This window comes from Clytia hemisphaerica, unplaced genomic scaffold (genome assembly GCF_902728285.1).
Source record: "Clytia hemisphaerica strain Z4C2 unplaced genomic scaffold, Clytia hemisphaerica genome assembly, whole genome shotgun sequence".
Classification (NCBI taxonomy): Eukaryota; Metazoa; Cnidaria; class Hydrozoa; order Leptothecata; family Clytiidae; genus Clytia; species Clytia hemisphaerica.
Window position 1 is genome coordinate 364,547 of NW_027103721.1, and position 144,179 is coordinate 508,725.

The 144,179-nt window shown below is 35.7% G+C and overlaps 10 protein-coding genes and 2 long non-coding RNA genes across 15 annotated transcripts in view; 3 read left to right on the forward strand and 9 right to left on the reverse strand.

Annotated features, from left to right (window-relative positions):
* Positions 1–5,942: 5,942 nt before the first annotated feature.
* LOC136804399 (uncharacterized) lies at positions 5,943–6,449 on the reverse strand. The gene has a single exon (XM_067061113.1). It carries the CDS (start codon positions 6,447–6,449, stop codon positions 5,943–5,945), a length of 507 nt encoding a protein of 168 aa, XP_066917214.1.
* A 23,602-nt stretch (positions 6,450–30,051) lies between these two features.
* LOC136804400 (uncharacterized) lies at positions 30,052–33,367 on the reverse strand. Its single transcript, XM_067061114.1, has 3 exons — positions 32,945–33,367; positions 31,620–32,847; positions 30,052–31,193 (listed from the first exon to the last, which is right to left on the reverse strand). The coding sequence occupies exons 1-3, from the start codon at positions 33,365–33,367 to the stop codon at positions 30,052–30,054; spliced, it is 2,793 nt and encodes a 930-aa protein (XP_066917215.1).
* Positions 33,368–33,856: 489 nt separating this feature from the next.
* LOC136804401 (probable inactive protein kinase DDB_G0270444) lies at positions 33,857–34,492 on the reverse strand. The gene has a single exon (XM_067061115.1). The coding sequence runs from the start codon at positions 34,490–34,492 to the stop codon at positions 33,857–33,859; it is 636 nt and encodes a 211-aa protein (XP_066917216.1).
* Positions 34,493–38,278: 3,786 nt separating this feature from the next.
* Positions 38,279–43,785, reverse strand: LOC136804402 (uncharacterized). The gene is made up of 8 exons (XM_067061117.1): positions 43,609–43,785; positions 43,144–43,198; positions 42,354–42,401; positions 41,289–41,380; positions 40,381–40,767; positions 39,443–39,602; positions 39,009–39,100; positions 38,279–38,587 (listed from the first exon to the last, which is right to left on the reverse strand). The coding sequence occupies exons 1-8, from the start codon at positions 43,726–43,728 to the stop codon at positions 38,279–38,281; spliced, it is 1,263 nt and encodes a 420-aa protein (XP_066917218.1). The 5' UTR covers positions 43,729–43,785.
* Positions 43,786–44,061: 276 nt separating this feature from the next.
* On the reverse strand, positions 44,062–51,988 carry LOC136804326 (uncharacterized). The gene is made up of 3 exons (XM_067061032.1): positions 51,785–51,988; positions 44,668–44,777; positions 44,062–44,342 (listed from the first exon to the last, which is right to left on the reverse strand). The coding sequence occupies exons 1-3, from the start codon at positions 51,912–51,914 to the stop codon at positions 44,118–44,120; spliced, it is 465 nt and encodes a 154-aa protein (XP_066917133.1). The 5' UTR covers positions 51,915–51,988; the 3' UTR covers positions 44,062–44,117.
* Positions 51,193–55,927, forward strand: LOC136804403 (uncharacterized). The gene is made up of 4 exons (XM_067061118.1): positions 51,193–51,383; positions 52,049–52,589; positions 52,866–52,940; positions 53,780–55,927. Exon 4 carries the CDS (start codon positions 54,488–54,490, stop codon positions 55,925–55,927), a length of 1,440 nt encoding a protein of 479 aa, XP_066917219.1. The 5' UTR covers positions 51,193–51,383; positions 52,049–52,589; positions 52,866–52,940; positions 53,780–54,487.
* A 22,065-nt stretch (positions 55,928–77,992) lies between these two features.
* On the forward strand, positions 77,993–80,959 carry LOC136804319 (uncharacterized). 3 transcript variants are annotated; one of them, XR_010846262.1, is made up of 4 exons: positions 77,993–78,162; positions 79,377–79,451; positions 79,899–79,986; positions 80,206–80,959. It is a non-coding gene; the product is annotated as an uncharacterized lncRNA (long non-coding RNA). The 3 variants fall into 3 exon arrangements; XR_010846261.1 differs by having other exon boundaries at positions 77,995–78,162; positions 79,899–79,982; XR_010846263.1 differs by lacking the exon at positions 79,899–79,986 and having other exon boundaries at positions 78,056–78,162.
* Positions 80,960–90,670: 9,711 nt separating this feature from the next.
* Positions 90,671–97,616, reverse strand: LOC136804404 (uncharacterized). Its single transcript, XM_067061119.1, has 2 exons — positions 95,874–97,616; positions 90,671–90,694 (listed from the first exon to the last, which is right to left on the reverse strand). Exons 1-2 carry the CDS (start codon positions 97,614–97,616, stop codon positions 90,671–90,673), a joined length of 1,767 nt encoding a protein of 588 aa, XP_066917220.1.
* LOC136804320 (uncharacterized) lies at positions 93,239–94,370 on the reverse strand. The gene is made up of 2 exons (XR_010846264.1): positions 94,123–94,370; positions 93,239–93,920 (listed from the first exon to the last, which is right to left on the reverse strand). It is a non-coding gene; the product is annotated as an uncharacterized lncRNA (long non-coding RNA).
* A 14,274-nt stretch (positions 97,617–111,890) lies between the features above and the next one.
* On the reverse strand, positions 111,891–118,494 carry LOC136804321 (hemicentin-1-like). Its single transcript, XM_067061026.1, has 8 exons — positions 118,348–118,494; positions 116,896–117,171; positions 116,082–116,345; positions 115,146–115,556; positions 114,713–114,818; positions 113,791–114,326; positions 113,279–113,521; positions 111,891–112,734 (listed from the first exon to the last, which is right to left on the reverse strand). Exons 1-8 carry the CDS (start codon positions 118,421–118,423, stop codon positions 112,430–112,432), a joined length of 2,217 nt encoding a protein of 738 aa, XP_066917127.1. The 5' UTR covers positions 118,424–118,494; the 3' UTR covers positions 111,891–112,429.
* A 3,407-nt stretch (positions 118,495–121,901) lies between these two features.
* LOC136804325 (3-oxoacyl-[acyl-carrier-protein] reductase FabG-like) lies at positions 121,902–136,884 on the reverse strand. 2 transcript variants are annotated; one of them, XM_067061029.1, is made up of 10 exons: positions 136,808–136,884; positions 130,221–130,417; positions 129,771–129,884; positions 129,403–129,498; positions 127,097–127,162; positions 125,003–125,088; positions 124,079–124,163; positions 123,880–123,922; positions 123,280–123,354; positions 122,084–122,189 (listed from the first exon to the last, which is right to left on the reverse strand). In XM_067061029.1, the coding sequence occupies exons 1-10, from the start codon at positions 136,854–136,856 to the stop codon at positions 122,173–122,175; spliced, it is 828 nt and encodes a 275-aa protein (XP_066917130.1). In that variant the 5' UTR covers positions 136,857–136,884; the 3' UTR covers positions 122,084–122,172. The 2 variants fall into 2 exon arrangements, with proteins under 2 accessions (XP_066917132.1, XP_066917130.1); XM_067061031.1 differs by lacking the exon at positions 127,097–127,162 and having other exon boundaries at positions 121,902–122,189.
* A 4,157-nt stretch (positions 136,885–141,041) lies between these two features.
* The window catches only part of LOC136804323 (muscle M-line assembly protein unc-89-like), a 3,853-nt gene continuing 715 nt past the window's right edge, over positions 141,042–144,179 (forward strand). Inside the window, exons 1-2 of the mRNA XM_067061027.1 lie at positions 141,042–142,366; positions 143,618–144,179. The exon at positions 143,618–144,179 is cut by the window's right edge and continues 715 nt beyond it. Of these exons, the coding sequence (XP_066917128.1) occupies positions 141,273–142,366; positions 143,618–144,179 (1,656 nt within the window). The 5' untranslated portion in view covers positions 141,042–141,272. The remainder of the gene's footprint in view (positions 142,367–143,617) is intronic.

A 144,179-nucleotide genomic window follows, 5' to 3' on the forward strand; every position in this document is an offset into this window, starting at 1 on the left:
ATTTATCTAAAGATCTGCGAATGGTACCCCCTAAATTTTCTAGGTTCGTCTTCAAACCAGTACATGTGTCACTCCTTGATTTTTCACTAATTAGGTCATAAAAGGGGGTATTCTTAACATTTTCTCCTTGATTTTGAACCTTGAAACCAAATTAAATTCCCGCCAAAATTAGTTTATTTGCCGATCCGCCAAAAGTTTATTTTGTTTATTAGTTTATTTGCCAATCTGCTAAATAAAATTTCTGCCAAAATTTCTTCCCATAAGGTATCTTGTGATACAGTCCATACACAGCAAACAGTAGGCACATTCTCAGTCGGTCTGCAGATACAAAAATCTTTCCTTGCACAAGAGGGGTCAAATTTTGGTTGTTTCGTGGCATTTCTAAGATACCAGTTAGCGAACCAATAATCACACAACTGTTTTCAATATCTCTTTCATTTTTTTCTTCCAGTTTTACCGGTTTTCAGTTATTTTTGACGGGTTCCAGATAGTGCTGGAATTTCGGTAGGACCTGCACTATTGCACACAATATATTGTATATACTCACCAATGCAATAAATCTTCTATTCCGCTTTTTACGCTTGGACTGACCAACACCAGAACGAATTTCAAGACCTTCTGGATCAATGTCTTTCATGACATCGTAAGCTCTGGTTTAGTCGGCCCACTTTTAGCCCTGCCTATTCTAATTGCTAGAGTTGGCATAAAGTGGATCGAAAGTGGGCTGTCTTTGTTTGACTTTAGACGGCCAACTCTTTGCCGACTTTTGCGAAACAATAGTATAGCGTCATTGGTTGCGAGCTCAAAGTTCTATGCGCAAAATATTTTATATCCGGTTTTATGGTGCGTGTGACCGCGATAAAAGTAAACAAACATGGTAGACTCAGCTGCGGAATAATTATCATCTCTTGTCGATCTATATCAAGTGAAGCAAGTTGCTGAGAATTTTAACTGTATTACAATTCAAGATTTGATATTTGTTTTTATATTCGATTCAACGTACATACTTACCTGGACATACAATTTTTTAATTAATTTCTACATATTTTATTGGACTTTTTTTTATAATTCAAACGTACACACAGAACACAACAGCAGTTGCAGTGGAATTCATTTTTATTCATTTATAATCAATCAGTACACGTGACGTGAAGAAGTATGCAACCAAATAATACTGCCCTCTCCTTACTTGTTGAAAAGACGACAATCGAGACAAAAGAAAAGGTTGATTTTTTTGAGATCCTTAACCGAATATTTAGGAAAAAACGTGAAATCATAATGTCAACGGTAACTTCAATTCAACTTTTGCTTAAAAAAATAATAAATAACTAGAATTCAATTCAACTTTGCACTTTTTTTTTAAACAATAATAAAATACTAGAATTCAATTCAACTTTTGCTAAAAAATTAATATATAACTACAATTCAATTCAACTTTTCCTGAAAAAATAATAAATAACTACAATTCGATTAACCTTTTGCTAAAAATAACTGCATTTATATTTGAAAACTGCAAACCTTTGCAAACAAAATGTATTGGTCTACTTGTTTGAGCTACAATCAAAACAAAAGCTTGAAAAACTATCAAAACTTAAGTTACCTCAAAAGCAGAATACTAGTACACAGTTAATGTTAGATAAACTTTCTAGAAAAGAAGTCAAAGGACATATTCAAGCACTATTCAAACAGATTCAAAATAAAATCATTGCCATTATCATTACCATTACCATTATCTTCAATCACATTATCATTATTAACAGGGGGGATTAGGGGTAGTTGAACTCCCATGGATAGGGCCATTAAAGAGACAAGCTGTTGGTCAACGGCCGCTTGACGCTTGCACTCCTCCTTCATGAGGCTCACTAAATCATCGATTGTTTATTAGCTGATAACGCATCATTTAAGTTTTTCATAGTATTTGAAATTTCTTGTAAAACATCATTTGTTTTCTTTATTTTTGGATTTTGTAGACTTTTTACATGTCTCGTGATCTGGGACAAAGCCACGTGCAGAGGCAGATGACGACGAAGTTGGTGGTGTCTCATCACTGTCTTTCTTTGAAGAAAGAGACTCAGATTCCACCACTTTCCGTTTTTTCGAACTCGGTTCAATCTGTTCTAACCTTCTGCGCGTGGGTCTTGATTTGAGTTCTTGGCAGAGACGGGCGAACCAAGGACCCAATTCGTTGTCCTCCATGAAACTGGTCAACCCTGAACCCTTTTGGGATGTTAGCATAAAACTTTTTGCTTTGCTTATACAATTGCGAAATTTTCGTCTTGTCTGTTCAACATTGAACATAAAGGAAGTGCCATTGGCTGCACATCGTTCTTCTAGAATATTTAAAACTTCCTTGTTTCTCTTATTTGAGGAGATTGATGTAAAAAGTCTTTTTTTTATTTCTGGCGTGTCCAATATAATGTCAATCATGTCTGTTACCACAGACTGAGGCCAAATAGCCTTTGTACCCGATTTTTTCTTTTTGCCTTTACCATTTGATTTTATGGAAGAACCTTCACGTGAACCTTCAGCCTCCCTTAATCTCTCACGGATGTCTCTCGGATCTGTTATGATTGGGGAGAGTACACCATCATCATGATCTTCATCAGAGTTAATTTCAGAATCAGAACAAAATAACTGATTTCTGAGTTCATCTTCATAGAAGCATGGTGTATTAATATCGTCCAAGAGAGACATGACAAAGGTTTGGTTGACAATGTAATGATGATGAAAAACTGTAGAAAAATGGGATGGGATACTACCTTCTGGGCTGAATGTTCAATTGTATATGTACGTTGTTGTTGTAGAAAATATGTAGAAAATATGTAGAAAAACTTGGAAATTAATGTCCTCTGTGAGTGCAAGTAAAAAAGATTAAATAAATTTGTAATTGATGATTGATAATTCTGCTGATAATTCTGCTGATTTCTTGTCTCTCCTTTCGTATCTCCGATGGTTTGTTTTGATTAATTCTTTTTTCGAATTTTCGACGAAATTCAATCTGAGCATGCGCAGTAACCTAAATTTCGTGTACTTTTACAAGAAATCGTACAAAAGTTGGCTAAAAGTGGATCGAAAAACGGCTGTCTAAAGAGAGCCCGCTTTCTGCCTACTTTCTTGATTATGATCGGCAAAACCACTCGACGCGAATCAAAAGAGGGCACCATGTCGACTTTACATAACATTTCACTTTAGACAGCACACTTTCGATCCACTTTATGCCAACTTTAATTAGCAATTAGAATAGGCAGGGCTAAAAGTGGGCCGACTAAACCAGAGCTAAACAACATCATGTGGTACTTTCAGATTGTGGAGCTCTTGTACCTTTTGACTAACAGATCGATAACCAAGATTTCTCCCAGGTCCATTGATTTCTTCTGTTACAGCCTCATAAACTTGATCCATGGAGGTGTTGTATTCTATGTACCTGATATTGAAGTGATTGAGATGCAAAGCAAGGCCTCGCAAGGACCACGCATACTGTGGGTATTTTTTCTTCATTAGAGTAAGGATTTCCTTTTTACGGTCATAGTAAAAGATCTCTCAGTTCTTCCTCTAATTCTCTATCTACTTTCCATTCAGGATTTCTAAGTCTTGCTGTCATTTCTATTTTTTTTACTAAAATTAAAGAGAGATTAGTCAGAGTACATATGTCTTTTAGAAAACCTGAAATCAATACCTGTTCATATTACTTGCATTTATAGTCCATCTATTTTCATTTGGATAATGAATTTTTACAGATCTAGGTCAATAGATGCTATCTTTCTTGCAAGATAAATCAGAATATATAAATTATAAACAAAAAAACTCAAAATATCTCTCTATTCCAAACAATTTTTAGAGAATCCTAAATCATGATGTGAATAAATTTTTTTCTGAATGAGAATCATAAAAAACAAAACCAATCAGTCTACACATTTTTCTTTATAAGCAACCTCAAAATTGCAAAAACAATTTTCACTATCGCGTAAAGTAAAAGCTTTTTAGATAATCTAACCATGGTAAACGATAGCCCTTGGCCCAATAATAAGCATAAATATTGTATAATATTAGGTGGTTAAAGCAAATTTTTCAGAAATTGAGCTAAAATGCTGAGCAACGCCAGACCTGATCTGAAAATTAGGGTTGCTTATAAAAAATAGGGTGTACATTAGTTACCAAAAAATAAGATATGACAGTGGACATTTATTTTATAAAATAAAATATAATAATGAAATCAAAAGAAATGTAAATAAAGCATGTTAAAATATACAAATATATTTAAAAATGTTTCTCTGACACAACGATACTTTCAACAAACAGGCTATTCAGTATTTTTAATGAAGTCAGTCTGCAATGACACATGCACATATATCAATATTTTGGTCTAACATTGCTTTACAAAATTCAACAAAGTCTTCTTTCTTGCAAAATTGAAAAGAAAATGCCTCATTCATTTCTTCTTTTTCCTTGTCTGTAATATCGTCCAATGTCGCCTTAAATGATAATAATGCGATTCGATGTTTATAATTTTCTTCCATATCAATGTAATCTGGTAAATAATACTTTCCAATACAATTCGCCTTTTTCAACCACTCAACTGCATTGGGCGAAATTTCATTGCTGGAATAAATAAAAGTAAATTAACATTAAAAGAATTACTGTAATTTTCCACATACATTTTCATTTGTGTCAATTCTTACATAGCTGCCCCTTTTGTAGCAATAAACACATTTTAATTCCCAATTCACCCCTGCTGCTAATTTGAGATGACTGCCTGTTTATCAGACCCAAGAGTAAAAGGTAAAAAGAAAAATTAAATAAGGTATAAATACCATGTTTAATGTTCAAGACAGCACCTATCCCGAAACCAGACGCATCTGTGAAGAAATCTAAGTGTTCTGATGTCACTACAGGATCCTGGAAAAAGGCGGTCCCGTTCCATCACGGGGCAAAGTCACTCCACCACTTGATGTCTTTAAGAGCAGGTTCAGAAATTTCCACTATGTCACTAAGCTCCGTCACCGATTTGGAGAGGTTAATCAACCGCCTCATAAAACCGACCTGGCTTAACAACCTTGGCTGCAAAAGACAAAGAACCAATCAACGAGAGCAACTCCCGCTTTGAAGTCTGAGAAGCGTTACTCCAGCCTTGTAACTTACCTAACAAAACTTCTTGTCTGGTAATCGAAAACACCTGTTCAGAGTATCTATTTCTATGCCTAAAAATGTTACTGTCTGACAAGGGCCTTCTTTTAGAAATGGGAGGTCTAGGTGGTCGAGACTGCGTGAAGGTACTAGTGGGTTGATCCTGTGAGGACGAAGGGTTAGGACACCTAGTTGCATAATGACTTTTTTTCTTACATTTGTAGCAAGTCACATCAGGAAACGAACCAGCTTGGCTGGAGGAAGAGCTAACAACCTGAGGCCTCAAAGTAGAAGAAAAAATATCCAGGTCGATTCTGTCCCAGAAGGTTTCGGTTGGGTTTCCAGCCAACTTCCTTCTGAATTGGACTCATAATCAGCCACACATTGAACGGGATACGTCGGAAAAAATTCTGCAAATCCTTTCCTGGTATCTAATCAGAAAGGGGGCTAAGTGTTCATGAAACACCACGATAGACCAAAAAAACAACGACCAAGCAAGAAACCACCATTGTTGGTTTGAAACTTTACTTTACCTTTTGACAGTCTATAATTTGGGTCCCCAGTCCCAGAAATAGAAAGGCTCCCAGGATCATTCTCCGAAACAGAAAGTGTAAATGATTGAGTTGAATTAGAGGCAGAAGCTGGCTTGGGAAGAAGCAAATTAAAGTTAACAAACTCAACCTTCTGAATTTTATATAGCTGCTGCTGTGGAATTCCAGGAAGGGTAATGTTTTGACGGTTTGAAAACGGTGGAGGGTGTAGATTAGCCTCGAAAGTATAGGGGGAGCTTCAGCACTGCGTACAAAATGGCGGCGACGTTATGCAGGATTATTGTTGTTGTTTTCTCTCCTCCTGCAGTGTCTTCTCGTACGACGAGTTTTTCGAACGACGACGAGTGGCGGAGGCGGTGGGGGTTCACGATGTAAATCCTCTTCTTGCTGTCTCTGTCTGTTTGAGTTTAAATTGGTTTGCTCGCGATCAAATGCTTCAAGCTGTAGAATTAATGTAGGGCGTGACCCTGAAGTTTGAATGTTACATAATTTGCAGGCGTCTTGAAGGGCCTCTTTAGTGAAGCGTTGGTATGAAGATGAAGAAGAGGCAGAGGTTATAGCATCAGTTCTTGTGTCTTGTGACTCGTGTTGGTTGTCTGATAAGACCGATTCTTCGTCCACCAACCGCCGTGTTCTTGCTCTCTTCTTAGGTGGTGGTGGTTCCTCATCAGAAGAACTAGATGAATTTGAAGAGCTGGTGTCACTGCTCGAAGACAAAGGATCAGCCAAGCACAAGGTTAGAACTGTGAAAGTTATAAAAATAAATATCTTCATGGCTGCTTTGAGTGGACTGACGATGTTCGAAGAAGCGTTACTAGAGACTGAGGTATTTTATATGAGACCACGCACGAGGTCGACTAAATTTAAAGTAGATCTGGTGAACGCACACGACTGACAGGGTGTAATGGGCGTTGACTAGGGCGCCGTCAAAGACTCTCTTTTCCATTAACCTGAGTTATGAATAATTTTTTTTTATTATTGTATTTTTTTCATTTTTTTGTTATACGATATCTTATCCCTTATTGCACTCCTAAACATGGCGGATGGAGGGCCATCAACAAAGACTTATAAATGCCTTTTGTGCAATCTTTTTCACGAACTTTCACTTCGCTATCTACTACAATGTTAATCTGCTACAATGTTTTTATTAAAATCTGAAGAGCGAAATAAATTATCACAGGTAATACTATTGGAGAGATCCACTCAAATTTAAACCCTATCATTAGTCAATTTTGTGATGTAAAACCACACTCTGGAGAGCTCCTCAGCAGAGAAATTGAAACATGAAATTCTTTGTTGTGGGGTCTAATATGCATCATTTTTAATCAGATACCTTCATATTTTTATTTTTGCGTACCAAAAATTTCTTCCCTTTAGGGAAAGCTGAAATAACATCGCAATTGAGACGGTTATCACCAGAACAGGTTAACAAATCTTACCTTTTAGTGACGATTCTGTGAGTTCACCGAACAAGGAACTAATGAAACTTCAGCCGATTGTAAATGCGAAGGATAATTGATGTATGGAATTTTCACGCCAACACAAGATGAACGAATGAATAGACCAATGTAAAGAGTTTGTTGAAAGTTTTGGTCACTAAGTCGTCTCTTCATTGTGTATCTCCTGGTTGTAATATTGTCAAACCAGATGGGTTTTCCATCACCATTATCGAAAAGGGTCGCGGTAAAGTGGTTAGACATGACATAGTTGATGGTTGCAAAAAGAGTATATGCTGCAGGGATTTGAAATTGTGTAGAAAAAGGGAATAAGTCAATCATTTGGTTTAGTACGATCTTTGACTGGACCATATTGACCTGATCTTTAATCCGATGGGGAGAAGGATCAAACTTAACGATCAGGTATTCTGAAGAGTTGAGCAACATGGTGAAACTATGTAGAGTGGTGGTTGGGCAATTGCACTTCATCATAACATCATTATAATCTAGAAAATCGAACCTCGCAAGATTGTACCAAAATAAGTCTGATACACCTTTATTTATTGACAATTTTCGGGAAATGATAAAGTCATGCATTTTTCTTCGCCACTATGTTGTCCAACCTTGAGAACCGTTTTGCAAGATCTACAACGAGAAACAGTAATAGGGTGCAATTGGAATTTGCTTATTTCCGACATTTGACCAATGCATTTGAAGAGAAGTTCTCGATTTTATTCTCTGCCAACTTTAACACCCACTGTATGGCATAGTGCAGAATATTCTTTATCCAGATTGATAGCAGGATTCTTTGAGGATGGAATCAATTCCAGTTGTACGGAAATGTGTGCCATATTCCCATCCATTGATGACAGACGTAAATTGGCAGACGTTCCACAAAGTGCTTGAACAACAGCAAAAAACCAACAATTCCTTTGGTTGTTGAAGATGCCGATTTTGCTTTTTACATTAATTTCTTCGGTGATGATATCATTTTCAAGAACGAACTTGTGGCCATCAAACACTTCAAAGGTGTCAGCTTCAAGATTATTCAGTAGAGTTTTCCAATTATCGATTGGCTCCGTTTTCCTATCCTGATAATGAAAAAAGTTAGCTAAACCATGTATGTTCTTTTTTTGACATGATTTACAAATAAAGATCTTCGCCAAATCCAAAAACTCTAAACTCTAAACTGCATCTAAACTTAGGCAACGTCCATGATATCGCTTCTCACAGTCAAAACAGATCACCATGAATACATCCCCTAAATTCCAGGAACAGCGCCCTTGCAATGTGGTATCTTGAGAGTCGATTTCTTTGTTAGTTGCGTCACGAGCGCTTTCAATCTCCTCGTATACTTCCTCTACTTCTGCTGTTTTGTTTGTACTTTCCTGATCTTCTTCTGCATCTTTTTTTTTTGACGTTCTGTAGCTATCACAGGAAAAAATTAGCAGATCACAAGTTTGTGAAACGTCGTTTCCGGCCCTTAAAAATAGGATTTTCAAAATTTAGTTTGTGAAATAAAGTTTGGGATATTGTGAACATTGGGTTATCTTATTTCACATTTAAGTTTTCTTTTCACAAGCTCATCGTAAATTTGATTTTCACAATGATAGAATTAATTTTCACAATGTTTAAAAAGATAGGTTGTAAAATTCCATTTCACAAGTTTGTTAATTGTATACGTCATAACTTTGGATATTGACAATCACAAGGTAAAATAGCATAGGAACTAACTATTCTGATACTAAGTTTGGGAATATCAATTTCCGACCCCAAAAACATTTCTTTGGTCTGATTTGGGATTTCTGAAATCCTGGGTATTTTTTAGTTAAAAAGATTTATTTCACAAGCTTAAGAAAAATAGGTTGTAAAAACCAATTTCAGAAGTTTGTCAATTGTATATATCATAGTATCTTTGGGATATTGACAATCACAATCTAAAATAGCATAGGAACTTACTATTCTGTTACCAAGTTTGGGAAAGTCAATTTCCGACTCCAAAAACATTTTCTTTGGTCTGATTTGGGATTTCTCAAATCCTGGGTATGTTCTATTCTTTACTATGGCAATTTTGTGAATTTAGTCTTTGCAATGTAAAAATTGTTCTCGCAAGTTTCAAAAAATAAGCTTGTTAAATTCCATTTCACAAGGTTAAGTTATGTGGTTACCACAGATTGGGATATTGAAAATAACGATGCAAAATAATATGGATTCACTAATTAGACACCCGATTCGGAAAAATTCATTTCTGTATCCCTCCTATAGCCTTATTCGGGATTTTGTGAATCCCGAATGTTTTATGATCTAATATAACTTTTACAATGAAAAAAATATACATATGTACAATGACGAAAAATGATAAAAATGAAGAAATAACTTAGTAAATGCAATTACTAGAGTTTGAACTCGTGCAAAATTTTAAAAACATTTAAAAAAAGAGTAATTACCTTCAAAAAACATCCATAAAATCATCATTAGTTTTGTTCTCAGCATGCAAGGCAAAGATAATTATTTTAATGTTAGATTAATAAAATGAAGCAACCTGAATGTGTGAAATGGTTTGGTTTAAGTGCAGCTTTGGTTTAGGGTCAGACTTTGAAATAGTTTGTTTTTGATATGTAAAATACAGTAAAACTGTATTGAAATAATGTGTATTTTTTATACCGAAACATTACGTCATTACTCAAAAGAGTATACTCTTAAAAGTAATGAACAGCGTTAAGATCTGGCAGGGGAGGTATTCCTTCGCGAACCGTAAAGACAGCCATCGACGAACACGTAGCCCAGCTGGATTTCAACCTGCTACGTGAAGATTGACCGTGAGTGCTTAACCAACCGAGGGCAAGTGAAGTTGAAAACTTGCTTAATGACTTGCTGTGAAGGCAAAACACGTTCAAGCGTTTACCTGTTATTTTTCAATTAAGTATACTTGGCTAACCAGAATCCTAACTTAATTAAACTCGGTTTAAAAAATGCTGACCAAAAGTAGCGTAAAGCCCTTTCGAAAAATCCCTCGTAAATTGTCATAAGGACATTGATGGCTGTCGGTGGCAACGCAAGATGGCGGACGTTTAACTGTCAATCTTGTGAAAATTATTTTTGAACATTGAAAATTTGATCACGCAACGAATTGCTGAAAAAGAATCAAGTACAAAAATGTTCAAAAGCTGATTTAGAAGAAAACCATGATTGCAGAAGCCGGTGATCCCGCCACAGTAAACAGTACGCATCAAGACGAACCGTCTGTTCCATGTGTAAAGTGTGGAAAACTGTTTCGTACTGCTAGAGGTGCTCTTCAACATCAAAGACAATGCAAAATAGTCGCAGATCGAGTCCAGTTGTCGAGAACCAGAAGCAGAGCCAGAACCGCAACCTCAAAACAACATCGAGCGAATCCCAGAGAGATTTTACTGGGGAGATATCAAAGGAACTGACTTTGAGAGACTGATAAACAATAGTTATGAAAAGATAGTTTATTGGCGAAAAAATCTTTTCAAGTTACCGAGTGGACGTACAGGCAAAGATTTCATCCGAGAAGTGACAAGGCTACTCAATGCATGGATCGAAGATAGTCCTCTCGGAGTTGTATCGATGAAAGCTGTCCATATAATGCCAGCTTTGCTTCTTCAGAAACCAAGCAAAACTTCCAAAGCCCACGATCACGTCGAAGCATTAGAGAGGAGACTGCTCCAATGGCGAAGAGGAGATATCGAAGCCCTTGTCAAAGAGGCCGAGACGCTTCAATCGAGATTGCCAAAGCCGGTCGGAAAGAAAACTATTGAAGCTCTATCGAAGCAATTTAAAATAAAAATGGAAAAAGGCGATGTTAACGGGGCAATCAAACTACTCACCAACAACGTGAGTGGAGGCGTGCTACCACTGGACGACCAAACGATCAATCTCCTTCGACAAAAACATCCTGAAGGTCGCGATACCAATGAAAACAACCTGCTCAATGGTCCAATTCAGCATATAGATCCGATTGTTTTTGAGTGTATTGATGAAGAGATGGTATCGAAAGCAGCCTTATCGACACAAGGTGGATCGGGACCATCGGGTATGGACGCAGATGGATGGCGTAAACCACTTACATCGAAAGTTTACGGCGATTGTGGAAAGGATCTTCGAAAATCGATCGCAAAGCTAACGCGAAAACTTTGCACCCAAGAAACTAACGATGAATCATTACAGGGTTTCTTAGCTGCACGACTAGTCCAGCTCGATAAACAACCAGGAGTACGACCAATCGGCGTAGGAGAGGTTTTGAGGCGCATCAGTGGGAAGCTCGTAATGGCAGTCGTTAAAGAGGACGTTATCGTCGGTGGCAGTAGAGTACAGATGTGTTCCGGCCAGAAAGGTGGCAGTGAAGCAGCAATCCACGCGATGCGATCTGTATTTGAAAACGAAGCAGCCGAAGCAGTAATACTAGTTGATGCTACTAACGCTTTTAATAACATTAACCGGAAAGCTCTACTTCACAACGTCCAGGTGCTATGTCCAATATTTGCTCGCTATGTAAATAACTGCTATCGCTCTCCAGCTAGACTTTTCGTTATCGGTGGTGTCGAGCTTAAGTCAAATGAAGGAACCACTCAAGGAGATCCGATCGGTATGGCAGTGTACGCAATTGGAATAACACCTCTTTTGAATATAGCTATCAATAATTGCAGATATCCCCGATAAAATGGCAGCATTCGCCGACGATATAACTTCTGTTGGAAAGCTTCTCTCGTTAAAACTCTGGTGGTCACGAATTACAACCGTTGGTCCTCACTTCGGCTACTTTCCACAGCCGACTAAATCGTGGCTTATCGTTAAAGAGGAATACCTAGACGAGGCTGAAGAAATTTTCCGGGAAACGAACATCCAGGTTTCGAAAGACGGTGAAAGGCATCTCGGTGCAGTTATTGGTAGTATAAACTTCAAAGACCGTTACTGTAAAGAAATTGTTGATAAATGGTGCAAGGAACTTACTCTTCTTTCAGAAATAGCGGTGACTCAACCACAATCAGCATACACGTGTTACACCAGCGGTTACCAGCATCGTTTTTTCGTATTTTTTAAGAACAATTCCAGAAATGGAAAACTACTTAACACCCATCGAAACAATCGTCAGACACCAACTCATTCCAGCCATTACAGGGGGTAAAATTGTAAATGACTTAGAAAGAGACTTGTTATCATTACCACCTAGACTGGGAGGCCTCGGTCTCAAAAACGTATGCGAGATCGCACCCATCGAACACGAAAACTCGAGACAATTCACCAAACATCTACAAAACCAAATCTTGAACCTCCAACCACCAAATGACAATGAAACAAAAACTAAAGCAGCGATCAAAACTGAGAAAACCCGAAGAAATCAAGACAAACAAGATCGTATCAGGGCGGAAATGACTGATGATCAAAAACGAATCCACGAAGCCAATTGCTATACCGGAGCATCGAACTGGTTGACCAACCTTCCAATCAGAGATCAAGGCTATGATCTTAACAAGGAACAGTTTCACGATGCACTGCGAATTCGTTATGACTGGAGTATCCCTCGTCTACCAAGTGAATGTGTCTGTGGTAATCGTTTTGATATCAGCCATGCTCTGTCCTGCAAGAAAGGAGGCTACGTTACTCTTAGACATAACGAGGTACGAGATATCACTGCTAAACTTTTGGATGGGGTATGCATCAACGTACGAAACGAGCCGAGACTAATCACCCTTGACGGCGAAGGACTGACGCACAAAACCGCAAATACGTCCGAAGGAGCACGACTTGACGTTAGCGCAACTGGGTTCTGGACACCTGGCCAAAGAGCATTTTTTGATATTAGGGTCTTTGACCTAAGCGCTCGAAGGTACAGGGGTTTGGAGCTCAGCAAGTGCTTCCAAAGAAACGAAAACGAGAAAAAGAGACATTACAATGAACGTGTGAACAGTGTCGAAAATGGTACCTTCACCCCATTAGTATTTTCTACAAACGGAGGTATGGGACGTGAATGCCAAACATTCTACAAAAGATTGGCCGTGATGCTTGCTGAAAAACGTGGTGTACGTCTCCATGAATCAATTTCGTTTATTCGATCAAAAATATCATTCAGCTTGTTGAGATCGTCTTTGTTATGTATTCGTGGATCCCGTTCCATTTGGAGTAGAGAACTGAATACAAATGATATTGAACTGACTAACTCTCGTTCAAGAGTTAGCAATAATTAATGTTTCTTAATTAATTTTTTTTTTTTATAAATTTTATTGAGTTTTTATGAAATTTTCAAGTTTCTGTTTCTTTACAGCCCGGCGCAACTACTTAGTTGTGCTATTACATTCTTTTTCAATCGGTCATTTTCGTTAGACCCTAGGTTAGACTCATTGTCACTTGCTGCTAGCTACAGTCTAGTGCCACTAGCGGTTATTGTTTTCAATTGTTTATTTTATTTATTTATAAAACCAAATTTACTCTAATTTATTGCCCCTATTGTAAGTATATATGAAATATAATCCGAGTTTACTTTCTCAGTACATTGACTTGAAGTGATAATCGTAGTATCCATAATCAAAAGAACAAATGAATAAGGTGGACTAAAGTCACAGTTCAAATGACTCAATATCGATCATTGGAATTCCACCAGAATCTCTACGATAAAGAGGGATATTACGATTATCCAAAATTTTATCATACAAAAAGGAAGCTGCTAAAACCAAACACACCCTACTAAAGAAATCCCAAAAAATAAAGATAAAACAAGACTCCACCGATGAAAATTGACGTATTTACAAAACTCCATTGTGAAATTCAAAGGACGTCATTATATTCCAAATAATTTTCCTGGAGAGCTTGATCGCCTAGTTTAACGTTCGTTACTGAAATTGAACCGATGAAGACGACAACTGGATTGTTACTTCCATGACATAGGATTTCGCCACCTTCCAAACTAGGTACAAGCTGTGAAAAGTAGAACAAGTAATGATTTTTGGTACAACAGTCCAGTCTTTGTGGCCAGTATACTACGACTACGTAGTCGTTCGAGTTATGGGGCGTTCGAGTTTTAGAGAAGAAAAAACAGCCAAAGATTTTCTCAAAGGAACGAGAAAAACTGTTCGAGTGATGGAGACATTCGAGTTATGGTGAGTCGACTGTAGTATACTAGAACTAATGAATACAAAAAAGACACTTAGTTTGAAATCAGCCGGCGAGGCGACCTTTTTTTCCGATGTGTTCTGAGAGTATGTTTCAGCTAGAAATTTTGATCTGTTCTGATAAGATTAGCTAGAAATAATGGTGTGTTCTGACGAGACAGGGGTATAACCAAGATCATCAAACGTGTTCTTGTTGTCTAGGTAACCCTAGAAAGCTTCAGAACACATCTTTTAAAGGGACCCCTCGCTTGTTTGTGATCTTTAGGAAATCAAACTATATTGGTCCAAAACCCCTAACAACATATTCAAAGAACATAAAACTATCGAAAACTTCCTCTGAAAACAGTATGGCGTCTCCGTCTGACTGAAACCAACACAACCGGGGCTCATTGGGAGTTCTGAAGCCGATAACGATTCTCCATAAACCCGCAACTAGACTCCAAGCAATGGGTTTTTCTTAGGAGAAGAGCGCGGATTCTAGACTGTTCGAACCGGAGCTGGCCTCTACACTCGTACTGTAATTTTCCGGCGCATTTGTGTCGACAACTTCGTGCGACAAGAGCGCGAGGAAATTCCAAGGCCTTCAGAAGCCAGTTGAAATTTCTGAAAGTTCAGTGCACATCAAAATTCAAAATTTGTAATTTATATCGAGTGAAAAAAGAGTTTTGCATGCTAATACTTTAGGAAGTTGCTTTTCATATGATTATGAAGTGAGTGTGTTATTATCATTTTTAAGCGAGGGGTCCCTTTAAGTAGACAGGGGTATAATCAAGATAGAATTAATGTGATCTTTTTGCCTAGTAACCCTAGAAAGTTTTAGAACACATCTTTCGTGGAAAAGAAACAAATATTTTACAAGTATATCAAAAAGTTTACGGAGGCAAATAGTGCGATAAAGGTTTTCTAGAAATCAGAACACATCATTTGTATAAGAAAATTGAAGTTCATAACATGTGATCTCCTAGAAAATAAGAACACATATTTCTAAAAAATCTCTCCGCCGGCTGCTTCTGTCAATTGTTGTGTATAAGTCGTATAAGTGACAGACTAGCCCACCAACCTATACTATTTTCAGCTACAAAACAATATAAATATTTGGATTTGTTTGATAAATTACAAGTTGACTTACTTCGTTATTTCGTTGAGTTGAAGTGTTGCTTTTTGATAGCCAGCAGTATATTGCACTTTATTTTTTGCTTGATTCCTCGATATTTTTTAAGTTTTGAAAGAAAACGAATTTTTGCGCTATCAAAAATACAACTGTAAAACTATGAAAAAGTCTTCCATATAAGGAAATTTGCAAACATGGAATAACGGACAAAATCAACGCGAAAGAAATCAAATCTTTCTCTTCAATACTTATATGTGTGGGAAAGGTGTAGAGGTGTGAAAAATACATGTGTGTGATTTCTATTGCAAAGGAAAATTAAACATCACAAGAAATATAAACTTCTTTATCGGTAGGTTTTATTACTTTGATTTCAATTTTATGGATTTTAAAATTAAAAAATAAATTTTTCCATACCAAATTTGATAGCAAAATTTCATTTCATAAGATTTTTATAAGAAAAATATATAAAGAGAGAAATTTTCGATTACGTAATAGAAATCTACTCCAATCAGCTTTTAAGATTCAAAATGAATTTGTCCAATCAGCTTTCATTGCTAGATTTTCAAATTCTGTTTGTTCATTATTCGTTGATAATTTTTTTCGATACAATACTTTTGTTAGTTTGTTGTCTTATATGTTTTTAGCTGAGCGGGGTAACAGAATGGAGGGGAGTTTTTTTGATAGAATAAATCTGAAATAACATTTTTACCATTAATTTTTATTTTGCTCTTTAGATTAGATAATATTACCGTAAAAAATTCAGCAAATTACTATAATGGACACAAAGAAAGATATAAATAGAATATCTTAATTGTATCGATATTTTCAGTTCCTTAATGAGAATTATACAAATTACTAGCAAATTATCAAATTACTAGCTAATGTTATTGACTGAAGACAATGTAAAAATCGACAAGATGACTGAGATGACGTAGTGAACCGACTTACAGAGAAAGCTGTGCTTGAAAATTGCAAAAGAATCCAAATGAACTGACCGACTGACAAACACTATGGAGAATGGTTAGTTATGTCAGTTGCTGAACGATCAAACGATACTGAACTACAGGAGCTATTCATGGATTCATCTTTTCCTAAAAGTTCTCTGTGGATGTCGTTAAAAATTTAAATCTATGCAAACACGTAAATGGTTGGGATATATTTTCTGGACATGTATTAAAGTTGCTCAAGTACTGTATTTGTTACTTTATTTTAATTTAATAAAATCGTTCTTCAATATAATTGTATTTTAGATATTATAGAAACAAGCAGGAAACCTATATTCACATTGTATTTCAAACGTGCTTTAAGTAGAATCCAGATCCACTTTCGACCATTTCCTAATTTAGCCAGTTTAAGGACAAGTTTGAAAAAGCTAAGTTACTTAAGTTCTACATTGGGAAGTGCTTTTTTACAAAGTTTGGGAAAAGTAAAATCTATAACCATTTTTGACCATTCCCTAATTTAAACAGTTTCAGGGCAAGTTTGGACAAGCTAAGTTCTGCATTGGGAAGTGCTTTTTTACAAAGCTTGGGAAAAGTAAAATCTAGAACCATTTTCGACCATTCCCTAATTTAAACAGTTTAAGGGCAAGTGTGGATGAGCTAAGTTCTGCATTGGGAAGTGCTTTTTTACAAAGTCTGGGAAAAGTAATATCTAGATCCATTTTCGACCATTCCTTAATTCAAACAGTTTCAGGACAAGTTTGGACAAGCTAAATTCTACATTCGGAAGTGCTTTTATACAAAGTTTGGGAAAAGTTAAATCCAGATCCATTTTCGACCATACCCTACTTCAAACATTTTTAGTACACAATTCCAAATATGGGGAAAACGTAATATTTCATTGGGAAATGATGTTTCACAAAGTTTGGGAAACGTAACATCTGGACCCGTTTTTGCTGGTTCCCAGCGTCAATCTAGGCTAACAAAAAGTCTGGACAAAAATAAATCGGTTTTGTTTTTGTCATTTTTCAGAAATTGAAATTCTCAACCAGGGTATCCGAATATCCGCATCCAGGTTTAAAGTTTGTGAAATTGCATTTGACAACCTTGTGAAGAGTTGCAGGATCCCAACCTTGTAATTAGTTTGGGAAACCCACATATTCCCAAATGTGGAAACGACATTTCACAAAGCTTGTGATCTATTAATTTTTTCATGTGTACATCTTCTTGTCCAGTTTCGGGTGTTTTTGTTTGCTTTCCTCCTCTACCTGAGTTCTTTGTTTCCCTTTTCGGAGTTTTCTTTTGCACATAATCAAATTTAGCCTTTTTCGAAGGGTGGAGGAACTTGTTTCCAGTAGTATGCTTCCTTTTTGATCTTCGATTCCATTTTTCCGTCACGACTTTTACTTGGTTATCTTCAATGTCGTTTTCTCTTACCCCAAACTTCCCAGCACCTTTGATAATTTCTTCTCCATACTCAACAGCAAGCTCTTCTCTATATTGTTGGATGAAATTAGTAACCGGTAAGTTGGTATCGTGTTCTGACTTCACATATTTGAAATAATTCTCAACACTTGCATTTGAGGACTTTGGAACATTCTTAAAACAAATCTTTGTCCAGAATACTATCTTTGGAAGCATCTCAGAAATGACGGCGAGTAGTACTCGTTTTTTTGCTTTGATCCATTTGTTTCACTCAGCATTAGCGTACGATTCCAATACAAAATCCGTTCATTTTTCCTCCCATTCTTCTTCATTTTCTTCACCAAATTATTGTTATCCCATTGCCAAATTCAGAGTCAGAGTTGCTATCTTTGGTTTCTTCCTCTTCGACTTTTCTGAAATCTTCATACAACTCATGATCTTTGAACTCGTTTACTACACGTTCAATATTTGAAACCGATGCTTCTAGCTGTTGATTGATCGATTTTGCAGATAAAAAGTTGAACAACGGTGGTCAATTCATCTAAGGAACGGTGATCCTTTTTTCTTTTTTTTATATATGATTTGAGAAACTACATTACACTTACACTTACGAACATATACTACTTACAAAAGCAAAACACAAATAAATAGCTCCTCCCCCAGCAAGGCACTAAGTGATATCGCTAAGGGTACTAAGCTATTGAATAAGAGAAAAAATTTAAAGGGAAAACCAACACTAAAAGGATAAACACAAATATTAAAAAATACTAGCCGTTAGCGCAGCGTCACACGCTGCGGGTCCGAGACGAGTGAATGTCGTGTTTATGGTTAATTTCGGGGAAGGTAAACATTATTTTTCAAGGGTAATGTGATCTAGGTGGAATTGACAAAGAGCGAAATTCCTTCGATGAAGGACGATTTAGGAGCCTGAAGCCATTTGATTTGGCACATTTTGAAATAACTTTCAATAAAAAGCAGAGAAGGCTGAAGGAGTACCTAAAATGTATCATAAACGTTAACTTTAGGCCGTAGAAAAGTATCGTAAAAAGGACACAGTAATTCTGCGAAACTTCTAGAGTGGTCCTAGACGGATAGATAGTTTTTGAGTGACGACGAAAGTTTATTCTTAATTAATAGGTACCCAACTCTTTCCCGGATAAGATTTAAGGACTATCGGTTACGTACTTTTGGCAGGGTTTTTCAAAACGGGAAGTTTTTATTTATTTTATTTTCCGATTTATTTAACGTTGGTGTTACATAGTTATAATTAAATACTAATTTATACCAACTATTGACAAAAATGATTATATGAAAAGATAATTTCTATAAAACTATATAATAAAGTGAAACTATAAATTTTTAGGTACATATTTTACAAAGGCAAATATTTGTTAGGTTTATTTCATTAAGTGAGGATTTAAATGAATCGATGGAAGGCTTAAGCTTAGTATTTTCGGGAATTTGATTCCAACGTAAGCTTCCACGAAATAAAAAGGATTGCGTTCCGAAACGATGGGAGGTAGCCTTGGGTATTGACATGAAGACTTTGTTTCGCAAATCAAACTTAATTGTTTTTGATTTATAGACCTGCTGCATGAATTCAGGATTTAATTTTTTCTCAGATTTGAAAACCTCACAAAGTAAGAAGCGAAGATGAATTTCATGGACCGTTTTACACTTTGCGCTCTGTAACAGAGATTCATAGTCTTCTTGGAAATCACAAAGTAATATTCTCAGAGCCCGCTTGTGGACTTTAGTGATTTCCTCATATGTAGTCTTGTTACAGAACATCCAAATGATCGGCGCGTAATTAAATATAGACATAACATAAGCATTAAAAATTAATCTCCGTTGGTCAAATGTAAGAAGGTTTCGAATTCTGTCTAAGCTCCAAATTCTCTTTTTAGTCTTAGAGCAAAGAGAATTGATATGAGTGCTAAATGATAGATTATTGTCGATGGTGATGCCTAAGAGTTCAACAGAATCCGTTGATGATATTTTTACATGTCCAACCGAAAGTTCTACAATAATATTTCTATTATTTCCTAATACCAACATTTGAAATTTTCCAGGGTTTGCTTCAAGGTAGTTTTTTGAGAACCAATCTAGAATAATTTCTAAGTCAAACTCGAGATTTAAGATGACCTCTGCAAGAGTTTCAGCACAAGAATGCAATGTATTATCATCTGCAAAATTGCAAATGCTGGTTTTGACTATGAAAAAGAATAAGTCATTCAAAAAAATGTTAAATAAAAGGGGTCCGAGTATAGTTCATGAGAAAATTTTTCTAAGGGACAAAACATATCAAGTTACGTAAAGCTTTGTTTGTCAAGGAGAAGAGAATAGCATGAATTGTTTTAAAAGAAGGCTCGTCACAGATCTTAAAGAAGTTTTAAATGGAATGAAACATATTTACAGTAATTTCCGTGAGTTTTATCTTTTGTCAAGAATGTAATAAACTCGGATACAACATAAATTGGGTATAGAAACTTTTAAAAAATAACATCCACCATGTTGTTTCATGTCGAAAGACTCGGGCAGTAAATGATTGAAAAAAATGAAAGTTGATGCGAGCGACTACCATGTACCACTGTGGTTGGCAGCATGACTGTAATTTGCCAATGGTACTGAAATAATCGCGAATGGAGAAGCAATGTTGAAGTCTTTTGCCTTTTCTGGCCAACTCATGACAAAGTATGAGCTTTTAACATCACACAACCAGTTGAAATCGATGTCTACATCTCGTCTTTAGTTGCCGATTATGTACTCGTCTGTGATTGATGAGCCTCGTGACGTCATACAAGCCAAAGTGTTGTACTAAAAATAAACAGTAAAATTTGTATGCGCTGCAAGGGGAATGAGAAAGGCGAAGTGATATATTTGGCAAGTATGAAAGGATGAGACTTGGGAAATGCAAAATTAAAATCTTCTTACTCTTACTTCGACCAAAGATTTAGATGTAATTTACTTGCAAAAGTAAAGTAACTTACATTCCAAAGTGATTGGCCATTCCAATCACTATCCGCATTGTGTGTTGGTATAGTTGAAACACATGATTGGTATAAGTTGAGTCATTTTAAAATAGACAACATTTTTAATAACTGAAACACGAAAGTGAATAATGAAAAGGTATAATATATACAAAATATTATAAGTGAACAAAAAAGTAAAATCAACACAGTTTGTTTACGATATTTCGTTCTATTTTCAGAACTTCATCAGTATGATACTGCACAAGCGTTAACACATTTTTAAATGCTACAAAATCAGTGATGCGTAAATCAAAAGCGAGAAATAAAAAATTCTAATGAACAAAGGAAAAAATTCTATAGGGAATAAAACAAAGAAAATGTTAAAAAGATTTAATAAAAATAGGTGCGTAGCGATAATATTTACAACGTTAAAACAGTACAATAAAATTGATGAAAACAACCCCGTGGGGAATAATCGTCGAAAACAATAAAACTAAAAATTTAACGCAAAAGGTTTCGAATTAGCACAGTAAACGCAGTGGAAATTAAAACGGAAAATTAAATGCTCGTGTCCCCTTCTGGTTTATTCAGGACAGAAAGCAAAACAAAAAGAAATTACGGAACAAAACATGGGAACACCTGATACTAGTAGAGCACACAACTGTGCTGTAGGCATGCCCGTAGGTCATACCAAGCAGTCCAAAGAAGGGCGTTCTCCCAAAAACGACCGGTCATAACCAAATGACCGCAGTATAAGCTCAATACTAGCATCAGTTATCCCCAGAAAACTAAGGAGTTCAAAAAATGGCCTAATCCGGAACAACAACTCCACGATCGTTCAACCCGTGAGGAAGGAACGTATTAAGTTTATATTGTCAAAAACGTTCTCTCTTCCTGACATCTTCAAGGCTATTTCCCTGGTCAATAAAAGTGTATTCAAAATCTGCAAAACCGGAATGACCAGGTAGGTCAAAATGTTCGTGAAGTTCTTGTTGTGGCACAGTTTTGTCCTTGTGATATTTTTTACACGATTTATAATTACTGAACCTAGTTCTAAAAGGAGTCGTGCAACTACCGACATACTGAATACCGCAGGTTTTGCATCTAAGAAGGTATACAACATTGGATGAACTACAGTTCATAGATAACCCACGAATGTTGTATATCTTTCCATTCCTAGAAGCAAACTCTGATGTATTCTTAACTGAAGGACAAACACCACAGCGTTTTCCAAGACAGGGTTCACTCTGGCCTTTGTTATCATCCCCCAAGGTAGGGACTTTCGCGCGAACCAACATATCTTTAAGACTTTTCCCCTTGCGAAAGCCCACTAACGGCACGTCTTGGAAAACCTTTTGGTGTACTTTATCAAAAGCTAAAATAGAGTGTGCCTTCCTTACAATCCTATAAAGGTTCCGGAACGCAGGATGGTAAGTTATCATGAGAGTGAGCTTATATTTCTTTGCACTCTTCTCCTGCTGTAACAGATCCTTTCTATCGAACTTCCGACCCTGTATCACCTTCTTGCGCACCAATCTCTGGCAATATCCTCGCTTGAGTAGCCACTTTTCCAAATCATCGCATCTTTTGTCAAACAACTCGGGCTTCGAACAGATACGGTTTAGCCTTAATGTTTGACTATATGGTATAGACGTCTTACAATGATCCGGATGGCAAGATGTTGCATCAAGATATTGGTGCGTGTCAGCTGGTTTTACATAGAGGTTGGTCTCTAACTTATCCCCTTTACGACTGACCTTAACATCCAAGAAATTGATTTCTGAGTCGGAAGAGTCTGCCGTAAATTTGATAGAAGGATGCTCGGCATTCAGATATGTCAGAAATTCGTTTAAAGACTCTTCCCCGTGTTCCCAAAGTAAAAAGACATCGTCGATGTATCTCCACCAGACTAAAGGCTTACGAGGGAAATTGTCCAATAAACGTTTTTCCAACATGTCCATAAATAGAATAGCATACGAAGGGGCCATTTTTGTCCCAATCGCTGTTCCTCGCTTCTGTTTGTAAATTTTACCATTGTGCTCAAAAACATTATTTTTGAGCACGAAATACAAAATATTATAGATAGGTATAAGTTGAGTCATTTTAAAATAGACAACATTTTTAATAACTGAAACACGAAAGTGAATAATGAAAAGGTATAATAGATAAAAAATATTATAGATAGGTATAAGTTGAGTCATTTTAAAATAGACAACACTGAAACACGAAAGTGAATAATGAAAAGGTATAAGAGATACAAAATATTATAGATACTCACAAACCCAACAACTACGCAAACCCCGATTCTTGATCGCTTGAAACCCTTAAACTTCAAACTATCAATAAAATGAAAAAGAAACACTGAATCCTCCACAGAAGAGATAATAATGTAACACGACAGAAATTCTGATATTTCAAAAGCTCAAAGACCAGCCTATACAAGACCAATACTCACAGAGTAGTTCCACACTGACATCTTAACAGAGCAAATGGAAGTGTAACAGAGCATATAAAGTCTATAGAAAGTTATAGAATTTGTAATCAGGTAGAATTAGGTCAAAACCCACCAAAACCTGGAAAAAAATGGTGTAAAGATAAAATTTTGCACAGAGGTCCAGGAACATGTCAGGAATCAACAAAAAAAAATCGCCACCTCCAGGAGGTTGGGAACACCCCTAAATATATAATGGCAGCCACAGTAGTGAAAAATGCAAAAAAGTGGAAAATAGAATACAATTTTTTCAACTTCAAAACTTTGGGGCAGCCTAGAGACTTCAAAAATGGTTGGATTTGGCTGAAATTTGGCACACTTAATCTTTGGGTAAATATTTGGGGTTGTTTTTTGAATTTTTCAAAATTTTGAATTTTGGGGCCTGGGGACGAGTTTTTCGCCAAAACGAGGCTAAGACTTTGGGGCAGCCTGGAGACTGCAAAAATTGTCGGATTTGGCTGAAATTTGACAGACTTATTCCTTGGGTGAGTATCTAGGAGGCATTTTTTCATTTTTTCAAAATTTTGAATTTTGGGGCCTGGGGACGAGTTTTTCGCCAAAACGAGGCTAAGACTTTGGGGCAGCCTGGAGACTGCAAAAATTGTCGGATTTGGCTGAAATTTGACAGACTTATTCCTTGGGTGAGTATCTAGGAGTAATTTTTTCATTTTTTCAAAATTTTGATTTTTGGGGCCTGGGGACGAGTTTTTCGCCAAAACGAGGCTAAGACTTTGGGGCAGCCTGGAGACTTCAAAAATGGTTGGAACACAGTAGTGAAAAATTCAAAAATTCAAAATAGTGCTTATTAATTGGACACATTTCTCCTTTACTCTATATAGAGCTGCCTTTTCCAAATTCTGGAACACTTATATTACCAAATCAAATGTTTCTACACAACTCATGGTAAATAATAGTAGTTAAAAGCATTTTAGATTATAGAATGAGCTTTTTTAAGTCCCATTTTTATTCATCATATAATTACAAGTTAAAATGATAAGAGCATAGAACAAAAGTTTGATAAAAAATATTATATCCATCCCTGTGTCTTATCATCGTGGCTGCTGCTCTTTTAATAAGCGTTCTGAAGCATCGATTGCGAGCTTTCGCCTTTAATCTTCGCCTTTAATGGAGACCAACCCGCTTGATAGAGAGTACAGGTGTTCATCTTCCATATTGAATGGGTTGCGTGCCTCGAGCCACCGATAAAACTTCATGTGGTCGTTTGTATCAATCGGCATTCGTTTGTCAGTCATCTCCACGTGTTGCTCACTACTCTTTGCTTTGATACCAGATAATGTTGTCATGGCTTCATGCACAGCAGCTGAATGGCTGATAGACCAGACCCAGAGGTTTCGCACATTCTCTGTGAATCCTCTACCACGTGTAAGACCACCTTTGCTTTTTAAGGAGCACATCAGGGTTTGTTCAATGACTAAATCTGACCACAGACCCGCCCAGAACCTGTCAGATCGACGAATTGCATGATGACCGTCCATGAATTTTTTATGTAGCCAGGGGTGACTGTTGGGAAGATCTAGCATGTCTTGTACGTACATACGCGTGCATCGAGCGTAGTTGACATGCCCTGTAGCCGCGAAGAGATTGGCCATTTTCGTCACCGCCTGCAGATGCAGCATCCAATTAGAGGTTCGCTCAGCACAAATAAATTCTTTGATAATATCCACGTACTCAATATATTGGATCCACAAGGCTGCTGTGCGCGACATTCCTGAAGCCATTCTGAATAGCGAAACAAACCTCTTTGCTGACGACACCTGTCTTCTCTCTTCCGATTCGAATCTAAATTCACTTGAGACGAAAGTGAATTCTGACTTAATCAGACTCTCCTCTTGGCTTCGTGCCAACAAAATCTCTCTTAATACTACAAAAACTGAGGTTATCCTGTTTAGAAGTAAAAATAAACCTGTACCATATACAATGAATCTCAATCTTGATGGGCATGTCTTGAAATTTTCGAAATGTGTCAAATATCTTGGTCTTTTTCTCGATGAATGTCTAGCGTGGAATTTCCATTTTGATCATTTATCCGCAAAACTTAGAAGGTCAAATGGCATTTTATCCAAACTGCGTCACTTTGTTCCACAGACCATTCTTAAAACTTTATACTATGCTATTTTTCACTCTCATTTGTCATACGCAATAATCGTATGGGGGCAAAGTCTCACTCAAAACTCTAGAATAGGCAAACTTCAAAAAAGATGCGTGCGCATCTTGACTTTTTCAGATTTTAATGCAGAATCTGCTCCTTTTTCATTAACCTGGATATTCCAACTTTGCCACATACTGTAACAAAGTTCAATATCCGACTCGTACATCAAACTCTCACTAATCTTTCTCCTGAAGCTGTTACGAACATTTTAAACTTCAAAACTCTGTCTCATAATCTTACTAGAAATAACGAACTGAAACTTTTGGAGCGCCCAAAAGCCAAAACATTAAACTATGGATTGAAATCGATTAAGTACCAATCTCTTTTAAACTGGAACCAGCTAATATTACATACTAAAATCGATCTACAACCATTATCTGGATATATGATCAAAAAAAAGATAAGCGAGTTCCTTCAAATTGACCTCTTGCATACCAGAAAAATGAAAGTCCATATAGATATAGAAATACTCTAATTTGATTTATTAAACAAAAGATTACTTATATAACTATATTTTTTTTTGTCGATAGTTACGTTGAGTTTTTTTTTTTTTTTTTTTTTTTACTTTGTTATTTGGAATATTGTTACTCTAATAGTTATATCAACCCCACAGAAAAAAAATCTGCGTCCAGGTAGCCATTCCATATGATTAGACGGAAACGTCTATTGGATGGACTCCTGGCCTGCCTCCCCTCCCCTAATTTATACAAACTTAAATATGTAAATTTTTAATGACATGCAGGCGAATAAATAAGTTTTGAATTTGAATTTGAATTTGAATTTGAATTTGAATTTGAATTTGAATTTGAATTTGAATTTGAATTTGAATTTGAATTTGAATTTGAATTTGAATTCTTGCAATACGACTCAACACCTTTTCTCAACTTGTCGAGTGTGTCATCTGTCTGAAGACGCCTGATCTCTTCATCTGTCAGACCAACATCGTTTGCATTGTTGTGCATTACTTCCAGGGGTTTCAGGTCGATCTTTTCATCTTCTACAACAAACTCAATAATATGGCTGACAAGGGCACTTTGCGCAAGAAGATGTGACCGTAGCGCTCTTGAATAGGCCTTACCAGAAAGCATGTGCGGTACTGAATTTTCAGCGTAGACCTCCTCTAACAACTCTTTAAGGTCCGAACCACCCATCATGTTACCAATACTTCCCATAAAGCTCATGAGAGTGTGAAAGCCACCAAGTCTACAAACCATATTGAATTCCTCAGTTCTGATGATTCCAGACGCCTTTTGGTAAAGTGGTTGGTCGAAGGTGATACAGGGTGTTGGTATGTCATGACGCTTTGCTTCGTTGATGACGAAAACTAATGTCGAATGAATGCAGGTTTCATCATTTGGTTCCATGTCGATGATTGGTAAGAATTCTATTGCATCTCGTTTGAATGACTCATCCTGTTTCTTTGTCGCTGTTTGCATGAACCCCGACCAGTTTGAGTTTGATTTTCGGAACAGCCACGATGCTTTCCACAGCAGGTCTAAGCTCATAACAGGAGCTGGTGCTTTAGCAGTAGAAGTGAGTTCCCTGAATGCTCTTAGCTTAACTGTTGATAACCCAGAAACACTGCTGCGAAAGTAAGGTACATTTGATTCTGCAAATCCACTAAACTCTTTATGTTTGATCCTTTTGATGATGTTGGAAGTCGAAGGTTTGTTGGACGCTGCGATTATACCCATACCGTGAAACGTCCCCTTACCAGTAAGTGTTTTTAATGTTGAAATCAGAGTTGTCACTTATCCACTGTTCAAAATCTTTCTTTTCTTCCTGGCGTTGTTCGCGAGCACTTGTAATTGCTGATTCTTTGAAGAGGCGTACCTTGGAAGAAATCGTTAGACCTTTTTAATGAATGACCTCGCGAAAATTGCTGCTGGCTTCGTTTTCAAATGATTACCAAGGTAATCAAACCCTTCGAGAAAGTAATTTCACAAAATCTATTTGGAATCAATTCCTAGGAAACGAAGCAAGCAGGTGAGGACAAAATTTAGCAGATGACAAACATTCTTAAGTAACATTATAATATAGGATCTTGATGTGAAAAATGACACGTATCGAACACAAGAAGGATTAAAATTGATGAAATGTAGAAGAAAATTGAGGAAGAGAATAAGAAATTTTAATTAGAGCTGTCCATCGAAATAACTTCCCGCTAAACATTATTCTAAGGGGTACCTCATCTGATGAAACTGATAGACCGAATTGACTTAGATGATCGACCAGCCATCTTGTCGAGAACGATTTGTCGATATCAACACCAATACCAAATGGAATGGGAGCAATCATTGATCTTGCCTTAATTTTGTGAAATCAATTGGCCGATGGTTGCCCGCTTCAAGGGTGGAGAAACCAAGTGACTCAAAAAGGTAACCAAGCTATCTGGAACCCAAGATTCTGCATACTCGATATCTGCCATTTTGTTAATATCAGGGTATGTGGTTTTGTCAAAGGGCATGACTCTGAGATCGTTCTTGATCATCTTTGCAGCTGCAATGATAAGATCGATGGGGTTTTGTGACTTTGCTTTCTTGAACTCGTTCATGACAAACCAAACGTAGTCTTTAAAACAAATTATATTTGATCTACCTGGTTGTTGGGCAAAGAATAAATGATCTCCATAGTGTTCTTCCAATTTTTGTTTCAAATACTTTCGACAATAGCACTCTGATCCGTCACTCAGTTCTATCGTAACCTCGTGGAGCTCTGTCAATGTATAAGTTTCAAAGTCAGATTGATTTTCCAACCAAACACAGACTTTTTCAAAAATTTTAATCCTCTCAGAATCATTTGGGCGTCCTTTTTTGCTCGAGGTCGTGTTTATACGCTGGATGGTGAATTTCTTCATGCATTTGTCATGGTATATTGCTTCTTCAGCGCATAGATCGTTGCATGTTTGCAGCCGTTGACGGACTTCATTTACCCAATCGTCATCTCTTTCATCACATCGTTTCAAAAGAGTCCCATGAAGTGGAATCGTGCGTACTGGAATGACGGTTGAATAACGTCGATCCACTTGATCGCCACAGATGAAACAACACTTTTTCCAATCAATTATTATTTTCTCATCAAGTGACAAACGTGAACTTTTTCGAACAGAAGCACTTTGTTCTTCATGTGTTGCTTCACTTTTCTTACCACGATCATCGATAAAATCTCTTCTACAATCGCGGTGAACATAGATTTTTCCAATGGGATCCGAAACCAATGCTTGCTCAAAAGTTCTTAAAAAGAAACATTACAAGCACTATGAATAACAAAAAAAAACGTGAAAAATGACTTTGAAAGTACAAAACCAATCTGAATTTTTAAGTTACTTATACTTGCTTTATTTCTAAGTTTACAAGTGGCTTTAATTCTCTTATTTTCCTGCTGTTCTTTTGGCTGCCTAACTTTGATAAAGATATAAAATCACCCACCCAACATGATCTCAAATTCTAGAAGATAAATGTAAGAGAATAACAAATGAAATACTGAAATACCTGTGTAACTCATCTAAACCTCGTTCACTACTTATGCGGACTAAAGAAGTTAATCCTTTTCTCTTTACATTCACAGCTGGGTCTTCTTCACTGAAGCTTTCTTTGCACAAACTACAACTTTGGTTCTCCATCTTTTCTTCTAGTGTATATATTTCAATTAGATTTTCATTTTTATTATTTTTGCTGAAAAATACAAAAGGTAAATATATGGTCATATGTGCCAAATTAATACTTCAGTATTTTTCCAACTATTGGGAGGACCAACTGTTGCAGTTATGAAAAACTTGTCCCATGCCCCAAATGTCAGGGATGAATTAGTATCCCAAAGATATTCATCCAAGGAAGAAGTGTTCCAAATTTCAGCCAATTCGGACAATTTTTGAAGTCTCCAGCCTGCCCCAAAGTCCTCGCCTCGTTCTGGCGAAAAACTCGTCCCCAGGCCCCAAAAATCTAAATTTTTGAAAAATGAAAAAAAGACCCATAAATATTCACTCAAGAAACAAGTGTGCCAAATTTCAGCCAAATCCAACCATTTTTGAAGTCTCCAGGCTGCCCAAAAGTTTTAGCCTCGTTTTGGCGAAAAACTCGTCCCCAGGCCCCAAAAATCAAAATTTTTTGAAAAATTTAAAAAACAACCCCAAATATTTACCCAAAGATTAAGTGTGCCAAATTTCAGCCAAATCCAACCATTTTTGAAATCTCTAGGCTGCCCCAAAGTTTTGAAGTTGAAAAAATTGTATTCTATTTTCCACTATTTTGCATTTTTCACTACTGTGGCTGCCATTATGGATTTGGAGGTGTTCCCAACCTCCTGTAGGTGGCGATTTTTTTTTGGTGATTCCTGACATGTTCCTGGACCTCTGTGCAAAATTTTATCTTTACACCATTTTTTTCCAGGTAGTTATGCAATTCTACCTGATTATTGTGGGTAGACTACATTCTTAGTAAGACACTTCCCATTTTTGTACCCTTGACCATGGGATTTAGAGACAACCAACCTAACACTCTGAAAAGAACGTGTACGTGAGAAAGCAACGTACAATTGGCCGTGAGCAAAGCAAGGTCTTGCAAGTGAGATTCCAACCTTGTCATAGGTCTGTCCTTGACTTTTGTTGATTGTCACAGCATAGGACAGGCGTACTGGAAATTGGACCCTTTTTAGCTGAAATGGAAGATTGGTGCCATTGGGACAAAAAGTTATTCTTGGAATCAAAGTTCCGCCCCAGCGGAAAATCCGGACCGAATCTCTGCATCAATCAGGTTATTTTGTAAACGACAGACTTTCAGACGTGTTCCATTACAAAGGCCGTCCTTTAATGACAAATTTCTCACTAGCGTTATTATAGATCCCTCTTTTAAATTTAGTCTATGCTTTGGCATCCCACTTGGTGTGAGCGAATGGAGAAACTCTAGTGGATAAAGATCAACTTTTTCTTGGGTGTCAACCATCACAGAATCAAAACTAAAGTATGTGCGAACATCACCGCCTAAATATCTTAGAATTTTCTCATTGATCTCCAATGCTTCATTATTAGTTGGCGTCAATATTACTTTAGTTGATTGATCATTGTCGTTTTGGAAATTAAATATATGTGGGACCAAATCGGAGTTCTCGGGTAACACACATTCATCAGGAATTTGGATACATCCTTTAAAAGGATCATCTGGTTTCACCGGGAGTGCGCCGGCACCAAGGCGAAGTAAGAACTCAGAAAATTCTTGTTTCTCAGGCCCTGTCCTCATGTTTGTATGGAGATAGAATGTTCTAACCAATGCCCAGATGTAGCTACTTTTGAGACATGTTTCTACAACCTGTGCCGCAGTGCCTCTCTTAACCACAGGAAGTGTCTGCCGAAAATCGCCGCCCAGCAAAATAACCTTTCCAGCGAAAGCAACATCACTATTACTTATATCTCTCAGCATTCGGTCAATAGCTTCTAAAGCATACTTAGAAATCATAGAAGCTTCATCAAAAATGAAAATGTGCCGGCTTCTCAAAAAGTCAGCATGTTTGCTCGTTGGTTTCACATTACATGAACAACAATCATTGACTGGTACTGGAAGCTTGAATAAATTATGACAAGTCTTACCACCATCGAGTAGAGTAGCTGCAATCCCTGTCCAAGAAGAAGTTGCAACACAGAAGGATCGAGCTCTTGCCTCTTTGATGATGTAATTATGTGTGAATGTTTTCCCTGTACCTCCTGGACCATCCAGAAAAAACACTTTAGAAGTACCAATATCATTCACAGCAAGAGAATCAAGCACAGTGTCAGAAATATTGATTTGCTGAGGATTTAACAGCGGTCTAATCCTGTCTGCCGCCTGCCTATTCTCTTGATCATTAGGTTCTTCATAGAGCAAATCAATATTCAAAGGTTATTCAAATTAAAATCCACCAAGGTTTTACAAGCATCTTCTAAAGTCCTCAGTAGCTCAGCTAAAACCAGCTGTTCATGCAATGCATCGTGATACCTCAAAAAGTCTTCCATCATGTACCCCTTGAATGATTCCCACAATTCATTTGGGTTATTTGGCCCGCCATGAATAAGTATTGTAGAAAAAGTTTTTCTAATCTAGGGTATTGACCCAAATGTTGTCATCCTCCAGAAGACCTCGAGCTAAACAGGCCTCCCTGAAAGATTCAAAGATCTGACCATCATAGGTTCTCAAATCTTCAAAAGACGTAGCTCCTGGAACATGAAGCAATAAAACTCTCAAAAAATATCTTTCTCCTTCCCGGAGGCTGGCACTATACAATCTAGGGATGACTGTACCACGTTGTCTAACTTTCCACTTTGATGTGGCTTTGACGAAAACATAATTGTTTGAAATATCAGGATATAAAATAGTCCTTGCAGTTGGGTCTTCTTGGTTCAATTTAAACCAAGCTGCCAACACGGTGTCCTTGTTTTGTGCTCTCTCTATAGTACCTTCTTCGCCTCCAGGTTGAAAATAAACCCTTTGGAAGTTTCGTAAATGTACAGCAAGCCTTGTGATGATGTGAGTTTGGGTGTGCATGTTGAAGCTAAACAAACGCCAACATGCTTCAGGTGCAGACACATAAAGTGCATCAAGGAAAGTTTTGATTTCATCGTGATCAATTCTTTCAGCGAGTTCAATGTGGGCTGAGTCATGACCCTTATAGATGTACTTGTATAAATACTTAACCGCTTTGATGGAAACACAGGCCTCCAAGTTAATGTGTGCATTGAACCTTTTACTCAGATATGGATTGTATGGTACAACTGATCGGTTGTCAAGATCAAAATTTCGAACACGCACAGTTCGACCATCATCAGGTCGGTAGTAGTGAGGAAAACCATCAACATTAAGGAGCGTACGATCATTGAAACATTTTGGGTAGTTTTTAGAACAACTACCATCCACCATACAAGGACATTGAGGATTGAGGGCTCCACATGGCCCATGAATCATGTTTGTTTTGATTATCTCGTATAGTTCAGGCTCAGTTTCAATATCAGGAATCCTTGCACAAATTAAAGCATCAATGTCATCAGCATTTCTTAGTTTAAACTCAGGAGTGAAACGCAAGAGCATGTGGCAATGTGGCAGGCCTCTTTTCTGAAACTCTATGACATCAACACAATCTTGCTTTATTTCTTTTTTCAAAGCATAAAGCTTACATCGAAAAACACGACAAACTAAATCAGGCCTATCCTTGGTTGTTTGTTGAGGTAACAAATTGTCAGTGATTTCCTTCCACCTCGGATTACAAGTAAAAGTTAGGAAGCAATCAGGTCTACCATACTTTGCAACCACAGCCATTGCATCCAAATAGAGCTGGTGCATTGCTCGAGGGGACCCAAGGAAAGTAGAAGGGAGAACAATAACATTTCCTGCATTCAAGTTCCGCTGGCCAGCAGCATTTTCAAGGTAATCCATAAGGCCACTATACGAATCAGCCCTTAGATTCTTTTGATTAAAACGGATGTACTGTAACCTACACCCCTCAACTCGGGTGTACGCATCTACAAGAAACTGCTGAAAAAAAATAACCAGACAAATGGAGTGCAGAGAATTCTCGACGAATAGCCAATCTATAAGCAAAATGTTCAAGCATAGTCACATGATTTCTAACATTTGTAGCTCGCTCTGCAGCATGACTCATATTCATATCCCAGCCAATATCCCCTCTAGGGTAAATCAAAGGATAAATCATAGGATCTATGTTAGAAGAAGTCAACGGTAATCTTTGAAGAGGCTCGTTGTGTGGGTATACCACAATTACTCGGTTTGCAGGAGGAGCACCGTCCTCCCCTGTGAAAACTATTGAAACCTGTTCATGCAATGGGGCATTATACCTTCTATTGTCGTGACCTTCAACCATTCTCATTGTCACTCGTGATACAGGCCGATTTTCTTGTAGTGCTGATGCGTTCTCCTGCTCCTCAACTACTTTCATATACTTGTAAGATGCAGCAAAAGGATTAACATCGCCAAGAACACTCTGTAAGATAGCCATAATTTCGCGATCACAATTTGCAGCAGATGGGTTCTGCATCCGTAAGTTCAAAGCATTCCCTGCCTCAATGATATAAAGCTGAGCATACTGTGGCCGGTGTGCTTGTTCTGGGAATAGACTACCATATCTATGTGTCCACAATTTGTCCACATATTCTAAAAGTAGGTGGACCCCGACAAGAAGGAGGTGCAATATTGGCAGAAAGAGAAGCGAAATCAAAACAGTTATTGTAGAGTCGAATCTTATCTCTAAACTTCTTAGCTTGGTTTGAAACTCCTGTAAAAAGTTGGTGAAGCTGAGGTGGAAAAGGTCGCAGCGGGGGAAGCGCAACTTTTCCATTCGAGCAACACTTAAAATCATTTTCCCCCTCAAATTTTAATGCCCCACAAAAAGTACAAAGCTGATCAAATTCACCTAAAGAATTTTCCTCAGGAAGGAAGGCAGTACGTGCTATGCCTAAAATACGAGTCCGTCGCTGTTGGGCTCTTTGGTGAGCATTTTGATGCCATCCAGCAGGCCTGTTTGCATTTACATCAGTCCTTCGTTTCCTTTCACGTTGGGTGTTCTGAGACCTTCTTTCATTGGATTCTTCCTCAGTTTCATTTGCACGCTGGACCCGCATTCGTGCAGCATTTCTCTGTTGGCGTGCTTGTGCTTGTTGTTCTGTTTCACGTTGCCTTGGATTTCTGATGGTATTTCCAAGCCTGCTACTTTCACCCTGTCCTCTGCCTCTATATTGACCCCTTGCTCTACTTCTGCCCACACCTCGTCCACTACCTCTGCCCAAACCTTGTCCTCTACCTCTTCGTTCGCCTCGTCCTCTGCCTCTACTTTCACTTCGTCCTCTGTCTCTACCTTCACTTCGTCCTCTGCCTCTACCTTCACCTCGTCCTCTGCCTCTACCTTCACTTCTTCGTCTGCCCACACCTCGTACTGTGCCTCTCCTTTCAACTCTTCCTCGTCCTCTACCTCTACCCTCACTTCGTCCTCTGCCTCTACCTTCACCTCGTCCTCTGCCTCTACCTTCACCTCGTTCTCTGCCCACACCTCGTCCTCTGCCCACACCTCGTCCTCTGCCTCTACCTTCACCTCTGCCCACACCTCGTACTGCGCCTCTTCTTTCAACTCTTCCTCGGGCTCTACCTCTTGGCGGCAAATTATCATTCAAAGGAGCCAAATTCTCGCTACCGTCTAAGTTCTGCATCATGATCAAAATAAATTGGCAACAATCAATTTTAAACAATTCTTAAAAAACATCAAGTTCAAAGGTCAGTGGCAGAAGCAATGATGGAATTTGCATGGCGATACCAAACCAAAGGATACAAACGGTGAAAGATAATAGATAAATTGAAGCACGACTAATGCATAAAAATTTATGATTCAGTTTAATTTAAGAATTACTGACTCAAAAATATATTCTATAAAATAAATATAAACAGCTTTCATTGTATTGGTAAAAAAAGAGAAATATGGGTAGATTAAAAGTTAAATTCCAGAAAGCAAACCGATCTTAAAAGCTAAAATAAGGCACCACTAAACCTCTCAGAGTCAGGAATAAAGTAAATGGAAAGATTAATTATTGAGTTGTTTAGGTTGAAAGGTAATTCTGGATCACCGTACAACAAAAGGTTGAAGATCTTAGAAGGGCTTAGTGGATAAATATAACCCATAGTAGGTGTACAAGTGTTGAGAAGACCGTGTCGATTTGTTAGTAGTAGGTCAAGTGTGTTTTCTAAGCGTGTTGGAAAGTCTACCAGCTGCTTCGATGCACATGTCTCAAAAGTTTCTAGAAAGTTTTCATTCAGTGCCTTTAGATATTGATGGATTGTGATGCTTCTGTTTAAAGTATCAATATCTGGAAAGTTAAAGTCTCCTCCTATCCATATGGGATTGTTCTTGTAGTTTTTACATCATTTGCTTGATTTCTGATATCAATTGATTATTTTGGATGTCTGTGTTGTACATTGAGCGGTAACAAGAGTTTTTTGTACTTTCAAGCAAACAATTTCTGCGGTTTCGTGTTTTATTTCATCAATAATTAGTTCCTCTTTATAATTTATGATCACACCAACTTTGCCGTCAGGTTGGTCTGTATATTTATCAGGCACTCGGATGTTTCTTTTCTCATCGGTGCGATTCTGAGCCCATTAGAATATCAATTTCGTGGTTATGGAAGTTTTCGAGGTCTGTGCTATTTCCTTTTTGGTTTGCGAAGGGCGTACGGGTTTCTCGGGGTGATCAGTGCTCTTAATAATTTGGTCGTCTTCCTTTGTTACGTAATCATGATAGTGGAGTCCAATTTCTTTGTGGGGTTTACGGCAACAAACCCACTGTATCACACTGATTTTAGACCCAAGGGCGAACGCATGGACAACTTTCAATGCAAAGGATTCTCGGCTTGGGAATTTTTCCAGGTTTGCTCTTGAACAAGATACACTTGCCGTTGAGCTCGGTTATCTAGTGTTTGAGATTGAAAGCGGTCGTTGGGATCCATTTCTAAATTTTGTTTGATACCTTGGAAGTTGCAAACTACAAGAGTCAATCTTTCTGCTGTTTTTGTTCTTACATGTGGTTTGCTGTTGTTTGGTGTTTTGAAAGTATCCAATGTTGTGTTCGAACTGTTGGAATCACTCTGAAAATCACAATTTTGACATGTCCATGGTATTGACTTATCATTTACAAAGTTATTGAATGTGTCAATGCTCATGTCCAAGCATTCACGTTGATACCACATGTTGTTATTATTATAATGTAACTGTAAGTTCTAGGCGCACGAGGGCCTCTGGAACTGATCGTGATTATACAACGTATTTTACAATTGTCTTGTGTTGAATCTTTTCGGGTGTTTACTCCATGCAGTGTTGAGTCTTTCTTTGAAGACTTCGACTGTCTTTGCTTCAGCGACATCTTTTGGCAATTTATTCCAGGTTGGTATAGTTCGATAAAAGAAGGAATTCGTTTGTACACCACGGAGTCCATCGCTTCCAAAGTTTGGAATCATCTCAAAGTTGTGCCTTCTGTTTGGTCGCGTTCGACGGGCTATCTTGTTTGGGATGGTATCTTTTTCGTAATAGTTGATGTGCTTGTAAAGTTGGACCATGTCTTCTAAACTCGAGCGTAGGATGATCTAATTCACGCAATCGTTCTTCATAAGACATATTACGACATTTTTGAACAAGTTTTGTTGCCCGTCTTTGTACTCCTTCAATCAGATTTACGTGTTTACGTAGAAACGGAGACCATACTGACTGAGCGTACTCCAGATGCGGGCGAACAAACGTACAATACACTCACTGTAAAAACTCCATTTTGTTTTAAGTAAAAAAAAATTATTATTAGTAATAATTTACTTGAATCAATTTGTCCGTATAGTAATGATAACTTACTTATTTTTAGTATCATTTTAATAGAATTGTAAACTTGTAATTAGTATTTTATTACTTATTTTAAAACCTGTAACAAGTATTTAATTACTTGAAATTAAAAAGAAAAGTATGAATGGAACACAATTGGTGTTTGCTGTCTCTTTTTTACATACTTCAAAAATGAGGCATTTTTAAATTAATGCCACTTAATAACAAAAAATGTTTACCTCTTTATATACAAATAAAAATGGGGCAATTAAAAACTTATGCTACTTAAAAAACAAATGTTCATCACTTGAAAAAGGGAAACTTTTCGAAGAAATGCTGCAAAAATTCACATCCAATCAGTTCGTTCACAATTCTGTTGATGTTCTGGGCAAAGTTTTGTTGACTTTATGTTCAGAATAAAACAAAAACAATTACGAGCGCTTGAAAGGACACAATAAAAAAAAAACAAATGTTCATCACTTGAAAAAGGGAAACTTTTCGAAGAAATGCTGCAAAAATTCACATCCAATCAGTTCGTTCACAATTCTCTTGATGTTCTGGGCAAAGTTTTGTTGACTTTATGTTCAGAATAAAACAAAAACAATTACGAGTACTTGAAAGGACAGAATATCAAAATAACATTTTATGCATTTTGAACATTGATTTCAACAAGCAAGATTTCAAAACTTGTTTTGAGACTGTGGAGAAAATCAAGCCCACAAAAAGCGAAAGTTACATGAAATTACTGAAACACGACTCTCTGGCCTCTTTCCTCAATAGAAACAAAAGTGTGTCTGTAAAAGATTACAAGTTGATCCTTCACTTCACAAAGGAGCTCTTAAAACAAGAGTGGTTAAATATATACGATCCTACAGTTAAAAGTGTGTGTAAATATTATATCCTATGGTTAAAAACATTATCCTACAGTTAAAAACATATCCTATGGTTAAAAACATATCCTACGGTTAAAAATATATCCTATGGTTAAAAACATATCCTACGGTTAAAAATATGTATGTTTAAAAATATAAAATGTGTACCCATTTTTGGTTGAGCAACCTGTCAAAAATTTGTGGATGTACACATCTTTTTTGGATTTTTTTCTAAGGATTTTAGGATTTCAGCCCAAAAGTTGGTTATGGATTACAAACCAAAAGCACTTGGCGATTTTAAAAATTTCAATTTTTACCACATTTTATGCCTAAATTACCTCGAATTTGGTATAAAAAATACCTCCATCTCACATTTTGATGTCAAATGATGCCGAAAATGCCTCTTTTTTAGGCATTTTTTGTTGCGTGCTCAGTTGATAATCAGTTTCTTATTTTTTGGCTATGTATTTTCAGAGCCTTAGCAACTCGGTTGCTTATTAAAAAATGTGTATCATGTTTCGTAAGATTTCCAGACCAAGGAAAAATACACTATTTACATTAAAATATCCAATAATACTTTTAAAAACGACAATGAAGAATGTCTGTTATGGAAGAATCCAACCCATCCTTCATTAGTTCTAAAGCATTGTTGGTAAAAAACAATGAATAAAAACAGAAAAAAATGTCAAGCTAAATACTAACAAAAAGAAAAACAATGTTAATAGTTAAGCATCAAGAATATAATCTTGGAAACATTTCCAGTGTTCATTAGCTTGATTTAAGATCGAGGCTGGCGCTTGAAAATCCTCGAACAACAAGAATTGTAAAATGGTCAAGCACAGCTCCAATTCTTGAGGATAATCTACGTTCAGCATATAGAACGTGACAACCAGCGCTACAATCGCCCTTGAAATATTTTCTTCAGTGAATACAATTGTCTTGTGCACGAGGAGATGAGCTTTACTATTATCGACTACTAAAATCGGATGACTCGACTGCAGTTTACCAACTACTTTTTCGGGGTCTTCGTGATTCTACAAATGGAAGAGATTGAAAACATTTTACTTTAATCGGATTTATTTTCGCCATTTTCGCGAAAATAAAACTCGCGAAATCGTTTGGGATAGCCTCATTCATGCCATTTGAAATCGCATTTTCGGCGGAGAAACCACCATCCATTTTTATGACCTTTTTGACCCAAATGTTAATATAAAAAAAGTCGTCTAGCACGTCTGTGCAGACAAAGAACATGGTCGCTTTTACAAAACAGAAAAAATCTGCAACCAGGACCTGTAAGAATCCTGATTTTTGAAAAGCTAATGTATAGAGTCGAACCTAGAGAGGGTACGATTTAATTTTGGACACTTTGGTACAAATTGACAATCTCAAGCTAGAATCACAAGAACAAAAATTTTCTGAAAATTTCAGTAAGGAAAAGCATAAGCTGATGCTTACCTCAATTTCAATGATGAGCTTTTTCTTGACGACTCTCTTCGAAACTGTGAAGATCGTTGGGAGATAGGTCAACATGTGAAGGAGTTTACCATCTAAATAAGAATAAAAAACATCGATTTGCACATATACAATAACGCGCAGAGGAGTTTCCATCTCTCTTGAAAATCCTCCATTAGAAAAGATGTTCCCCACTCACAAAATGGTTTGCTTCCCGAAAATTAGGGTTGCCTATTTTGCACTAAGGTCAGAGCCCTAAAGAAGTGTGCATCCGTTTCACAATGGTTTCGAGAAAAGTTAAAACCACATGGGAATAACAAAGGATTTTAAGGAAAGACTCCAATGGGTGTTTTACTATCTGTGAGAGAGTATCAAAGTAAACTCAGAGGTCCAAAATTCGTCTCAAATAAAAAAGAAAATAAAATAAAAAAATATACCACTTGAACACTGCTTTGGTGGTTTGATAGCACGTTTGCTCATCCCAAAGTAAATGATGTTGTCCAAATGTTGTTGGAGTCTCTGCGTACATACATTCATGTATCCATCCTCGGTTAAAAATTCTTTCGTTTTGTTTATTTTTCCGACTTCATTCACGATCTGCGAAGGAAAAAAAGTTAAAAAAATTAAAGTTTAATCCCAAAAATTCATGTCGGAAAAACTTGCACCAATTACCTAACTTGCTGAAATACAAACGTGCTGAAAAAGAATTAGGCAAATTTCAAGCGAATTTCATTGGGTCCCAGGGGGTTGGATCACAGATTTATAAAGCCAGAAGGGCTAGATGTGCAACTATAAGCTTTCTCCAGCAAAAAAAGTGAAGCACGACTTTGGCGCCAAAACTATTTTCTCCGAATGATAGATTGAAAAATATATTTTAATTGTTTCGAAGAACGAAGCGTTTTGGGTTTCTCAGAGATTCTCTCTGAGAACGCTCGCGCAATCCTCCACACAGTGATTCTAGTCACGTGACCTTGGTAGGAAATCCTAAATATTTGCTTCACTTTTCTTACAAGGCCGCGGATCTAGCCCTTCGGGCTTTAAAAACTCATTGGATTGGCTGCCCCCTTGAGAATTCTGGAAATTCCTCCCCTACCTAGAGATTTTCCATTGCATCTGATTTTTACCCCTTGATTTTCAAAAAGACCTTTGTTCATCCTTTTGGCATTTTTTCAAAACACCACTCTTTAGAGGAGGGGGACACTATTTAATTTACAACTGGCTCTATACTATTTCAAAATCGAGGTTAGTTCAAAAAATAACATAACAATGCTCAAAGCACTAGGCAAAAAATATAGACACTCTAAAACGAAATTAGTTCATCACCACATTCACTATTATTATAAAGAAAATTTTGTTGTACGTGGAAAGACCATACATCAATAGGATATTTGAATGCTGGATATTCTTGGATGAACTCAGCTACGATGTTGGCTGGTGATTTCTTTGTAGAAGCCTTTAGAGATTCTAAAAAATATCTCCTCCCCTCAAAAGTTTTGTTTAGATATAGACATATTGCCTTGGGATTTCCATTTTTCTTGTTACACTCCTTGCGTAACAGACCTTTGAATCTCTCAAAGGCAATATTTTTGGCTGAAGTTTTAGGAACATCATCTGTAACATCATTAGGAACATCATCTGTAACATCATCTGTAACATCATCTGCAACATCATCTGTAAAAACTTCTTTTTGAGATTCAGGAACTTCCATATTCAATCTGGACTCGTCTTGATTCTTAGGTGGATCAAAAACGAGAACAACATGCTTTATTAAGTATTGATTGAAAATTTAAACACACATGTACAAAAATTTAAAAACGATTATAATGTGAAAGTGAGGCCCATGATCATGATGGGATAAATTTTTGGTCCAAAAACGCCCAGGAAAAACAATCAAATTATGGTTCATGGTTCAATATAAATTCCACATTAATTTTAATTCTCGCAATAATTTATTCCTGCAAGGTAGGTTATTAGTCCTAGTGATGGCTAGGATGACCATTTTTTTTAAATGGCTGGAATTTAAAAACGATTATAATGTGAAAGTGAGGCCCATGATCATGATGGGATAAATTTTTGGTCCAAAAACGCCCAGGAAAAACAATCAAATTATGGTTCATGGTTCAATATAAATTCCACATTAATTTTAATTCTCGCAATAATTTATTCCTGCAAGGTAGGTTATTAGTCCTAGTGATGGCTAAAATGAACAAAAAATTCCAGTGAACAAAAATTCCAGCCAAAATTCCATATGTGATCATCAAAGGACATACAAATACCCTCAACAAATCTTAACTTTTTTGAATTGGAAGCATTGGCGTCTTCGAGCTTCTTTTTTTTCCTCTTTTTTTTCTCATTCGAGGTCCCAATGGCATTTGCTATAAAAATTCAAGTTGAAAATTCTGAATCAATTTCCAGTAAAAACGATCAAATAAGAGCTCATTCGCACAGTGGCGTAACCGAAAAAAAATTCTTGGTAAAAAAGGTCAAACTTTTCCATTGAGTGTAGAGATATCTGCATTATTTGTGACCGTTTTCTGGCTATCTTTGACCTTTTTTAAGGCCTCTTTTCTGTTGTTTGACCTATTTATACCAAAATTTTCACCTGTGGCGCCTAAATTACACAGAAAACCCCTTCTAAGTACCTTTATTTGACCTTTACAGAGCTAGGCTGTTTGAACATTTTCAGAGCAAATATTTACGTCTGCGGCGCTATCTTTGTAGTAGAAACTTTCACCAAAACTGACCCCTCAAAAAAGGTCAAATTTTCGAAATCTTGCCCCCTAACTGAAAATACGTGGCTACGCCTCTATCGCAATAATAAATTCCGCAAAGCTTAAAATTTTTGGGATGTCATTCGCAATAATTAATTCTGCACAAATGCTCAGAAGTTTGTCATCTCTACTGAACTTATACCTTCTGCCGTCTGCTCCTACCTGTCAATAATTCTAACCATGTTAGTTCTGTGAGATGTACTACTTTAATCGGAATAATTTTCGCGAAAATAAAACTCGCGAAATTGTTTGGGATAGCTCGTTCGCGAAATTAAATCCGCGCAAAATTTTTAAAATCACATTTTTGGCAGAAAAACCAGTCAAAGATTTCTATTGCTTGCAAAAAACTAGCCATTTTCACCTGTCTTTTAGGCTCATTTGTGAAATTAAATCCACGCGAATTTTTTCGAATTGCTGATTCGCAAAAATAAATCCAAAAAATTTCGCGAATTTTTGACCTCGTGAAATTTAATCTCGCGAAAATTAATCAGATTAAAGTAATTTCAAGGATGTTAGTTAAACCCAAAAATCAGTTCCCTTTTAAAGGAATTATGAAAGAAAACAAAAAATTTATTACCTGCAACTTTCCTTCTTCTCTTTTCTTCGTTTGCGGCTTCATTAACAGCTAAAAAGTTATTACAGACTGTGTTAGGCAACAATTACCTTTCCAAAAAAATTAGCTAATCTTCTGTGGTTAATTGTAGGGGGGGGGTCATTTTGCAATTTTTCAACCCAAAATAACCTTATTATTCCCCCTCCCATTTTATGACTTCTTTGGCAAAAAGGGCAAAACCATTGAGTTTAAAGCCCCGAAGGGGCTAGAGGAGAAACTTCTGGATGGGAAATGAAGCCACTATTTCCCATCCACAGACCCGCGTCCAATCAAAAACGTCTGTACAAATCCCGCAATTCCGTACGATTTAACATTTTTAAGGTTTCAACTTTACTTGCCTATGCGGGATTAAAGATTCACTTCTAGCCCCTTCGGGGCTTTAAATTCAATGGGCAAAACCTTCATTTTCCTAGGTGTTTTTGCTAAAATCACCCTATTTGACCCCCCCATTTTATGGATTTTTCTTGGAGTGTCGACCCCCCTCCTTATTAGACCCCTCCCTACAATTAGACACAGAAGAGTACATTTTTCAATGAATAAGTAAATTGTGTGTGTAAATGGAGTAAAAAACAAAGTGTCGAGGAGAAAGTATTGCAATAGGGACAAATTTTATGTTAAAATGAAAAATCTGGTCCTCCAGGAAAAAGATTTCACCCATTTTTGAAACCCCCACATTTTTTCTTTTCCCCCCTTTTTGGCAAAAACTGTATTACTGAAACAGACTGAAAATGTCACTCATAAAGAAATTGAATACCTTTGCAACACGGATCATTGTAGACTCGTCTGATTAGTTTGTCAAGAAACTCTTCCTAAAAGAATGAAATGAACATAATTTTCTACTTCAGGAAAAATCACTCATGTATTTGACATTTTATGTGCATTCCTGTACTAAGTGCAAAAGTTTTTATGTGTCATAGAAGGAGCGTGCCGGCGCACTGGAAATTTCCGGTGTTTTCCGGGGCGCCAAATTTAACTGCACTGCACCTACACCGGAACCGGAATTTTTTGAGCACGCTAAAATTCGGTGCACGAATTTACGCAAAATTTGCACTGGAAATTTCCGGTGCGCCGGCACCCTCCTGACATATAGATTGAGAGATGCTATTGGAATAGATTGTTACGTTTGAATTATAATGCACAGAGAAATGCTGGCAGTTTCATTGAATTAGTTACTAAGTCAGATAAAATTACAAAAATATCTTATTTGAACCTAACTTACATGTGACTCAAGGGCATCCAACAAGGATGGAAATGTTAGTGTCAAAGCCTTCGCCATTTCTGTTAATTCCTCACAGGTAGGCGTTCTCAAATGATTTTCAACCGTCAACTTGGTTTGCATGTTGGTTATCGTCGTGCGGACAAGCCTATCTACCTGGACTTTGTTAAGGCCACCTGCCTGTTCAGTATTAATCAATTCAGGGTCTTTGTAAATTACAAACTTGGGTTGATTGATCACAAGCAGATCAGGCTGAAAGCTTTGATTGCTTGCTTCAATATACGAAATACTTGACAATTGAATTACTTTTCCTTCATTTTTCCTTTTGGGGGTGGTTTCATTTTGTGGTGTGTTTGGAGTGGATGCACTTGGAGTGGATACGCTTTGAGTGGATAAGCTTTGAGTGGATAAACTTGGAGTGGATCTGCTTTGAGTGGATTCAATTGGAGTGGATCTGCTTTGAGTGGATACACTTGGAGTGGATCTGTTTGAGTGGATACACTTGGAGTGGATCAGCTTTGAGTGGATACACTTGGAGTGGATCTGCTTTGAGTGGATACACTTGGAGTGGATCTGCTTTGAGTGGATACACTTGGAGTGGATCTGATTTGGATTGGTATTTCGTCAATCATTTTCTTGGTTTTGGGAGTGTAAATCTGAAGTAAGCTTAATGAGTCCTGAGCCTGTTCACGCCTACGTGGCGAAATTGGAGGTGTGTCACACGTGTACATCCAGTCCTATGTAGAAATCCGATTATTGTGAAACCATGAGAAACAATATATTTTCTAGTTAACATATTTTCAATACTTCCCTCTGCACGTAATATATGGACTAATTTTTTCGAGCAATAACAGAAAAAAAATGTGCATGAAATGTGCATGCCCAAAAATTAGTATGCACAAAAGTTTGTACGTATAAGGTATATAGCGGAAAAATGTTGTCTCCAACTGTCTGCTTTAGCCCATTTTTACCCCCATTTTTGTTTTTTATTGTGAAATGAAACAACCCCCTGACAATTTCTAAAAATTTGAGCTGAATTGAAAGCAAGGAAAGAAAGAATACCTGTACAATATTCCAAGCACCAGTCCTATCTAATGGAGGGAAACCAACCAAAAACTTTTTGAAATCTGAATATTTCATGCCACAGACATCGTTATCGTTATTGTCATTTTCTAAAATTTAAACAAGGGATACTTTTATGGACATTTTATTACGCGTGTTACTTCAAGAGACTTGTTAGCGTGCTAATTTAAACAAACTTATTCACAGGTAATATGCAATTTCTCGCTGGTTTTAATTAACTTCACGGATGGATGTATGGAGGATGGAGGTATCATAATTTAAGCTGGTGGAATTTGGTATGCGAATAATAATTGCTGGTGGAATTTAATATTCAATAGTCCGTCGCGATCTCCTAAGGGTCTATTGCAAAACTTGATGATGTTTTCTCTCATTTTGGCTTGCGATTTTGCAAAAAACCTAAAAAATGTGACAAAAAAATTTTAAAGCGACATCGAGCGCTCATTTTTTTTGCTTTATGCTACAAAATACCATACCTTCCCATAAAAATAGGTTTTAGGGGTCATCGACAAAAGATTTTCGAATTTTTTATCGGCATTTGGCCGATAAGTTTCAAACCCCCCCCCCTTGCTCTTATCAGCCAAAATTTTTCAAGATAAAGTTTTCCCTTTTTGAAACCATAGTTTTCTCTAACAGCGTGTTCGCCATCTTGTTGACCTCGCTATCGCCGCCCGTCTTCATTGTTTATTTTGAGTTTTGACTTATTTGACCCACATTGAGTTTGTTTACATACCCGCGTTGATGTCGAAAATTAAAACGAAAGTTAAAATGACGTGATGAAGTCGCATATATATCAGCACGGGGACCAATGAAAGACAAGTATTTTCGCAACGCTACTTCAAAATTGTACTTTAGGGGTGACGTCCATTCTCATTTTGCCACGACGAACGTCAATTTGACGTTTTGGGGGGTAGGGGTTTTTCTGCTTGACGTTCGTTTTGTGACAAAATGTTACTTTCCATATTTCTTTTCCTCTCATCAACCAAGATCACATTATTCGCCATTTTTTAAAACGATTTTTAAAACCAAAACAAACGGCCCGCTGTCTATGTCTCGTATTCCTTTGTTTATAGATGGTCCGCGCGCGTGCGCAGTCCTTCAATTTCACAGACGGTCGGTCTTTTTTCCTTGAAATGCCGTTATTCTATTGATTATGATTATGGAGATAACTAATTTCTGCAACTTTTGGGAAAAAGTTAAGAAATAGTAAATAGATAGCGAAAGTAAAGATGGTTGACGAAACGAAGAGGAAAGTGAAACTCAAGATATTTAGGGTGGGACATGTACGCAAATCAGCCATTTGTCCCGCTGTACGCCCGCATAGGGCTAACGTCCCGCATTTCCAAAAAATTATAAGATCACAATTTTTAAAGACCAGTGATTGCAGAATGCACTTCCGTTTATTTGAATACGGAGGCTAGATATACCTCGAATTCGAGGCTAGAATATAATATCACAGGTTCAAAATCCAGTACGATTCCGAATCGGTATTATATTATGGCGCGCCAAATTACTTTTTACTACCAACTTTTTATTCAACACCAACTTTTTTTTTCGACACTAACTTCTTTTTTCCGACACCAACTTTTTTTTTCGACACCAACTTTTTTTCCGACACCAACTTTTTTTCCGACACTAACTTTTTTTCGAGACCCGACACAAAGTATTCTTGTCTCGCTCACCCAACGCCCGATTAATATAAAGTGTGTCTGGGGCTTAAACAATCGCGCGCATGGTATGTGCATGTGAAACTTTTTTTCAGATGAGATGGAACGAAAAAAAAAAAATGAAACACAAGCCTGCAGGAAGTCCAAAGTATTAAAATAGAACTGGTTTTGACTGAACCTGAAATCATTCCTTATAGTTGAGTATTTTGGGTTTTATTTCAAATTTGGTTTGTGAACCTTAGCTTTCTGTTTTTCTTTTTTGTCTATCCCCATACGAAAGCATCCACCGAAGAGCTTTTCGATTGTGAAATGGTCTATGGAAGATCGAATGATGTGCATGCGTTGCCGCTATATAAACTTAAAGGCCTTTTTACACTTTGAGCAATTAACGTTAGCAGGTAATCGAGACAATAGTTCGGAAAATAAGAGTATCGGAAAATAAAAGTTGGTGGTGGGAAAAAAAATGGTCTCGAAAAAAAAAGTTGGTATCGGAAAAAAAAATTTGTTGTCATGAAAATAAACTTGATGTCGGTAAAAAAAGTTGGTGTCGAAAAAAAAAGTTGGCGTGTCGAAAAAAAAAGTTGGTGTCGAAAAAAAAAAGTAGGTGTCGAAAAAAAAAGTTGGTGTCGCAAAAAAAAGTTGGTAGTAAAAAGTAATTTGGCGCGCCATATTATATCTTGCGCCACAACCCCCGCTGGGGGGCTTAGAGCACCCCCAGACCCTCAGCTCAAAATCGCACTCGCTTCGCTCGCGTTTTGTTTGTCACGCATTGTAAATTTCGGAACTTGGCAACTATGCACCATCACCCTCCATGTTTTCTTTTTCGAGATAAGAGCAAACGCTATCTCGCCGAAAAAATTAAATTAATCAACATAAAAGGGCTTGCGGAACTAGTCTAGCATGCTAGACGACTTAACTCAGTAAAAAATAGGAAGTAGAAAACTTGACAGGAGCATCAATATAGTCGTCTAGAATATTTTGTGCATAACAAACTTTTCATAAAAATTCTCTTTTTTCATGTTTTTGGATAACATTTTCAGGGGGTCTTGTTGGATTGTTTTGGTTTGTTTTTTTTTTCTTTCACTTAGAAATTCTCATTGGCTGAAATTTTTATTTGTTTATATATTTTTTTGTATATGATTGTTTTCTCACCCCGCAGAAATCTGCGGGCCCTGCTGGAACTCCCGTAAGCTACGGAAACCACCTTAGCCCAGTCGTTTATTTTAACCATATCCCGACATAAAAATTTCCCGCTTCCAACAAAAACGTTATAAACGACTGGATTCCCAGTCTATTGCGGAACGAGCGTTCTGTTTTCGCAAAGCGAAGAAATTTCAAAATGTTTAAGAAATCGACGACTCCATTATTAATACAGAATTTATAAAACAAACTAATAAAACCTTTACATTTCACCAAGAATTTATTGCCAGTGAGTCATAACAATAATTTCAAAGAAGAGGATGTTGAAAAAATTAAAAGACAGATAAAAAAGTCATTTGTACTAAATTTTGTAATACTTTTGTAGTAGTTTCAAAAAATCTTCCTGGAAAAAGTATAACGATATCCGGCAAGTACAAAACGCCTACTACCTGCTACTTAATACTTACTACCTACTACTTACTACCTACTGTAAAATAGCTCAAAACGGCTCGAAATTACCTTTAAAATATTCAGCATGTTAAAATTAGCAAAATCTGAAACTTTGGTGCTAAAAAAGTTAAAACTTCTTCTTTTATCGTACTTTGAAGACTTCAAAATATTTTCTCTCTTTTATTTTGTTTATGACTTTTTCCCGCGCTTTTTCTATAAAGTTTACAGACGCACTTCTTCGTAGAAGAGAAAAATATTTCCTTCGCACACTTATTTATTCATGTCAGTTTTATTTATAAGAATCGATCAATCTAAAAAGTTAAAATACTTTAAGTAAGTAGAGCCCTATGTTTCACTGGGTACTTGCTGAAAATCCTTTGACATGTCTTTGACATTTATTGACAAAATAACCCTTTTGAACCAAACTATTGACAGGGTCGTTAAATATGACCTTTGTAGACTTCATTTTATGTAGCAAAAATTCTTATTGTGCTCAATAAGATGCTTTCAGTATCGCAAGGTAGAAATTTTCAGTAGGATAATACTACAAAGAACTGTTTTAGAGGTGTCAATTTGACCATGTCAAAGTATTGACGAAATGAAATTTTTGATAAAAATATTGACACAGTTATTGAATATTAAAAGCTTCGCAAACCAATTCCAAGAAATATTTTGGCACCATTTGATATGATGCAGATCATACAATAGGATAGAGATAGATTGACCCCCTATTTATATATATTACAGAGCCTTTTTTAGACATTTACGTGTATTCTTATCGTCTTATAATAAGAGTCATAAGAGGAAGTATATTTAGGAAAAAGGAAAGTTCTTATAATAAGAGTCATAAGAGAGAGTAGTAGAAAAAATCAAGATAATGGCCTTTTGTTTTATACTTCAGTATACTTATACGAGGCGAAGAGAATATTTACTCACTACGTAAATATGCTAAATATTCTTTTAGATAACACCTTTTTCAAGTAAATATAAGCAAAGACTTGTGTGTTAGCATTCAGATATTACAAAACCAATTTTTTAGAATAGAGATTTCGAACAAGCGAAGGAGAGTTCTGGTCTGTAAAGTATACAAACTGAGTAGGTAGTAAGTAGTAGGTAGTAAGTAGTAAGTAGTAGGTAGTAGGCGTTTTGTACTTGCCGTAAAGATATCTGCTCAATACAACTTTTCACAAGGTAAAATAAAAAAAATAAAAAAATAAAACTGTAAAGAGTAACATCGTAGCATGGACATGGACTTAGTAACATAGGGGGATTACAGTGGTATTTAAAAGGGTAACACAGAGCTTTTAAACTGAAAATAATTTGATGAGTTTTAAAAGATCCTTCTAGAATTTTTCAACAAACGTATCCTGTAAAAAAAAGACCCTATTTCAATCATGAAGTCATTAAAACAATAACACATTGATGTGAAGTTTTAGTAATAATGTAGTCTTTCTCGTCATTGTTTTGATTCTGTAGTTTTAAAATATTACAGTAAATGTGACATTCTAATATGGACTTTTTGATAGTTTAGGATGTCATAACTAAAAGTGGTAAAGAATAAAATCCATTTTTACAAAAATATCACTAATTTATAAATTCACTACTAGTTTTCATACATTCATGCAATCAAAAAAGCAAATCATGCAATGACTTCAAACCTCTTGAAACATTCCAATATTATAAGGCAGCGATCACGAACCTCTCCGGATGCATTTCATTTTGCCAGTAACATGTTCAAGAATTTTGAGGAAAATGTTGTGAAAGAGCTTATTTTATTTGGAAATTATTTAAAGTGTTTGAACTGAATAATGACCACCAGCAGCAGTGAATTTGAAATTTTCTACTACTGACTTAAAAAGATTAAAAATAAAATGGAAGTGTATTTTCTGATTGCTGCCTTAACATGTAAAATTTAATGTCACTAAGCATCACATGTCACACACAAAACATCCCATGTACTACCAAAACATTCACAATTTGTCCCCCTTTTAGTGTTGCATTATATTATATGTAGCTACATAATATTAATATTGAATCTTGATGGGAATCTGGTAATGTTTGCGTTTGCTTGATCTCAAACTACAGCAAAATTTTTCTTATGGCGTGTTGAATAATAGACCTTATTGAAGTTTTTGATTTTTCTAAAAAAGCGATGTGTATTGTCTGTATTGTCTGTTCTTCGCAGCATACCTCCTCAACAAATGTTACTGACCACAATCACCCAATATTCGATGGCGTATGTATGATCTTTGTCGTAACAGCGTTTACTCAAATACGCTGAACCCCGTGTTATAGACAACATGACAAAAAAATCATTGTTCGGCTGAATGTAAAGTTTAACCATGACATGACATTTCCAATAAAATTATAAATAAAGTCTAAATGTTAAAATATTTTGAAATCCAAATGTTGCTTTAAATCTGACTTGACAGTTGCAGATATTTGGCTGGTTTGATCTCAAGCCATAAAAATAGTTTTCGATGAGATCAAATGATGTAGTAGGAATGGTTACTCCAATCAATTGTCACAAAAACGTGTCATGCAGTACGGATGCCACAAGGTAAACAACCATCTGTCAAACCATTGCATTTATCGAAAATTTCAAGTTGACAACAAAAAAAAACAGCCACACACATTGTCACATTATAGCAAGTGGATGGTAGGACAGCCTGACAGTTCTCCTCTCCCAGAGGAAGTGGTAAAAAACCTCAAGAATGATACTCGAGTAAAATTTCCAATAAGTGGGAACAGCAGTAACGTTATTTTACAAGCAAAAAATGCCTTCCAGCTTAAGAAATCAGCAGGATCCTGCCTTGACAAAAATCGCCATCTTTGTTTCGCAAGTCTGCAAAAGTGAAAGTAGCAGCAACGACATAAAAACAAACATCTCGCACTTGATTGTATAGTCAAACTCGATATAATTTTAAAAACACTTTTATTTTATAAAATAAAGAAAAGTCTACTTTGCTCCGGGTTTTTTCGTGAACCAAATCGGTAGCATTTCTCGAACATATACAAATTTACGTCCCGCGTACGCAGATCTTGCCAAAGGATGCGGAACGCGCGTTTGAGCGCGCTGCGCGTGCTCAAACGCACGTTCCGCAAAAACCCATTAATTCCGTTTTTTCCCGATTTTCAAGTCCGATTTTTCATTGCGGACCAAATGGAAGCATCAAAACAGACCCACGGAACTTTTGTGAAGTGAAAAAGAGGTTAAGGACACTCAAACACCCTTTTATCGCCCTTTCTGAAGGAAAATTCCGCCCGCTCGGATTTCTTCGTTCAAACAGAAAATATTTTCGCCCGACCGACCGACCGAACGACCGACCCACTTTTTGATGGTTGGAATGACGGGAACCAAGGAATTTTTTACGAATGGCCAAGAAGGAACAAGGAAGTTGGTTGAAAAAGATTTTCGTCCCAATACTTACTTTTTTATCGGTATGTAGCTTGACCCCCTCCCCCCTTTATCGGCCAAATGCCGATAAAAAAATTCGAAAATCTTTTGTCGATGACCCCTTAGAGAGATTTGAAGACCTTCATTTTTTGACACTTTCAAAATTTTTGGGTACGTACCAGCTTTTTGCTTTAGCTATCTCCGGGTTAATTTGAGAAAAAATGAAATTCCCCAGGTTTTGCTCATGGTGGTTGAGGCAACACCATCAATTATTTTCCTTTTCTGATGTTAATTTGCAGATCCTCCCCTACTATTACATCACCATCCACCTAAAAAATTTCCAAAGAGAGGGCAAACAAGCACATGAAATGTGTGTGCTCCCCCCTCCCTCCCACTTTCAAACAGCAAACTGATATAGATAAACACACAAAAAAGTATTCCTTACCTAGGAAATATTCTCCGATGTCGGGAAATTTCTTGGTAATTTCAATGATTAGCTTTCTTTCTGGCATTTTATAAGTTCGAACTTCTTCTCTCTCTGTCTGCTGTCTGCTTTCTTCGTTTCGTGAGCACATGCAATGAAAGCGCTCAAAGCTTGATGGGTAATTTACAAAACCGCGCGGTACTCTTTCTTGGAAAAAGACAAGAAATTACGTAAGCGAATTGTCACCGACGCCCGTGCTACTTAAAATAAATTATCTTGCCATAGGTAATTAAACATGGCGGAAAAGTAAAGTGACTTGAAGATCGGATTCCCGGATTCCCGTGACTTGATGGCAGACGTATTCAAATGCTTAAAGTGTAACCGCTTTGAAGCTCTCTCACTTCGTTGTCTTCTTAACCATTATCGTTCAACCCATGCTAATGAATCTTCTTTCAATGTTACGTGCAATGTGGATGGATGTCCTGCTACTTTTTCAATTTATAACTCTTTATACAAACATATAACAAGAAAACATAAAGAAGTTTACTACCGTCAACAGAACGAGGGTATAATAATAAACCCTCAAAATGCCAACGAAATTGAAGTTGACGAAGAACCAGCCAATATAGAAAATTTTGATGACACGACTGATACTAGTGACAATGAAGATCTATATGGGAATAATAATAATCCTGAACGTGCTGCTGATCTCACTGCTGATGAACAACAACAACCGCTTTCTTCTTCCTCGTCTGCGTCAGAAGATGAACAAGAAGACGAAGATGAGAATGATCATGCTCACCAACAAAATAACGATTTTATTGAAGTAAGCTTATCACCGCTATCTTCAAATAAGAAGTACCGGCAATGCAAAAAATATAATAGAATCATTCAAATTTAAATGCACGTTCAACTTTTCCATGCTTTGCCAGTAATATGATTACGGGCCAAATTTATGCTATTAAAGTTTTTAGCCCCACATACATTGCAAATGAGCAACCCCACTAACTAACATATCAAAGATTACAACTTGAAATAATGATTTAGAAAAAAGCATATTATATAGACAAATTACATTTGTGTACAAAATCTTATTTTACAGGATTCGCAATTACACCTTAAGAAATGTGCTGCAATGTTTTTGCTTAAATCCAAAGAGCGGAACAAACTGTCACAGGTAAGAACATACCTAAAGGGAATAAATTAATGTGAGAATTAATTAATGCGGAATTAATTATTGCGAATGACTCTCCAAGAAATTTAAGTTTTGCAGAATTTGTTATTGCAAATGAGCTCTTATTTGATCGTTTTTACTGGGGGGTTTTGGGCAAAAATATTGCGAAAAATTAATTCCCCAATAATTTATTCTCGCATTGATTTATTCCCTTTATCTCTTAGAATTTATCTTAGCCAGTGACAAATTTATTTTTTGACCTTCAGAAGACTCGAAACTACCGTCAATCCAGCCATCTTTCACACAAGGCATATAACATTCACACCCTCTAAAATCAATATTTTTCTGGTCTAAATAATTCTTATCCCTTTTGTATTGTTTGTTTCATTTAGAAAACTGAAAATGAGTCATTGAATTTAAGATTTGAAGTTGTAAACCCAAAAAAAACGTGATGAAAAGGGGGTGTGAATGTTCCATGCCTTGTGTGAAAGATGGCTGGATTGACGGTATGAAAAAAATCCTAGTGTCGTCTATTTTGCGATGGAGAGACACCCTCATAACTAACTATGCATAGATAGATTGATACCGTGAGTTGATCTAATCTCGCAAATATCTTTTCAAACTCATCATAGCAACAAAAAAGCGGCAAATTAATCAAAACATTCACGATATCTTTTCACAGAAAATGACTAGGAGAATGGTTTGTTTGAATGTTTAACTTTTAATTTACAGAGCAGAAGAATGCTATGACGAGTTTGAAAAGACAAAATTAGACCAACTCACGGTATCAGTTGGTGAATGGTGATAATAATGTATTTTTTCCTTTATTTTCTTATCTACAGGCCACAATGGAGAAGATCAAAGATAATGTTACATCTTTGGTTGCCCAACATTGTGATATTCTAAAATCAAAAATCATACAAGAACTTGGAATAACTGAAAACGAGCATGTTGCATTAGTTAATGAAATATTTGGAGATGAGAGTAATATATTTGAAGGACTTTCAACAGAGGCACAGCAAAAATCGTTCATCAAATCAAATCTATCCCATGTGAAGCCTGTTGAAATTGTTCTTGGTTCAATTTTGAAAAGAAAACGTAAACGAAATGAACTTGTCATGTCACAAAAACAGGAAACATTTATGTACATACCATTACTAGAAACATTGGAACAGATGCTGAGTAATGATAAAATTTTGTCTCTCATTTTAAGACCTGCACGATTGACTGGGAACGGCTATTTTTATGACATTTTTGATGGATCTGTATATAAAAATGATGAATATTTTAAGCAACATCCTACTGGAATTGCTCTTATGTTGTTTCATGATGAAGTAGAAGTGTGCAACCCCCTTGGGAGTGCTGCCACGAAGCATAAAATTGATATGTATTATTATTGTATAGCAAACATATCACCTAAATACCGCTCACGTGTATGTGCTGTTAAATTACTGGCCATTGTTAATGCATGACATGTTAAAAAGTATGGAATAGATAAAATACTTGCGCCTATTATCGATAATTTGCTTTTATTACACAATGGGCATGTTATGAATTTGAATGGCAAGGAACAAATTGTTCATGGAAAAGTTGTGATTTGCCTAGGAGACACTCTTGGACAGCATTTATGGGGAGGCTTCACGGAAGGCGTAGGGGGTGCCTATCAAAAGTGTCGACATTGTTTTTGTGATTTTAATACATTGCAAACAGTTTTCGATTTGGATAAAATTACCCAACGTACAAAAGAACTTTATGATGGACACTGCACAGAAATTGAAAATGCAACCGGTGAATTTCAAAACGATTTGAAAATCACTTATGGTTTAAACCAAAGAAGTCCATTATGTCGACTTCCCTCATTTGATGTAATTACTCAGCTCCCACAAGATATAATGCATATTCTTTTTGAAGGAACTGTTCAGTATGAAATACGGCTTGTTTTAAAGGAATTTATTACACATAAAATTACATCACTGAGTGCCATTAATGGTTCCATTGCTAATCATCCCTATGGCTATTCTGAGATATCTTCCAAGCCTCCACCAATAAGAGAAAGTGTTTTTGAAGGCGGATATAAGCTCAAGTACGAGGCAGATCAAGCACGTCTATTTTTAAGACTATTTCCTTTCATGATTGGTCCTTTGGTTGGCTTTGAAAATGAGTACATTAAACTTATTTTAGACCTAATTGAAATTTGTCAGATATTGATTGCTCCAGTTATCGGAAAAGAAACAATTGCATTGCTGAAAAAGAGAGTACCTAAGCATTTGAGAGAATTCAAGCGTCTTTTTCCAGAGGTTAACATTTTACCCAAACATAATTACATGTTACATTTTGCCAACTCTGTAGAAGAGTTAGGTCCTCCTATAAGACACTCCTGTTATAGTTTTGAAGCCGCACATAAATACTTTAAGTCACTTGCTAAATCACAAAATTTCAAAAACCTACCTTTTTCTCTTGCCAACCGTCATCAATATCTTGACACTGCTAATTTTGGTGACAACTCAGAGGCTGGCTCATCGCATCCTTTATTCAACAAGGAAAAACTTAATGGGGTTGTAAAACCATTGTCAGCTAATGAACGGTTAACTTTGAGAAACAAATTTGATGAACGAAATTTCCTCCCAGGTATAGATTTTGGAACTGCGGCTCATAAGGCAAGTTGGGTTGTGCGATTTGGTACTAAATACTGTCGAGACGCCTTTTTAGCAGTAGGCTTTGATGAAGAAAAGCTACCTTTATTTGGAAAAATACATCAAATTAATATAATCCATGGCTATTTATATTTTGAAATCGAAAAGTATGAAACACTATGTTTCGATGATGAATTTAAAGCCTATCAAGTTGAATCACAAAACGAAACATCGATTGTTCCTTATGAATCACTGTTGGATTATAACGTTTTTCATCTTAAAAAAACAGATGATTGTTATTTTATTCAAACGAGATATTTTTTGAATGATATTATCAAGTGGTTAGGAGCAAAATAAGATTTTTTACCCGCCTGACACCTAAGAGTAATAATAAAACAATTCTTTTAACAGAAAAGTTTGTTTTTTTAATGTGTGTTTATTTCCATTATGAATAATATTAGGCGATATTGATGAATAAAAGTGTATGAAAATACAGAAATTGGCTTATTGAAATAGAAATAGCGTATGCCTTCTAATTGTTTATATTTTTCATATGAGACTTTTAGCAGATTACCATTTTACACTTAATTAACCCTTCGTGCATCTTCCTATATTTTTTATAGGGGACGCATCTTGGTGGGGGGGGGGGCTCGAGGCCCCCCTAAAATCTCAGGATAGACATACTCTTTTGTGCTTAATTGTAGGGGGGGTGTAATTAAATGGGGGGGGGGTCGAACAAAATTTTTTTTCTAGGGTAGTAGGAGGGGTAATCAATGGCTTAAAGTGTTGCTCTCACCGAAGGTGTTTCAAAACCGTCGAGTTTTCAATAAGATTTCAAATATTCTTTGAAATAGAACACTTTTTTGGTCAAAAAATGGTCAAAATTTGGCAATTTTTTCCCAAAAAATGCAAAATGACCCCCCCCCTATAATTAAGCACCAAAGAGTAAGCTATGAACCTGAAATTTTGACCAGTGGTAGGTAGGGATTATTGGGGACGATATGCAAAATTTCAGGTCGGCCACCTGTTTTGTGTGTATTTTAAAGACCAGAATGTGAAATCTGCCAAAATTAGATATTCGACTGAAATTCAAATTTGATGCATGATTTTATCTTAGAAAAGGATAAGTGTCAGAAAAAAGTTACTACCAGAGGTAGATATTAGTGATACTAGAAGATTTGCAAAATTTCAAGTTGGTCGGTCACGTTGTTCGGATTTTATGGACCGGTCTGTATTTTACCCAAATTACTCACTTTCTGGACAACAGGTGGTCAGATTGACTTGAAATTTTGCATGCAGACTTAGATTACCAATATCTAACCCTGGTCCAAATTTCAAGTCGTTACCATTTTCCATCTTGAGATATAAAATATTAGGGCTAATTTGGGCAAAAAGGGTAATTTGGGGCCGGTCTGTAAAATATATGCACGTGACAGGTGGAAAAAAATTGACCCCACGCCCCAAAATTATACCTTATAGGAAGTCTACAGACAAAATTTGAGCAAAAAATATTGACAAGAAAAAAAGTTAGAGGGGGTCCTTTTGTCGGCAATTTCAAAGAGCGATGACGTCATCACTGGTCAATGACGTCACCTATGATGACAAAATTTTTTGTGAAGATGTCAATTCATATTATGTACACCTGCAAAATTTCATTTCGAAATTCAAACCATCCATATCTCTCACTTTAAGAAAAAAATTACTTAGCATTCTTCAAACAAACTAGCTTTTGTTGTTATCAAGAAAGTAATTACTTATATTTTGAGAAACTAAGAATCTTATATTGAATTTAGTAATTTTTTACTTATCTTAAGATTTCTTTAAGTAATTTCTTACCTGGGTACATTTTGAGTTTTTACAGTGTAGAAATATCCTGTTTAAATCTTCGTAAATAATAATAATATTTATCAGAGACATGGATGGTTTTATTTTTTTAACGAAAAGCCAAATGTAGAGGATGTTTTACCGAAACAGGTTGTGATATCTAAAACCCTAACAAGAACGAAGCGCAGCAGGACAACCGATATACCATCTTTTAATCGAAACATTTCCTTTAAATCCTGGCTGTGTAGTGCCGTCTGTGGCTCAATTTCTTCTATCTCAGACTTTATTGAATACAGTATATGGCCCTCAAAACGGAGACGGCCCCCAAAACGGAGGTCGTCATTAAAATGAAGATTCTGACTTTTAGATTTATCAGAATTAAACGATTTTTGTTTATTTTGAAAGAATGATGGTTATACTTAAAAATGAGCATGTTTTTGCTGGTTTGAGACGGATTCAAAATAACATATTTGCGTATAAAGGAAATATTTTAACACCAAAATTAGATGAAAATTGCATATAACTCACTCTAGCTCCTTGGATAATCGAAAATAAGTTATGAAAACGGGGTATAGGAAACTTTCTACACCTAATGCCGTTCAGAAAATGCAGATACATCTGTGACTTTAGAGGCTGGGTAAAAGATATAGCATCTTAAAGGTCAACCAGTATTTTGGAGCCCTAGAATCAGCATTGATAAAACCGAAAATTTTAAATATGAGAAACAGAAAAAAATCTTAGTATTCCATTCCTATCACCTTGAATTAAAAGTTTATTACAAAAAATTAACATTACATATAAAATTTTTCGCTGAATCAGCAAAAACGTCAAATTCTGTCATTTTTTTGCTAAATATAGGAGAAAAATATCTTTAAAGCTTAATATTTTCAGTTTCAGTTAAGCTTTTTTTCTAAAATTTTCACAGCTTATTCCATACATGAATGGAACTATTTTCAAAAGATATTTGTTTTCAAAAACTTGATTAAGGCGTTGTTAAATCAAAATTGTCATTTTGAAAATTTCTAAATTTTCAGTTTCAGTTTGGACTTGGAAAATCTTGAAATATTTCATAAAAATCATAGATTTTACATCCATCGGGTCGTAAATTTAAGGGAAAACACAAATATGTTCATAGTTTTTCCCCCTATTGCCACTGGGCTTAATAATTTGATTTTAACTACACCTCCGTTTTGGGGGCCCTAAACCTGCATTTTGACAACCAGGGGTATACTGTAAAAACTTTATCAAACTAATTTATGCCCAAAACCCTCTAAATCACATTTCCAAACAATGGTCAAAATTTTGTATTCATATCTTAAAGATATCTCGAGAAATCGCCAAAATTGCAAACCTCCGTTTTGGGGGTACTCTGTACCAGAGTGTATCTCACGATTATCGTAGCGTAGTACACTCTGTGTGCATTGTCTGTTTGATAAAAAATTTCCCGTACGGAGACCTCTACGATAAAATATAATTTTAAAATAAAATGGCAGCCAGAGTTACGACAATTGTAAACAAAGGGATGGGGTCCATGATTGAGGGTCACTTTCTAAGCATGTTTTGGCTGCTTTTTTAATGTTTTTGAGCCAAACTTAAAGCTGAAAAGTAACGAAGACATATTCAAAATTGTCTAACAAAAAATTATTTTCCCATTACCCTATATTTTCCAAAGAAATATTTGAACTCTCAATATACTATCTCTACCCTGGTTCTTCTTAGCAAAGTTGAGTTCACTGACGTGTAATGATAGCATGTCTTCTTTGACGAACCATTTCATGCCAGCGACAAAGATGGCGTTGATATCTTCGCTGAGTGAGCTTGGCGGTTCCTCCCCCGAGAAGGCAACACGATCGAGGACGATTTCCAATTGATCTGATCGAGTGTGGGCCAGTTGACGAGTAGCTTGAGACTGTCATCAACATAGACTTCTTTGTGGACGATGTCGTGCACTTATGGATACTCTGATTGTGAAAGTTTTGCAACCTGACGAAGAGCATGCTCAGCTTGATTGCCAGATGGATTCAAACCAACACATCCAGCTCAACCAATCAACACTGAAGTTCACCTGTCAACAGCAATGCGAGTGTTCAAAGAAGTAGAAGCAGCTGGCAGTGAAATATCCTACAGATGCCCCAAACGCAGAGAATGCAAAGACTGCAAGCACGACTGAAACGAAACCATCAGCATCAGAGAAGAAGTTGAAAAAACAATCATCAACAAGTCAGTAACAATCGACTTCGACAAAAGCATCACAACAGCTTATCTACCATTCACTGCTGACCCAACCAAACGTCTCTCCAACAACCGTGAGAAGGCAATGAAAGTGTATCAACAACAGATCAAAAAGCTCAACAATCCAAAGAATTTCCATGACAAACAAGACATCCTTGAATCAGAAGGAAAGCTACAACAATTAGGGTATGTCGATTACGTCACAAACTTATCCCTTAAAATTCAAGCGAATCTTCATAATGAACAAGTCAATTACCATCCCATGGAGAGCAGTCTGGAAAGGCAATTCTATCAGCACCCCATGTAGGATAGTATTTGATGCATCCCAACCAACGTCCACCGGTGAAAGTCTCAATGATATCTTAGCAAAAGGCACCAATAATCTTAACAAACTTCAGGAGATCCTTCTTAGATGATGGAGTATTCAATGTTGAAAACTACTTTGATCAAGAAGAGGAATTCTTTATCATAACTCAAAAACTTAGTGGGCAATATACCAACTTAATCATTTTCTCTCCTGAGAAAGCTGATCTTCTCATCGCTAATGTCACTGGTTATTTTTTGGAATGGAAACGAAAGAAGTTCAAGAATGAAATGCAAAACGTGTTTTTTAAGATCATGCGAGAAAAAGTCTTGCAAGTGCGGCGAGAAATGTGCGAAGGATGTTTGGAGGACTACCAAAGTCAACTTCATCACTACTGTCTCACAACGGAGACTAAGCAATTTGTAGAAGATGCATTTTCGAATCTCCTTAAAGTGGTCGGTGAAGAGGAAGCCATCGAAATTTGCAACAAGACGCTACAGATGAAAGGTGAAATCAAATATTCCAAACAAGAACTCTTAGTTGATGAACAAAGGGTCAGAAATTTGAAACAATTAATTTTAAAATAATTAAATTGTTAAATTATTTTATTACTCATAATATACCGTTCCATAAAATTAGAAAAGAAATAAATAAATAAAGCTAATGAAATAATCATATTGTTGTCTCTTGATCTCTTATAGAAAAATGAATCACATCAATATAATAAATCAGCGTGTTAAGATAATCCACTTGTTCGATTTTCTTTTGTTGGGTACACTTCTTTACACCTTTTGCTTTCTTTGATTGAATTGGGACCAGTCTCTTTTTATCTTTGTAGTGAGCGTGATGGTACATTGAGTACATCTTCGCATTTAACTTGATAATACTCTCATTCAGCAAAGCCTTCAAAGTAACTCACTTTTTTTAGTCTGACTTACATTAAGGCAGTTGAGCTTGACGAAAGCCTCAAATAACTTCAATAAAATACCTTGAAGACTTTCAAAAAGCGAACGTTCCCAAATTCATTCTTTACAATTAAAAATAAGACATCATTGTTTTCTTTAATCACAATTACTGATGCCTTGGTCATTTTGTTATTACAATACTCCATTTCATTTATATTTATACATTTCTTCTAGCTTTTTGTTAGTGCTAACATCTTTGTCCTGTTACTTTTATTCTTAAACAACGTACGTAGCTGAAACTTAAAGCATCATATATATTATAATGATGTTTCAGTAACCCTACCTTACGCTAAATGCTTTACCTCGGGTGAAATGATTGACCCAAAGAATAAAAGAAATAAAATACAAGTAGAATCTAATCAGAGAGCAATATATTCAGAGCTTTAATGAAAATACAAGTGTCCATTACAGAGATCGATTCGTTTCATTCTTTCATTTCATCATTTGAAAATTGAATTATTTGTCGATGAATCAAAATGTTTTTCGATGGCAAAATCCAATGCTTCCTCAAAGTCCATATCTTCTTCTTCTCTAACTCTTTGCAAAGCTTGCATGATGGCTTTATGAGTCATATTCATTTTCATTGCCCGGAGAAAAAGGATCTTGTATTTATAAATTTCATTAATTGATAAACCAGTCTCTTCGCATTCGTTGAACATGGTCTCCCAGATATTTATTGTTTCTTCGTCATTGGACATTGACTAACTGTCTGGATGAACCTCATCTTCTTCCTCTTCAGATTTATCAGGGTGGGCTTTTGCAACATGGCGATTGTAGTTGCTTTTTGTGGAAAGGTCTTTTCGCAATTGTCACATTCATACATCGTCGCCTTTGGTTTTAAACATTATGAAGAAATGGAATCTTTTCTTGCCAATTTATAGGCCAAATGCAAGAGGAATCCGATATAGGGTTTCTCTTTAGGATCTTGGATTCTTGTTCTTCAATTGAATACGCTCATGTCTTCTTTTTTTCTTTTCTTTACAATCGATTTTGGGACTAAGCTAGCTTGATCTTATTCTACATTTCCTAGTCTATTTTATTAATCATTTTGGGACTATCACCTAATTTTTGTTTGGGATTACCTAATCCCTATTAAAGATTACCCAATCCCTCTTTGGGATTACCTAATCTAAGGCAATCCTTTTTGAGATCACCTAATCCATGTTTAAGATTACCTAATCCTTCACTTATATGGCGTACGATATTCACATTAATTAGGTTAAACTAAGTTCCACAACCTTAAACCAGGTTTAGTTACTGCTTAAACCAGGTTTAAGCTCCTCTTAAAATATGATTTATAAAAAAAACTATGAAACTTTGTTTTAACTCACTTAAATAATATTTAATTTCTTTATGATTTTTGTGTTGTGCTTTGTTTTGCTAGAGAAGTCGTGGTTGATTGCTGAGATATTGATAGAAGGTATGATTTGAAAATTATGAAATGAACAGACTAGAGCGTGCAGGAGCTGCTGGACATGAAGATATTCTTCATGAAATTGAAAATTTTGTTGATGGACTGACCAGAAATGTGATACAGGGGCATCGCACTGGTATTCATAATCTGTTGAATCAATGCTTTAGAAGTCTCAGAAATAGCACTGTTAATGTGACAAACTTTTCCCGTGTTAAAAGGAAAATAACAAACCTTCAAGAAACATTATTAACAGATGATAGAGAGTGAGCACTTTAGATAACTCTAGCACTGTTAGCGAAGAAGAGTATTGCAGAAGGTACTGGAGCGCATCTTGGAAAGTCAGGTCAGAGAGCAAATCTTAATCGACTCCATGCAGTTTGGTTTTATGCCTTGTCGTGGAACAACAGATGCCATATTCATCTTACGACAACTTCAAGAAAAATATCTTGGAAAAAAGAAGGACATATCTTTTGCCTTTGTTGACCTTGAAAAAGCCTTCGACCGTATAACACGGAAAGTGCTGTGGTGGGCCATGCGAACTCTTGGTGTTTCTGAATGGTTTGTAAAAACGGTTCAGGCTATGTACAATTCTCCAAGATCTCGTGTTCGCATCAATATCAATGGTAAATTCAGCGACGAGTTTGACGTAAACGTTGGTGTGCATCAAGGCTCAGTCCTGAGTCCTTTGCTATTTATAATTGTCATGGAAGCTCTCTCTCGGTCATTTCGTACCGGTTGTCCTTGGGAATTACTATACGCAGATGATTTGGTTATTATTGCAGAATCTAAAGAGGAGCTTTTGTTCAAGCTAACCCAGTGGAAACAGGCCATTGAGTCAAAGGGTTTACGTGTGAACACTCGGAAGACCAAAGTAATGCATTGCAAACATGGTCTGAGGGAAAGGCAAAAGACAAGTAAATGGCCTTGTGGTGTCTGCTACAAAGGAGTAGGGAAGCAACTCTATTTTATGCCGCCAATGTAAAAACTACATTCATAAACGATGCTCGGGCATAAAAGGCGTTTAAGGGAAGATTTTTACTATGTTTCTCCTGCTTGTCTAAATCCTGTTGTTGTACCTCCCTCCCCTGTGTTTTCTATAGACGGTTCAGATCTTGAGGTAGTACCCACATTCTGTTACCTAGGTGATATGATTGGGGACAATGGAGGCTGTTTTGATGCAATTACCTCAAGGGTGAAGTCTGCGTGGAATAAATTTAGACAGTTGTTGCCAATTTTGACTAATAAGAGCATCCCATTGCAATGTCGTGGTCGTGTCTTTACTTTGGCCTAAGGGGTGTTTTGCTTCATGGAAGCCCGACCTGGGCAGTCACGGTTGATGACTGTAGCAGGCTTGTTCGAAATGACAACGCGATGGTTCGTTGGATCTGTTCAACTCGTCTGGCTGATAGGATTTCGATGACCCAGCCTAGAGAAAGACTTGGTATTCCATGTATTGAAGACTTAGTTTCCCAAGGTAGACTTCGTTGGTTCGGTCATGTGCAGCGTATGCACGACGACTGTTGGCAAAAAAAGATGCTCACTCATGTAGTGCAAGGGAAATATGTTGGCAGACCAAAAAAGAGATGGTCGGACAATATCAATGCGGACATGAAGTCCCTCAATGTCAACATCGACCTGACAAACGATCGCATTGCATGGCGTACGGCCATCAAGAGAGGAAGGCGTCCAACCCCAGCTGCTGGGAACAATGGACGATAAACCGTGCAGTAAGTAAGTAAGTAGTAAGAACAATGTGTCTTGCAACGATCAACAAATGGCCAGCGAGGACCCGGGAGATACCAAATTAATAGGAGTATGGTTGAGCACCTCCTTGACTTGGGAATAACAGTAAAGGACATTGCTGAAAAAGGTCTTCTTGGGAAAAAGATCCATCCAAACACTTTGCATAATTTCATTCAAACTAATGGAATTCAAAGTTTTCGACAAAGATTTACAGTAATTCAAGATGCAGAGCTAACATCAATAATTTGTAATCTACATAAGAAATTCCCTAATTCTGGTATCAGAGAGATGAAGTCAATGCTGAAATGCCTAAACCCTCCAGTGAATGTACAAAGAGACAGAGTTGCAAGAAATTTAGCACATGTTGATCCTGCTGGAACCGCAAGAAGATGGGCTCAAGTGATTCCGAGGAGAGTTTACTCAGTTCCCACTCCAAACTCTTTATGGCACCTTGATACCAGTATTGTAAGAATTTATTTTGAATTTGAGGAACAACTGGTTTTTTTAAGGACACAATTTTTGGAAGCCTTCGTATTCTTATCTTATTTACCTCTGAAACCATATGTTCTAATATACTTTGTTCCAATAAAAAAGATGTAATCCTTTAGGAAAACATGGGAAAACAAAGAAAAGGGGCTGCTATTTTGAAAATGTCAGGAAAATATAATATATATTATAGTCGGCCATAATTATGCGTACAATTTCTATTAAATTATTAAAGAATATGTCTCTCACAGTGACCCCCGGGAGTGACCCAGACATAACTTCTTCTCTAGGTTTCTTCTAACACTCTAATAAAAATACAAAGAACTTGTTTTTTGGCCTATTCTCTCAGTGGATAAGGGTCCGACTGGTCTGACACAAGGGCTTTCTAATACCATTTTTCCTCTCGTTTTAGATGGAATTTTGTCATAAATGCATGCATTGATGGTTACAGTAGACTGGTTCTATATTTACATGTACACACAAATAACAAGGCATTTACAATGTTATCTGATTATATCACTGGTATTAGGGAGAGAGGAATCCCGAGTCTGCACACATAAAAAATCTGATGTTAACTATTGATGGTGACCAGCACAACAGCTGGATTGCTGGGAAACCTGTCCACAACATACGAATAGAACGGCTATGGAGAGACGTTTTCGCGAAAGTCATGAACAAGTATTACTTATCATTTACCACAATGGAGAAAACCACTTGTTAGATATCGAAAACCCAATACATATGTCAATACTTCATCACGTATACGGGAGAAGAATTCAGAGAGACATAACTTTCTGGCAGAATGCCCACAACAATCATCCAATTAGAACAGAAAGAAACAAGACCCCGAGACAGTTATGGAACACGGCAAGTCTAATGTGTAGAAACACCAATTATACAGCAATGCACAATCTCTTTCGTCGAGATGCCTCAGAATACAACGATATTATCTCAAGATTTGATGACGAGTACCTACTGGAAGAGCCTGATAATATAGAACACGTGTTACCGAGATTCCCTTTGCCCGTGACAAATGCACAGGTGAGCTAATTCATTTGAATAACTCTTTTGATGTTATGGCAGACAGTGATATTGAAGGATTTGACATTTATTATAACATATTAAGACACATTCAATCCTTACAGGCTATTTGAATCTGTTCCTGGGTGACTCAACTAATCTACACAAGGCTAAAAAATAGAACAGCAAGAATTATTGAAAAGTGAAAATTATGAATATCATTTAGAGAGCTTAAATTCCTATTTAGTGTGACATTTACTTTAAAAAATAATTTGCGGGTATTTGAATGCGTAGAATTTTTGTCACACACAGATAGTTTCTGCCGCTTTCTAACCCCAATTTCAAACTGAAATTGACTGAGAAATTCCAAAGACATGTAAGATGGGTTCCCTAAAATGTAACTTTTATTGAATCCCAGCATGTCTTAAGATGAATTTTGCCGTTTTTGGATGTTGAGAGTGCCAAAAAAGTGTAAAAAGGTTTTTAACCAAACCCAGCATTTCTTAAGATGCACTGTCTTCCTTCCATCCGTTGTATCTCTGATCATATCTTGGGCTTTTGATACCCGATTTTTAATATTTACTGAAGTACGAATTTTTGGTTTAGTTTAGAACTCAAAGTCCCCTCAAAGTACAATAACCTAGTCGTGGTTGAGTAACAGAATTTTACTATTTACCCAGTGGTGGCTACATTTTTGCAATGGGGATAAAAAACTCACCGTGGATGATTTTTAGTTTTTTTTTTCAATGGAGAAGGGGGAGAGGGGGTACTCATTCGATAACAATTTCTTAGAACTTTGACCTGTAAAAAGTAGATCAAAATAAATCACCTATTTTTTTCAAAAGAAATTCTTCGTACAGACTACAAAAGGGAGGCGTTCTAAAAAAGGGAGTTTCTAAAAAATCGATTTATAATTCGTGAGAATGCAAAATTTCGTCAAAATATTTACTCTCGGGTGTGGAATTAAAATGTCCTGGGTGGAAAATTTTAGAAAAGCAGGCTAATATAGAAGAATTGGGGCAAAAAAAGAACTTTCCAAAACATTTTCCCAAAAACCAATAAGCGGGCGGGGGTTGGGGTTTGAATAAAAATCTATATAATAATAATAGCCGTACGTGTCTGAAGCCTTTTTTGCAGCGTTTTTGTTTTCGCTAGCGATTTCAACTCTCGCGGGACTTTTATTAGGGGGTATTGTTTCATTAAAAAGCAACAGTTTTCTGCCTGTTTTATTCAAAATACGAATTGTTCGAATCCCCCTGTTGAAAATCATTAACACGTCACAAAATTAATTGCTAAATAGAGAAAAAACAGCATTACTCCAAATACATTTAATCAGTCATCATGGAAATTCTACGATAAAAGATAATTTAATCGATACGCAGTAGGGAGGAATGAATGACATTGTCTTTTTTGATTGAATGGAAAAATAATGATTTGAAAGATAAATGTGATTTATTATTTCAATCAGAGCTTATTACATAACTTTGCATCGAAGGATAAAGTCGTCTTTTACGACAGCTGAGATGGCTATTGTGTTGTCTTCAATGAATAACGACGTCTGGGACCGCTAGTGTTAAATAATATGCTTAATAAAAATGGGTACCCTAATGAGCGTTTATTAATTTTTGGAAAATTTTCTACCCAAGACATTCTTATTTCAACCCCCCCCCCGCTTATTAATTTTTTGAAAATATTTTTGAAAGCTCCTTCTTTTGCCTTGATCATTCTGAATTAGCCTTCCCTTCAAATATTTCCCACCTAGAATATTCTTATTCCAAGCCCCCCAGCTATTAGATTTTGAACAATTGTAAAAATTGTTTAACCACCCCGTTTGTTAATTGGATATTTCAAATTTGAAGGGCTTCATAGACTTCAAGGCTATATTCCGAGTCTTATTGGATCATTTTTGAACTTTTGGATCTTCTTAAATCTCAAGTCTAGCGCTAAAAGTCAGAGTTAAAACTTTACCATTCATACTTAATTTAGAACATTGGTTACTATTTTTCGTTGGGAATTTTCCTTTCTTAAAATTTTTTCCTCAAAGGAGGGGCGTTTATTCAAGGAGGTGTTTAAATGAAGGAGGCGTTTTTTCGAAGTAATACGGTACCCACTAGTAAAACCTCTTGTTTAAACACAGCTATGAACCTGACACTTTTATGGAATTCTTTCTTATTCCTGGGAGATTTACAAGATTACTTCTTCAAAAGTATTTGAAGAATAGGAAAAGTAAAGCTGTTTTTTTTTCTTTGTCTGAATAAAAATATCAAAATAGAAATGCTGTAAAAGGTGTTCGTTGAATATCTTTCACTTACATTAAAAAAACTGGATACAAATTCTATCAAAAGTTCCGATCCAAACGGTATGTCAAGTAAAGTTTGAATCATATCATAAGTTATGACATTTTGGACACTAGGATACTTCATGAATCCCCTTAAGATTCTTGTGAAAGCATAGATGTCTGAGTATAATGAGGGTGGCACTTTTCCTTTTCGTACTTCTGGTGGCATGTGCATAAACTCGTCAAACTGCTTCTGTTGATATAATGTGAGAGTTCTTGCACTATCGCGTCTAATAGCATGCGAAAATCCAAGAAGAACGGGTATGTATATCTTGCCATTGTACTTTAAACAAATGTTTTCTGGAACAATCATGTTATGAAGAATCCGTTTGTCTTGTAAAAAAGCAATGGCTTTGGTTAGTCCAATGATGATAGATTTAATTATTACAAAATTAGCATCACGAATTTTATGGAAATTTCGCAACGTCAAATCTGATTCAGAAGACAAAGCCAAACACGGGTTACTTTTGTACCATGTCATGCTGCTACCATAAACAATATTAGGATGTCTCCCTACCAAAGAGAGTATTTTCATTTCTTGCGCCAAATCGGTGAAAGATCTTTTTTCTGAATAACTTGGGGTCTTTCTACATCTTTTGAATACATAAATCTCACCGTTCTTGAAGGTCTCTTTTGAAATACTATGGCTGTTGGTATTGCATATAATATTACTCAGGCATATTTCATGATCATCAAACTTAAATACTTCAATGGGGCATTCTAACAAAACACGATCTACATTTCCCAGAAAATCCGAGAAGTTGGCAGCGTCGACCATTATTGACGTTCTCGATTCAAACATTCCGTCAAGCTTGAGTTTGGAGAGCTCACGCCTGCGATAAGTCAAAAAACGATTGTTAGCATCCCAAATAGCAGATGCATATTTGGCGCGCTTAGTTGGCTTTTCGGTTTGTTCTTTATTCACCTCCTTTAAATGGTCCACTACATCAGCTTGATCACCATTCTAAAGTTGATGTAAAAGATGGTTGAATTAATTATTTTTTCAAATAATTTTGAGCCAAATGTCAGATTTGGTCGACGAGATGCCTAGGAAAGGCCTAGGAAAGGGCCAAAATGCCTGAAAATAGAAAACCAGGATCCGGGGTGATAAGGGGTACTACACTCGATTCGAGAGCGACAGTATGTGATGCCGAAAATACAGGTAGTGCACAAGTATTATGGACAGACAATTACCTGATTCGTTTGGTCTTCTAAAGATAGTCCAATCGATGCATTCATTTCTTCTTGGTGCTCATCATTCTAAATCAATTCAAATTAATTTTTTAGCCTATATCAATCAATTAATCTGCGTGTAAAAAAGCAATGCTTTTAACTGTCTGGGTACTTAAGATTTTATTTGTGATTTTATTAAGATTTTTTGTGATACATTAAGATTATGTCGATTATTGCTATCTCAGCCTTTTCGAGTCAAAACCAAACTATTGCACTTTAAGGCAAAAAGTGGGAATTTTAGGAGGAAAATTGTAAAAGTTTTACCCTTTTGAATATAAGAAGGTTGAAATATTTACCGAAATCATACGTTTTGCTTCAAAAGTTATCATAACTGTTCTAATGAAGGAAGTTTCTTTGACTTTACCATTTCTCGGGAACTCGTCTGAGGTTTTAAAGACACGCAAATAAGAAAATTAGAAAAGTTTAGATTTCCGGACTTTAAATATTGACTTACTCCGCAGTCTATTCTTCGTACGCTTGATAAACTTTTTGCTCCCTTCATTGGAGTCGAACACTTCAATTAATATTCTTTCAATTACTTCTTCCATTATTAGTTTTTATGTTCACTAAAATAAATAAGCAGTAACATAACACTTTTCAATAATATATGGACAGAGGAATAGCGAAGATCGATAGACCAGTCAAATGCATTTATATGAATAATGAAAAAAATATAAAAACATTCTTGCTTGAGTTGAGCTTATATTTGACCTTTTCTTTACATAGTGTGCAGAGGGGTCCAGCCCCCAGTAATTTTCAGGGGGGGAGGGGGCTAATGAAAAAAGCCCCCAGCTAAATTTTAAGAATGTAGCCCACACCTTCATGAAACGAAAACTCAGAAAAAAATTGTGCTTGACATGAGAGTTAAACAAATTAAAGGTAATCTAAATAAGGTTTTCCTATCAACAAATATTAACATTATGTGTCCTAATATAAGGACAAGCTAAGCAAATTTAATAGAATTAACATACAACAGCAAAAAGGATAAAACAGTATATTACACTTCTATCTTCTAAGTGTTAAAGACTAGCTAAAGAGGTAGCAGGTTCAATTCCTGTCACTTTTCAAAGAGATGTAGCTCATTGGCTAGTGCACTTTAGTTAAGTTTAACAAGACACTTACAAGGCAACTGATTTGAATTTCCAGTATTTCGATAGTGACAAATTATATAAAATAAAATTATTAGCATTTAGGCATTTTTTTGAACTGATGTGAGGATTTGTTCAAAGAAACTCAAAGAAAATGTGCTTGAGAGTTTTTAATCAAAATAAAAGTCATCTAATAAGATTTTCCTATTATTAACAAATATCATCAACCAACCCCCTAAGCTCAGAGGGGGGTGCATTCTATGTCTTTGTAACTACTAAAGTAAATATCGACCAATCTCTATAGTACACTATTATGTACATGTAAAAACTCTTAAAATAAAATATTCCACTAATATGAATTGGGTTAGGAAAATAAAAAATAAGCTAAGATACTTCAAACCGCTCCCATGCTGACGGATTTTCTAATAAGTTTTTAAAAAGAGTGTTGAATTGCTCTTGGTCACTGAAAGAGCGACTGAGTAGAAGAGTGAACCCACAGGTACTTGCTCGTGGCAACATCATATGTGGATTGTCTTGACCATTAAAAGTAACATTTATTTTCTCCTGCATCATCTCCATACCAGTCACAAACTTCATAAAAATTGACGCCTCGGATTGTGAGAGCTCCTCGATAAAGTTTTGAAGGAAAACAAAACAACGCTGCTCAGCTTCTTTAAAGATTTGACTTTCTGAATCAAAGGTTGGCTTCAAGTTTTCAACAATATCGCTTCCATTTGGTCTCATTGCTTTAGCGTAGCCTTGAAGACATTCCTCTGTCAACATATCGAAATCTTTGGAGATCACCTCAGCTCCATCTCTCATCAAGGCACACGCATGAAACGGCTTTACCACAAGTATGAAGTGTGCCAATGTTTGAATAACCGATTTCAATGAATCGACACTCAAGAGTGACTGACACTCATAACTTGCTAGGGTATTTGTCAGTCTAACCCTTTCTTCATACAAAAGTTCGGATTTTGTGAGACATGACGTGAAAAAATTCTATGGTACTTGATTCAAAGGAAGAAATAAAGCTGCCAGATAGATCCATGCCGTAGCGGCCTGGCTTTAAACTGTAAGAGCAGTGACTGGTTGAAAGTAACGCCCGGAATCTCTGAATTAACAAACTTTTATTTATATGAAAGTGGTGATAATGATAACGCGATATCTATTTCCTTGTTATTTCCTGGTCTTACTTTACTCTCCATTAAAGATCAATGGCTGAAAGAGGCCCCAAAAATTTGAAAGTTGGCAGGAATAAGCTCTAGTTTAGACGGCCCACTTTTTGCCCTGCCTATTCTAATTGTGAATTAAAGAGGGCATAAAGTGGGCTGTCTAAAGTGATGCATAGCCCTCTTTTGACGTCAATGTAATGTCTTCTTTCAAACCTTTCCAAGCAAAGAAATTAACAACCAACTTTGTGCCCTCTTTCTGCCTACTCTAACAATTAGAATTGGCAGGGCAGAAAGTCGGCCGTCTAAACTAGAGCTAAGGGATCTTTGTAAATGTGGCGCCGCAGGCAAAAAAAATTGGTGTAAGAAAGGTCAAATAGATTAAAAGATATTCTAAAAAGGAGAAAATCAGTCCGCATAAGGCCACAAAAACCACAGCGAGCAGTTTCGATCAATCTCTCAGTTTGGGGGTGAGCATCCTCTTTAACCCCTGGTGGATACACAACATTTCTCTTGCTTTGACTTTTCGCAATTCAATGTTGATAGCAGTTTTGTAAAAATTCGTAAAATAAAACGAAGCGCCGCAGGCGAAAAGAATTTACATTGCACTTATAGAAGGCGCTAAAAACGTGTCAAAGGGCGCCAAATCGCCCAACCAAACATCAAGAACAAATTTTGCGCCCCCTTGAAAAGCTTTTTGGCGCCCCTCTCAGGTCTTTCTGGGTGGTGCACTGCACACCCTGCACCCCCTGCCAGGCCGCCACTGGATCCATGCTGTGCTTCCCTGTCAGCAAGAAGAGGAGAAATGATTTGTTCATTCTAAAAGGAAGGAACCCAACAAAAATTAAACCAACCATGAAAACCTTTCCAATTGCCACAAATTCATCATCCTCAAGATATTTCATAGCACTAGCAGTTGGATGAAACAAAAGTTGGTCACTGCCTTTACCAAATCGCTCACCAAACTCTTTCCAAAACTCAGAGAGTAAATCTCTGGTTAGACCTCTCTCGTCTACGCCCATTTCTCCCTCAAATTTCACCTTGATTTCGGAAAATCCAGTCATTTCTTTAAAGATGTTTATAACATCCTCAAAAAGATGTGTCCGGCGAATATTGATTTCGAGAAATCTGTGGAATTACAAAAGAATTCTTTGTCTGATTTGAGATATCTCTATTTCAGACATGTCCAGGTCCTCATCAAAGGTGAAAGGTTGAATAGGCTCCTGTATTTGAGTTCTGAATGTTGACGATGTCAGAGAACGCACAACAATGGAGGAGGCAGGAATTTGTTGTGTGGTTGCTACCCTTTGTAGCAAATTCGAGGTTGTTGTTGATGATGATGATGATGATGATGATGATGATGATGATGATGTTGTTACGGATGTCCAGTTTTGGTGAGCGGCTGATGATGGTGATGGTGTTAAGTTTGGACGGGAAAATGATGTTAGGGTTGAAGACATCGATTGTTGTGTTCTGTTTGAACGGGAAAATGATGTTAGAGTTGAAGACATCGATTGTTGTGTTCTGTTTGAACGGGAAGATGTTACAGCTTGAGTTAGGTTATTGGTCAGAGGGTTTGAGGTTTGAGTTGAAAATGGCAATGACGATGTTGATGAATTGAGAGGATTCAAGGTATTCAGATCAATCTGCCTTAATGGTAGTTGTTGTCTTCTGCTTGGTCCGAGAAACCGAAGGTTATTGTCATTAGAGACAACAATCGCGCCCTGATATTTGTCCATATCTAATGGCTTAGATACTGTACATTTCAGGATCGTTGAACTTTGACTAACTTTATAATAATAAAAGGGATTTGTTTGTGATTGATGCTGCAGAGCGCTCAATGAAATCAGAGCCAATTTAAATTTTAAAAGTTATCTTTCATCATAAACAAAGTAAATAGTACACTACTCCGAGTTTCATGCTTACTGCACTTGTCAAATGTACAAATAAAATGAATCTGTTTTGAAATTCTCATTTAAAGAGCTAAACAAGACGACTTAAAGTCGAAAATTTCGCATAATACTTGAACATCAACGACGAAGATGCGTGAAACGTGACTCCTGCAGCATTATGCATTTTGAATGAAGCGTTACACAAAATATACACAATGTATTGTACACACAGGTCATAGATACCATGTTTTTTTAATGAAAAATCTCAATCCATTAAAAAAAAGATTCCTTGAAAAATGTGACTAAAGAATTCCATTCTATAAAGCGTAAACAATTTCAATTCAGAATAATTCAGAGAACTGCAATATACTTTGAGAAAAAATAATTTTAATATTTTTTGAAAATGAAGAAGAAAAAGTGAACTTTTCATTGATGCCAGAACCCTCATTTTGTGCTTTGAAGGAATTTGTGATAAAGACTTCTTTCACTTGCGCAAAGTTTATATCTACTTCTCTCTATAAACAGTAGAATTTATCTAAAATTGAGAAAAATGGCTAGTCAGAAAAATCTGTTGTATACTATCTTCGCTTTCTGATATGAATGATGGCCCACCACCATCAAGATCATTGGACTTTTCCAGAAAAAAAATTGAATATGGGGGGGGGTGAAGGATATAACATTTTTTGGAAATCCCCCCCCCCTGGACATTGTGACTTTTGATCCCCCGGACAGCAGGTCTAACCCCATTGAGAGCAAGTTTACCCCTCCCCCAGGACAGGGTAAATTTTGTAGATTTTTCACTACCCCCTCCTCCAGACACTATATCCTCCCCCCCGATGTACAGACATTTTCTGGAAGAGCCCATTAAAGGCAAAAAGCAGTTGAGTAGTTGAGCTCCAGCTTCTGGACTAGAAAATTGCAGGGTAAAAACTAGCCAACTTTAAGCTTTAAAGAAATAATACTCCTTGAGATTAAACTTTGACTCCTTTATAACTGCTTTAAACTGCAACCCATTAAACAAACCCTCCCCAATCTCTTGCCGTTCATCCCGTGAAAAATATATACTGTAGGGGAAAGATTCCAGAAAAGTAACAAGCAGACAAGAATCTTAGTGTGGAAATGGGAATCTTATACAAACAACGGTACCATGATTCAAAATGAAAATCCTAATTAGCAAGAGGTGTATCAAGATCGGTGAAGTTTGATTGAAGCTTGATTAGTTTGATTTATTACCTTGTTGCCCATTCTTTTTACATTTCGACGGCTTATTAGCAGACGCCCACACTAAAGCTTAAAGAGCGAACCAATATCTATCATCCCATTGGGAAGGAAAAGCTGGAACTTTTACTAACAAAACTCATCGAACACCAATTAAACTTCATCGGATAAAAAACTCTCATCGTTAACGAGGGACCGCTGTACATTGTGCAGTGGGGCTGGATCTAAATGTCCTTTGTACGGTGGTGAAAATAGGTTAATTTGAAATCTGCTGTACTGTACACCCAACCTTACCCAACGTAAATCACGGTACAATAGGGTCGTTTCGATTATACAAAAATGATTGCTGAATTTCAATTCACAATTGACTTAATTTCTAAGAAATACCGTGAGATCGGGTAACTTGCATCAGTGGAGGCTAACATGCATAGCCTTTAAATGAATGACCCGTTTGGTCATTAAAATACAAAGTTAAATCAAAACAAAAATGGTAGGCTAGAGCTGCAAGTAGAGTTCATTTGTTTTGAAATTTTGCTGCTTTGATTGGTCAGTCATTTGATGCCTATGCAATAAGTTAGCCTCCACTGATGCAAGTTACCCGACTTCATGGTACTTGCTAAAACTGACTGTTTATCGGGTTGGTCTAAAAAGCAGGGTAGCCAATGGGGTAGCCAATTGGGCTAGGTTATGGGGTACCTCTTTTTGCCTAAACTTTTGAAATTTGAAACCTGTTTTCATGTGGAAATAACTATACAACATCTTGTTAATGATTCCATGTAATAAAATTTAAGATTCCTTTCGAACTTCAGCCACAATAGCTATTTTTTCAAAGGTACTGAACTTTGTTACTTCTCAAGAGACCTGGCGCCATTTTGTCTTCCTTCTTGGCTTCGTTTGAAAATTTACAGACCCGAATAAAAAATATATACAAAACAGTTTTTAATATTTTAGATTTAGGTTTCATTTATGTTTTTAATTGGTATTTCCGTGAAGCTGTAATTCGATGATAATAGCTTTGGAATCGCCTTTGGGCCATATGATCTCTAATCTTGTCATATCTTAACAATCCTTTGTTATTGAATCCATTGTTTAATTTGTATCATGTTTAGATGTTTCAAACAATTAATTCCTTTCAAAATTTTTTAATATGGCAGCTTATAATAGGTACAAAAAGTCTTTTGAAATAGCTCTATTATAATGAAGCTCTATTTCTTACTCCTCGTGCATTAACACGTGGTAATTGATATCTTTGTTTATCTTTGTAATCATACATGATCAATCTAAGTATCACTCAGATTCGTGCTCCCTGGTCAGTAAAATGTGGTTCTATGCATTCATTTTCGGTATTTCTATTCTGGTCTGTAAAATATTTAGGTACCCCACAACTTAGCCCAATTGGCTACCCCAATTGGCTACCCTGCTTTTTAGACCAACCCCTGTTTATCACAACTGGTTTCACTATTAACACATAACTATCAGGTGAAAAAAGGAAAAAAGATCATACCTGTGCTGTTTGTAGTTTTGGAGAAGAAGAAAAGAGAGGGTTAATAATGTTGTTGTTTGTTGTGGAAAATTAACTCCTACTTACTGAGCATGATCAATTTGTTGGTGCATTCACTAACTACACAAACATAAAATACTTAGTAGTAAACAAATATTAAACCTCTTTAAACACTCTACAAAGGACCAGAAAACATGATTAAAATTTATACAGCAGCAGCAAGTTTCAAAAGCACAATGCAATGCAAAGCTTGTGCAATAATAATCAAGCAGCCATTTAGAAAGTTCTCACGATGAATGTTTACAAAAACTTGGTTACACTTTTTGCACTAGCCTAGCGTATTTTATTTATTTTTTATCTTTGTGAGTGAGTCCACCTTTAGAATATTGCCCGTAGTACGCCCGCAGCCAAACGCCCACGCCATAATTTGAGCCCCAAAAAATGTCTCGCCACATACATACATACACGGAAGGCTATCGTAATACTTTCGCTAAGCGAAATTAAAAATGTTAAAAAGTTGAAATAATTGGTGCGATAAAAAATTGATGTGCGTATAAAAGGGTAATAAAAGGTAGATAAAAGGAATGCATAAAAATTCTATCATTAGTCCGGTGGGACTGCTTTGAAGTTTTTCAGTAGAAATTTATTTAAATGACGGCATTTTGATACTAATTCCGAACGTTTATTAATCAGGTCAAGTTCTGACGTCATAATGTGATATTTCTCTGTCAGGCACAAATTACATCGTTTTGAGCCATTTACATAAGGACGGGCGTGGTCAATTATTTCCCAGTTCAATTTAGGAGAGATAACCTTCAATTGGAGGTCCCACACGCAGTTCGAAAGTTCGGTTGATTTCTTCTTGTCTTCATTCCTGAACGTATGTTTGTGGCCATCACTGGGCGAAATTAGAGCTTTCCATTTTGGAAAGATGTTGGAATGTTCATCTTTAACATCTTTCCTCAATTAGCGAAAGACCATTTTTACAATTTTGTGGAAATTTGTTGAAAGATCTCATTTCTTCATATTTCCAATTTTGGAAATTTCATCTTCACTATCTTTCCAAAAATTTGAAAGATGATATTTCTATGATCGTGGAAACTCGTTGAAAGGCGGTCTTTCTTCACTTTTCCAATTTTCGAAAATATGACTTTTACTAAATTTCCTAATTTTAAGAAGAATGAGATTTCCAATCTATGGAAATTTGTTAAAAGATGATTTTTTCCATCTTTACAATTTTCAAAAATATGACTATTACTAACTTTCCTAATTTTAGGAAGAAGAGTGGAATTTCCAATCTATGGAAAGTTGTTTTCTTCACTTTCAAATTTTAAAAAATATTTACTATCCCCGGAACCGAATCAAACGATTCAATTAAGCACTTATTCCTATTATCCCTTAATTAATAGCTTCACTTTTTTGGCATAGTCTATTCTATATAAAATACCCTTTTTAATTAAGGCATATCAGAAAACCCACTTTTCAAAGTCTAAATGTGTGCGCGCGCTTTTTTGGTTATGGCCACTGACCTTTATATAACCCTGGACCAAACAATATCTGCCATCTTTGATTGGAGTTTTTTTAGAATTGGTACCCAAGGAGAAGCCATTGCAATGTTAAAAATTAACGTCTAACGCCGCTATATCATCAAAAAAAATTGAGGAAAAGTAGACCTAGCGCTCTCGATGCATTTACGCCGACATTAGGGTACCAATTTTCAAAAAACTCCGATCAAAGATTTTGCTTGGCTGGGATTGAGAAGCTTTGTCCAGGGTATATAAAGGTCAGTGGTTATGGCGCGTTGGCCATTTTGAATATTAATGAAAAACATAAGATTTCTGGGGGTCAAGAATAACTTGTAAAAATATCCTTTTTTCAACTACGTTTCAATTCATGATTTATTTTCAGAATATATATAAGTCTAAAATAAATTTAAAATATCTATGCACCTAGCAAAGTGTAAAGATTGTGCTAAACATGTGCTAAATAATTAAAAACCACTTTGAGTTGTTCGGTTGTAACCCCCGGTTTTCATTTTCGTCTACAAATTCAAAACATTGGAAAAAATAAGTCTTTCAAAATTCTGGTTGATGAAAGCAGAAAGCAGGAAGCAAGCCAAACCAAGTTGTTGGAAGAAGAAGAGATTTCTCACCTAAGCCTTTGTAAGTACCAAATTTAGCTACTTTTCAGAGTTTAGCCACTTGAATATTAGAACTGAAAATGTCCTTTTTGTCTTAGCTGGAATAGTTTTTCTGAGACTCTTTCACATGATGCTTTCTTTGGCACTTTTTCAGCAGTCTGTCACTTTTTTCTGAGAGATGCCTCTGGCAATATCACATTAATGCCTTTTCAGGGGACTGTGACTAGATATTTTCTTTCTATGATTGTTGTTTCTAGTGAATGTATTGCAACAATAAATACTGCCTGCATTTCTAAAATTCTAAAGAAACAGACCTCTAGACATGTTTTACGAGACTTTTGTAAAGTTTATTCAAATTAAATAAATAGATATAGAAATAGGTTCAATGGAAACTTGAATAGCCGTCCTTTATTGGGGGGGGGGGTTTGTACTTTTACGGTGTGACGGGGGTTGGCCATTTTTAAGTCGAAAAAAAGAAGGGAAAACGGTATTTTAAAATTAGACGGTGACGGTATTTGGCCTTATTTTTTTGTCATTAGCCGGTATTTGAACTTGTACAAACCGGTGTGACGGTGTTATTATTTTTTTCAATTTTCGAGATTCCGGGATTCAGCAAAAATTTAGACGTGGAAACGGTATTTCGAACCCCTACTAACTGACAAACCGCCCCCTTTATTTGCACTTGATATGTTGCATTCGGGATGTGATTTTCAGCAGTTTTCTAACATTTTTGTGGAATTATGCAGTCCAATTGAGGCTAAGAAGGGAACAACTAAACTAGGAACTAAACCTTGAGAAAAAAATAATTTTTCCTTCCAACCTACCCATCTTCAAAATCTAGGGTTTGGGGATTGACAAACCAACCTTTTTAAGTCCAGCCTGGTCCATTTGTTATGAAAGGGTTGTGCTCCATATATTTTTTCAAGATTTACAGAACAGCACAAAGAAGTATGAAATCTATATTTATATTGCATCAAATTGTCTCTTGAAAATTGTAATTAAAAAACAAATTAGCTAAACTAAAGTGAGAATGAATTAAATTTTTGGTTTTGATTTTTTCATAATGATAGAAATAATTGTTCTCTGATTACACAAAATGTTAGGCATTTTAAATGGGATGGATAGAAGAATAAAAAAGTTTCAGCTTTAAATGCTTTTAGCTTTTTTACAGTTGAGATTAGATAATTCTTTAATTCAAGCTGGTGTGTAAATATGCTTTACTCTTCCTCACCTCAGGTCACAACGTTCGACAATGTGTTGATGTGAACATGGATAAAATCATTGTCATTGTTCTGCAATAAATTTGATATTGTAAGTATGTATTTTTCTTCAAATTTCTTTTGTATATAAACTATTGGGATTGTCTGAAAAAGCTAAAACTTTACTCACTTCAAAGAAGAAGGGAGAGATATCGGATCCTGTATACATGGAAAATAGCTGAAAATCTGGTACCAAACAATAAATTTCAATTCAAGGAACTCCCAAGATTGGGAAGGATGTGTATTCGCACCCATAGTTCAAAACTACATGATAGCACGCTTGTTGTGCAAGGTGCCAAGTTATTCAATTCAATGCCCAAGAGTATTAGAGATATGAAGAATGTTACAGTCGAAAAGTTCAAAAACTCTCTAGACAGACACCTCAGTTCGATCCCAGACGAGCCACAGATTCATGGTTACACAGGGTGCAGGAGAGCCGACTCTAACTCCATTCTTGACATGAAAACTGTTTAGCTGCCGACATCCTTCCTTTATTCAGGTTTGATGGATGCAGCATTGTGGTGTAAAGCAGAAAGTTTCTTGCCAGAGCATGAAGCTTGAAGACAACCAAAAGTAACCAAAAGTAAGTAAGTATTCATCACAATTAAAATCAGAGAGTATCCTAATTAGTTTAACTAATAAGAGCATTACAAACTGAATTCGTACTAGAAACTTTTCTCCTTCAGGCATCAGGGAGATGCAAGCAACAACTTGACTGCTGGTATCATGTACCAAAGTTGATAGTTTCTAAGACTTCTGGCAGACTTGATGAATTAAATGTTTTTGTATTTTCTTATTTTGTTCAGGAGAGATGGTTCAATCAAAGTGTTGTAGGATGCTGTGATTTTCAATATCGATTAAATCGACTTATGAATTTATCCCAGCCATTATTCAAATGATTGCTGCATACCAATTTTTATAGCTATATAGTGGAAGCTGACTTTTGAACAATTATCAAATGAATTTGATGTAAACTTGGTTTTGCTTGTGCTTCATGTTTTTATTCAAGTTTCCTCTTTGGAATATATACAGTTTAGCATTATTTTTAGTTTTTCATTTAATTTGAAATCAATGGAAATTAGATTATCTTGGTAAGAGTTTTTTATACTATTTATTATTAATTTATTAGTTTTTTAGATCATCAAAATGATTCATCATTATACTCTAAAGCTTTTTAAGAGTGTCCAGGCAAGATTGACAATGATTTTTTTTGCAACCTTAGAGTTTTCTAAACATTTTAGAAAAAAATAACCCTCAATATATAAAGTTAAAATCTGGTTTATGGTAGCTGAATTTGATTTCTCAAGCTTTCTTCCTCACCATTTTTAATTCTTTCAAATTATTATTTGTGATTAGATTAATTTTTTTATAAGAATCGCAAGACTCAAATATTTGCAAACTTTTAAAAATAATGCTGAGCCTCAAAATATTTTTCAGTTAAAATTTATTTGTCTTCCATTTATAAAATAAACAAGGCTTAAAATTATTCTTGGGCTTTTGAAATTTGAAATTATTAGTTCTTGTTTCCTTCCTCTTTTTCTCACGTTTGAGACAATACTTGGTAGTTAAATAGAGAAAATTTTGACGATTAAATCTGATTAAATGAAAGATATTCCAAAAATTTAAAAATTTGAGGCTTTCCCGGATTTATGTAATTCTTATGAAAACTGTGTACTTTAGATTTTATTTCCATATCACATGCATGATTAAGTGGCTTTTAACTTATCGATGTAAAAGCATATAATTATGAAATATTTTATTAGTCAAAATTTTACTCTTAAATTAGTAGCATTAATAGCAAGAAACACAACTTGTCACTAATTATATAACTTCTAATTTCTTGTGGGAATTAGAGCTTTCAGCTGTTTGGAAAGAATTACAGATTTCAAACCTTTGTAACTTTCCATTATTGTTGAAAGATCAAATCCCCAATAGCTTGGAAGATTTAGAAATTCCACGTTTTTACAACCTTTAGAAAAAAGAATTTTCAAATGCTTGAAGATAGCCTAACTAAATTTCCAATCAATGTGAAAATATGAAATTTTTGAACAGTATGGAAGATGATATTTCCTCGTATTTCCACTTTTTCGAAATATGGACTTTCTAATTGTTGGAAAGTTAGAAAGATGATATTGTGGAAAGATAGAAAGGTAACCTTACAAACTTTCCAATCGATGTGGAAAGATGAAATTTTTGATCAGTTGAAAGATGTAGAAAGTTGACATTTACGTATTTCCACCAGTTTGAAAAGTGAAATTTCTAATAGTTGGAAAGTTGGAGTAATGATCTTTCCACTGATTGGAAAGTTAGAAAGATGACCTTGTGGAAAGATAGAAAGGTAACCTTATTAACTTTCCAATGGACGTGGAAAGATCATCATTCCACTCATTGGAAAGATGTGGAATTGTCACATTTCCACGCCTTTCCACACATTGGAAATCTCTTTTTTCGCCCAGTGCATACCAACGTTGTTTGAAAGAATTGGCAGTTAAACCAATGTAGTGTTTGCCTTCCTCGGTATCGACTTTTTTGACGTTACACTTGTAGATAACTTCTTTTTCTAAACAATTTCCGTTCAATGGACACTCATTCTTCTTTCTGCATTTGCACAATTTTTCGTTTTCATTATTTGTATCTACTTTATGATTTAAAACTTTCTTATTGTGTGCTGATATAATTCTCGAAACATTTGGAAGGCAGCTATAACTAACTTTCAGGTTGTTACGATTAAAAATCTTGTGGAGACGGTGGTTCTTCGGGAAGTTTTTGTCTACAATACTCAGAAACCTTTTTGCTACATTTGTTTTTACGTTGGTGCTGAACGGGGGGTTGAGCCATATAATTTTTCTGGGTCTGGTTTTCGTTCGTTTTGTGTTCGGTGTTTTGTAAGTTAATTTTTCTTTGTAGCCGCTTGACCAATCGTTTTACCGAGCTGGGACTGATACCAACCATTGGTGCAATTTCTTGAGGGCTTTTGTGCGTTCCCGGGCTCTCCTCTTGCGAGCAAATCAACATCTCAACGAGGTCCCCGTTTTCTTCCGTAGTTGTAGTTACCGGTCGGCCAGAACCTGGTCTTCTTTCAAATGTTCCAGTTTCCTTTATTTTGTTGACTAGGCGCTGAACAGACCTAAGAACCCACTTCTTGGTTGGATGTTCTTTCCAGATCTTATAGGCTGTCCAGCCCTTTTCTTCAAAGTCGTTTTTGATTACTGCCTTGTCTTCACTGGAGAAAACCATGTTTCCGCGAAGCGTTCAGTCTTGGTTTGATGGGACCAGCTTTTTCTGAAGTTCGTTACTTTGGGTATTGCAATGTAATGACTTCAAAAATTACTTTGAGGTCGTTGCATTGCAAAAGCGGAGAAAAAGATCGCCGCGGACAAAAAGAAAACAGGAGACGAAAACTAGTTTGATATGTTTTGACGTCAATTTTTGAACAAGGCGATTTCGACACATTTAATTAAAATGTTTGTAACTTTTCGAAAAATTGTTTTCTGAGAATGAAATTTTGAGAAGTGCTCAGAGTTATGCTAAAGATTGCCTGTACCAAATTTCAAGTCAATAGACCCACAAAAACAAGCTACGTCAAAAAATGAATTTTATGGACACTTTTTTTGGACTACCCGGCATTTGGGATGCTCGGTCGAAAATCTCCTTGTTTCACAAAATTTTGCTTATCCTTTCAGAGATCATTGTTGGTATGCGTTTGATGATGTTTGGTGGATGGTTCGATTTTGTATGTACGTATAAACGGGATTACAGTTTGGTTTATTATACGGTTTGTATGTCCCGTCTAGCAGATTTAAAGAGATATCAAGAAAATTAACGGTTGTCAAGTTTGTGTCTATTGTAATTTTGAGATCAAATTCTTCTCTAAAGAGCTGAATAAAATCTTTCCTGATTTTATCGGCGTCGTGACCATTGATTACTTCGAGACAAGAAAGACCATCATCACGGTATAGACCAGATATCTCGATACCATACCTTTCGCTCAGACGGTAGAGTATAAATAGGCCGACAAATTCGCATAATTCCGCCCCGTCGTAGCTTCCCATTGATACGTCAAAGTTTTTGTCTCCTTTGCTTTTGAACCAATGTTGGCCATTTGTGAAAAGTAAAGATTTTCTCGAGTGGAGGATAACTTGTTTTTGCTCTTCTGGAATGTTTGTGTATTTCTCAGCATGCTCGATTGCTTTTTCTACGAGTTTCTTTGTGATTGACGGATAGAATTCCTCAATATCGAATTGGACGAAGACGCAGCTCTTTTTTCTTTTGATGTTTGTGAACCAATTAATGACGTCATCGGAATTATGCCACTGGTGGACTTTCGTTTTCTCTCTAACGATATTGTTTATTGGTTCGATGTTGACTTTGCTGACCCTTCCTAATTCAGGTTTAGCGGGGTTTATGAGTATGCATTTTGGTCGACTGAGAAAATCATCTTTGTGGTCTTTGAGGGTAATGAACGCGTTGTTTTGTGCAAGGCATTCAACTCTGTCAGGTAAGTTCAGTTTTTCGGCGATTTCTTTTGCTTCTATGTTGATTTCGTTGTAGAATGATTTTTTGTAATTTCGTGTGACGTTTTCATAATAAAGTTTGTCGTGAGAAAATTTTGTCACTTCGTAGAAATTTCTTGTTTTGTCGGCAGGTATGAAGGCTTTTTCTGATAATTTGATTTTGTCAATATCTTGTTTCAGTCGATCTTGGAATTGGTTGCGGGCTGGTTTGAAAGTTATCGTTTTGATCATTCCATGGAGATCATTTTCAAAGTTTTTTAGATCGTTGTGTTGCGGTGGACAATTTAAAGTTTTAAATCCGTATGTTTCCTTCTTTTCTTCATCTTCCTTAGGTGTGTCATTATCGAAATAAAATGCTTTCCATCTCATTCTCTTTATAACTTTTTCAACTTTATCAGTGAGAGATTTCAGGTACAGTTTTTTTGACGGTAGAGGTATATTCTTGGTCGAATAATCGATGGTGAATTTCTCCATGTTACGAAAGTGAATAAATTAATTAAATTAAAAATAAAAGGGTGATGTCAGCTTTTTGAAAATTTCATGCATCTTGTCCTTCAGCTGCTGTTCTGTTAAACACAGTTGCAACGACATTTTTTCGATTTTCTGCCTATTTGTGTCATAGCATTCGCGTGCATAGCTTGAAAGAAAAACAAGTCAATGCAATAGAGTTTTACTAACAATCAATAACATTTCTTGACAGCCAATCTTCTTAAATTTTCTAAGATAGAGCCTTTCAAAGGTGCCTTGTTTTCAGCCTTAGTATTTTCAAACGCTGTGGTATCTTGAAAACTAAGAAAGAACTGATTAAAGTTTCAAAGATTCAAAGATTCTGTCTACCAAAAATGAAAGTCACAACGCCAAGGGAAAATGGCCATTTTCCTAGCATGGGATTTTAAGATTTTTTCCTGTGATACAAATTCACTTTCTTCATCTTCATTTTCGAAATATTATTTTTCTTTTTAAAGATAGGGCTTTTGTGTATCTTTTCAACGTCACATAATTTATTATTAAATGAACAATACTTGTTGATGAGTTTTTAAAGATGCTTCTACTGCCAACTAATTTGAGACTTTAAAAGTAAGTATGGAAAGAAGTCTCACCATAACCACTATTAAAATGCCGAACAACCACAGGGTCGTAAAAGTTTGAGAATGATGGCTTTAAAGAACCCCAGGTAAATGGTACAGTTTCACTTGAATGGTGGATTTAGATGGACCTCTCCTTTTCTTTTTTGGTCTTGGCGCATCTTAAAACAAATTCAAAAAGGTTAATCTAATCTAAACACCTAATGTCTGATAAGAAGGATCTACTGGTAAAAAAGGAAATCTTTAAACTTTAATTCATATTATCTGATGTGTTTTTTCAACCCTCAATAATTTTTGAGGACTTCTTTTTCTTCTTCATTTTTAACTTAATTTTTGAGATATTCCTTGGATATCATAGTACTATTTTGAAATCTTTTTAACGATATCTCAAAATCTTAAGAATTGATTAATTCCTTAAGAAATGACAAGCAGCACAAAAAATAATGCATACTCTTTCCTTAAACAGACTTAACTACTTATCTGGTTGTGTATTATAGGAGAAATCAAGTAGATTTCTGAGGTCGTTGCAAGCGTTTTCATAATTTTGTGAAGGCTCCCTCGTATCATCAGAAGTGATTTCTTTTTTTAAAACAAAAGATTTAATAATATTCAGTTCGTTTATATAAACAGTTTGAGAAAACCTCTTTCCCCTGTGAATACTTTCAGAAGAAAAGAGGGATGAAAAATAAAAGAAATAATTTTTTATGAGCATGTATTTCATAATTATGAATTTCATAATAATATTTCATAATAAAATTCTTAACCAGGAATAAAATTCAGAAAATTATTAAGGTAGTTCTTTGGTCAGCCTAAGCTGAGCATTCAAATAGGTAAAATTTTCTTCGTCCAGTTCCATAAGATGGCAAAAAAAAAATCCGATTTTCCGATCTTACTTTGATTTCTAAACTTTCTTCCGATCGGGTGAACTTTTTGCGTACTTTTAGCGTGCGTTGTTTTTACAGATCAGTGGTGTTTCAAGATGGCGGCTCAAGCGATAAGTCAGAGATGTGATAAGTCAGTGTTGTACCAAAGTATTTCCAGTGTAAATTGTTGCAAGCTTCAATTTCTGTCATTTATTTTTTTAACTCGGCAAATCAAACGCATGATTTTCATCAAGGGGAATCTTTTTCTACATCTTTTGAAGGTTTAAAGCCGTTTGCTCAAGTTTTTGTTTATGTTGAATTTTCTGATACTTTTTATTGCTGCTTTTTATTAGTTTTTGCAATAAAAACATATTTTTCTTGTTTGCCTCTAGGGGGGATTTATGGTGCTATAATGTTATTGGAATTTGATAAAGTTTACAAAAGAACAGCTACTGTCTAAATTTGATAAAGACTGGATGCAATCGTGCTTTTTTGCGCTACTTCGATTTGAAAACTTGTAAACACAGAGCGTGCAGAGGTCGACAGTGGAAATCCAGCAAAGCAGCGGAAAAGCTTTCCGACTCTCCAACTCTACCTGCTGACCGTAAATCAGGGTCGGTCAGATGACGGGAACCAAATGATGACATCACATCTCCTATTATTGGACTTGCAAAATTATGACAAATGGTCTTTGGAAGATTTGATCAATTATATTAATATTAATATATACAGTTCTTGTTGAAATTGATCAAACTATTTTTCACACAGTTCTTGATGCAGATTGTGTTTTTCTAACCTTTTCTAACCTTGGCGCACGTTTTGACTGAATGATGGAATAGAATGAATGGGGATAACAGTTTATACATATCTCTTATCCGACTTGCAGAAAGCGGACTGCAGAAAGTTATGAAAAATGGTTTCTAGAATTTAATGAATTATACCGTCAAGTTACACAACATGCACACTCTCGTCACAACTTACACAGCCTTAACAAACAGATCCATCTGGTCTTCATTTAACATTAATTGTTTTAAAGTTTAAAAAACACTGCCAGTGCTTGGCACAGAAGAGAGGACTCCCAGTTGAAATTAATTGCTACTCCGCTGCCCTGTTGAATTTATTCCACCAAGGCGGTAAAGCGATGGCCCAAATTCATAAAATTTTATAAATATGAACTACGTTTTGCAAAGTTTTTGATGCAAATTGCTTTTTTCTGGAGTTTGCGCTTTGTGACTTAAAGTTTGTACTCTTAGGTGCCAAATAAACGCCCCCCCGCTTGTTAATTTTTCGATTTTTTCCAACCCCACCGACCTTATTAGGACCCCCCCGTTTATTAAATTTTGAAAAAATTCCCAGCTACCAAAAGGAAAGTTTCTTGTTTTACTCTAAAAAAGTTCCTTGTTTTACTCTAAAAAGCTCAAATTTAGTCTATTTTGACTCTTTTTAGGGTTTTTAAGGTCCATTTTCCAACCCCCCCGGTAATTAGGTCCCCCCCGTTTATTTAATTTGAAAATTTTTCCAACCCCCCCCCGTTTATTTGGCACCTAAGAGTAGCTTGTTAGTTTAAAGTGTTATTGTAGTTTTATCAAGTAAAACAAAAAGTAGAGTTTCTATGTATATTTGATGGATATCTTTATTTTGGTTCTGACGTTTTGGCAATTTTCTTATTTATTTCTAGTATAACACTTTGGTCAGATATGGATATTGTCTACACATCCAACAGAAAAAAATGTATCATAACTGACTGGAATGAAATTAACAAAAGGTTTACTCTCGGGTACCTAATAGCCGTCCCCCCCCCGCTAATTAATTTTTCGAAAATTTTCCACCCAGGACATTCTTATTCCAACCCCCACGCTTATTAATTCTTGGGAAAATATGTTTGAAGGTTCCCTTTTTTGTCCCAATTCTGCTGTATTTGCCTCCTTTTCAAAAAATTTCCACCCAGGACATTTTTATTCCAACCCCCCCTGCTTATTAAGTTTTGAGATTTTTTCCAACTCCCCCGCTTATTCCAACCCCCCGGCTATTAGGTACCCGAGAGTAATAACGCTATGTTTCTCTTTTATTTTATAGTAATGAACTATAGCTCAATTGTTTGATGTCATAGAAACAGTGCTACAATGCTAAAGGGAAGTATACTTTGAGCTTCTCGTGGGGGGAGGGTTGGAGGAGCTCTCAGGCTTGTTTTAAATAATTTCAAATCAAGTTATCAAATGTTTCACATTTTGTAAATTATTCATCATTTTCAGTTCTCTCTGTTTCAGTACATCTCTTACATCTGTTAACCCACTTATTAAAGCTATCTAGCTAAGCTCTATTGGCTGACCTTCCAGCCTCGGCTGGTTTATTGTAAATTGAAATAAAAGTGAATTGGGTTTCCACAAAAGTTTCTTTAAGAGAATTACAGAAAAGTAGACTTATCTACTGGTTGATTACCAGTAGTCAAAGTATGGTTTACATTTGCAAGTTGTGATGTTCTTGGTTGAACATTGAGACGCACATTTAATGGTTGTTCTGTAATGCATTGAACATTGAGCTGTTCATTTCTAGAAAAAAATACAGATTTTGTCAGAAAGAACGCAGTAGCGTAGTCAGAAGGGGATGTATCATGTCTAAAGAGAAGAAGACTTCAATAAAATGGAGATTGAGTTTTTATGCTATGAAATGCTACAGATTACTGAAAAAGCTATTGAAGATACCTAAAATCAGTGATAACTAGCCGTCCCGGCGTCGTCCGAGACGACTTTTCACTTCGTATTTTGCTGATTTCTGCTGATGTCAGCAAAATTTGAAAAAATAAATTTATGCAAAAATGTTTCTATCTTAGATCTAATCTTAGAAGAAAAATTGGTCAAAAACGTTTTTTTCGTGTTTTTGAGACGAAGAATAAGCCTTTATAAAAATTTTCCCGATTATATTTTTGCACGTCGAAATTTAGATGGCACGCCGAAATTTGGATGGCACGCAAAAATTTCAATGGCACGCAAGCACGCTGACACGTAAGCACGCCATAGCACGTTGGCACGCAGACACACGCATAGCACGCTGGCACGCATAGCACACGCGATTTAGCAGACTCGTCTTAGTGCAGTGTTTTGAAGTGTAATAATTCTCCCAAAGTTGACTAGCATAGCGAACATGAGAGGCAAAAATTGTCATTTTCATCATTTTCAGAATCGATTGATCCAAAAGTAGTCAATCGATAATATCGATTACCGATTTAATCGGTAGTAATCGATCTGCATCGATGCTAATCGATACGTAATCGATGCTAATCGATAAGAACGTAACCTTTGATATCAATTACACATCGATTATTATCGATTATTAAACATCGATTACCATTGACTACACTTTCTAGGCCGTGAATAGCTGAGAGTAGATGTAGAAACTTTCTCCCGACTAAAGCTCTGGAAGGTTTTGGATTACTGAATTTCGCCTGACCGTGCATGGATTTTGCAGGAAGAGCCCCAGCCCCATACGACCCTCATTGGCCTGCTCAGAGCTTTAGTGTGGTGTGGGCAGCCGCCAATAACCCATCTGAATATCAGTAAGGGTGTTCCTGGCAGCCTTCACTTACGCCACGGCAATTTTCTCCGTCGGGGCATTGGAAATTTCTCAATTGATCGTGAATCGATGAAATCTATGATCATCAATGTGTAATCAATGGGTAATCAATAGAACGTAACTTTCTCCTATCGATTAGTTATCGATTATTTTTCCGTATCGATTTTATTGATTGACTACGCCTGAATTGATATTCGATTAAGATTCTATTACCTTCGATTGCGTTCGATTAGGATTCGACTGCATTCGATTTCTGTGTTAGTCTATGATCCCAATCAAACGCAGTCAAAAGACGATCTAACGCAGTCAAAAGACGATCGAACGCAGTCAAAAGACGATGGAACGCTGTCGAACGACAATCGAATCAATCGAATAATACCCAAAATTTAGACGTTCGATTGAGATTCGATTATGTTTGACAATCGAAGTTCAATTGCATTCGATTTGGTACAAATTGGTTCAATCGTGGATTCCGTTCGATTGAGATCGTCTGGCTATCATATTTCGTTGAGATTATCATTTGAAATGAAAAAGGTCAATCACATCCTAAAAGGGTTACCCAGGATCTGCTGTGACAGCCAGGTTTAACCTATACACCGTAGGTTAACACCCCGGGGTAACCACCCCTGTGTCCCTTAAAAGTACTGGACCATATAAAAGATATGGCATTATGGTCACCATGATGCATGAGAGATTTGGAAATGGAGGGACTAACTTTGAAAAAACAACAGCAATTCGCTGGTTAAAACCACAATACAGGTCTATCTCTGACAACAGAGATGAAAGTATTTACACTTACCCATGGCTTTCTTGTTGTGGCCGATTCCACACATGGTCCATAATCTCCATGTAACTCATGTTGCTTGGAACCTCAATGGCATCCGAAAATGACGTTCGGAAAAAGTTATCGGCAGACATTTAAATATATTTTTGATAGTAAAACAAAGTAAAAGGAATCATAAAAGATCGAAGAACTTGCACGTGCAACAAAACGATAAAAAAAGAAGCCTGAAAAATGCACACGTGAAAGTTTTAACTCTGTTGTGGAGCAAAATGTTACGAAAGCCTCGGCACTAATAAAAAATTCTCTAATCAAAACGCTTCCTTCCCTCAAACAATAATTCAATTCACTTAAATCTAGTTAGGGAAAGTAAAACTAGGTTTTACGTTTATAGTTAATTATAGTTTCTGTTGCTTAAACTTAGTTTAAGTATAGACAAAACCTAGCTTAACTGAGAGTTAAACTAAGTTTAACTGCTTTAACTAAGATTAAGCATAATTATTGTGAGCATCGTACGCCATACACTTAATCTCTCTTTGGGATTACCTAATCTCTGTTTGGGATTACCTAATCTCTGTTTGGGCTTACCTAATTCAAGCTAATCCTTATCTCAGATCTCCTAAACCCTATTATAAGATCACCTAATCCCTCTTTGTAATTACCTGATTCAAGTAAATCTCTTAGAGATTAGAGAACCCTTTTATTATTAGATTACCTAATCCCTCTTTGGGACCAACCAATCCTCATTTGAGATTATATAATCCCGAAGATTTTTTCTTCCATATCACATCATTAACTGAAATCGCTGGGCGGGGAACACCTTCGGCGCTCCTTTTTAACAAAAAGGAAAATCTTTGGTAAGTGGCGGTAAAGGGATTAGGTGATCTTATAATAGGGGTTAGATGATCTGAGATAAGGATTAGCTTGAATTAGGTAAACCCAAACAGAGATTAGGTAATCCCAAAGAGAGATTAAGTGAAGGATTAGGTAATCTTAAACAGTTATTAGGTGATCTCCAAAACATATTAACATGGATTCAGTATAATCCCAATTAAAGATTAGGTAATCTTAAACATGGATTAGGTGATCTCAAAAAGGATTGCCTTAGATTAGGTAATCCCAAAGAGGGGGGTTTCAGGGGGTACCCGATTCCGCAATTCCGCCAATTTTTTCTCCAATTACCCCAGTTGGCACACAACGTTGTTTTAACGTTCATCTAATGTTATATGGACGTTGTGAACGTTAGACAAACGTTGAAACAACGTTGTGTGCAGTTGTGTGCCAGCTGGGTACCGTCAAACCGTCTTAAATTGAACCAAAATTCCGTCACCGAAAATTCCTTTGACATTCAATATTTTTGTCGAAAATTCCGCAAATTTTGAATATCTTTTACCAATTCCGAAATTCCGCAAATTTTTTTGCTAAATTCCGTTTTTTTAAACTCCGTCAGAGAACCAAATTTCCGTAATTCCGTCTAAATTTTCGCCAAATTCCGCCACTCCGTCCGAAAAAGGGCCGATTCCGAAACCCCCCCCAAAGAGGGATTAGGTAATCTTTAATAGGGATTAGGTAATCCCAAACAAAAATGAGGTGATAGTCCCAAAATGATTAATAAAATAGACTAGGAAATGTAGATCAAGCTAGCTTAGTCCCAAAATCGATTGTAAAGAAAAGAAAAAAAAGAAGACATGAGCGTATTCAATTGAAGAACAAGAATGCAAGATCCTAAAGAGAAACCCTATATCGGATTCCTCTTGCATTTGGCCTATAAATAGGCAAGAAAAGATTCCATTTCTTCATAATGTTTAAAACCAAGGGCGACGATGTATGAATGTGACGATTGCGAAAAGATCTTTTCCACAAAAAGCAACTACAATCGCCATGTTGCAAAAGTCCACCCTGAAGAATCTGAAGAGGAAGAAGATGAGGATCATCCAAACAGTGAGTCAATGTCCAATGACGAAGATTCTGATGGCAGTCAACAATCTCAAGGTGATGAAGAAACAATAAATATCTGGGAGACCATGTTCAACGAATGTGAAGAGACTGGTTTATCAATTAATGAAATTTATAAATACAAGATCCCTTTTCTCCGGGCAATGAAAATGAATATGACTCATAAAGCCATCATGCAAGCTTTGCAAAGAGTTAGAGACGAAGAAGATATGGACTTTGAGGAAGCATTGGATTTTGCCATTGAAAAACGTCGGTTTTTGATTCATCGACAAATAATTCAATTTTCAAATGATGAGATGAAAGAATGAAACGAATCGATCTCTGTCTACAGGAAAGAATTTTCGATTTCCAAGGTTGGAAATTCAATATTTTTGGGTTGGAAATTTTGGTTTTATAATTGAAGGTTGGAAATTTGAGCGATTACCTTAAGCTGATTTGGAAAACGTAAATTACCCATAGGTTTTGTAGAATAAACCAATGCCCTTGAAAAATCAAGTGAAAAAAACCCATGTAGAAATGGCAATTTTCCAAGGCTGGTTGGAAAACATGACTTTTTGGGTGGGAAACTTTTATTTTCCAAACAGTTTGGAAATTGAAAAAAAGGTCAAAAATCGATGTGAAAATACATATTTTTGTAAATTTGATACCTCAGGTTGAAAAACTAGACTTTTTGGGTCGGAAATTTGTGTTTCTCCCAAACAGTTTGGAAAACGTTAAAATTCCATGTGGAAATTACATTTTTCTAAGATTGAGACCCTTTCTTGGAAAACTAGACTTTTTGGGTTGGTAATTTGTGTTTCTCCAAATAGTTTGGAAAACGTTAAAAATCCATATGGAAATTACATTTTTATGAAATTGAAACTCTTTCGATTGGTAAACTAGACTTTTTGGGTTGGAAATTTTTGTTTCTCCAAACAGTTTGGAAAACGTTAACTAGCCATAGCTTTCACTAACTGCCACCCGCTACAGATGCCTATTTATAAGCATTTATAAAGACTAATTAATGCTTATTAAAGCTTTTTAATGCTTTATAGCAAAAGTTTGGAAATGATTTGGAATAATTCGAATGATTCTTCTCAAAAGCATTTTCTTTGAGATATCAACGATAAAGCTAATATAAATGAAATATATTTTTTTCTAAAAACGTGAATTACTTTTACAAATAATAAAATACGAATCTTAAAATATTCATTAGCAAAAGTGTCCAGGTAGAGTCAATTACAGATACTAAAACACTCAAAAGACATGCAACTATATTCCAATTGATTTGTAATATAAATGACCCATAGTAGAACCAAACAGCATAAGTAAGAAATGCTATGAGCCAGAAACATAACGAGCAGGAACCAAAAATTGACAGGTAACAACGTACTTAAGAGTTTTTCCAACGGTTTAACAAAGGATATCGTGATCCATAATTGTTTACATTAAAAGGATTTACCAGTAATCTAGAAGCTGTAACAGCGCCGTGTAAAGGATGGAAAATGATATGACGTAACGTGGTAATAGTAGCAGTAACGAGGCAATATTGATGAGCAGAAACCAGGAATTAACAGGAAATAGCGTATCCAGGACTTTTTCCAACGGCATGATAAGGGATCTCATGGACAAAATTGATATGCCAGTTATCTTGCAGTTGTAACAGCAATATCGTGTAGAAGGATGGAAAATGATGACGTAACGTGGTAATCGTAGCAGTAACGAGGCAATATTACGTTGTCAAAGTAAATGAATCCTCTTTCATAAGATAAGCTTAAAAGGAAAATAAGAAACATGAAATTAGATGATAATATGGTGAGTGTACTAAAATTTCCTCAAAATAGTTTACAAGTTTCTTTCAATTTTTGATATTAATTTCCCAAATAGTGCCTGGTTAAGAACACAGGTTAAACATAAAAGATTAATAAAACAAAGTCCTATAAAAGTACATAATGAAAAAATTATTTGTACTTACTGTCAAAGTTCCATAATACAGGCTTTTTAAGCATTGTTGTTGGGAGTAGAGTATGCTGAAAGACGATTGTTGAATTATTTAATTACAGCGGAATTTTGTTGCCAATTTAACCACCAAAAATAATCACTTTTGTCCATATTCATTCATTGTTCTACTATTATCATTTTTATCATTGTTCATTATTGTTCTGTGGTAAAGATTAAACATCAATTCACATTCACATTATTGTAATCAAATTGGAATTTGGAAGTAATAAATGTAAATTCAATCAATCAAATAAAATTTGTACAAAATCATAAATAATACGTAATTTCAATAATTCTGTATAAAAATATAATATTCTTCAAATGTATTATAAAGATAATAAAAAAATTCATGTATTACAAAACAATATAATATTCTATAAATTAGGATAAAAATATATTAAAAAAATGTAAGGATTTGAAAAGTCTAGGCAAGGCTTCTACTCATGATCAAGATATTTAAAGTACAGAGTATCCCATGAAAAATTCCTCTTAAAACAAAAGAATGTTTTCATCTACTGTATTGTTCTGGGGAATTTTTCATAGGACATTCTGTAGTTGGACCGTATTTGCAATCTTTCTTATCTTAAATTCATCAATTTTTTCATGAAAAAAAGTACTAAATAATTTCACTCGTTGGATAAGAATGTATTTCAAAGGAAGAGAAAATAAAGGAGAAAAGAAAAGAAAATATTACTTTTTGCAAAATACCCTTCCCTGCCCTGAGCCCCCCCCCGTGCAATGATTTTGACATGACATATACTAAATTATTCCATCTAATTACTTCTAAGGCTTGTTTCGTGCTGCTAATTCTTCTAGTCTGCTTTCTTCGCGTACTCTAAATTTGAATCTTTTACCGTCGCTCAATTTATTGATTCTTTCGAATGGAAATGATTCAATTACCATGTCATTTAGCTTTTTCACACGTGATAATGCAACATAGGTTAAACCATCCATGCTTTCTTTCTTTCCCAAATCCACTACAACTTTATCCAATGTAAGACCTTGAGATTTATGAATAGTTATCGACCATGCAAGTTTCAAAGGTATTTGCATTCTTTCTTTCTGTACGTTATCTTCAGATGAAGTTTCTATAATAGGCACAATTGGAACACAATTATCCTCGTCATCAAAAAAACTTGGCCCTGTACATCTATCAAATTTTACTATAACAGCTATAGGAAGCGCAGGTGGCAAGTGGTTTCTTTGATATATTATGTCTTTGACAATGCCTAAACTTCCGTTACAAAGTCCCACATCTGACCACAAGTTTCTTGTAAGCATTACTTTGGCACCTTTGGCAAGGAAAACTTCATTTGCTAAACCAAATTCTTCCGAGGATGATTTTGACACACTTGGTGGAGTATTTTTTGCTTTAATGACTGCAATGGGTGATTGTAAAGAATCCAACATTTTCCCATTATGTTCTCTGACAACTTCATTTGCAAAGGATAGCCTGATGCATTTATTATAGTCAACAGGGTTTTTTTCAGGTTGTCTGGTCAAGAAAAAATTCCAGTCTTCCATTGTTGATTTTCCATTTCTCAAATTTTTCAAAGCTTTTCTAAATTTCTTCTGTGACTCATCCTCACCAGCAGATCTCATATTTGCTTTAAGTTTTACGACAGTTCTGAAACAACAATAGGCCAGATAACCTGCAACTGCAATTTCATTTTTTGGAAAAGAATGGTACAATACATCATCCATGACTGGTGGTAACTGTGCAACATCTCCTACTAATATGATAGATATTCCACCAAACAAAGTTTCTAATTTTCCTGTTGCTTGACGACAGCGACTATCTATCCAGCCTAGCAATCTTTGGCCTACTACAGAGAATTCATCAATAATAATATACTCTATGTCTTTAAGGTCAGTTTGTAAATTGTCAAGTGATTTTCCTTTCAGTTCATGCTTTAACTTGCTTCGAATTGGCAATTTGAGAGTGCTGTGCAATGTTCTTCCATTAATATTAAAGGCAGCAATACCAAAATAAGATGTCAATAAACACTTTTTGCCAAGGAGTTTTTTAATGCAATTTATTAAATATGACTTTCCACTTCCTGCAATCCCAGTGATTATCATTTGTAAAGGGTCAGCATTTATATTTTGAGCATGATCATGTACAATATTGTAAGCTTGGAGCTGCTCTGCATTTAAGTTCTCAACTTGATATTGACTATAATCTGTGGGATTATCGTTTTCAAAAGTCTTTTTTTTCTCTTCAATCCAAAAGGGCATTGCATTAATTTGATCTTGAGTATAAGAATCATAAGAATCAGTCCAATATTGTTGATTTTCTGTAGAAACATTATTGGGCATGGAATTCAGGTCTGCTATATCCATCCAATCTTCACGTAAAAAAATATTTTCACTTTCTTCCTCTTCATTTTCTTCATCTTCAACCTGATATTCAAAATTGTTTGCATTGATGTAATGCCTTTTCCAATTTGGAACTAATTCTCTTCCTAAAGAGCTGTTAATGAATTCTTTCCATTTCTGGCAATATGTCTCATTTGTTGCTTGTGAACCTTCCCAGAGACTGTCTACAGAATCATTCCATGGTTTGTACTTGATCAATTGGAATTTACAAAACAAAGGATAACTGTCACTCTTTGGGTTTGGACTATAATTTGGAAAAGTACGAACAACAACTGCTTTTTTCCTCTTTTGAATCTTTTTGTCTTTAGCACTTATTTTCCAGTTCGAAACAAAATCTATGAGGTTACTTTGCCTAATCTCATTGTCTTCATAAACATATCTGGAAGCATAATCATCTAAGAAAGAGGTTTTGGTTTCAACGCCATCATTGTCAATTTTCATTTGTCTTGATCCCTCAAGAGAGCAACTTACAACATCAAATGAAGAGCAATGTAGTTTCAAAGACATAATTTGATGCATTACTTCTTGAGCACTAAAGTCTCTTTCACCGACAGATTTGATAATCAGTTTTCGAAAAATATTACCAGAAGTTTCCTTTCCTGAAAGATTACCAATGACAGATGTAAACGCTTCTTTTGCGACATCAGAAATCTTTTCTCCTTTTGACGCATACTTAGCAATATAATTCAAGCAAGCATTGTGGTCAAGGATAATTTGTATATCGCAATTAGCTCTCCATGATTGTAATTGAAGTTGTTGATGTCTATTCATTCTAGAATCATTTCTTTTCAGAACAATGTTTGGAACATACTTTTCACCGCCTCTCTTCAATTTTACTTTTTCAAAGGTTAAATGTGTTTTCTCGCAGCATTCAAAAGGAAATTTAAAACGACATTCCTGTTTGTCATTCTTAGTTCTTAGACAATAGGCTGAACTACATTTTGTATGCCGTTGCACGCTATTTGCTAGATCTATGTAATCTTGTTCTAAATCCTCTTCAGGTATATCCTCAAGTCTTTTTTTGCATGGATGAACATTTGGCTTTTCCCATTCATCAACAGGTCCTTCAATTGGATTCATAGCTGTCATTAAAGAATCTACATAATCACAGATTTGCCTTTCAGCATTGTTTCCCTCGATTACAGCAAGATTTAAAGAGTATTATTTTCAAGGTCAATCTCTGTTTGATTTGATAAAGTTTGTTGAGCCAAAAAACCTTGCAGAGCCTTCTCAGTCAACTCACATATTCCCGGATCATCTTTCAATTTTGCTAAACCGTGACAATGTATAGAACCACGCATAACAGCAAATTCAAACCTATACCAATGCCATTCTGCATTTAAAGATTCATATAACCAATGTTTTACAAAACCTTTTACTCGTTCAGTGAAGAGCCAATCTACTATATGAGGATTATCAACAATGTTTTGTCTAAAATCAGCAGATTCAGATTCGTCATTTGAAGAAAATAAATCATGAATGTCTGGCCAGTGAAAATCAGCCATACTCAATGTCCAAAATATAGTTGGCGTGCCCATTTGCGTTATCGTGGCTTTTAATTTTTCCTTGACATCGCACCAATAGGCATTCGTACCTGTTACATTCTTTGAGTATCTTTGTAGTTTTTTAATTACTACGTAGTGATCATTATCCCTAACAAGATCTTGTAAATCTTCAATGCTCAAATTAGCTTCACCTGGGTTTTGCTTGATAAAAAAATTTCCTTGACTAATCAATCTTTTTCTATACAGCATATTGAAGCCCCAAAAGGAAAATCTTGGATGAGATGCAAATCTATAAAACCATTTTCCTTTGTCATCAATTTCGGCAAATTTGATTAAATGTTTCAATTTTTCAGCATAACTCTCTGTTTCACTTTTTGCTATTTCTCTTATGATTGCAGGATTAGTTGGGTCACCTTTTGTGTCTGGAAACAATGTTGGAAATGCAAGACTTGCTAAGTAGGGAGTATTGAATTCACTAAGTGGAGTACTTCCTATATCAACTTCAGTTTTTGTATTCAAAATTTCACTTTTTGTTAAGTCAGCTTCCTTTGCTTTCTTTAGTTTGGATGGTAAGAAACTTTTCATTTCAGTGTTTTTGTCAAAAACACGTTCATCGTCATCATCATTAACTGGACCTAAATCTGGTAGTTCTTCGCTTTCACTGACATCTTCATTTTCCTCGTCACTTTCATTTTCTTCACCACACTCAATATCATTTTTCTCATTCATTTTTACGTGCAAGTCTGGTAAATCAATGAATCCGTTTTCAGGCAGCTTTTGTAGTCTTTCCATATCCATATTGATTTCACTATATAGAAAATTATTAGGTTCACCTTGTTCATTTTTTCCTGTCAGCCATAATAATGCCTGGAAAACCTTTTCACGTCTAACGACAAGTTCTTTTGAGGTATTATTTTTCCCATTTATTTTAAAAATCATTATAGGAATGTCACTAGGCTCTCTTGGCAGAACATCTGCAATTTTTTGTACATTGTGAGGCAAATTCAAAACGTGACCTTTATAAGCTCTCTGACCTCCTCTTGGTCGGGTGTACACTTGCATTACAGGAAAAGCTCTAGCAATAAGCATTTCTTCAATTTGTGTAAGACCTTTGAGTGCTTCTGGCACTGGACTTGGTTTCATATTATTCTCAGCACTAAACTTTTTTGGAGTTCCTTTGTCTCTTTTGCAACGCGTACAAATATAATCATCAACTGAGTTTCCTTTTGAGGTACTTTTTATCGGCCACGATTCAAAACATGTTTCACATTGAGCAATTGAGAATTTCATGGATTTCTGAAAATCTTTCATGTTTTTACTCATATTAATGTCAGTGTCTTTTTCTTGAGATTTTGATTTTTTCTTTTGTTTTTCGGATAAATATCTTTCTTTTCGCTGCTTTGAATCATATTTTTCTTTCCGTTGCTTTGGATCGTAGTTTTTTTTTCGCTTTGTAGAATCATATTTTGCCTTTTGTTTTTCAGGGTTGTAAGATCTTTGATACTGTTCTTTTCGTTTTGTGGGTTCATATTTTGCCTTTTCTTTTTCTGGGTCATAAAACTTTTGATGTCGTAATTTACGTTTCAAAGGGTCATATTTTACCTTACTATTTTTGCGAACAATTTTTTTGTCAATTGCTTTAAACAAATCATCAAATTTTCCTTTTTTATTACTGCTATCACAAAGACCTTCGTAATTGACAAATTTTCTCTTTCGGTTTGGGTATTCTTTTTTAATTTTGTCTGTTTCAATATTTTCCTTATTGACCGTTTCTTGTGGATTAGAATTATCAACAACATTAGCAGTTGCATCATGCACCACAAAATCTATCTCCTCGACAGTTTTTCTATAAAAAGCAAAAAACCATCCACCTTCATTTTCTGAAAACATTGCATTAATATTTTGGTAAAATATTTTGTCAGGCTTTAAATCATCAATGTACACCCATTTGTTTTCAATAAATAAGCCACATGCAAAGTGGAAACCTAGATTTCGAACAACAGCTTTTAATTTATAGGTATTCCCTTTAACTATAATCTGATCCAAGAATCTACAACTGTTGTGAATTGTAGAACTAAATTCTATCAACAAATAACATGGAAGGTCAACAGATTGATGCTGGGCAGGAATATTGACAGAACAAATATTACAATAAACTTCTGTACTTGGATCAAGAGCTCTATTCACACAATCTGGCCAGTTGTTTGGGTCAATAGTAATCTCTGGATATAAAAAGTCTGTAAGAAGAGCAACAATGATACCTGTCTTACTTTGTCTCTCGTTATCACAAACAGGGCAAGGTCCTCGAACATCAAATCTTGTTTCAAACAATCTTTTCTCTCCTTCTGATAATATCATGAAAAGGTTATCTGAAAAAAGCTCTGTAAACTGTGCATCACTATTTCTGTTAGCATACGTACCACAATTTTCAATAATTTTTGACCAAATTGGTTCTCGTATTTCATCAGGACCCTGCCGACACACCGGACTTAACGAACACCGGACACGCGAAAGTCCGGTGTAAAATGAGAATTCTTTTTACCACCGGACAATCTCTACACCAGACTTAAGGAAGTCGTATGTTATGTCCTGTGTCGGAGAAGGATATTTTTTCCACCGGACAATCAAAACACCGGACATGACCAGTCCGGTGCGTCCGGTGTTTCTTAATTTTTTGTTTCATAAATGTCCGGCGTCCAAAATTCCCTGTTTGCAACACCGGACTGACACCGGACTTATTGTGTCCGGTGTAGTGAAAGGATACTTTTTGCCGCCGGACAAATACACCGGACAGTCCAGTGCGTCCGCAGGGTCCTATTTCATCCAGCAGTCTAAACGCATTACTCTTGACATCAGTGATATCGTTTTCAATAGGAATTTCCATTGAACCACTTATAGTAAGCAAAATGGCAGTTTGAACGTCCGGGACAAACTGTTTTGGTCGAAAAATGAATCAATCTGAATGTCTAAGACAGGAGACAGATTGTAATTTGACTGTCAGCAAATTCACTGATTAGTATGTATATATATATATCTTGTTTATTCCTAAAGTCAAAAGTAAATGCGTTTTGACTGCAGGAGAGAGAGCTTGTGTCTAAAACTTTAAGAAACTTCCAGATTCCAAATTCTTCCACGCATGTACAATGTACACCTTTCCTGAATGTTGACCAATTCGTAAGTCTGATTACGTAATGATTTAATCTTTTAACCATATTTGGTAAAAAAATTTGGATTTGATGTAATCTTTTTACTTTTTGGTGAAAATCATTACGTAATCAAACTTACGCACTTCAAGAATCGGACAGAATTCATGCAAGCGGATCAGGCGAAATAAAAACCCCAGCCAAAAAGCAGAGTCAAATGCCCGCGGCGCTTGCTATAAAAAATACTACTGTCCGAGAAAGAAAAACAAACAGTACCGAACATTTACGGAAGAGACTAACTACGGGTAGGATTGCGCGACAAAACAAAACGCGCAAAGATTCGAGATTCCAGTCCAATATCTATGCGTGAAACTATGAGTGCCTCCTCGTCGCTGCGCTCCTGCGGGGGCAAAAATCCATGTGGAAATTACGTCTTTGTAACCATTTTCTGCGCATGTCCTTTGAGAAAACCACAAGCGATTTTTCGCTCAAAACTGTTTTGATGTATAGCTAACCTGGATATTAAGCTATCACTTTTTGGATTTTGGCTTTTTTCAAACTGAATTTTCGAAATTTCCAACCTTGTTTAGCTTGGATTTTGGCTTTTTTCCAACTGAATTTACAAAAATTCCAACCTTGTTAAATTTGTATTTTGGCTTTTTTCCAACTGAATTTACAAAAATTCCAACCTTGTTAAATTTGGATTTTGGCTTTTTTCAACCTAGATTCCCGAAAATTCCAACCTTGTTAAATTTGGATTTTGGCTTTTTTCAACCTAGATTTTCGAAAATTCCAACCTTGTTAAATTTGGATTTTGGCTTTTTTCCAAATGAATTTTAAAAAATTCCAACCTTGTTAAATTTGGATTTTGGCTTTTTTCAACCTAGATTTTCGAAAATTCCAACCTTGTTAAATTTGGATTTTGGCTTTTTTCCAAATGAATTTTAAAAAATTCCAACCTTGTTAAATTTGGATTTTGGCTTTTTTCAACCTGGATTTTTGAAAATTCCAAGCCATGGAAAATGCAAAATTTCAAACTTTGGAGAATGTCCCACATTTCCAGGTTGGATTTTTCATTGGATTTTATCTTTTTTCCAACTAAGAAAACTTGAAATTTCCAACCTTGGAAATCGAAAAATTTTTCCTGTGGTAATGGACACTTGTATTTTCATTAAAGCTCTGAATATATTCCTCTCTGATTAGATTCTACTTGTATTTTATTTCTTTTATTCTTTAAGTCAATCATTTCACCCGAGGTCAAGCATTTAGAGTAAGGTAGGGTTAATGAAACATCATGATAATATATATGATGCTTTAAGTTTCAGCTACGTACGTTGTTTAAGAATAAAAGTAATGAATTTGGGAACGTTCGCTTTTTGAAAGTCTTCAAGGTATTTTATTGAAGTTATTTGAGGCTTTCGTCAAGCTCAACTGCCTTAATGTAAGTAAGACTAAAAAAAGTGAGTTACTTTTAAGGCTTTGCTGAATGAGAGTATTATCAAGTTAAAAGCGAAGATGTACTCAATGTACCATCACGCTCACTACAAAGATAAAAAGAAAGGTGTAAAGAAGTGTACGAACAGGTGGATTATTTTAACACGCTGATTTATTATATTGATGACATTCATTTTTCTATAAGAGATCAATACATATATAAAGACAACAATTTGGTTATTTCATTAGCTTTATTTATTTATTTCTTTTCTAATTTTATGTAACGGTATATTATGAGTAATAAAATAATTTAACAATTTAAATATTTTAAAATTAATTGTTCAAATTTCTGACCCTTTGTTCATCAACTAAGAGTTCTTGTTTGGAATATTTGATTTCACCATTCATCTGTAGCGTCTTGTTGCAAATTTCGTTGGCTTCCTCTTCATCGACCACTTTAAGGAGATTCGAAAATGCATCTTCTACAAATTGCTTTGTCTCCGTTGTGAGACAGTAGTGATGAAGTTGACTTTGGTAGTCCTCCAAACACCCTTCGCACATTTCTGGCCGCACTTGCAAGACTTTTTCTTGCATGATCTTAAAAACACGTTTTGCATTTCATTCTTGAACTTCTTTCGTTTCCATTCCAAAAGATAACCAGTGACATTAGCCATGAGAAGATCAGCTTTGTCAGGAGAGAAAATGATTGAGTTGGTATGTTGCCCACTAAGTTTTTGAGTTATGATTTTTCAACATTGAAATTTAAGGCTCGGTCATTCTTCCACCTTGAAATTCTGTTCTTGAAATACCGTTTTTTCTTTGGAGCATCTGAACAGGATAAACTTATTTTTTGATTTTGTATTGCCATTGTTTAACAGAGAGATAGAGATAGTTTGACAGAGCGTAAAAAAGATAAATCCAAGGGAGTAAAGAAATCCTCTAGTAGTGAACCAAGTATTCCAGATCTTAGAGCAAACTCGAACCAAGCTCATTTTTCTCGCTAATGAAAAAGACAGAATATTTACCCATAGCTTAAATTAGATTTCTGGGAGCACATTTTCAGCATTATTCTTCACACATTGAGTCGTTTTTCACACATTGAGTCGTTTTTCACACCTTGAGTTGTTTTTCACATCTTGAGTCACTCACTTTGAGCATGCTGTGCCAGCTCTATCATAAATCTTCTACTTATTGTATTTTCATTTCAATAATTTTGGTTATCAAACATTTATTTATTTATAGTAATATATTTCGCAGGTCTATTGACCTCTATGAAATAATCATATTTATTTAACATTTTGTAGGCGCACAGTTGGCCTCTAAATCAGTCCTCTTTACAATATTTCATTTTCAGTAACGCGTAAGTCACAGCAGATCTTCTTGAAATAGAGTCTAGTCCGAGGACTTCCTCTAACCTTTATTTGACTGCCATCCTTTTGTAACTTTGTCTTCTCTTTTGCGTTCCTATGCCATTCTTTGATGGTTTCGCGTTCTTTTTTAGAAAAATCATCGGTTACTCGTAAATCAGTTACAATTTTCTTTAGCTTGTGGACTGATGCTAGAATCTGACATTTCTCTTCTTCATTCCTTAACACAACTTTTAAGGGTCGCCAACGTTTCGTCCTGAACATCTCGCTCTTTCGAGCTCCTATTCTTTCTGCGCTGACGATGTTTACCTTTAGTCCCATTTGGCTGCTCACAAATTCTTCGACGTAATCTTTATCACTTGTTCGCTGTTCTTCAAGGGTTTCATGTTTGAGTTCACCAATGTTGTGAACAATGATATTGCACTTTGTCAGGTTCAGCCATCGTACTTCTTCTTTCTCTTCTTTGATGAAGTTCTTGATCGTTACCTCTTGTTTCTTTAACTCTGTAATGCTAGCATATGTCTGTTGTTTCATAGTTACCTCTTGCTTCTTCAGTTCTTCTTTGGTAGTTTCTGCGTATGTCCTTTGTTTTTTATCTTTAGCGACATCTTCCTTATCTAAAAGTTTCTCGATTTTCTTCTCCAGCCTGTCCAATCGAGCGTTTGTAGATTTATCCCCTTGTTGCTCTCCATTATTAACCTTATCAGTATTTGTTGCCTTGTCCTTACGCACTCTTTCTGTACTTGTTTTGATCTTTTCCAGAAGAATTGGCGTGACTGTAACACATTTGGCACATTCGAAGCGCCGGCTTTTGTATTGGAGACACAGCTGTATCTGATAGGCAGGTAGCTCCGTGCATGCATAATGGACAAACCTTTCGCATCTTCTACATTGTAGCACATCATTGTCCTTCACAATCTCGTTCATGAAGCAGTTGTCAGGGGTGCAGAATCCATTATTTTGTTGAATTTCGATTTTTTTTGGTATTTCTTTAGTTTTCGCCATTTTGATGCATTTCGACGAGCACAACCAGCCAGAAAAAAATTTGACGTCAAATATCTAAACATTGACTATTTATTGACTTAACCCTATTCGTACTAAGGGGGGGGGGCTCTTTCTGTTCGGAGGTCAAACTATTGGTAATAGTTCATGAAATAATAGAGCTTTTGCCGTGAAATTTTCTGTAAATTCCTAACTTTCATTTAGCTTCAAAAAAAAAAAAAATTTGACACCTAAATATTTTCACACCTTGAGCATGATGACATTTCTGACAGTAAGGTGTCACAAAAATTGACACTTTTCTAATACAAATTTATTTTTGATGTCAAATATATCATTTAAACCGTAGTTTATTGAATATTTAGGATAAAATAAGCATTTTAAACTCAGACAACTTTTTTCTAAAGCCTTTGTTAGAATACAATAGCTATTTATAAGAACAAAGGAATTTTTCGGTTTTTGCTCACTTTGGGCATGACGAGTGACGTCACCAAAAAAAATTTTTGTCAAAAGTTACCTTACGTGACAAGGATCTTGTGCGCCAAATTTCATCAAAAAAGACCCACTAGATCAAAAGTTAAGGGGTGGTACAGGAAAAGCCCCCCCCCCCCCTAGTTCTGAACCGCCCCTAAAAGCCTAGGTTGAATAGGGTTAAAATTGACTTAAATTTGTAATTCATATGGCCGGAAATTCATATGGCCAGAAAAAAGTTGAAATGTACTCATCTTTTTTTTCGAGTGCGCGCTACATTTTTATGACATAATCTTTTTTCCAAGTAAAATGGATTGAAGCTAAAAGGTGTGATCGCAGCTCGCGCAAGTTGAGACTGGACCTTAAGTTCTAAGCTGACAGAATTTCCTTTAATCTTCCAAAATGCAAAAAAAGATGCAAAACATGTAATTGCATCGTTACATAAGCATGTCAGAAGCATATTCCAGGATAGAAACATCATTTTGCTCACAAAAATATACCTTATATATATATTTTTTTTTTTTTCTTTATTGAAACATAAACACAGGGTACATTACGAACATATAATACAAAATACTACTAAACATTAATATAGTCCCTCCCTCCGCTAGAAATTTAAGTTATATCGCCAGAGGTAAGGCTACGAAGAAAGGAAAAAGTAAAACAAGGTGTGACGTGGAGAGAGTTATGGTTGTAGTAGACTAAAATAACGCACCACTGAACCTTCCAGATTCATGGATATATTCAACGACAGAAAGAATTATAGTTTGATTTAAAATTAAAGTCAAGCTTTCATCACCGTATAATAAAAACCGACAAAAATAAGAAGGGTTTAGTGGGAGGAAAATAATACCTAAGTCTTGTAGTTTGTCGAATAGAGATTGTCTCGCATGGGAATATATAGAGCAGTGCAGAAAAAAGTGCTGAGTATTTTCAACTGAGTTAGTTCGACAACCACAAAAAGGGTCTAAAGTATCACGAAAACCATGCCTAAATTTGTGCTCGTTCAGATGACTGAACCCTACCCGAAGTCGATTTAGAAAGACTACACCTTGATTGTCAGAAACATCAAAAACACGAGATTGTTTGGGTCTCAAAAATTTTAAAATTGCATTCTTAAAAGTCTTAACAGAAGGTAGATCTCTTATATTCGCGCCCAGGACATTCCACTGTGATATGCAGTAAGGAAAAAAAGTATTACGAAAACGCTCAGTTCGTATATTAAGAGGATAAATAGGATTTCTTGTTCTTATGTTAACTGGCTCTGTAAGCCTTGCTGGCAGATAGTTACGTAAGTAAGACGGAGCTTGGTTATTTATGATTTTATAGAAAAATATCATTCTTCTGGCAAAGCGTCTGTCAGCAAGGCTTTCAATGCCAAGCTCGGGGTACCTAAGGCACTCCCGAATGGTCGCATGAGGTTCAGCCCCTTAACGTAAATGTTTTTTAGGTTTTTTCGAAGCATTTTGGTATAGAAAATGAGATGGGGCATGGTCAGATGGTCCCACTTGCTCCATAATTGAAAAATTTCGAGAAAACCTCATTTTTGCCCCATTTTGATGACGTCATAAAAAGAAAATCTTGAATAACTTTAAGTTGGAGAAAGCTTTTGATTTCAAATTTTCACCAATGGTGTAAATCGACAAAAGGGAGCGATCTACGTAAAAAAAATTTTAAATTTTTGCTGACGTCAGCAAAATTCACAAAAAAAACGTTTTTGCTGAAATATGCTGACGTCAGCAAAAAAATTTAATTTTTTTTTCTTAAATCGCTTCCTTTTATTGATTTACACATTTGGTGAAAATTGGAAGTCAAAGGCTTTTACCTACTAGAAGTTATTCAAATTCTTATTTCTGTGACGTCATCCAAATCATGAAAATTGGCTAAAAAATTAGGTTTTTATCAAAAATTTTCAAATTTTCAGCAAGTGGGACCATCTGACCATGCCCCATCCCATTTTCTATATCAAAATGCTTCGAAAAAACCTAAAAAACATTTACGTTAAGGGGCGGAACCTCATGCGACCATTGGGGAGTGCCTTAGGTACCCCGAGAGTTCAGAGTATATTCTCTCCTGAGACGTTCCACGAAAGCAACCTGTGATAGCTAAGCAGGCATTATATTGAATGGATTCAAGCTTCTGCACAAAAGAGGCAATTCCTGGGCGGTCATATATGATATCACCGTAGTCAAGATGAGGTCTAATGTAAGATTTATAGATGGTAAGAAGAGATCTTCTAGGCACATGTTTGCGAAGTCTGTTAATAAGGCCAATACCTTTATTGGCCTTTTTTATCTTCTCCTCAAGATGGTAATCGAAAGAAAGTTTTGAATCTAAGATAAGACCTAGATGTTTCTGGTGCTCACTGACAGCGATGTTAGTGTTATTGAAGGAGATTACTGGAGCATTAGCAGGAGTGATTCTGCAGGTAAAATAGACTTCCACAGCTTGTTTAGAAGGGTCTGGGTTGAAAGACATCTTCCATTGACGAGCCCACTCACTTATCCTGGCAAGATCTCTGTTTAGTACCCCAAGTATATACTTATAGTACCTTATATACTTATAAAAAAGGTGTATCTTGGAAAAATATTAATACCAGTTTTATTACCACAAGGTGGGAAATGCTGGGGTCAGTGTGGTTTGTCACACCCCCTTCTCACAGACCCACTGAGACCCCTTCCAACTGGAAAAGTTGGCCAAAATATTGTTCCCAGTGGAAAATTGTAATCTAATTTTTGATTTGACTTCTAATTTCCCACCGATAATAATCAAATTAACTAATCCTCACTGCAAATTATTGTGTTTCTATTTCCATCACCGCTGAATTTTCGTGCTCGAAGCAATGGAATTTAAATACTCAGTCATAAAAACATGGGAGTATTAATCCCCATCGAGTTTCAGTCCGTTATTTTCACCCCACTGGCTGAAAATATCCTACCGGGTCTGTGAGAAGGGGGTGCCTGAAGGGAAGAGAAAAGTTGTTCGAGTTAAGGAGACATTCGAGGTTCGAGTTCGAGTTCGAGTTAAAAATGTCTACCTTAAGGGAACTTATTTTGGCGGGAACTAATTTTGGCGAATTTGGCGAATTTAGGCAAAATTCGCCAAAATTAGTTCCCGCCAAAATTAAATATTTTCCTTGCTCGCCAAAATAAGTTCCCGCAAAAATTAAATTTTTTGTTTCCTTGCCTAAATAACCCCTAAAATTCATCAAAATTGCTCAAAATAAGGCAAAACAGAACAGATTTACGCTGTCATTCGCCAAAATTAAGAATTTCGTTGACTCACCAAAATTAGTTCCCGCCAAAATTAAAATTTTTAAGATTTTCGCCGCTTGCTAAAATTAGTTCCCGCCAAAATAAGTTCCTTTACTGTAATAATTAACACAATCATCATAAGATATATTTACAAAAATTAATAGTCAGGTAGAATTAGTTGAAATTTCAGGTCTCGGGCTAATTCTACCTGACTATAAGGTCATAGGCCAATGAAAATGCTTTATATACAGGGTGTCCGGAAAAAAAATCGCTTTTAAATGTCTTTGAGTAGAAAGGTTTGTATGTCTGAGAAATTGAAAATACTCCACAATACAGGCTCATTACAAAATATTATTGTTCTTTAAAATTTTCATTCTATTTTTGTAGCTAATTTATACCCTCCCTCCTATGATCAGTCTCTCTTAATAAGCATAACACACGGAAAGAGCCTGTTGAAATGAAAAAGAAAGCAATTATACACAAAAGAGGACTTTGGCTTTTGATTGACTTTGGTGACCGAAGAAATATAATATATGCCACGAAATAGTTATCAACCAAATCTGACGATTTCTTCGAAGATAAAGATATGGTAGAAAAAAAACTTGCTGCACTGACCGTCTGCTAATAACAGATTCTATTTAAAGATAGTTGAATCCTTTTTTTCTCTGAAGTTTCCACCAAATGAGCTTTTGAAAAATGTGAAGCTTTTAAAACGCTAAGATTCTTAAATTTCAACACTTCTCTCTTACAGTATATTGCTTTAAGGTTTTTGAGCTGAACTTCCAGTAGTGTTTCAACTCAATACTTATTTACGGACATTCTGAGTGTTAATGGTTGCTTTTAAATTGATAAAGATGAAAATAAGTCTCCCTCTTTGCTTTTAATAATGTTTGTTCTAGTCGACTCTGTAGAAAACCTCCATCCTTTGACGGTAACCTCCAGGGAAATTCAGTGAATGAATATCAAAGACTGTTTTGCTTTTACCAAACCAAATATTTCCACGCGTTCCATAAGCAGAACCCGGGTATCCTTTCAAATAGAGATTTTTATTTCCGAAACAGGGCCCGGTTCCGTATCCACATATCGCATTTTTGCCACAGTATCGTGGTGCGTACTTTTTAGGTGGGTTGAATTCGAACATGAAAGCCTTGTCGCTATCTTGACTTTGACCTGAAATTATAAAAGATGAAAAGTACTGAGTGTAAACACACAAACACTTCAACTAATATACTTGTACTATAAATCAAGCCAAAGCAGTGAAAGCAAACAAATGGGGAAAATACAGAAAATATCCTTAGTAAGCTCCTTGCAAAATCTTAAGTTGAGCTGACCTCAATATCTAGGCAGGAAACTTTTAAACTGTTGAATGTTTTTTATATTTTTGGTTTAACGCCTGGTCTTTCTAAGGCGATTTACATCCCAATATAAAAATGCAGTGCATGCTTACTTTATCCATTCAAATATTGCGCGAAGCTAAAAAATTGCCGACCCTTGGTTCACAAAGCTGTCGGTAGCAGAAATATGAAAATAAGAAACACATTTAAGGCTTGGGTATCCAGGATAAATTGGACCAGGTTTTCCCCGGCTACTAGAAAATTGCAGTCCTAAAACAATAATTACCGAGTTTATGTATGGGTGTTTTCAGCGACGGAGACGGTAAGGTTCTAATTTGTCTTGATCATGACCAACTGAGGACGACGGTAAATCAGCACTTTTACCGTCCTCAATAATGCGGGTCAGAAGTGCGGGTTTTTCCAAATCTCTTGAGTCACTTTACCGTCCTCAAAAGTACAAATACATAAACTCGCTATTGAAATCGACGAGAGAGTGTATTACTTACCTCTTATCCAGGGTTTATCTGAGAATCCATCAAGAGTTTTGTCCCAAGCTCGAGAATAGTTCGAATGGTAGTATAAATATGAACTCCACCTATCTCGGACCTGAATCAATGAAATCGTGTTCTTTTTGCCACCGCAATAATCCAAAGTGTAAAAGGCACCTCCAGAATTCATAGGTAAGATAGTGTTGATATCCCAGCATGCTTTATAACGTCCAAGTTGGTTGGCTTCTTTTAATCATTTCCCAAGATGCTCAATCGACTGGAGTTCAAAATGGCCGACTTCACTAGAAAAGGAGGTGTTTTAGTCTTAAAGAAAGATTTTCTCAAAATAAAAGGTTAATGTACCGTTTATTTTCTTCAATTTGATTTTAAAGGGAAAGAGAATCCTCTTTGAATTAGAGAAAGATTAGAATTATAGAGAGTATTTTATATCCTTTTCCAGCTGATTGGACCAACGTTTTAGATCGAATTACAGAAGTTCGAAGTAATCATACAAATGGACAATATTGCTTTAATGTCAAGGAAGACTTAAATTAATACAGATGTTCTCTGTAACACACCTTTCACTCTTAACGGCACGTTGCTGTGCACACTGAGGAAAAATTTCCCATCATTGCCAAACCCCTCAAAAGCCAATCAATAAGTGTCTATGCTTAGTAAGTAAATAAGTTTACCACCGCAGTCGAGGGCGACCAGAAGGCTCCCTTTTCGTATAGCTTTCTACCAGAACGTAAGGGATGGCGCCACTCCTTTCCCTGGATTTCTCCACTTACCCTTGATCCGTCTCTTTAGTTACTGAGCATCAAACAGAGAGGCATCAAGTACCATATTGGGAATCTTTGGTTTCAACCGGCTGGGAATCGAACCCAAAACCTTGCGCACCGTAGCTGGATGCTCTACCTTCATGCTACGGTCGCTGATGCTTGGTTCCTTTACCTTCGGATTAAAAAGGCCTTGGAATCAGTTAAAATCAGACAATGCTTTTGTAATTTTTGAGATATGGGGGACCATATCATATTCTAATCTTATTAATGGGCTCCAACAAATTTTAGACTCAAATTATTATAAAAGTTGTTTTTAATAGAACAAGTGATACTTTTATGGACCTACCTGGTTATGCATTTGACACATATATAATTGATATCTACGTGAGCATCAACGTTAAACAATCATTCAGAACACAAATAGTGACGATTTATTAAAATTAGTCGTTTGTTTCTTATAAAAAAAACGTTTAGAAACCAAAATTTCATGCTCTCGAAATATTCTTTCATATTCAAGACTTCGTGAGCAAAAAAAACATCTATCTCATAAAAAAATTGAGTAATTTGACTAAGAACATTAATGTATGCTTATTAATAGTGATTCTTTTAGACAAACATGCGTTTTTTGAGCCAACAAATTTTTTTTGCAAAAATCTCCCTGAGCCATCTTTTACCATCTTTTACCCTACTTCCATGCAAATAATCAGAAAAAATCAATGATCCAATTTTTCACAAAGTCAAAAAAACCCGCTTTTTAGCCGTTTTTTGGCCCAAATTTGCCCAGAAACATTTTTTTTTTCGAAAATTGGGCTCCGAGGGTTTATAGTTATGCATCTTTGTGCAAAAAGTCTTAAAGAATGAAAGAGCCAATCTCGAGAAAAGCTAATACCTAAGTAATTGATAATGGGATTATAAAAAAATATTGAACTTGGCCAGTTTTTCTATAAATTTTGGCCACCACCGTGTGTACCACTTTGTACCAAAAATCAAATGATTCCTATGATTCAATCTCGAGAAAAGCTGGTAACGAACGGACGAACGGACGAACGGACAGAGATGAATTTATAGGACCTCCACCCCACCGGGGTAGGTCCAAAAATTGTTTGTATCACTATCTGATCACTTTCAATGAAATTGTTCAACAACGGTTGCGCTTTGAGCTTTCTCCTTTCCACTTTGAATGGTACAAACAAAAGTTCCATCGTCAGTTACATTCACCTTCACCATAAATAAATTGTCTTTGGTTGTTTTGACAACGTTAGGTACTGGGTAACCCGCATTTTCGATTGTTCCGGTCATATTTCGGGTGTTTCCGTATGCAGAGCAAAAGATTTCTACGGTTCCCCTACCAAGGCGTGTTATAAGAGCCGGTGATGTCTTGTTGATTACTAAAGGCCATACCTTCAATATCAGACGGACTTGGTCTTCACCTAGTATGAAAAGTTGAAAAAGTTAAAATAAGAATTCCTTTCAAAGTGGTTTGAATTAAAATGCTGAGATGCTTATGATAAGAAAAGTGAGATTGGTGCATAAAGTCTGTCTCAAAATAATTTGCAGTTGAGACAAAAAATGGCTGTAACTTTTGATAGAATTTGAATGAAGTTGCGATTTTGTGGTCGTTGAAAAGATAGTTGTGAATATTATCAAACAAAACAAATTGAAAAATAAAGGAAATTGAAAATGAAAAATGAAGAAGAAAAAAATCAACTTCTTGTAGAAATGTGGTATAATTACCATTTTCACAGGAGTGATTCTTCAATCTTTGACCATCATAACTGTGAAAAAAATTCTCAAAAATATTCATTCAATCAAATTATTTGTCGTTTTTTTATTACTTTATAGAGTTAACCAGCAATAATTTTAGTTTGATATCTTTTGATTGAATGAATATTTTTGAAAGATTTTTTCACAGTGATGATGATCTAAGCTTGAAGAATCACTCCTGTGAATTAATTAAACCAGCGAAAGACTTACCAGCGGAGTTTCGAGCATTACATGTATAATAACCAGCATCTGAATTCCGAACATCTTTAATCATGAGTTTGTTTTGTCGGACAATATGACGTTCACTTGACGCAATATCACTAAATGATTTTTTCCATGTGATTTTAGCTAGCGATTTTGATTGGATGACTACTTTGCATTCTGGGAACATGAAATCCACGCCAAGTTGTGTGATGAAAGTTGTAGTGCGCATGTGCAGGATTACAGGTTTGACTAAGAGAGAAAATGCGGATGAAATTAGTGCTCTAAGCTATATACATAATAACTGCACAAGCTCAAGACTCAGGAAGAAACTCTCTCAAACATTTTGAGCCAAATTAATCAAAGCAAATCGTAAAAATGTTCTAAATTTGAGTTGAATTTAGTCAATAATGAAGATGCATCTCTTTAGTAATCTTTTTGTTTCCCCATGATTTCCCCAAGAAAGCGCAATAAACATTGACCTTAAATTTATAGAGAATCTCTGTTACATGAGTACTTACCTGCTGCGGGTTTAATCGTTACATTAATGAAATCGTAACCAAGAGCGTTTCCAACAAATACACTATAGTTGCCATACAACGATTCGTTGATCTTCTTGAAAGACAACATTACGGTGTGGTTATCTCCTTCAGAAACCATTGTTCTGGGAACATCTAACACCCGAAATGTCCCCGATAAAGTCTTCCGTCCTCCAGCGCATAACGGGTTATCAGTTTGACCACCGCAATATAACAGTAATTGCGTATGGGCGATTCCTTTAACGACGTATTGTATTTTAATCTCCAGATCTTCCCCGATACCAACTTGATAAGTCGTTTTTGAATCCTTTATTATTTTCGGTACCGCATTATTATTAGTAACCATGGGTACTAATTTAAAAGTATAGCTAGCTTCTCCAAAAGCGTTTTTGGCTCTGCATTTATAATAGCCTGCATCAGCGGATTTGAAATTGGAAACTTTGAATATTGAGCGATGGTTTCGCTGTTGGAATTTACTAATATGTTGAAGTTCACCGATTGGTACGTCATCTTTATACCTGTCAAAAAGAATGGAAGATCATATCAACTGCGAATCCGAATCTTCTTTACAGTACGTGGGGGCCCCTACGTGTTACAGTTTAGGAATACAAAAACACTAGCTTAAACTAATTTACAGTTATGACTCTCCTTAATTCGATCTTCAAAAGACCTGAAACTTTCTTCGAATTAGAGAAAGATTCGAATTACAGAGAGCAATTTATACCATTTTTAAACTGAGGCAACCAATGATTTAGTACCAACTACAGAAAAAAATAATGATAATTTGAATTAGAGTGAGTTCAGTGTATGTACAGTAGTAGTTTGGAATTCCTAGTTTTAAGGTTTTTTTTACACTGAAGAAAATATCTTGAGTCATGAGAGTAAATAAAATGATAAAACACACCATGTAACATTGAGAGGTCCTTCTCCTAGAATAAAGCATTTAATTTCTACATCATCTCCAATTTTTTCTGCGAGGTCAGTGATATTATTTGGGATCCGTGGTTTTCCTGGAATGAAAGAAGAGAAACAATGCTTAAAACTTGAAATCTACATGGTATGTGATTATCATATAGATCTTATCGGAGTTTTTGATTTTTCTAAAAAAGCGATGCATTGTGGGATTGTTTCGGGGGTATTACAATAGAAATCTCTCTAACTCTCTCTAAATTTGAATCTTTCCGTGATTCGCACTAAAATATTGGTCCCCTCGTGTGGAAGTTTGTTTAAATTACTCTCTATAATTTGAATATTTCTTTAATTCGAATTATTTTTTTGGTCCGTTGAAGATCGAATAGGAGAGAGTCAACTGTAATATGAAAAAGTAAAAAACTTACGTGATCGTTCTATGTTAAAATAAGTGATTTTGTAATCGTATCCAGCTTGGTTTGAAACTAAACACGTATAAAATCCACGATCGAATAGCGTCACATCAGGAAATATCAGGTCCACGCCATGGATCCTATGTTCTGGATCTCTCAATCGGAAAGCTTTCTTGGACACCTGTTTATACCTATCTGCTGGTAAAATCTCAACCATTGATGCATAATCGACTAAATTATTTGACGATTCAGCGATTTTGTTTAATACGGTTAAATTGGCCGCTCCTTTCCATTTAAGCCAGACGAACTTGGGTAAAGTAGGGCTCTGAAGTTCGTAACATGAAAGAGAGGCAGTTGAACCAACGATAGCTTTTCCGTCATCATCATCTCCATCTTTTTCTATGTAGGGACTAACCCTAGCCCTTGCTGTAAATTAAAGATGAATTTATAATGCATAGTGTACTAAGTAGGTCTAGGAAGCAAAACTACCTAATACTGTAAATAGTAAATAAGTCTATAGTCAGAGCAGATCTCAAAAACTTGACTATCTTTCAAAAGCTCTTTCTTTCGGCCAAAGCAAGTCGTTCCATCTCAACTTATCTACTTTATTGCTCTTTTTAAAGGATATCAAGTACCATTGTTTAATTCTAGGTTAGTGCCGAATATATTCCAAATCAAAAGGAACACAATAATAGGTCACTAATCTTTTGTGCTTAATTGTAGGGGAATAAGCAGGTTGGTACTCTGGGGGATCGATATTAGTGATTTTGGGGCAATTCCCCAAAACCCCTAGGGAAATGAAGGTTTTGTGCACTTTTTCAGGAAAATTTCCAAAAATGGGGGAGGGTCATTATAAAATTATATTGGGATATTTTCTTCCGAAAGTGACCCCCCCCCCTTACAATTAAGCACAACAGTGTAATTGAACAAAAACGTTAAAAATTGACATACCTTTTACATCTAGGTTGACATCATATCGTATATTCAACACTTTATTTTTTGCTTTACAGCTGTATTTTGCCGAATCTGTTGTTTTCAAATTCTTGAGGATTAAATACGGACGACTTGTGCGCCTTATTTTCTTGTTGTTTTTGTACCACTTATATTTGATTGGCTGAGTACCAGTTGCGTTACAATATAGGGTTGTAGTATCACCGCTCAATACAATTTTGTTCTTCGGACGATTTTTGTTAATGAATTCAAGTGTTGATTGGTCTACGATAGAAAATGAACTTTAAAAAGTGTTGGTGACGGGGTTATTATTCAAATCAACCAACCATGTCACTTTTATATCACATCATGGTGTTCTAAAGTTAACTGGCTTGTATGCACGTTGGTTAGGCCTGTAACTTTATATTATTCAAATCGGATCGAATCGAATCCAAAAGTATACTAAATGATATAATGGCCATATTTAGCTCCATCCGAAGCATGAGAAAAGTGAGGGATTGATAGACTAAAATTTTCGATTTATTATTTTGCTTGAATATTCCATAGAAAAATCAAAGTTTGCAAAACTTAAACGAACGCGAGTTGATCAGATTCAGCTTGTAATACCGTGGAATTTCTATAACTCGAACACGCATGGGGAACACAAAATTGTTCGAATTATGGAAATATGGGGTCAAGGAGATTGGTTTATAAGGCATTGTTAACTGGAGGGACTAGAAAACATGTTAAGAAGTTTGAGGAGACATTCGAGTTACAGATGAGATGGAGGTTTGAGCTTTAAAGACTCAAGTATGGTTTAGAATAATAATCTCACCAATTTTCACATGGAAAATGCTAAGAGTCTTTCTATCATTGCCAGCCAAAATTTCTTTACACGAATACTTTCCGACATCTTGTGCTGTTGGTTTTTGAATTCTTACCCAAGTGTTCGATCCACGGATCTTAATACGTTTATTGGGTTTGAGGGCCGTTCCGTTGTAAAACCATTCGAATTTCCGGCCATTAATTGCTTGTTTGCCCCTCGGAAAGCAGTGCAGCCAGAATCGATTTACACCAATTCTGAATGCTTTGACTTTTGTCACTGGTTTGGCTGATTAGAAAAAATAACATGATAATAATATAATTTGAAATTCTAAAAGAAATTGAGTAATTTGACTAAGAACATTGATGTACACGTTTTTTTTTTTTTAAGAAACACACTTTTAAGAAACATGAGGCTCAGAATGCCTAAAAACTAAGAAACATCTAAGAAACATGCTGAGGCTGAGAATGAGAAAATAGCATTTTTTAATTTGTTTTTTTTAAGAACTTTCCAATCAAGGTTCCAGAAATATACATACATAACAGTTAGAAACACTTGAGAAAGTCAGAAAATCTATATAGAAGATAGGAAAGTACCGTGGATTAGTCAATTAGACTATTGTATTATCGAAATGCGTCCTTTAAGCTTGACAAAGTTTAGAAACATGTAAGAAACATTTAAGGCTCAAAAGACCGATTTCTTAAGAAACATTGAGGCTACTTGGTAAAACTAGTTTCTTAAAAAAAAAAAAGGTGTATGCTTATTAAATAGTGATTCTTGTAGATAAAGATGTGTTTTTTGAGCCAACAAAATATTTTTTTGCAAAAATCTGCTTAAGCCATCTTTTACATATGATGGTAATAAATCAGAAAAAATTAATGATCCAAAAAACCCGTTTTTTAGCCGTTTTAAGCCCAAATTTGCCCCCAAAATTTTTTTCGAAAATCGGGCTCCGTCACATTTTGGCCACCACCATTTTGCACCTTTGTACCAAAAATCAAAAGATTCTTATGATTCAATCTCGAGAAAAGTCGGTAACGAACGGACGGACGGACAGAGGTTAATTTATAGGTCCAAAAAATGAAGAAAGCGAGCGTTGCTTCTGATCCATTAAAAAGAGAGATTACACTTTCTTTTGACATAGACCAGCGTCCGAGATTCAGAAAAGGCCTTAAAACAGGTTTTCGTAGGGCACCCCTTATATCAGGGCAATTTTTTGAAATTATGCTCCTAATAGGGTGTAGAATTGACAAAAAAAATTGCCCTTCGAAACTCCAGCAGTTTTCGAGTGAATCGATTTTTAGTTAACCGTTTGCTGAGTCCGCAGTTTTTCAGCATATTTAGAGTCCGAAAACTTCCGAAAAGGAGAAGAATTTTAACCGAATGACGAGCGCTGCGGAAACATATTGACAGCATTAATATAAAATAAAATAGAAAAGTGACAAAGTTCTAGAGAAATCTCACCTTCAGCTGATCGAACTCGGTTACTGCAAACACAAAGTACACCAAAAATGACCAAGTATATTCTAAACCATTCCATACTTGAAACTTTATTTCATAAATTATCTCTTCTGTAGTGAGCTAGCAATGTTTTAATAAGATTAATGTAAGGTCTTATATATGGGTAGTTACCAGGCTCTTTATGTAAAATGATTCCTTACTCAGCTTTTTCCTTTTATGATGGTGTAAGATAAACTTTTTAAAAAGTTGTGAAAAAAAAAAGATTTTGGGACTGGCCAAACTTGAAACAGTAAAATCCAAACGAAATCTTATGAAAATTAAGTTAAGTAAGGTACCAGTGGATACCCCTTAAAACCCACAATAAAAAGTGGTACCCTCTATCTCATTGTTTAGTTGGAGTGTAAGGCTGAAACATTTTGTGTTGAAAGTACGTTGTCTATGATTGTCTTCCCTAGCAGTGATGTTTTGTAGAAAACAGTTTTCAGTTTTTCACGAGGAAGTGAAAAAGTGCAGTTTTAGCTATTTACCCCTTAAAACCTATAGTAGAGGCCACTATGTCTTCCCGTGTGCAGCGGCCTGTTCAAAGGGATTTTATAATTGAATATTGTTCCTTGAATGTAGAAGATCAAAATTTGAGAGGTGGGGCCGAGTGTGACCACCCGTTGCCATGGAAACTGACGTCATTGGTTACTATGGCAACCAAAATAAGAAGTCGTCAAAATTGAAAATTTTTTGTTCCATTCGAAAGAGCATGAAAAAATGATAAAGAAAAAGGTCACAACATATATCTGAAAATGAATATATTAGGAGATATTAAAGAAATAAGGCAAAATGACGTCATAAAACGATGACGTCATCGAAAAATAAAGATTTGCCAAAATTCGAAATTTTTTGGTTTTTTGGAAAGAAAACCTTCCAGTGAACATAAAATATTATTACGAAAAAGTCTAAAAATCCTTTTAAAGAAGTCTATTAGCCAAAATTGATATTTTTAAATTTTGCCTGTAACGTGCTGGGCTGCGCTGTCCCAAGCTCCAACCTTCGACAGGCAAAATTTAAAAAATGTCAATTTTGGCAAATAGACTTTTTTTAACGAATTTTCAAACGTTATTGTAATAATGTTTTATGTTCACTGGAGGGTCTTCTTTCCAAAAAAACAAAAATTTTCGAGTTTTGGCAAATTTTTTTTTTCGATGACGTCATTTTTTTATGACATCATTTTGTCTTATTTCTTTAATATCTCCTGATATATTCATTTTCAGATATAGGTGGTGACCTTTTTCTTTATCTTTTTCATGCTCTTTCGAATGGAATAAAAATTTTTCAATTTTGACGACTTTATATTTTGGTTGCCATAGTAACCAATGACGTCAGTTTCCATGGCAACGGGTGGTCACACCCGGCCCCACCTCTCAAATTTTGATCTTCTACATTGAAGGAACAATATTCAATCATAAAATCCCTTTGCACAAGCTGCTGCACACGGGAAGCTTTTTCGCGACATAGTGGCCCCTACTACTACAAAATGGTTTTTCTCGAATAACTTTTTACAAAAAAGTTCTTTTGACCTCAAATTTTGAACAGTGATTCACTGTAAAGTTACTAATGTTATGAATATACCACTAGTACCTAAATGATCTCAAAAATATGTGTTAAATCAAAATACCCCTTAAAACCTCCAAAAATAAGGCTAAAAACCACAAAGTCCGACCCTTGCTAACGGGATACTCAAGCTGATGGATACAAATTTGGTGTTGCTTCGTGATTCAATGGTTCAAAGACTTGCTAGAAATTCATTCCCACGACAATATTTTCATTTTTCAGGATTTCATGCCCATAATGCAATTGTGTGTGGTTTTTTCGTCAAAAACGATTAGGAAAGGCCAAAACCTTCATTCGCTTCATTTTTGACCTATGGTTCTAATGTTTTTCTAAATCTCCATCAAATTTGTGACATTTTGGTATGCAACATGACCAGGTTTTGAGAAAGTCAATTTTCAGATTTTCTTGATCATCACCATAAAAGTACTTTAAAGTAGAATTTTAAGGGCCTGTCATTTTCGTTGGGGTCTATTCACGAAGATGAAAATGATTTTTTCATACCTACCATAAGTATAGGTATCTAAAAAGTATAGGTTTTATGACCTTAAATTCAATTGTGTAATTTCTAGGTCCAAAAAACCTGATTTTTTGAAGGGATTTTTGATAAAATTTTGAATAACTTCGAATTTTAAGATAATTTAGCATCTTTAAAATCCTTAAAATTTGGTATTTTATGAAAGAACATTTATAAGAGGTTGTAAAAAAGTGAAACATACCACATAAAATTAAATCTGGTAGTTATGAAAGCCAAAAATGCAACATTGTGGGTTTTAAGGGGTATGTGGTTTTAAGGGGTATCCACTGGTAAACTACAGTGATTATAAAAGCTGTTATTTCAGGATCGAAAAGGTTTCGGATGTTAAAATAGACACTTTTACGTCTTTCATGGTGTAAGAATAAACGTCATTTTTATAGTTTTGATAATCATAAAAAATGTCAACACATTTGTAAAGGGTCGGAATAACTTTTTGTGTTTACTTTTGACAGGTTATAAGTAATCTCACGTCACACAACACGAAACTCGAGTAAATCATTTTTATTTTTCAAAGGTCAAAACCTTTCTGAGCTTTAAGAATACAGTTGACACTCTCTAATTCAACGTTCTACCGGGTGCGCCACAAAAAAATTTCTCTCTTTAAAACTAATTTTCTAGAAATCTTAAAATTTTAAAAGAACCATTCCTATTTTACTGGAAAGAAGAAAGATAAACTTAAATTTTGATGGGTCATTTATTAAATTCGATTCATTAGATCAAAAGTTATGCTCAATTGAATAAAAAGGTTACTTTCTGAAAGTGCTCGAAAATGTTGAAAATCGACCTATCAAATTTTTATATCAAAATTGACAATCGCAATAACCTTTACATGATTAAAAGCATTTTTCAGTGAATAAACACATAAAATTTCGAAACTGAAAGGCCAAAAGGGTTTAAAATCTTCATCAAGATCACTTTAATTTACTTTTACCGAAATTTTCCTCCGATTTTTGGTTTTAGATTGGATAAAGTCTATGTAAGGCTGGATGTATTTTTATGAATTTTACCAGATTTGTTTGCCTTTTTCGACGAATGTTCTGCCTTTTATTGAAATTCAACCTTCCTTTACATAACAAAAGGTCATTCAGACAGATAAATATCATTTTTAATGACTGAGACGAAGATAATGATTTATCATGTAATTATGCTTCTGTTTAATTTGATAGGTCGATTTTTAACGTTTTTGAATAACTTCAGAAAGTAACTTTTTTATTCAATTAAGCATAACTTTTGATCTAATGAATCGAATTTAAGTTTATCTTTCTTCTTTCCAGTAAAGTAGGAATGGTTCTTTTAAAATCTTCAGATTTCTAGAAAATTAGTTTTAAAGAGAGAAACCTTTTTGTGGCGCACTCGGTACTATAAGATACGCTCAATTATTCGATATGCCATTTTTAAGAAGCTTTACAAAATCAAAAAGTAAATTTCGTGTCCATGTGTCTTTCATTGTACGATCTGAAATATTTTACATACATTAATATATATTGTCTAAGTTATGCTTATAATTATATCATTCTGTATTCAGCACTCAACCCAATGCTCCAAGAAAAAGGAGGATTTAATCAAGCGCTGTGCTCTGGTTAGCAAAAAGCTCAAAAATACGATAAAAATTCAAATTGTAAAAATCAATTAAAAAAATTATATCTACAATATACTGACATCTGTTGATTTGCTTCTTGATTAAATTCTGTTCAAGCACCCAGCCCACCTACAAAAAGATTAAGAAATACATTAACTGGATAAAAAGTGCTTGGACGATTTTCGACGTCTTGAAGTCGAATAAATGTAGCCAAAGTGAAAGGTTTCATAATTTCTAGATAGATCTATACTGAAAAAATTGTAGCATAAACGCTTATTTTGTATGAGTTACTTAATAAGAATATTTATGATGAAATTGGGCAAAAAATTAAGAATATGATAAGAATACCACCATCATGGAATTCAGCATATGAACTTACAGTCGGGACCACTACATGGAAAAGGCATTGCCTTAACGGGAAATATTTCCCGAACGGGAAGGTGGAAAACTTCCCGAAATGGCTAGACTTTCCAAATCGGGAAGTTCAACAGTTTCCCGATCGGGGATAGATAGTTAAAAAATCCACTAGATAATCGCTTCTTAATTCTACTTTCCCCATTCCCAATTGAAAACTTCCCTATTTGGAAACTTTTTCTCGATCGGGAAACAAAAATCTACTTTGTTTACAAAAATTCGATTTCCCGTTCGGGAACGATGAAAAGTTCTTGACCGAAACGGGAAACAGAAAAGTAATGAAATTTTCAATCTGGAAACAGTTTCCTTTTCGGGTTATTTTCACCTTCCCGTTCGGGAATTTCCCGTTAAGGCAATATTTCCCTTTTTCATGTAGTGGTTCCGACTGACTTAAGAACGCCATTTTTAGAGCATTTAACCATTAAATTGTCAATTATTCCCCAGCAATGATAAAAACTTTCACAAAAAAAGCTATTTTTTTTGCTTGGCCTGAGGTATTATATGCTAGATTTGGAGTGAGTTTGAATTTAAGGTCTAAGAATATCGTAAGATGATTTCAAGATGATTTTTCCCAAAAAGCTAGAATATTCATGATGAATTGGAAAAATACCATTCTTATAAAAAAGCGTGCAATAGCATAACTTTCCCAATTCGTATTTGCTATGTTATTTCACATGACAATATTCCACTCCAGATCTTTTCAACAAGCATAAAATCGCATTCTAGAATCAAAGCTTTAGGAATACCTATAGTTTTTTGTTATTCAACTGACAGATAATTCGAAATGAGCTTTAATGAGAAATACCTGCTACTTCTAAGGTGGTTCCCGTAATGTAACGACTTTTATCAGATGCTAAGAATAAGCAAGCTTCTGCAATATCTGAAATCATAAAAAAATTGGATGGTTTGAATGGTCACTAAAGAAATTTAAGGCCGATTAAGAACTGTCGAACGGTCATTTAGGCCAAGTAGTTGAAAATGCTGTTTGATTTTGGACAATACACAACCAAATTAAATAACAGTAAATTTTAACTTAGACTCAGCTCTTCTTAATAATTTTTCAGAATTATCTTATAATGTTTTTATAACACTGCCTTTATTGACTAATTAAAAAAATTTAGCATCTTCTTAGCCAATCCTAAAATCTGAGGCAAGCCTTTTTTCTCTTAGTTCGTTCATAGGTTTTGGCGGAAATTAAGTCTCGTTTTCTTATAAATATTCCCTTATCATTACAAAAAAAGTGTGAACTATTTTTTTTGGATGTTATAGGAATTTACAAAGATTCGTAAATATTTCTAGAATTCGTAGACAGCCATCATGTACCAATGAAAGACCTCATAAATTCCTATGTCCACTTGCATAGACTTTCGTAACGACGTAGGAAACGAACAGATAAATAACAGACCTTGTGGTTGACCAAACGTTTGCATTGGAATCATTTTACAGACCTGGGAAAAAGAAAGAATCAAAATAATCTGGATAGTTATAAAACATTAAAAAAACATTTGTCAATATCTATCACTTATCAAAATTTCAATCCTAAGCTAAATTGAGAGGGGGATGAGACTTTAAGGCTTAAGGCCCCAGAAGAGGGGCTAACAAACCTGGTCGCGGACAGGTTGAGGGACTTTATCCGTCATTGCTGTTGTGATGAAACCAGGTAAGACAGCATTGCATCTAACATTGAATCTTAAAGTAAAATGAAGAAAGGCGGTGATTGCACTGATAAGCTTCACTAAAATAGTCTGGCAGCCATCCCTTTTCTTTTATCCGCAAAAGGATTCTACCGGGTGCACCACAAAAAAAGTTTCTCACTTTCAAATAAAATTAATCGAGTTCTAAGAATTTCAAAAGAATTAATCCCTTTTCCATTGGAAAGAAGAAAGATAAACTTCAACTGGATGGGTCGTTTCAGGTCATTTATCAAATTTGGTTAGTTCGATCAAATGTTATGCTAAAATGAACAAAAGAGTAACTTTCAGAAAGTGCTCGAAAACGTGAAAAAATCAAAAAATTTCGGGAATGCTAGTATCCTATGGCACAATCAGAAAAAAAGAATTCCTTTCCATGTAAATATACTTGAAAAATGTGACGGTTTCGTTCTCTAGCGTGTCTTACTATTTTGGTAAGTATTCTGTTATACAATTAGCTGTTCCATAAAATTTCCGTACAAGGGGGTGGGCGAACCTTTTCAAGGCAAAGAAAGATTTTTAGAAATGTGTGAATACTCCCTGGAAAATGTCAAAATTTACAAAAGAACCCTAGGAAAAATTATTTTCATATCTTAAAAGTAAGGGTGGACGAACTAAAAACAGTCTTTTGCCCACTGGAAATTTTGAAATAACCTTTTATCCCTGGAAAAATGAAAAAATACTATTTAACACCCCCTGGAAATTCTTCTCTGATTAATCCCTGGAAATGTTCCTCCACCCCCTGTTTGGATATATAATGGGATGGCCCAATTTGACATATTTTGATATACTATTCAAGATTGTGCTAGTGGACTGAGAATAAATGATGTACAATACCTGGCTAATTCAAGAGCAGTGGTTTTAGTAAGACCAACCACTCCTGCTTTTGATGCAGTGTAATTAGCTTGCCCAATGTTCCCAGTCTGTTAAAGAGAAAAAAAATCTTCAAAACTTCAAAAGAAGTTAATTTTCTACAAGAAGTATAAGTCTGTGACCGCAGCAGAGTCGGAGGCGACCCGAAAGGAGTCTGCTAAATCACGCGCCCTATATTTTTCACGCGCCCACGCGCCTCGCGCGCCTCACGCACCTTGCTTTTTCACGCGCCCATACTTTTCACGCGCCTTAATTTCTTTCACGCGCCCTTAAATTTTCACGCGCCCTTAAATTTTCACGCGCCCTTAAATTTTCACGCGCCCTTAAATTTTCACGCACCCATATTTTTCACGCGCCCTTAAAATTTTCACGCGCCCATATTTTTCACACGCTTATAATTTAATTGCTTTTTGACCCATCTCACCTTGAAAACAAAAAAAATGTACATCTCCTTTTTCTAAGCGTTGTGAATCAATAATTACGATGGCCCCTAAGGCTCACCACGCACTTCCAGTTGTTATAAAATTTGTGAACTAGAACTGTCTAGGGTCATGGCCCAGAAGGCTCAAAAGACACTGCGCACTTCCGAATTTTTTTGTGACAACACTGCGCACTTCTAAATTTATTTTAGAGACGCAAAAGTCCCCCTCAGAAGATAGCCGTTCTGGTCAGCAAAATAGATACCGAGTTGTAATAAATGAGTTGACGATAATAGCAAAGAGGCTCGGAAATCCCGAGTTATTTTTCTCGAGTTAAAAAACCGAGTTACGGAAAAAACCGAGTTATGTTTATGACGTAATTTTTCAGAAATTTTGACGTCATTTCGTACCTTCTGTATGATGACGTGGAGGGGGGGGATTTTGCTCGAAAATAAATTTTAAATTTCATTTTTCGAGTTACGTAACTCTAAAACAAAATTTTAAAAAAATATTTCGAGTTACAAAACAACAGTAAAAAACTTTTTCGAGTTAAAAAGCCCACTTATGACGTCATAATTTGAGACTTGTGACGTCACATTCGTCGTAACTCGGGTTTGCTTGACTACTCAATGTGTTCATTTGATTTTTTACAAATGATGAAAACTCATCACACAGTAAGTTTCTAGAGGGAGCAAAAACTCCCTTAAGTGGCAGCCCCTTATAAAAATGGAATAAATTTGGAAAATCGAAAATTTTTGAAAATCTTAAGATAAAATCTAGAACAACGCTTAGAAAAAGGAGATGTACATTTTTTTTGTTTTCAAGGTGAGATGGGTCAAAAAGCAATTAAATTATAAGCGTGTGAAAAATATGGGCGCGTGAAAATTCTAAGGGCGCGTGAAAAAATAGGGGCGCGTGAAAAACATAGGCGCGTGAAAATTTAAGGGCGCGTGAAAAAAATTAAGGCGCGTGAAAAATATGGGTGCGTGAAAATTTAAGGGCGCGTGAAAAAAATTAAGGCGCGTGAAAAGTATGGGCGCGTGAAAAAGCAAGGCGCGTGGGCGCGTGGGCGCGTGAGGCGCGTGAGGCGCGTGATTTAGCAGACTCGACCCGAAGGCTTCTCTTTCGATGGGTCAAGTTGAACATTTTTACAAGAATTTTTGTCATTGGATTGGTCGTTAACTAATCAAACAAAAACTTTATTGTGAGCATCTTATAAAAACTTCAACACAACTGCTTTCGATAGCTATCTACATTAAGGTAGTAAGTAAGTTTACGAACGCATCCCTTTTCTGTAGCTGTCTACCCGAAGGTAGGAGAGAGCACTACTCTTTCTCGCTGGATTTCTCCACTTACCCTTGATCCATCTCTTAATTGCTGAGCATCAAGCATAGAGGTATCAAGTACAGTACCATTTTTGTACTGAGTACGTGTTAGCCTTTAACATGACCCCAGTCGAGGGTTGAACCCACGACCTTGCGCACCGTAGCCGGATGCTCTACCACTGCACTACGGTCGCTTTACAAAGAAAAAGTAAACAATATATGTTAGGGGGCCAACTGCTGAGTCAATTCCAGAAAAATAATAATGCCCAAAGCACAGTTAAAAATTATTGGTTCTCAGAGAAAAAGGCTCTCACCTTTTCAGACCACTGTGACATACCTCCTGCACAAGGTACCCTTACATGGAACTGGATACAGCCGACCTAGAGGAACAGGGAACCTTGATAAAACTATTCTCCAGTTTACAGTTAGGTTCAACAGTTGTCTAAAATACATCGGTGGCATGGTCCAGCATGGCTGTCTGAAGGTTTGCTTGACCAACAAACAGTAAAAGCTCAACAAAACATACACAATTTTTAATGGTTAGAGTATTCAATTTATGGTTATCGAAAAAAATAATTATATAACTTATTGCCGACCCAAAAAAATATCAGCGTTTTGATTGGTCGAGAGCATCGAGATATTTGCGATATTTCATATTTCTTTAGTCTGGAAATATGACCGCGTTGACTTTTGGGGGACTGGGTAAGCGGCGGGAGAAAAATCAAAACAAAACAGCCGAAAAGAACTGACTTTCGGAGAAACTGGCTTGGGAATCAAAGGGAAAAACGCAACAAATATATGTTCAGATTAACTTTTACTTTGGAGTTCTTCCATAAAAGACACTAAAATCAAATCTGATAAACTAAGAAATTGTAAAACTACTTGACACGACCCAAATATTTTCAGCTTTTGGTATAAAATTCGTCCGTATGTAACCAAACAGTTTTTTATCAATGCATACAAAAAACTTGAGATTCTTGAATGTTTGCCAGTAAGATTTCTCATAACGTAGCAAGGGAAGTGGTGATTTTTGAAAAAGTTCTCTCCTAATTTTCCTTCTTGACGAGGTACGTCCTTGAATTGTAAACTCAACAATCATTTATACATCTTCCTTCTAAAATTCGAAACAATTAAAGCTTGACGATAATCAAGAAAGTATCCAAATTGTTTTGCTCTTGAAAAAAATGTTGTTCTTTAACCATTATTACAAGCATACATTTCCATCATGGAACTCCTTTCCTCTGCTATTCTTTTCCATGCATCGAAACAAAAACATAGAAAAAGACTGAATGTTATCAATCTGATTAATCCAACGATGAAGGGTTCCTTCTCTATCGAAACAATACTGTACACCATCTGCATTTTGAATTATCAATCTAGAAACTTTCAAATACATCTCTGAAAAATCTGCAACTCTTCAAAACAAAACTTCTCGATCGTAAAATGATCGAAAATGCTCCTCTGTTTTGTTTTTGTGTGAATATTGTCGGCGGGAACATATCGAATGTTTTATTGTTCGAATCTAACGTTCGAATTAGATTTTCGAATAAAAACATTCGAAACTACACAGAAGAAAGAATCAAGGCGGAAGTAAGTTTTAAAACACAAGCAAAAAGAAATTTATATCAGGACAATTTTTTTGAGTCGACAATAAATTAGTTATCACATGACTTCTCGTGCAATACTCGATATTTTACTCGTTCCGAGATTTTACCGATATTTTTCCTCGCCTAAAGGCTCGGAAAAATATTACGGAAAAATCTCGGAACTCGTAAAATATTTCTCGTATTGCACTCGAAGTCATGCGATAACTAGTACGAATTCAATCAGAAGCTTGTTAACATGTCATCGCGAATCCTTTGATGACATTTCGTCCCAAGAATTTTGTCAACTTTTCGTTCAAATGATAGTCTATAACTTTTCATGAAATTGATAGATTAAGACTTTCTCTACTCCTCAAAGCAAAATCGTCACTTAAAGCAGTACAGTGGAACCAGTAAATCGAACCATACACTTATAGTGCATTTTACCCAACGTCGTCCCTGACCCTTACAATGCAATTGCATGAACAACATACTTTCAATAGTCAGTAACTAACATGGTGATAATACAAAGCCAAGTGTTGATGTAGCTCAAAGCGGCAAAACAAACATCATCTCAAAAATGAGATAAGCCAAAAATAATCTCAAAATGTCATCGTACATCGAACACTTTGTGGAAAAATTCTAAAATGATTCTTGATAGATATAAGACTATCAATTAACGCCACTTTTGGTACGAATTCCTTAACCATTAAAGTCACTAATATTAAACGGAATTTGAGCTTAACAAAACTTATTTAAAGACCCTTGACAAAACCGACTGCTTCAACCCAACCGACTTAAATGAATTGGGATGCAATGTCTAGAATCATTTCGCTGCTTTACAATTTTTCTTTTTTAATCAATACGGTAATTCCGTCTACGGAAAATTTGTAATTCTGAATGATGTAGAACTAACAACTCTTCCATAAAAAAGTATAGTATAGCCGGCATTTGCAACGACGGAAAATTACAGTTAAGAAATCAAATTTCTGTAAACCATATTCAATTAGAAAAACACGTAAAAATCTTCGAAATACCTTTCCAACGATGCTAGCAATATTAACAATGGATCCACCAGACACTTTATTCTTGATCAAATAACCACATAGATGTTTTGTGATGAAAAATGTTCCCTGTTAGAAAAAACAACGAAAAAAATTGACTCAAATTAATTTGGTTGGTAATTCTTTACTGTATTGATGGATGAGAAATTATTAAGCCGGATTCTTTCGGCCAAAACAGTCTTTAGATAGGAACACTGCTCAAGCATCCAGTCTCCCATTTTAAACAATTAAAATAGTGACATTCTTTCTTGGGACACTAATAAAAGTTAGGAATTTTCATTTTACAGTCTATGAGTCCAAATATTTAGAATCAAACTAGTGTATCACAAAATGTAGTGTACCTTTAAATTGACATTTATGACATCATCAAAATCTTTTTCAGACTGCTTGATAAGAAATGAATCTTTAGTAATACCAGCACTATTCACTGCTATTGTTGGTGTCTGATTATATTCCTAAAGAAGACAAAAAAATACATTAATAATAAGCAAGTCTTATTACTATAAAAGCATAGTGAATATATGTTCCAAAAAATCTGACTCCAAAGTCCAACTTAAAAAATTCATCTGAGTCATAACAGAAAAAAAAATTTAGCGGGAACTTAATTTGGTGGATTTTGAACAAATTCGTCAAAAGTTCCAGCCAAAATTTATTCCCTTAAGGTACTCTATCATTAACATTTTATAATTTCAAAATTTTAGAGCTAGGGTTATAAAAGAAAAGGACGGGCTCTTCCAAAATTAAACAAATGAAGGGGAAAAAAGATTCAAGAACAATAGATAAAAATATACTTTTAGAATTTCAGCAAAAGTTTGTTTTATGCTTTCTTCAGAGGAGACATCACACTCCAGGGCAAGATGGGGGAGGTTTGTGTTTTTGGGTAGATTCTCAATGACTGGTGAAATATTTTGTAGTCCAACTCCAATAACTGTTGCACCTTCTTTGGCAAATAATTCACATACTGCTCTCCCTATGCCAGTTGCAGCACCTAAAACAAGCAACATAAAGCAGATTAACAATTTTGAAATCAAATGTTAGCGTTTTGTGTTTTTTATTAGCTTATAAAAGGACAGATGATCTCAATGAGTTCTTTTAATTGAACTTTCTTATTATGATTTGATCAAGTCATTTCAAAATTATTTATCATGATTGAGCTTGATTGAAGAAGTTTTTGAGCTTCCTGTTGCTAGATCATTTATATAATTTTATTTCAAGCTTTTGGTTTTCAAGCAATTTTCATGTATACTGTACATTTGTCCTGGAATTTGGGACTTGATTTTCAGGTGACTCTATCGACTGTTGTTGCAAACACATCCAAAACATGGATTTCATGGTCATTAAAAATAAATCCTTGGTTCATTTATTTTCAAGCAATTTTCATGTATACTGTACATTTGTCCTGGAATTTGGGACTTGATTTTCAGGTGACTCTATCGACTGTTGTTGCAAACACATCCAAAACATGGATTTCATGGTCATTAAAAATAAATCCTTGGTTCAGTCAGAAAAAAGCCAGTCTGGGAGATAAAATGTTTCTAATTGAATGAAGAATTTCTCTTTAAACCAGACGTAATCAATCGAAGGGAAATTCAGCAGACTAGTAAAATCGAAGTTATATGTAAACAAACTTACAACAGGAGTTTTGTTTTCTTTTTCTAACTGTGTTTTGGCATCTTTGCAGAATCTTTTTACATATTATTCTCTAGAGCTTTTCTAGCCTGGATGTTATATACTATTTTACTGTCTGACTTAATATTTCATCTTGTTTCTTGTATATGGTCTGGTCCAACTGACTCATCTGCAGGGATATTTGTCCCTGTATATATGAGTGTATTTAATTGATCAATACGTGTCCAGTCAATGATAAAAGATTTTTTAGATTTTTTAGATTTTTTCTACACGCGCATAATTTATGGAAAAAGCTGACGGTACAGTAGAAGAAGGAAAACAAATCAAAATAAAAACACAGGTAATTTGTAAACAGAATGGTTGATTTTTGGGAGCTTTTATGAATGTGGCTGATGCTTTGATGTTGTTTTTAGTAGTTTTGAAAGTTTAGGAGCTTATCATTATTATTACCGGGTGCAGCAGAAAAAACTTTGGACGTTTGGCGAGCCACTGAGGCCGAACAAAGTCTTGTTTAGACTCAAAACCACTTTTATTAGAAAGAGGACATGCTAACTTAAATTTTGCGGTATAACTTTTTAAGTTTGGTCAAGTAGTTGTCAAGTTATAAGCTTTTGAAGTTAAAATTCACTTTTCGAAAAGTGTGAAAAACACGTAATAAAAGGGTATTAAATTAAGCATTTTTAAGCGTTTTCGATAAGAATTTTTTTCAAATATTTCTAAAAACTGACTATTTACTAAAAACTGACTATGTTGTAAACGAAAACTGCTTTTAAAAGTATTTTAACAATAAATTATGTCGTAAAAGTCGTTAAATAAGTCAAATACTGAGCTATTTTTTCATTATTTGCATAAATTTAATACACCTTTTTTTACGTGTTTTTTACACTTTTCGAAAAGTGAATTTTGACTTCAAAAGCTTATAACTTGACAACTACTTGACCAAACTTAAAAAGTTATACCGCAAAATTTAAGTTAGCATGTCCTCTTTCTAATAAAAGTGGTTTTGAGTCTAAACAAGACTTTGTTCGGCCTCAGTGGCTCGCCAAACGTCCAAAGTTTTTTCTGCTGCACCCGGTATTTATTATTATTATACAGTATACAAGTTCACATGCCCGAGGTGGGCCTCTACGAACCGGTTTGATTACAATTCTAATTTGTTAAATATCTAAGTTTGTGTCTTTTCCACGCTTCATTAAGGTTTTGTTTAAACAAGTGAATGGAGGTCGACTCGACGACAAATCGTGGCAATGCATTCCATGTAGGGATTGTTCTATAGTAGAATGACTTTGTTTGAGCTCCTCGAAGACCATCAGCAGCAAAGTTTGGAACGAATTCGTGATCGTGAAATCTGGCTGGACGAGTTCTTTTAACTAGCTTGTCCGGAGTTGTTTTTGGATCATAAAAATGGATATGCTTATACATTTGGACCATATCGCAGAAAAGTCTTCTAAACTCAAGAGATGGAAGCTTGAGTCTTTGTAGACGCTCCTCATATTATTAAAGAGGCTATTTGGTAAGTTGTGTCTGCCCGGGCTTCCAAAGTTTTAAGAGTCTGTCAACAAGGGCTCACTCACAAAATGTTTCATTCAAACTGTATAGACCAGACTCTAAAATTTTACAAACTTTGTACGTTGAGGCTGGTTGAGGCATGGATATAATACAGAGTTAAAAGTTTTCTCTGTATTATATCCATGGTTGAGGTAAGAACTTTTTCTGAAATTTTGAGTCTGGATATTACCCAGGGTAGAACTTCTCATGTTATCCAGACAGTACTAATCGAGCGTTTGCTTTGTGATCAAAGTAATCAATAATACAATAGTACTGATTTTAGGTATGATTGGAAGACTAAGATTATCCATTGTTTTACTCCATAATTAAATCTTCAGTGAAATATTTAAAATATATTTAAAAATCAGTGATTTTCAATGGAATTTTCAACAGTTTACTACTGAAAAATTACATTTTAATGTAATAAATTTAAATAAATTTTATTTATCAACTTGAAGCATAAATAGCCATTTTTACAAATTTTGATGTTATTAACAGCCCTGATTGGCATAAGCCTAAAATTAGGCTGTGGCGTAAAAAAGGACAGCTTAAAATTTGAGTTAGCATAAAACGGGCCGATAAGTTACCTTTGATTTTCTGTAGCAACCCACTAGAATCTGAAACCGAGTTTATCTTGACCAAAAAAAAGGTGCGATTCATGAACAAAACTCATTTATGTTTCTTCCAACCAATCAGAATGCGTGATTATGAGTTACGTGGGGAAACCCAGTGCGAACCCACTCAAAATGGTAGGATAATTATGAATGTAATTCTTAATTAACTTCTTTTTGTGCTTTGGTTTAAGGTCAATGTTTTTGGTTTTTCTTACAGTTAGGAACATTTGGCGAGTTCCTGTACGCGGTCGCAATCAAAAAAATCATAACCGCACTCATAAAAAATTATGCTTGCGTTTTTTTAAACTGTTTTTTACCTAGACGGTGTAGCAAACATAATCATTATAAGGAGACTGTGCCTTTAATTGGCTGTAAAAAGTTTCTGCGTCGGTAGAAATTTCTCCAACTTTCAACAATGATAGAACACACCTTCATTCGCTACAGTGGAGTGCATGACATAACTCGCGCAGCAACAAACTCACCTTCTGTTGGCTGATCAAAGCAGCGGGCACTTTAACATTCCGCAACTCTGTCCACCATTTTAAATAAGTTAACAATAGATCCAAAAGGGGGCCCTTATCAAGGAAGATCATTTGCTTTGGTCTCCAGCTTTGGGAAGTAGTAATGTTTTCGATTGTTTTTGATGGAAAATGGTAAGAAACTTAAGTTTAGAAAGGTTATTTAGTTTTTGCTGACTGATAGAATGGCAGAATCCTGGATGGCTTCCCTAACTGTCTTAAAGATATCTATATGTAATCAATTGGTTATCAAAGAAACCAATGATTATGAAAAAAATCAATTGGTTATCGTAGTCTAGTTATCGAAAGCAATCAATAACAATCAAAGTACTCAACAGCTATTGAGTTATCAAAGGGTAGTAGCTTAGAAAGTTTGAATACTCACAATTTTTTTGAAATTTTGGTACTCGAAATTTCGATTGTTAATCAATAAGTGGTCATTCGTTTACTTCGATCGTTATCGATTACTTCAATAATTGAATTTATTTTAGTACTATCAGGTGTTATTGAGCGATGAAAAATTAAAAAAAAATCACTTTTAAAAATTTGAAAAACCTTTTCCACTATGAAATTTTACAATGTCCAAACACTTCTCACATCTTTGCCCTTATCCAGACGATGTCAACCGAACGTTATATGGAACCAATTTTCGTAATCAAATAATCAAATTTCATCAAACTAATCGAACAGCCAGTGTAATTCATGCACAGTACGCCGAATATATTAGGCGTGAGAATGCCCTCAATTGGGTGTAACCTTCTTGATCCTCAAAATATGTTCGGTGTGGCTTTTGCATGGATTCCACACTGGTCGAACAGTAATAGAACTTTACCAGAAATTACTGTTCGATTATAGTTTGATAACAATATATTGTTCGATTAAATTTATTTACAGTAGAGTTCAAATAGAGTTCTATTAGTTTTGATCTTAAACGATGCTGTTTGTTTAAGGGGGCGGGGGTAATAACTGCCTTTGCTCTGGCCTTTATAAAGACAACACATTTCTGCTGACTCAGCATTTCATCACTGGAAAAATTGCTTTTTTTGGCAATAATTCATGCTGAAAAGAGTAATAATTGCTGATTTCATCTTATAATACCTACCGTAAGTTGGTCTAATATCGACATCCCTCATCTAATTCCGACACCCTTCTTTAGAGAAAGGAATAATATGAAAGCTTCAATCACTGATTGAAAAAGGATTATTCCTCTCTTACCACTAAGCAAAGAAAAACAGTTTCAACCTTTCTATAAATTTCAGCTGATAAAAAGGGTGTCGGAATTAGAGGAGGGGTGTCGACATTAGACCAAGTTACGGTAATGTCTCTCTAGTGTCAAAAATTTTTGCAATGCAATACCGTAGAGTCGTCTAATCTCGACATACGTCTTGCAATCTCGACATAGCTGTAGGCTGGTCTTCGAAATAAAAAATCAAACATAAACAAATACATACCAAATCAATCACTAAAATGTACTCTCTCTCTATCACGTCACAGATTGTTAATATAATATGAGAAATGTGAAGAGTTATTACTTATATTTGAAAAGAAAACTTTAACGATGTAGTAATCGCTAAAAACTAATTAGCATACTTTCAACGAAGATGTCCAAATCACAACAACACAACATTTTGCACGCGAGGAATTTTTTAGTAGACATTTTTACCGTGAACCAAAAATAATAAAAAGAACCTGGTTTCCTTTTGAATTTAATGTGACCGCCATACTGGCAATCACGGCGTGCGGCCTGTTAGCGCCTAGAGCGTGTGTTTTTATATATAAGGAAGGGGAAACCAGGCTAAGCGCGCAAATTATTTTTATCACGTGACTTGAAGCGTAATAAAGTTGTAAAATTTTAATGATGGACACGAGAAAGTTACGAGGAAGTTTGCATGCGTTTCGTGTGTTGTGTAAAACTGCTTATAATTTGGCTGTTTTTTTAATTGAAAGGATTGCAATGTTTACTGAACTTCTAGTTTGATGGATGAACTTGTTCGATAAGAATGATACCAAGAATTTCATTCAAGGTTTGTTTTGATTATTTTACAGATCCGGTGTCGAGATTGCAAGACGTATGTCGAGATTAGACGACTCTACGGTACTTAACAAACACCAGACAGTTTTGTCCGGTGTAATTTCCAGACGATCTCAATTGAACGGAATCGATGATCGAACAAGCCGACCAAATCGAACGCAATCGACCGATTGAAATTCGATTGTCGAACGCAATCGAATCTCAATCGAACGTCAAAATTCTGGGTAATATTCAATTGGTTCGATTGTTGTTCGACTGGTTCGATCGTCGATTCCATTCGATTGAGATCGTCTGGCTTTATTCTTGCAGCTTTCCAACATCCAAGCTCTCAAATATCACAAGCCAAATGAAATTACTTTTGATTTCCCGTAGAAATTATGCGATGAACAATCCGGGGGTCAATGAATCGACGATCGAACGCAATCGAACGCAATCGAACATCAATCAAACGCAATCGAATATCAAGCGAATCTGAAAATTGCTGTAATATTCAATTGCGTTCGACAATCAAATTTCAATCGGTCGATTGGTTCGATCGTCGATTCCGCTCGATGCGATTGAGATCGTCTGGTAATTTGTAAAAAATTCTTGGGTTTTTGTGTCGTATGAGTAGGTAGGGACATTGGGCCATTCCAGTTTTTATTCGTTACCCCCCAATGGACGACATGGAATTTCCGTAGCAAATTGCTTTCAAGAAAGTCCGGAATTTCCGTAACATATTTACAAAATACCTATCAAAACAGTGGAATTCCGTTACTGTAACCTAAAAAATCAAGGAATTCCAATACTTTAATGCAAAATTAAGTAAAATTCATGGAATTCCAATACTTTCTCTTTAAAGTTTGCCTGGAATTCCGTGCCAAAATTTATTTAAAAAATTGATGTCATCCATTAGGGGGTAATTTTTTTTTTCTGGAATGGCCCATTGAACATAGCACAGAAAAGAAAAAAAATTTCAGATACTTTTCTTAGATTAAATTTGAAAAAAGTAAATGTTAGATAAAAGATTGCAAAGATGAAGATAATAATGTTCATACCTGTTACAAGAGAAATTTTCCCTGCCAAAGCTCCACTCGAAACCGCCATATTGGATTAGGATACCCCTCTTTTTAAGCTTGCTCCACAATTAAGTCTATATCATCATGATCGGAATCACTGGTTCTCGCTCGCCGGCGCGGCGGAGCCAAGTGCCAGAGGGCGATGACCAAATTTACCGTGAGAGAGTATCAAAAAACAAAGCTCGAGTCGAACAAATTGTTTTTCTGAAAACTTGGTATTTGATGAAACAGACAGACCAAATGACGATAAAAAAATCCATTGAAATTGACTTGACCGGCGTGCATTTAATATGCTGAAAGTGTTTCCATGGTGTTTCCATTGCAATAAATCCAGGTTTTGGGAATTACCCAGAACCTCCGAAAAGTGTAATTGAAATGAGTTTCTTTCAAATGAAATCTTTCACGGGGGTGGGGGGGCTTTTACATGATTCCCACTCAGGTAAGTTATGGCATGTCTCAAAAACCTGAAAATTACCATAATTTTTGAAGGCCATTATTTAGAAGGATCATTTTTCAAAAAAAAACTTTTCGAAATTTTGCTGTCGTCAGCAGAAATCAGCAAAATACGAAATTTTGCAAAAAAGTGCTGATGTCAGCAAAATTTCAAAAAAGGTTTTATGCAAAATAATCCTTTTAATGATGTGCAACTTCAGTCCGAATTTCATGTTTCTATCTTTAGCCAAACTAGAGTTATTTAAAAAACAAGTTTTGCTGACGTCAGCATTTTTTAGTTTTTGCGGTTTTTCGCGAAAATAAGGGCGTAAACAATTAGGTAACACCCCTACAGAGAAACTTCATCATTGTATCCTTCGTAGTAAATCATTGGTTTCCTCATTTTCTGCCGGCTAATGGCCTTCAAAAATTATGGTAATTTTCAGGTTTTTGAGACATGCCATAACTTACCGGAGCAAATGTACAATAGTAATTACTAAGCTTATGGAAATGTTACTTCAATGGACGAAATAATAGACAGTTCTTAATGTTATGATTCTCTATCGCTGACTCTTTTTCAAAAAGCGTTGATGCTTGATGACATTTTTGAGTTTAGTTTTGTGTTGTATCAAATAGATCTATGAAATCTAACTTGGTTTGAATCCACAGTTTTTTGGAACATTAATGAATTTCTCTGAAAAATTAAACGACACCAGTTACCAGGTACAAAACAACGGATGACTGATAAGATATTTCTATATATCGATATTCGTGCACTTCACGGAATATAGTTTTGAATTTGTCAACATTGTATAAATTTCCATTAGCAGGTTAACATGAAAAGAAGGTCAAATTTGGATTAGTTTTACAACAGTTATTTACCTGAGCAGTCTATACCATTGAAAAATGCTTAACGGAAAGAGATATTATTATGCATGATACTTCTCCATATCCATTGTATCCATTGGTTGCGCTTCCTCCGTAACTAATATTTTCCTCTCTTTCTTAGATGCTTATTCTTAGATGACATCAGGTCCTTTATTTCAGGAAAATATATATATGGTGAAGATCAGAGATCTGACCTCAAGGAGAGAAAGTGTTGAAAATACGAAATAAAATAAAGATGAAACATAAAAAGGCACTAATATTTTTATAATTATACGTTTTTTTTTCCATTTTTTTGAATTTTTCTAAATATATAAATCAAACCAATCAAACATCCTGTCAAGAAATGAGAATTTTATGCGAAAAAGAACCAACAAACCAATAGACATAAAGTTTAAAAAGCCAAGCAGAAAAACACAAACACCAAAACCCACTCAAAAACCCAACCAATGCAATCTGGAGTCCCTGACTTGCGACAGGTGCAGCGGCTTTAAACATGTTTTATGGACGTCCAACACACGTCCAACACTATTTGTAGTAAAGTCTGAAACAGAAAGAAGCAACAGGTTTATTATGAGCATGATTCTTTTATATTTTCATTCGAATCGGTTTTCTTTGTTTGGGGGGGGGGTGGCACTCAAGGTAAATGACCTACCAGACGTTCGGCCCTTAAGGGTAGGTTTTTCATAGTTAAGCTGGTGCACTGTAAGGGTAGGAAATTACAAAACTGCACTGAACTTTACTGTAAGGGTAGGAAATTGTGATAAAAGGCCAATTTTTTGGTAAAATTGGCACAAAATTGGTCAATTTTGGAGGAAAAATTCCACATTTTCTTGGAAAATTGCAGAAATTTTGACAAAGTGAGTTACCTAATCGTAATATAGATTTTTTTTAAATCTACCGATGATTTTATGAGAGAGGACCCTTAAAAATATAGGATTTTGTGCTTGTTCCGGCATAGAGGTAATAAAAGTTAGATGGAGTAACAACTTTTCTGTAATAGCCACAGAAGCCATAAAACTCTTTAGAAATTTCTTTCGGCCTCCTTTGATTACCAATCCTTGATAGCAAAAATCAGTCAAGATATAGATTATTAGAACTAAAGTAAAGTTAATCTGTCCAACGAAACCTCGTATTTTTAGGTAAAATGCGAATTTTTTTCGAGTAATATATTCTTTCAGGGCCGGCGAAACGGGGGGGGGGGCATGGCCCCCCACTTTTTTGCTAAGCCAACCAGCCATGGTGGCGCCTCCTTAGACACTTACTATTTGGCCCCTCCACTTTCAAAATTGATTCGCCGGCCCTGTCTTTATAGTTTTAAAAGAAGTTTTTATTTTATCGGGAAACTTTCGAGAGGTAAACTTCTTCAAATTTTGCGATTTTTTTGTTGTTTGTGGAAGGTTCTTTGCTATAAATATCTTTAGATATAAAATAGCAGCTGCTTCAAAATTTTGATAGAATATAGTTGAAAGATTGGCATTACTAAATATGTAAAAATTGACAAAATTTGCCGAGGATTCCCTGAGCAGCGAACATTTCAAATTCGATGTTCTGTGCTTATTTTCACGAATTAGTATATGTAGATTCCAAAATCAAAAAGTTTCCACGATATTATCGTGCAAGTAACGAGTAATTGGCGATTTTTTGCGTTTCCAGGCAAAATTGCAAGGTCTGGAAATTCATGATTTTTGGGGGTCTTCAAATTAAAAAAAGACCTATATCACACGATAGAGCTCTTCAAACTGAGCAAAAAAGTGTATTACACCAAAGTCCCAACTTCTCTAGATCAAAATTTATTGGCCTATTTGTGGTAAAGAACAGGGAATTTCCCCACAATCTGCATTAATTTATGCAAAATTAAACACCTTTTTGACAACAAATAGGACCATAACTTTTGATCTAGAGAAGTTGGGACTTTGGTGTAATACACTTTTTTGCTCAGTTTGAAGAGCTCTATCGTGTGATATAGGTCGTTTTTTAATTTGAAGACCCCCCAAACCGCCCATAAATTTTGCTCCACCCATCCGCCCGTTCAAGAAACTTTTTGACTTTTTTCACGACTTTTTTTACTTTTATTTGACTTTTTGACTTTTTTCTAAGAATCTTTGACTTTTTCTTTGACTTTAAGACTTTATTTTTGACTTTTTCTTTGACGTTTTGACTTTTTTTTTAACTTTTTTGACTTTTTTTGACTTTTTGTAGAGGTGTCCGATAATTTTTCGAGTGATTTACCCCTCGGGAAAAATGATGAAAAACATGATTGACGACTAAAAGAGAATAAAATATGGGCGTGAAAACTGATTTTTCTAGGCGTAATGGCGTGAAATCGAAAAAGAATTGGCGTGATGGCGTGAATTTTGGGTCCACTGGGAGGGCCTCTTTAAAAAATCCATTAGGGATGGTTTTGGAGTGTAATTTTTAAACTTTGAATTTCGAGTGGGGATGAAATCAAAATCAATATCCCAGTGGGGCTGAAATTTCAGGGTATTTTCCCACCGGGGACAAAATTTCGGCCAAATTTCCCACGGGTCTGTGACACAGAGGTGTTTTAATGAGTTTGTGAAAGAGCTTTGGTGTTATTGAAATTTGAAAGTCCAGTGATAAGCCAAAAAAGTCTTGACTCGAGTCATAAGATCAAAATCTATCGCAAGAAGATTTTAATTATTCAGAACGAAATTAATCAAATCTTCAAAGTTACATTCAAATAATAGAGAAATTATATTTTCAATGCTCAATCAATTTTTTGAAACCTCTTTTTTGATTCTTTCACAAAAAACAAAAATGAGAAAAATCTCCTTCAGAATGATTTTAGACTTAATGCGCATGCGTTCTTAAATCTGATTGGTTGTCTAGGGGAGGTAGTACCTGTTTAACTGATGAATACTTTATGTATGCTATATTATAAACTCGTTCAAAGAAATAGAAAGAAGAAGAAAAGATTGAATTGATTTTTTCATATGCTATGAATCAGGTGAATGAGCCAGTATTATAGCAACGGCTTGATACAAATTTTTGTGATTATTATTATCATCGAATCAAGAAAAAAAATAGCGACTGGCAGAGGTTGAAAGATCGCTCGCTATAGATGTTAGCTTAAGCATTCTACTTTGGAGGTTGCTGGTCAAATATGGCTAACATACCGCCGTCAAATCTACCCATACCGGGTCAGTTAAAGGTACCGACATTCAATACAAGCACCTTTCGTTTGTCAAGCGACCAATTCACCAAGACAGGAAAAATACGCTTAACAACACCTCAAAATACGTCCAATAATGTCTCCAAAACGAAGATACAAGTTGATGGCAAACTTATAGATGTTGATGTTTTGACAAAGCTTCATCAACAGGCAGGTACAAATGCTACTATCACTTTCAACAGCTCAACTAAGAACTTATTATCCAATATAGCTATCACAAAATTGACGAGTGGTGCTCGCAAAATTGAACCAACAACATTGAAACAACCTAAAACGATTGCAGTTACGGTTTTTGGATCGCAGCAAGGGAGTAAGACAACACATGAAAAATTCTTGTTACCTAAAACGACGACTGCTACAAAAACAACTATATCAAAGACTATGCCTTATATTGAAGTCAAGAAATTTGCACCAGAAATGAATGGTTTGATGACTGCTTTGAAAAACGGGCATATTAAAGCAGAAAATGATGGGAAAAACATTACAATTAGGAATAAACCGGCGACTGCTTACGCATTTAACATCATTAGTAAAGATAATCTCATCAAAAATGGAACTTTCATACCTAGTACCCCAAACCTTAATAAAGGATTTCAGTCCAGTTCTAATACTAAAACATTAATAACACAGGGACCAACCGTTAAACGATTCCATACAAATGCTACAGAGGTGACAACAAAGCGGTTGCTAAGTAACAATACTCCACTGACTAGCACTGTACATAACCCAAAAGCAACGACCAATAGAAAACCGATCGAATATCGCACAACACCGGCACCAACTTACAACAAACCGTCAGTTATTTACAATCGTATGAACGTCATAACGTCATATCAAAACCCGACAACCAAACCGACTTTAACGGCAAAACCGACATCAGCAATTGTCGAGAATCGAGCTTATAAAGCCAATAAGGTGATGCTAGAAAATAACAAGAAAGCTAATTTTAAAATCAAGACTTTACTTTTACAAGATTTGATGAAGAAGAAAGCCAAGAAAGAAAACGATACTACAAGAATTGACGGGTAAGATATGAATTCATTTTTTATTATAAGAACATCCAAATTTTTGAAGCCTTCGGATGTTCTTAAATCTTTAAGTTTTAAAGCCTAAAATGTGAGAATTTTGTGCAATTTTCTAAGAAATTGAGTGTTCTAGAGACCATAAAGACTTAAAATGTTCTTCATAATTTGGTCACTGAAGCAAAATGCTCTTATATGTGCTGTTCTTACAAAAAAACCGTCTATTACGACTATTCGTCAAGTTCTGTTAGCCTTTTTCAACAATTTAATTTATTTTGACAAAAGTGATTCCAAAAAGATTTGAAATTGTAAAGTGAAGAGGAAAAAATGACCTTTTGGTGCTAGAAACTTGATTAATACAAAAAGTAATTGAAGCTTGAATTAAAAAATGTTTTAAACATTTAAAATGTTTTCCCATAGAATTATTCCCATTATTGGATCCAGTGGCGTGGTGGCAGGGGGCCAGGGGGGCCAGGCCCCCCAGCGGAGCCCTTTTGAGAAGGGGCGCCCAAAAATAAGGGACGCTAAGAAGGATTTTTCAGGCGCCCATATCGAAAGATTGACAAATGAAAAAACAAAAATGGCGCCCCTCATCACCTCAAAATTTTCTGGCTCGCTTCGCTCGCACACTCCCTTTTTTGTGTTCATAATGAGCGTATAGAGAGGGGCGCAAAAAAAAAAAAATCTTTAAAAAGGGCGCCATATTTGCTTTGGCCACCCCAGAGAAATTTTCCCACCACGCTACTTATTGGATCAAAAGTTATACTGTGGGCTCTTAAGGTGACATGTTGAAGTAAAAAAGAAGAACAGCTAAAACCAAGGGTTTTGAACTTGAAAGCCATTTTGTTCCTTGAACTCATATTGAGGACTAAAACGAATCTGATTTTTTGTTTCTTGCTTCACTTATGAAATCAGTTTTTTGAAATTTGAACAATCAGTATATTTTCTTCTTTTTTTTTGAGCTACTTCCTTTTGTTCCAATTGTCTCTCATACTTTACTCACTTTAGGTATAATAAATCTTCTCTGATTATTTGAACCATGTTTTAGTAAACAGATTAAAAATATCGTTGCATTAATTCTAATCGCTAAGGCACAGTCTAAACTTATACAAAAAAATGTGAAATTCTTTACTGGAAAAAGCCCTCAGGAAAGCCGAAAACTAAAAGTAGTGTTCCCTAATACTAAAATATAGAATGAAAATAACGCAATTGAAAATTGTATCAAATCAAATTCATTTTAACCTTTCTTTCCAGTTTCGAGCAATTATACAACGAAGCAGTCAACAACGTTTTAAAACTCAAATCATTCACCGAAGATGGTGAAGAACGGAAGAAAGAAACCACACTCAAAGAAATCGAAAATGATTTTAAACGATATTTAGACACACCAATGGAAATCGAGAAACGAATCGAAGAAGGTTTGTTTCGATTTTGCCGTAAACGATCATCTCCGAGTACACCGCCATCAACAAATTCTGTAGATATCAAAAAACGAAAACTCATTGATGAAGAAATGTTAAACGCTTATCTTAAATCTGAAACCGTTTCACCTGTTTCCATGGGAGCAAAAACGCCAGCCTCGAATCCGGGAAGTGAGAACTTTTTCAAACAGTTTCTGACTGATAAAGCAAAGATACCGAAACCGTTCAAAACACAACCTTACTATTCACCCAACGATTATCCGTGGTTCTATCCAACTTATTTTTATCAGAATTCACCCTCAGGCACAGTAAGCCAACCATCGAGTAAACCACCGAAGCTTGTGAAAATCAAACATAAATCACCGATAAAGAACGAGGCCGATAAAATGACGACG

Coding starts and splice junctions, on each gene's coding strand:
- LOC136804402 (XM_067061117.1), bottom strand. CDS start 43,728: ATGCAAACCAAGTTGACGGTTGAAAATCATTTGAGAACGCCTACCTGT. Junction 39,603..40,380: donor CATTCAAATATCCTATTGAT/GTATGGTCTTTC, acceptor TTTCCTTCGCAG/ATCGTGAATGAAGTCGGAAA. Junction 38,588..39,008: donor AGCTCATCATTGAAATTGAG/GTAAGCATCAGC, acceptor TTCCATTTGTAG/AATCACGAAGACCCCGAAAA.
- LOC136804401 (XM_067061115.1), bottom strand. CDS start 34,492: ATGATAATTTGCCGCCAAGAGGTAGAGCCCGAGGAAGAGTTGAAAGAA.
- LOC136804400 (XM_067061114.1), bottom strand. CDS start 33,367: ATGCAGAACCCATCTGCTGCAAATTGTGATCGCGAAATTATGGCTATC. Junction 32,848..32,944: donor CTGCAGAGCGAGCTACAAAT/GTTAGAAATCAT, acceptor ATTTTTTTTCAG/CAGTTTCTTGTAGATGCGTA. Junction 31,194..31,619: donor GTGGAAAGTTAGACAACGTG/GTACAGTCATCC, acceptor TGCTCTATGAAG/AACCTAATGATCAAGAGAAT.
- LOC136804321 (XM_067061026.1), bottom strand. CDS start 118,423: ATGGAATGGTTTAGAATATACTTGGTCATTTTTGGTGTACTTTGTGTT. Junction 116,346..116,895: donor CATTTTCCATGTGAAAATTG/GTGAGATTATTA, acceptor TTTCTATCGTAG/ACCAATCAACACTTGAATTC. Junction 112,735..113,278: donor TAATGCTCGAAACTCCGCTG/GTAAGTCTTTCG, acceptor TTTTCATACTAG/GTGAAGACCAAGTCCGTCTG.
- LOC136804399 (XM_067061113.1), bottom strand. CDS start 6,449: ATGAAGATATTTATTTTTATAACTTTCACAGTTCTAACCTTGTGCTTG.
- LOC136804404 (XM_067061119.1), bottom strand. CDS start 97,616: ATGACAGCTATGAATCCAATTGAAGGACCTGTTGATGAATGGGAAAAG. Junction 90,695..95,873: donor CTATCATATTAGTAGGAGAT/GTTGCACAGTTA, acceptor GCTTAATCTTAG/TTAAAGCAGTTAAACTTAGT.
- LOC136804403 (XM_067061118.1), top strand. CDS start 54,488: ATGAATTTGAATGGCAAGGAACAAATTGTTCATGGAAAAGTTGTGATT.
- LOC136804326 (XM_067061032.1), bottom strand. CDS start 51,914: ATGTGCTCACGAAACGAAGAAAGCAGACAGCAGACAGAGAGAGAAGAA. Junction 44,778..51,784: donor CATCGGAGAATATTTCCTAG/GTAAGGAATACT, acceptor TTTAAATTTTAG/AAAATGACAATAACGATAAC. Junction 44,343..44,667: donor GTGCTTGGAATATTGTACAG/GTATTCTTTCTT, acceptor ATTTCTACATAG/GACTGGATGTACACGTGTGA.
- LOC136804325 (XM_067061029.1), bottom strand. CDS start 136,856: ATGGCGGTTTCGAGTGGAGCTTTGGCAGGGAAAATTTCTCTTGTAACA. Junction 130,418..136,807: donor GAAAATTTCTCTTGTAACAG/GTATGAACATTA, acceptor TGCTTGTTTTAG/GTGCTGCAACTGGCATAGGG. Junction 123,923..124,078: donor CTCAACCTGTCCGCGACCAG/GTTTGTTAGCCC, acceptor TCTTTTTCCCAG/GTCTGTAAAATGATTCCAAT.